This window comes from Pleurodeles waltl, chromosome 3_2, assembly GCF_031143425.1.
Source record: "Pleurodeles waltl isolate 20211129_DDA chromosome 3_2, aPleWal1.hap1.20221129, whole genome shotgun sequence".
Lineage (NCBI taxonomy): Eukaryota > Metazoa > Chordata > Amphibia > Caudata > Salamandridae > Pleurodeles > Pleurodeles waltl.
Genome location: NC_090441.1, coordinates 117,379,790 through 117,523,968, shown reverse-complemented (window position 1 = coordinate 117,523,968; position 144,179 = coordinate 117,379,790). Strand labels below are relative to the sequence as shown.

General features: G+C 46.3%; 1 protein-coding gene, 1 long non-coding RNA gene and 3 other non-coding genes across 6 annotated transcripts; 1 reads left to right on the top strand and 4 right to left on the bottom strand.

Moving 5' to 3' along the window:
• Positions 1–24,736: 24,736 nt before the first annotated feature.
• Positions 24,737–132,216, top strand: LOC138286557 (uncharacterized). Of its 2 annotated transcripts, none has more exons than XR_011202011.1 (4): positions 24,737–24,863; positions 56,695–56,803; positions 57,566–57,650; positions 132,083–132,216. It is a non-coding gene; the product is annotated as an uncharacterized lncRNA (long non-coding RNA). The 2 variants fall into 2 exon arrangements; XR_011202012.1 differs by lacking the exon at positions 24,737–24,863 and adding an exon at positions 53,422–53,493.
• Positions 91,046–136,319, bottom strand: CCT6A (chaperonin containing TCP1 subunit 6A). The gene is made up of 14 exons (XM_069226936.1): positions 136,061–136,319; positions 132,878–132,941; positions 132,355–132,489; positions 131,384–131,561; positions 123,115–123,214; positions 121,274–121,384; positions 120,726–120,885; positions 120,383–120,465; positions 119,291–119,387; positions 118,266–118,413; positions 117,864–117,997; positions 112,611–112,713; positions 112,145–112,217; positions 91,046–91,383 (listed from the first exon to the last, which is right to left on the bottom strand). Exons 1-14 carry the CDS (start codon positions 136,195–136,197, stop codon positions 91,311–91,313), a joined length of 1,596 nt encoding a protein of 531 aa, XP_069083037.1. The 5' UTR covers positions 136,198–136,319; the 3' UTR covers positions 91,046–91,310.
• Positions 121,008–121,137, bottom strand: LOC138286816 (small nucleolar RNA SNORA22). Its single transcript, XR_011202091.1, has one exon. It is a non-coding gene; the product is annotated as a small nucleolar RNA SNORA22 (small nucleolar RNA).
• Positions 121,503–121,628, bottom strand: LOC138286815 (small nucleolar RNA SNORA15). Its single transcript, XR_011202090.1, has one exon. It is a non-coding gene; the product is annotated as a small nucleolar RNA SNORA15 (small nucleolar RNA).
• LOC138286814 (small nucleolar RNA SNORA15) lies at positions 130,825–130,954 on the bottom strand. Its single transcript, XR_011202089.1, has one exon. It is a non-coding gene; the product is annotated as a small nucleolar RNA SNORA15 (small nucleolar RNA).
• Positions 136,320–144,179: the final 7,860 nt, after the last annotated feature.

The following is a 144,179-nucleotide window of genomic DNA, read 5'->3' as shown; positions in this document are numbered from 1 at the left end:
ATGTGTATGGAGCCTGGGTTTGCCTGTGATACATATCTAGTGATACATGTGGGAATGGAGATCACAAGGGCACGATGATTACAACACAAGATGCCCTGAATCCTAAAAGATAGGCCAGGGAATCCACATTTACATCTTGGCAGCCCTAAATAGCAAGCTGATATTAGAAGCCTGGACTTGCGATAAACGCTGATGGTTACTCAAGTTCTTGAAAAACAAAAAAGAGAGGCCGCAAACATGAGCTCCATGGTAATTATGGTTACAACTAGATATGAACATCTTTCAGTGCAAAAGTGAATGCTGAAATGAGTACTCCTGCCCACCTATTCCTCATCTGTGAAACCACTCGAGTGACAATCAAAACTCACCTAAGGAGTGATGCATGTGTCCCCTGATGAGACTGAAAATACACCCTTGAGGAGGCATTCAAAAGTTCCAGCTCTAGGAATGCTTAAAAACATCATCAGGAAACATAGGGTAAACGATTTGCACTTTCTGCAGGCCCCTGCAACACTTACAAAATATGCTGGTGGTGCCTCTGCCCAATTTGGGGCAGCACCATGAAGCAAAGTACATGTAAGTTAGCCCACAAGAATAATAAATGAGCGGCTCCGGCCACTCAATTACTAGTCTTTCCCCATTTTGCTTTTTTTTGTGCTTTTTTGTGAGTGTCCTGTTCCTATTTGAGACAACCACAGTTTTTATTTGTTAGTGTCAACGGGTGGAGCCCCAGGGCCTCAACGGCCAAGCCAGATACCTGCAAGCAGCCTCATTTTGTGGGGCTGTGTAGGAGCTGAACACTCTTTAAAAAAAAAATATTTATTTTTTATTGGTATTTTAGTCCCAACTGGGGCACCCAACAAAATTTTTCACGTTGTGCTTCACAGGGGAGGTGCAAGGTCCCAGTGGCCGGCTTTTCTGGGTGCTGGCGGGAGCCAGATCTTTGACTTTGCTCCCGTCTGAAGGGAGTATTTTATTTATGCTGGCTCAGGCAGAAGCAGACCTTTGTTTCCTGCTTAGGACAGTGTCAGCAGGAAATTAGACTTATATTCCCTGGCCAAATCCTGCTCAGCAATGAACAAGACAGTGTTCCTGCACAAAAACAATCTTCAATGGTCTTTTGCTCTTTCTATGTGTGCTGCATCCTGTGGCACACATAGAAAGAGCAAAAAACGAGGAGAAATGAAAGCATTTCTCCTCGATGCGTCAGGCTAACACCACCCGTTGGGTGGTGTTAGATTTTGGCATGCCTCAGGTTTACGAAATCTCATAAATCTGGGGCAGCGTCAAAATGCAATGGGTGCTGCTGTGGTACGCCCACAGCAACACCCATTGCACGCACCTTCCAAGCAAAGTGCTGCGCGTGAAGGGGCTGTATTTACAAGGTGGTGTTAAGCCCCAAAAAGTGGCTTAACGCCACCTTGTAAATACGGCGGAGTGCATAGCTCCACTGGAGTGTCACTAAAAGTTAGGGCCTTGTAAATCTGGCCATGGCCAAGGCGGCAGCGAGAAAGAAGGTTGGGCCTCGGGGAAGATGGACCTCGAGTACAGCGGGGCCAAAACCACCTGGAACAGTCGCCGCCCGGCGGTGGAGAGGCCGAGCCGGATGCCACAGGTGAAATGGGGCTGATCGGCAGGTGGCGAATGCAGTCCCAGCCCTGAGGCCCGGCCGCGATCGTAGGTACTGGGCGGGGCCTGCCTCTGACCGGCTGTGTGGGCGATATCGATTCCCTGACCGGAGGTGAGCCGCAACACAACTTTATGCTAACGAGCAGTGGGCAAGTAACGTTGTTAGCCACAAAACAACAGGGGCTGGACCCCTGCCTGCAGGTTCAGACCTGGGCCTGCCTCGTGGGATTCACGCTCCTGTCTGACGCAAAGGAGCTTCCGGGACATTCACACGGGGGACGGTGGGGTGCATGCTTCCTGGATGCAGGCCCTGTCACGCTGTGCCGCCGAGATACTGACTTTGGGCCCCAAGGTGATCATCCTGCCTGGATTTCGTTATTTCAGCTGGGGCTGAGGTCAGACCCAAACAGCACCGACCTCAATTAGAGGCCCCCAAATGAAATGCAGCTTAGGATTGCCTGATTCACACAAGGAATACAACAGACTTTCCCCCACAGGCTCCTGTGGATCAGTACGCAGTGTGGGCTAAAGGAACATGGAAGAGACCCAGCCGCATTTGAGGGGTCGTAAGTCATAAACGGGCAAAGCAGCAATAAACGGTACCGGACACTATACCATCATTTTGGGCCAGGGAGAGAGGCTCATAATAACCTGCTGGCCTGGGACCACACCCGATAAAAAGGCACACTGCATCACTGACCACTGACTCCACTCCTTGAGAGGAAACGTATTTGAGCAGGCCTTTGCAAGGAACAGCGCTTAGGGGTTTGGAGTCAGACGTGTTGAGGACAATTGTGGTAAGGCATCACATCCTGAGCCCTAGCCTACATATACTTGTCAAGATGGTGAAAGATAAACCGGTGAAGCTTTCCCAATCTAATACAATCGTGCAATATACAATATCAGGACAAGACAAGCAGAAACCCTGTCAAGACGCCCTTATGCCAGTGGAGCGGGAGGGGAGCACACAGGGCACCGCTGAGATATTGGAGGCTATCAGAGGATCCCGCGAGGCACTTGAGATGAAAATGGACACAATGGCGATGGATGTTAACCACCTGAGATTGGATGTCCAAAAAGTGGCAGAAAGGGTCACAACTGTGGCAGAAGAGGTGGCCTCCATGCAGACCACAGTACAGGAACTACAGGCCAAGGTGGCAACCCTGGAGGGCAGCACCGGCCACATAGTTGACCGCCTGGAGGATGCAGAGGGCCGCTCCATGACGAATAAGGTCCGTTTCCTGGGATTTCCAGAGCGTGCAGAAGGCCCCTCGGTCAAACTATTCCTGGAAGACTGGATCCCAACCGCAATGCAGCACACCCGCCTTTTTTAAGATTATCACAATTGAACCGGCTCACACGATGCTGGAAGCAAAGCCAAAGCCAGGGGCCCCACCAAGAGCAATCATAGCGCGGCTGTTTACCCTTTGTAACAGGGACAGCATCCTGCAATATGCCCAACTACGCAGGCCCCCAAAATACGAACAAGCCCCTAGACAAATATTCCCGGACTACATTAAACGAGTCCAGGATCTCTGCAAGAGTTTCCTTGGTGTCAAGCGGAGAATGCGAGACACCACAATAGGTATAGTCTGATTTATCCCGCATGCCTATGGGTCCAGCACGAATAAACAGTCCAGTTCTTCGACACAACATGAGAAGCAGCAGAATGGATGGACTCCTTAGGGCTCCAAGGGGGGAGAACAATTCAGCGAATGGCGAGATCCAAGGCGAAGGAACACCCAGTGACGCAGCCGTCAACAGAACACCACCTTGCGATGCCAAAATACACAAGAAAACACGGTGTGGAAGGCATCCTGGTCGCGGAACACGGGACACTATGGGGGTCATTATGACACTGGCGGTCGGTGTCACTGTGGCGGTAGTACCGCCAACAGGCTGGCGGTACATACCGCTATATTATGACATTGGCGGTTTGGCAAAAGCCAAACCGCCAATGTCCCACACCGCCTGCCACGGCGGTAACGACTGCCAGGCAGGAGACTACAGTCTCCAGCCCGGAGGCCATTACTAGGCCGCCCACAGTACTATGACCCCACCCACCACCATGGTTTCTGTGGTTTTTGTACCGCCACGGAAACCATGGCGGTGGGCACTATCAGTGCCAGGGAATTCCTTCCCTGGCACTGATAGAGGTCGCCTCTGCCCCCCCTCCCTCTCCCCAGAGTCCTCCCCCGCCCTTTCCCTCCTGACCTCCCCCAACATACACACATGCATACACACACACGCATACTGTAGGAAGTTGGCTTTGTATATACTGTTTCAAAGTAAGAAATAGTGTGCACAGAGTCCAAGGGTTCCCCTTAGAAGTAAGAAAGTGGCAAAAGTAGATAATTCTAATGCTCTATTTTGTGGTAGTGTGGTCGAGCAGTAGGCTTATCAGAGGGTAGTGTTAAGCATTTGTTGTACACACACAGGCAATAAATGAGGAACACACACTCAAAGACTTACTCCAGGCCAACAGGTTTTTATATTGAAAAATATATTTTCTTAGTTTATTTTAAGAACCACAGGTTCAAGATTTACATTAAACACTTTAAATGTAAGGTACTTCACTTAGATACTTTAGGAACTTTGAATGAAAACAATATCATGTACAGTCTTTGTAAAAATGGCAATAAGCTATTTTCAAAGTGGACACAGTGCAAAAATCAACAGTTCCTCTGGGAGGTAAGTAAAGGTTAGATTAGGAGGTAAGTAAAACACTTACAAGTCTCAGTTCTGGGGCATAGGCAGCCCACCGTTGGGGGTTCAAGGCAACCCCAAAGTTACCACACCAGCAGCTCACGGCCAGTCAGGTGCAGAGGTCAAAGAGGTGCCCAAAACACATAGACGCCTATGGAGAACAGGGGTGCTCCGGTTCCAGTCTGCCAGCAGGTAAGTACCTGCGTCCTCGGGGGGCAGACCAGGGGGGTTTTGTAGAGCACTGGGGGGGACACAAGTAGGCACACAAAACACACCCTCAGCGGCACAGGGGCAGCCAGGTGCAGTGTGCAAAGCAGATGTCGGGTTTCAGATAGGAAACAATGGAGGGACCTGGGGGTCTCTCTAGCGGTGCAGGCAGGCACAGGCAGGCTTCTCGGGACAGCCATCACCTGGGCAAGGCAGAGGGTCGCCTGGGGGTCACTCCTGCGTCGAAGTTCGGTTCCTTCAGGTCCTGGGGGCTGCGGGTGCAGTGTTGGTTCCAGGCATCGGGTCCCTTGTTACAGGCAGTCGCGGTCAGGGGGAGCCTCTGGATTCTCTCTGCAATCCTCGCTGTCGGGGCCCAGGGGGGTCGTCTCTGGTTACTCATGGGCTCGCAGTCGCCAGGGAGTCCTTTCTGAGGTGTTTGTTCTCTGGATCTCCAGCCGGGGGCGTCGCGTGCACAGTGTGAAGTTCTCACGCTTCCGGCGGGAAACGTACAGTCTTTGAAAGTTGCTTCTTTGTTGCAAAGAAGTAGCTGGTTTTGAACAGGGCCGCTGTTCATGGGAGTTTCTTGGCCCTTTAGTCCAGGGCAGTCCTCTGAGGCTTCAGAGGTCGCTGGACCCTGTCAGATGCGTCGCTGGAGCAGGTTTTCGAAGTTGGAGACAGGCCGACAGGGCTGGGGCCAAAGCAGTTGTCGTCTTCCTCCTTCTCTGCAGGCTTGTAGGTCAGCAGTCCTTCTTGTTTCTTCAGGTTGCAGGAATCTGATTTCCTGGGATCTGGGGAGCCCCTAAATACTGAATTTAGGGGGGTGTTTAGGTCTGGGAGGGCAGTAGCCAATGGCTACTGTCCTTGAGGGTGGCTACACCCTCTTTGTGCCTCCTCCCTGTGGGGAGGGGGGCACATCCCTAATCCTATTGGGGGAATCCTCCAAACTCAAGGTGGAAGATTTCTCAAGGCAGGGGTCACCTCAGCTCAGGACACCTTAGGGGCTTGTCCTGACTGGTGGGTGACTCCTCCTTGTTTTTCTCATTATCTCCTCCAGCCTTGCCGCCAAAAGTGGGGGCAGTGGCCGGAGGGGCGGGCATCTCCACTAGCTGGGATGCCCTGGGGTGCTGTAACAAAAGGGGTGAGCCTTTGAGGCTCACCGCCAGGTGTTACAGTTCCTGCAGGGGGAGGTGAGAAGCACCTCCACCCAGTACAGGCTTTGTTCCTGGCCACAGAGTGACAAAGGCACTCTCCCCTTGTGGCCAGCAACATGTCTGGTGTGTGGCAGGCTGGCAGGAACTGGTCAGCCTACACTTGAAGTCGGGTTGGTATTCAGGGGGCATCTCTAAGATGCCCTCTGGGTGTATGTTACAATAAATTGCACACTGACATCAGTGTGCATTTATTGTGCTGAGAAGTTTGATACCAAACTTCCCAGTTTTCAGTGTAGCCATTATGGGACTGTGGAGTTCGTGTTTGACAAACTCCCAGACCATATACTCTTATGGCTACTCTGCACTTACAATGTCTAAGGTTTTGCTTAGACACTGAAGGGGCATTGTGCTCATGCACATATGCCCTCACCTGTGGTATAGTGCACCCTGCCTTAGGGCTGTAAGGCCTGCTAGAGGGGTGACTTACCTATGCCACAGGAAGTGTGAGGTTGGCATGGCACTCTGAGGGGAGTGCCATGTCAACTTAGTCATTTTCTCCTCACCAGCACACACAAACTGTGAGGCAGTGTGCATGTGCTGTGTGAGGGGTCCCCAGGGTGGCATAAGACATGCTGCAGCCCTTAGAGACCTTCCCTGGCATCAGGGCCCTTGGTACCAGGGGTACCAGTTACAAGGGACTTACCTGAGTGCCAGGGTTGTGCTATTGTGGAGACAAAGGTACAGTTTAGGGAAAGAACACTGGTGCTGGGGCATGGTAGCAGGGTCCCAGCACACTTTCAAATCATGACTTAGCATCAGCAAAGGCAAAAGGTTAGGGGGTAACCATGCCAAGGAGGCATTTCCTTACACATACCCACATTCACCCACGCATGCATGCATCCATGCACACCCACACACACTGACATACATACCAACACACATGCATTCACCCATCACAACATACATGCACACTCACATTCATTCATGCGCACACGCATTACATACACCACTCACCCGCATGCACGGACATAGACACAAACACCCCCACCCCCACACACACACACCACCCTCTCCACCCCCCTCTCCTGTCGGAGCACCCGACTTACCTGCTTGCAGGGGGTCCTCCGGCACGCGATGGGATGCAGCACTGCTGCCAGCAGCAGCGTCCGCCAGCAGAACACCGCCAGACCGTATCATGGGTCATGATGTGGTGGGCGGTGTTCTTCTGGCGTGGCCACCTTACCGCCATCCGCCACCATGACCGTAGCCAGAATTCCGCCAGAAGGCTGGCGGAACTCCGGCTACGGTCAAAGTATGGTGGACGGTAGGTAGCCACGGTGACAGTCTTTTGGCAGCCATCGCCGTGGCGGTAGGCGGCATTTGCCGCCATTATGATAATGAGGGCCTATGTGCGGAAGGGGCTTCTATTGAGACACCAAACCCCTTCATCCCTCTAACCTAATTGCCTGAATCATAGGAACTGCAACCCTCGGAAGGCTGAGGGTCATTGGCTCGTTAGAGGTGGTCCTATAAACAGGGAACACTGAGGGAGTACCAAGGGCAGGCATTGTGGGAGTAAAATAACTACGAACATTGACTGCGATTCTACAAGACTGCAAGATACTGAGAGACAACATCTAGGGACATGTTTAAAGTCCGCCAAGAGGGGGTCTGATGCCCTGGTCAATGTGGATTTCTGAGCTCTGGCATTCGGGGGCTCACAACAAACAAAGCCCAAAGGCCTCAGACAGTGTTTACAAACCGCAACTAGAGAAAGCTCCTATAGCAGGATCACTGTTTTTTTATTTTCTTCTTTTTAGTGGTGTGATACGGTATTGTGGGGTGGAGTATATGACTCTCTGGATTAAGCGGTTGCTCTAGGAGGTTTTGTGTCCACAGCCCGAGGGAGGGGGGAAGTTGGGAAGTTGCAAGGTTCTTTTTGACTACCACTGCAGCGGTTGCCTCAGGACACATTTACAGTGTTATTTTAGTTTTGAATATAGCAAGTTATAGTTATTTTCACATAGCTTGTGTTAAGAGAGAGGGCTTTCAGGATCAGGAACTTAGTCATGAAAGACACTTAATTGAATTGTAGGTCACAAACCTGAGGTTATACTAATATAGTATATCTACAACATCTATTAACCCCTATTACAAGATCCTAACATGGAACATAAGAGGACTAAATAATCCACTGAAACATAACAGTCATTGCATTTCTTAAACGTTATGGAGCAGCCATGGAGCTCCTGCAAGAGACCCACCTGTGGGGAGATTGTCTTAAATCACTGCAGAGGCGGTGGCGAGACAGAGGCCCTCATTCCGACCCTGGCGGTTTCAAACCGCCAGGGTGGAGGGCAACGGAAGCACTGCCAACAGGCTGGCGGTGCTTCCTGGGCTATTCTGACCGCAGCGGTAAAGCCGCGGTCAGAAAAGGGGAACCAGCGGTTTCCTGCCGGTTTTCCCCTGGCCCAGGGAATCCTCCATGGCGGCGCTGCTTGCAGCGCCGCCATGGGGATTCCGACCCCCTTCCCGCCAGCCTGTTCCTGGCGGTTTACACCGCCAGGAAGAGGCTGGCGGGAACGGGTGTCGTGGGGGCCCCTAACAGGGCCCCACAAAGATTTTCACTGTCTGCTTAGCAGACAGTGAAAATCGCGACGGGTGCTACTGCACCCGTCGCACCCCTGCAAATCCGCCAGCTCCATTCAGAGCCGGCTTCCTCTTTGCAGGGGCTTTCCCGCTGGGCCGGCGGGCGATCTTCTGGAGATCGCCCGCCGGCCCAGCGGGAAAGTTAAAATGACCCCCGCGGTCATTTGACCGTGGTGCGGTCTTTGGCCGGTTTCCGCCCGGCGGGCGGCGCCCGCGGGGGTCGGAATGACCCCCAGAGTGTTTGCTACATCATACTATGATTGTACTAGATGGACCCTAATCTGGATAGCCCGGAACACGTCCTTTCAGTCCACCAGGGTGATGACGGATGCAGAGGGGCGATACACCATTTAGGAGGGCACATTGGATGCTCACCCGCTCTGCATTATCAATATCTATGCGCCCAACATAGATGATGGTGACTTCCAGGGATCAGTAGTTCGGTAAAACCCAGGTGTCGGCTCACACAGAGATAATAATGGCGGGCGATTTCAACTGCGCCTTGGATGGGTCACTGGATAGGCATCCTCCCCCAGCAGGGCTAAAACCTCGCACTCCGGCCACACTACACCAGACCATAAGAAGCCTAGGGTTGATCGACATTTGGCAGCACCAACAGATGACTACATGTACATAGTAATGCTACACTCCGGCCACAGACACCTACAGTCGACTTGATTATTTCTTCTTACAAATACCAGAGGCACACCGAGCCCCGGATATTCAATACCTGGTGCACTATATTTCTGACCACTCCCCACTTCTCTTAACAAACTCCCTAATTAAGCAAAGACCCAAAGTCCCTGTTTGGCGACCGAATGTAGATTCCCTAACTGACCCTGTTTTCCGGGACACCGTAACTACATCCTTACATCAATATTTTAGGGAAAACTGGGAAACAGCGGAGCCATAGAATGGGATCCTATGAAGTAGTCCTCTGGAGAATATGTATGGCCACATTGGTTGGGGTGAAGCGAACGCTAGAAAAAGATATTTCCACTCAGGAAATAGTTTTAGAAAAATTAGAATGGAATCTCGCTTCCGATCTATCCCTACTGACAGTCTAGGACACACAAAAACATAAATTATTCGATCTATGAAAAATATACAAGGAATAGGGCTAGAAAAACGTTGGCATATTGAGAATGACAAAACGGACAGTCTATTGGCGAGGCTGGTTAAATTGGAAACACTACCACAGCCGATCCTTTCTATTAGAGACTATCAAGGGCTTGCCGTCCACACTCAGCAAGCCATAAAGTACACTTTTGCTGACTATATGAGACCCGTGTATGACCAGCCACCTTTGCCCGGGGGGGGGTTGGGGGGATGACAGGAAATCTGGGCCTATTTGCAGCAGCTCCCAATACACTCCTTGTCCAGGAATGACCAAAGGAGGCTGGGACCACAAATTTGTATTATTTATAAAGCGCATTCCGGCCGCAGCATCGAAGCGCTGAGAGGTGAGTACAGCAGATGAATCCCTAAGAGGCTCGTGGATCAGCGAGACAGGCAAGTGAAGCCTGCCCTAGCTAGAAAAGAGCCAGGTTTTTAGCTGCATCCGGAAAGGCAGGTGAGTGTCTTCAGTAAGCATGAACTAAGGGATGCATCCCTAAAAACTGCGAAGGTTCGGAGGGGAGGTGGCCTCCCAACTGAGTGTTATAAATCGTTCCCATCTATAGTGTTAGACAAACCGGAGGAGGTTTATGTTGAGGCTTATGAACGGCAAGACCATCCTTCATCAATGAATGAAGCCCTAATTTCCTTGCTACCTACACCAGGAAAAGACCACATTGAGACAGGGTCATATCGTCCCAATGCTGAACATCGACTTTAAGCTCCTGAGCCATGTACTTGCATCCCGCCTCCTCCTGTATCTCCCACGGCTTATCCACGAAGACCAATCAGGGTTTATCTGTGGCAGGAACACCCTGAGTACCTACAACACTTGGCGCACGTCATGCACATGCCACATGTCCAAGGGGTCTGCTACGCTCTGGCCTTCCTGGACACTGAACAGGCTTTCGATTCCCTTAATTGGGAATATGTGTGGGGTGAAGTGGATAGGCTAGGACTGGGCGCTCCCTAAATCAAATGTATTAGACTGCTCTATGCACACCCTTGGGCTAGAGTACGAACAGGGCGCTACATCTCAGAAGAGATACTCTTGAAACATGGCACCAGATAGGAATGTCCCCGCCCCCCTTGCTTTTTGCCTTAGCTATGAAGCCATTGGCGTGTCGACGTTGGTAGGTCCTGCAGGGATGGGATATAACAGCAGGTGCCACTGAGCACATAGTTTTGCTATATGCAGATGACGCCAAGATATACCTGAGCTGCCCAGATCAATCTGTCTCGATACTTTTAACTGCTATGCAAGAATTGTAGGAAAATTCAGGGCCCAAGGTGAATGTGTCTAAATCAGTCCTTTTCCCACTGGGGAAGCTGTCAGATCACTCCTTGGAGTTCTTGTCGGCAGTTGGCCTGCCCTGGCAGCTCAGTGAGGCCAGGTATAAGGGCCTCTTTGTCACCCATCAGGAAAAGCGATTTCTATGACCTCAATATGGATTGAGTAGTAGAGGGACTCCGGCACTCAGTCCAATTCTGGAATACTTTGCATCTGTCCTTGATGGGAAAATCGCTCTATTGAAAATGGTGGTCCTACTTAGATGTTTATATGTAATGCAAGGCTCCTTCCACGAGATCCCCAAAGTGGTCTTTAAAGAAATGGACAAATTGTAAATACATTTGCTCTGGAAGGGTAGACGATGCAGAGTAAGTTTGTCCACACTCAGAAGAGAGTGGAAGGATGGCCATCTGGGGGTAGCAGATTTTGAAACGTACTACATGGCTGCACAATTACAACATGTGGTACATTGGCTGGATGGGGAAATGAACTGGGAACGAACATTATTGGAGGGCCATTAATGGAGGGCCATTAATGGAGGGCATACACAAGGGATTAGCATACCACACACGCTTCCCCATGTGATCCGCCTTATGGGAAGAATTTGGGAGCAAGCTGTTAAGCAGATACTTCAGAGGGCGCCCTATGCCCCTGACATGGATATTTGGACTCTTTCCCCTTTTGCGCACATAGTGCGCACTATGACAGTGACCAAGTGGCAAGAGGGGGCTGCATAAGGCTCCCTCATCTCTATCCAGCGGGAAGGTTTATAACATTGCAGGAAGCGTAGGATGCATTGCATTTGGGTAGTAGTCACTTTCTCTAATATGTGAAGGTGGCATCACAGCCAGGGTTGCTAGAGTTGTTTGGCCTTCATTCCGGGACACCCCGTGGCCGACTCAAACGTTAGTCTCACTTCAGGCATTGCCGGGGGATGTAGGATAATAACACACTTATACCGTGCACTACGCACAGACCAAAAAAACAAAACCATTGCCTATTGAAACCACATGGCAGCAACTTTCCGAGTACCCCCTGACCTCTTGGGATTGGGCCAAGGTGCACGCAGCTGTGAAAGAAGTGGCAGTTTGTGCTTGCTTTAAACAGATGCAATATAATTACATACCTATTACGTACCTCTCCCCCGAGCGTTTACATGGTATATACCCCACCAGGGATCAGAAATGCTCTAAATGTTCAATGGAACCGCAGATGTTCTTCATATGGTGTGGTCCTGTCCTGTATTACAGAATTACTGGACAGACATACTATCTCAGCTGTGAGAAGCCACAGGTTGGGAGATATAGCAATCAATTGAGAAATGCCTCCTGCTTCGGCTCCCGTTAAATAAGACCTGAAAACTAAGTAGACGTTATGCAATATTAGCCCTGGTGGCTGCAAAGCACCACATAGCTATCCACTGGTTAAGTCCAAGGGCCCCGACCACGGAGGCATGGAAATCTGACATGAATGAGTGGGCAGGAGCAGAGGAAGCCTACATGCGGCAAACGAGGAGGGATGCAAAAGCACAAGATGTGCTGCTAGTTTGGGCAGAAATGACAAGAGTCCTGCTTTCTACTGAAGCATCCTAAGAGATTGAATTGCCTACTGAATGAGTAGGGCAGGAGTGAGAGTACATGTTAGAAGCACGGTGACATAATCGCCCTGACCTTGTGACCGTATGCCTAAGTGTGACTAGGAAATGACTAAATACTATGTCAACCTAAAAGGGGGAGGGTTCTGAATGGGTGGGAGGGATAATGGGGTCTGAATGTTGTGATAATATGTAACCTGTTGGGAAGTGTATAACAAAGGTTATTATGTATATATCTTTGTCATGCCATTGGGACAAGAAGTCATAATTACTTGTTGAAGCTGTATAAATGCTGCAGCCTTGTTACATTAAATAAAAAATACATTTGAAAAAAAAAAAACTAACCAGTAGAAAGTACTTCAGTTAGGTAGACATTTTGAGCAAAACTGTGGACTCTTGTTGGGTAAATGGGCAGGTGCTGTTCCTTTGTGGCTGAGTCACTCACGCAGCTACTGACACCCATACAGACACTAACACACCCACTCACAGACGCACTCATACACTCACTCAGACACTCATGCAACCACTCAGACTTATGTACTCATACACAGACCCACTCAGATACTCACGCACCCACTCACCTAGACACTCATGCACCCACTCACAGACCCACTCAGACATTCATGCACCCACTCACAGACCCACTGAGGCTAACACACCTACTCACATACCCACTCAGAGACTCATGCACTCACTCACAGACCCAATCAGAAACTCATTCACTCACTCACAGATGCACTCAGAGACTCATGTACCCACTCACAGACCTACTCAAACACTCACACACTCACTCACAGACCCACTTAGACACTCAGGCACCCACTCACAGACCCAATCAGAGACTGACACACCCACTCACAGACCTACTCACACACCCCCTGACAGCCCTACTCAGACACTCTCACACCCACTCACAGACCTACTGAGACACTATACAAGCTTGAGGTTGTCTGCTGGCATAGGATACACTAGGGGGCAAGAGCAACGTATGTATTAGAACAATAGGAACTGTGCTGCTGTGAGTTATGTTGCGATGTGAGTTCAGGGCATTCAGTTCATTACACCATGTATTGATAGAATACATTTGTTTCACCTTACAGATAGATACAGCACTGTATTAGGTATCTTTATTGGGTGAAGAACTGTTTGCTTATGTTTGCACGCTTTACATTTGGGATCTGTCAATTCATGCACTTCCATTATCTGGGACATAGGGCGTCATTCTGACCCTGGCGGTCCTGACGGTGCTTCAAAAGCCATTCTGACCGCAGCGGTTTTCCGCCGTTTTTGCCCCGGCTGGGAGAATCCGCCAGGGCAGCGCTGCAAGCAGTGCTGCCCTGGGGATTCTGACCCCCGTACCGCCAGCCTGTTTCTGGCGGTTTTCACCGCCAGGAAGAGTCTGGCGGTAAGGGGTGTCCTGGGGCCCCCTAACAGGGCCCCGGACAGCTTTTCACTGTCTGCCTAGCAGACAATGAAAAGCGCGACGGGTGCAACTGCACCCGTCACACGCCCGCAACACCGCCGGCTCCATTCGGAGCCGGCTCCTGTGTTGCGGCCCTCATTCCCGCTGGGCCGGCGGGCGCTAACTTGGTTAGCGGCCGCCGGCCCAGCGGGAATGTCAGAATGGGGGCCGCGGAATTTTGGCAGCATGGCGGCCAAATGGCGGTAGCCGCCCGCCAAGGTTGGAATGACCCCCATAGTCTGGTATCCTGCAAGGCCTTGTACATTTGGTCAATTATACATTTTTTGATTTACCCACTTGGGTGTGATTCCCTTGTGTGTATGGCACACATAATGAGGCGCATCACAGGGAATAACAATATATACTGTAGAGAGATATGGTACAGCATTACATGTATTATCATTTAACTTTTTGTGCAGTATGCTGATTTGTAACAACTTATAGTTACCTTAGGGCATGAGTTATAGTCACTTGAGATAACTCTAACTATAACAGGTGATTTTCTATGGTTTTGTACGTTTAAAATGTGAGCCTAACTATAATGTCCCCGTAACCTTTGTTTTTTTAAGTGAATTTCTATGTTTTTTTCAATTCTACTTCTTAAGTATAACGTCCCTGTGGCCTTTGTTTTTCAGTGAATATAATATATATATATATATATATATATATATATATATACACACACATATGTTTAATATTGTATATGTATTATGAACCTTTCAGAGGAATCTTCTATTTAGTACTGATGACCATCTCCGTAGTACTGCATAGCCATGATGAGGAGGGTGACAGTGCAGCAAGGTCAAATGTTTGTTTCAAGTAATATTGGCTGATATATGGAATCAGAATCAAAGGAATCCCTGGGCTTCAGCAAAGCGGATATTCAGCCACTTATTACTATAGCTGGAAATAGATGGAAAGCCCAAGAGGGGGAGTAAAGTACCTAAATGAAGATCAAAAGACACAGAGTAGTAAACAAAACCCCTGCTCCTTCACAAATTAGATTTTTTATACTGCAGTTAAAATGAGTGTTTGAGTTGAAAGGAATGGTGAGCGGTGCTGGAAACTGGAAAACAATGTGCTAAAAAATGTATAAGGAAGGCCATAACTTAGGGGAGGGTTGAAGTGTGGCAGCATAAAGGGGTGGAGTAATGAGGGGCAAAGTCATGAAAAATGAAGTCTAACAGTGAAATTGTGTATCTATGGTTTCAGACCTCTGCTGCAAAGACATCAGCAACAAGGGAAAAAGTGACAATAAATCTGTTCTGGCTTACATAATTGGCCACAAAGAGGCATCATTTTAATGTGGTTAAAGGACTTGCTGCAGAGATCTTATTGTGTCCAGCAATTTTCAGGAGGTTTAATTAGTACAGAAAACCTCAAGTACTTTGTGTTTCTCCCAACTGTGCACTTTCAACATAGAATGCCTACCAATACGGATAATATGTGACTTCTACGTTGTAACTTTCATTGTCTTGTGAAACTTTGCCTGCACATTGAGTTACAAATGTGTTTGATTTCTCCATTTAATTTGTGTGTGTGTGTGTGTGTGTGTGTGATGTATAGTGTGCCAACCTACATTGGGATTACTCCTACACATACATCTGATATTTTTACAGTGCCTGGACACAGCCGGCCCTCTGAGCAGCATTCGGCACTCAGAGAGCAAGCTAAGTATAAAAATAAATTATGTTCAGGCTATGGGTTGGCGGAACTGGCAAATAGCTCTTGTCAGCCTGTGGCGCTGCAGACCCTTTCTGCTGTTTTTGTCTGCTATGAGATAACTGTGCAAGAAAGTGGTGCCCATGTGCTGCTGTCCCATCCCTGTAGCCTAAGTACCCAGCCGTCTGCTTCAGTGCTCCTACAGTCCACATCTTCCCAAATGAAGACAGAACCTGTCATAATTTACACTATAATGGTCTGAGTTACATCCCCACGAGTAGTGCTTTTAAGTTCCAAATAAGTCCTCCAGTTAATCTTGATTCCATGTGCTGGTAATGAGTATGCCATGCTTTTTCGGTGTAGAGCACGCATTACACACAAAACTTTCAACAGACTTCATATGATTCTGGGAATCCAGGTAGAAGAAATAATATGTCATTCAGGGGTGTGCAATTGAATAAAATATCTATTTGTCTATGGGACAGCTTGCTTCATAAATCTACTTGTCCTGTTAAAAAATCCAGTTGTCCCTTTGTGCCATGTAGTGTGGCAATACATTACGGCAGCAATCTCATTATGTAAGAGCTATGATAATAGCCTCTCTGAATATGCCAGGGCTCATACTGTAGTAGGGTTTGAATTCTAGCAGTCCCCGCATTTTGCCATCTTTCCACAGATCTACATACTAGGGCTGGAGGTAGTGCTAAGCAGTAGTTCTAGGGTTGGAATGCACTTTAGAGTCTGTGCAAACCAACTGCATGTTTTAGGAGTTTTCACCAGTTCTTCTCTAATGTTTTCCCATAATGAGAAAGGTTGGAATTTTACTCCTGACAAAGGCAGAAGTAAAAGGTTTTCCACGGTTGGAGAACAAAGTGATTTGGAGGGAAAGTAAACTTGTAAACGTTCAACAGAGTTTTGCATGAACAAATCTACATATGCATATCTGCTCGTGCTAAAATGCAGTACACAAATATTTTCTAGTAGTACAAATTTTGACCTACTTCTGTAAATTATTGTGAATTCATGAGAGCTGTAAATTTGCACCAATGCAAGGGCATATAACATGGTGCACTTTTGTGACTTTCTTTTTTAAGAATTGGGTCCCTAACTGTGTCTTGAGTTAACCAAAACCTTTTCATCATCAACACATAGCTTTATTCGGTTACTTTCAACCATAAAAGCAAAACAACCAACAATTGAATGAAAAAGGAAATAGAAATTAGGTTTAAAAAGGATAAGAATAAGATAAAAACATATATTTCAGCCTTAAAACACATAAAATTATTTTCCTTAGAAAAAGCACCTAACCCCCTAATACCTAACATTTAAAATTAAACATGGGGTTTTATTTCAGTCTAGGTGTATAGTTAAAATTTAGCAACTAAAGCACTTTTTTTTAAAAAAGAATTTGGTCCTCATCATCATTATTTCCCCAAAAATTTAGTACGTATATGCCAAGCAGCTACAATTGGAATTTTGTGGTTATTCAAGGATGGAGCATCATTTTGGCAGTTGGTAACGACTTGCACCACCTCGTTGATAAACAATGTAAATAGCGTTGGGGCAAGAACACAGCCCTGGCGCACTCCTCTCCTAATATCTATTTTGTCGGTGAGTTCCCCCCGATTACCCCATCTAACTTGTGCAAATGTTTTTTCATGTAATCTTTGAATTAAATGCACTAAGTTTCATGGGATACCGATTTTGTTTAATACTCCCCATAGTTTCTCTCTTGGGACAAGATCGAATGCAGATCTCAGATCAACAAAGGCAACATAAAGTTTTTGCTTGGATAGGGTAACATACTTCCAAAATAGTAATGACAGTCTGAAGACTTGGTCCATGGTATTAGTTTTAGGCCGAAAACCGGCCTGTAAGGGGGATAAAATTTGGTTGTCTTGGATCCAATCGGTAAGCCTATCTAAGACTTGCTTAGCAAACGTCTTCTGGAGGATATCAATAAGGCTGATTGGTCGATAGTTTACAGATGAACCTACATCACCCTTTTTATAAATCGGTATTATTTCTGCGCCACGCCAAGAATCTGGAATAGGGCTACCAGCTGCTATGGCATTAGACAATAAATTGATGTACCATGCCCATATCTTTGGTTCTGATTTAAACAGGTCCCCTGGGATCTTATCTGGACCAGGGGCTTTAGCTGGCCTCAAAGAATTGATTGCAGCTGTTGTTTCGGCTAAGGTAAAAACAATGCTCTCAGTCGAAGTCATGTTAACAGCCCAACACTCATCGTATCCAGGATCCTCCGGAGCTTGCGGTGCAGGCAGAGCGTATATTCCAGAAAAATAGGACACCCATCTTTCGGGCTGTATGTACATACCAATGTCATCATTGCCCCTTTTCGAACTAGAGGTCAACAGCCGCCAAAAGGAACTTTGTATTTGACTGCTGCAAGCAGCTTCTGACATATCTCATTATCCCAGTCTTTTTTTGCTTGTTTCAGGGCATTAGCATACCTACGTCGGGCCTCTTTAATAACCACTTGGGTAGAGTTTTTTACAGCTTTGTTTAAATTAGATCTTGCTCACACACAATCCTGATTATACCAATCCCTACGGGGGGTATCAGCAGGTCTCGGTTTGGAAGGGATTTCCCTATAGAAGATACCCTGTAGGGAATCCACCAATTTAATGTGGATAGCCGTAATGGGAATGTCCGAGGCTTCTTGTTCCTCATAATCTACGAAGAGTTTTAAAAATGATGAATATATTTCCCCAATCAAGTACGGATTGGATTCAACCTTAGGCCAACAGACCCGAGAACGTCTATGGTTCAGGTAAGGGAGTGGGACATTAGTGATCGTTGTGTGATGGACTCTTAAAAATGCATGGTTGGTCAGTACAAGGCACAGAGGATTATGATCGCTATCCAAGCGAGGTAAAATTTCCATGTCCAGTGAACTTGACCATAGCCTAATGTCCACCAGAATATAATCAATAGTACTAAAGGAAAGCCCTCGCTTGAAAGTGATGGCTCGCTCTGAATCAGATTTAGTGCGGCCGTTACATTCTCTCAGGCCATATTTCAGGCAAAGGGAAGACAACTGAGATGCAACACACGAAACGGGAGAAAACGCCATTTCCTTAGATTGGGGAATACCCCAATGTTCGTCCTCTTCAGTAGTCAGATTGCTGATGGTGTTGTCCAACACAAAGGAACAATTAAAATCGCCTGCTATGATCAGAAGATCTGAAGGGTCCAGAAGCTCTATGTAGTCCGTCAGCTGGGTGAGAACAATTGATTCTGACCCACGGGGAACGGATCTTGCATAGGTATTCAGAACTATCAACCTGAATCCAGGTCGGAATGTGAGTTGCACACCCAGCAGATCATAGGAATTAAACTTTATCATAGAGTGGTCACATTCTAGCTTGTTGTTCAATAAAATCATTAACCCTCCTATCTGTCTTCCAAAGCCACCGGAGGCAGGTTGGGCAGCAGAAAAATAGGTTGTAAAGCCTTGTATGGATAACTGTTCTGCAGTCCAGGTTTCTTGAAAAAGACAGATATCTTGTTTATTAACAAGGCTTACCCATTCCGTGTCATCCAACTTTGACTTGTTTCCTGCTACATTCCAAGATATAATATTGATTTTAGGAGGCGTAGTTATTAATTTGGATCTCATTAGAGAGGCGGGAGATGGAGTCCCTATAAGGTGACACTCATCATTTGCTATTTTAGGAAGTACTATACAGGGGGTAATCAGTCAGTCTGATTCAGAAGGTAAGGGGTAAGGGTTCTCAGATTTAGATGTTGCAGAATTATCTGAAGAGGAAATAACCCCGGCTACAATAGTTCCAGATGTACAACATCCTCTACATAGCGGGGCCCCAGGCGGCTGACTACTAAGTCTAAGATTCGATTCCCTACCTATACATAATGTACCTGTCCGTGTATCAAAGGCCAGGAGATCATTAACTAGACTACTATCATTAAAAAGAATCGAAATATAATCAAATTCCGACCCTAACTGATTATATCTGTGTGCCTCACGTATATCAGAACGGATAACAGAGAGACAGTTCCTCTGGGAGCGTATCCAATGAATGACTTTGTTAGTTAGAGAGTCACTCGACTCTCTATTGCCCTGAGGTAGCTTTGGCACCCTAGTCAAATATATGGTGGCATCTTCCCTCCTCCTTCTTAACCTTCCCTTGATGTCACAGGTCTGCGAGAGTGACAAATGATCAGGGTGAGTGGCAGAACTGGAACTAACACAACAAGTTGCTGCAGAGGGCAATCCTCCTAGGTTTAACTGAGAGGTTTTTGGGCGAGGAGTACCTTTGTCCCCCCGTCCAGAGATGGATCCACACTTGTTTACGCCTAATTTTGGAACTCGCTCATGGGTGGAAGACATGGTCTGACAAGCAGACCTACCATGCGTTGGGGAGCTACCATTTCTTCCCCTAGCGATGTTATGTGTAGAAGAAGATGTCAATTTATCACTTACGGTAGGAGGACTAGGTTTTTTAGTTTCCATCAATAAATCAGAGGAAGGAACAGACTCATATGGCACAATGCAATTACAACAAGACTTTTGATCATAGAGTCCAGCAATTTTGTTCATCAAAGATACCAACAAACACTTAACGTCATCTATTTTCTGAGAACTGATAGTCAATTGAGAAGCTTCGTGGTTGCCCATCTTTCCATCCAGAGAGTCTTTGTCAATTCCTTCTACAAGTAAGGTTTGTGCATGTCCAGGACTTACAGAATCAGAGGACAAAACCAAAAACCTATTTGAACAAGGAATGATAATAGGAGGTGGGGACGTGCACCTCAAATAAGGTGCACCTTCTACAGATAAACATCCATTAGTTTCCACCAAGGATGGTGAAATCTCCAAGAGTGAAGGAATTACACCCTGGGAGTGGGGAGGGGGATGTAAATCAGCCTTGACCTCTATTCTATGCATCTGAGTTTTTTTCTTAAAGAGATCAGGAATCTTTTTGGGAGGAATGGTATCCGGTATGGAAAGACCCGCAACAGAAGGACTCCTCAGTATAGCCTCAACCTCTTTAAACAATGAGTCGATTGTTTTAAATTGCTGTATATTTGTAGTAGGACATCCCTCCACTTTCCCAACAGAACGTTTCTTGGGTTTTTTAACCCGAGACTGGGGTACTGATACATCATCGGCCTTCCTCTTCCCCATATCGTCTATCCAATGGCCCAGCTGAAAAAATTTCAAACACGTCTGAAAGAAAAAGATGGCCCAGCCCTGGTTCCTAGTATCAAGAACAAGTGGTATCAGGAAGAAAAGAAGCCCCTAGAAGCGAGAGGAAATAGTAGCATGCTCCACTGGCCCCTTTGGTGCTAAGTGGAGCTCGTGGTCAAGTAATACTAGACAAACTATGCAAAGGAAATTCCTGAGGCCTCTATACCAGATCAAATTTCAAAAGAACAGAACTTCGGGGGGGTGGCCCAGCCCAGTCTCCTCCTGGCGATGACGGGCGCAGGTCCCAAAACCTTTTGTTTTAATTAAATTCTGACTCTCTGTCTATAGACTGGCTTCACTGCGAGTGACAGCATGCTCATCTTTCACAAGGACCAAATTGGCACACAAAGTAGTTTTGTTCAGTGCCAGGGACTACGGTGGCAACGTGTGCTTTTTGAGACCACAAAATACTATTGTTGTTTGCCAGTGTTTGTTATAATGAGGGCCTGGCAGCTCCCACAAAAATAAAGTTTTACAAAAACCATGTCAAAACAAGTCACGCACTGACAAAACCGAAAGGCTGACTGCCAATGTCAGACCTTTTGGTTTGGCCAATGATTGTTTATTTTCATGTTTCCCATAATCGTGTTGAAACTGGCTGTACTGGTTTTTCCATTATGTATATTTTTGGGTAATCCTAACATGCATCAAAACATTTTAGTAGATGAAGCTTCAAAGAAATAGTACCTAAAATTTCAAAGTAGTTTAGAAAAACGTTTTTTTCTTAGTTGCATTTTTGTAATCATTTAATTTGAAAACAAAGACTCATCAATCCTGTATTCAAGCTTCTGCAAATACTTGCTTCTAATCAGAGAGCATTCTGGGTAAATTATAGTAGCCTGATATTGTTAAACTTTGCATATGTATGTATACATTTTTATACTGGGACCGCCGTCAGCAGTGCAGTCCGAGTTTACAAAATTTTGTTAGAGCTCTCACCCTAATAACAAAGGCTTTGCATTAATGAACCATAAATAAAAGTTTGGACACCAATATGGACACAAATATTACCTTAACTGCAGACAATGCCCTTCCCTAATCCCTCATGTGGTACTATAATCTGGCAGCCAAAGGGTTTCTACTGCAGCGGGTTGGGCCCACTTGCCCCAAGGACAAAATTAACATGAAAACTTGTTGTCCTTGACCCCAAACAATATGTCCAGGGAGTTTGCCTATGAACAAGTGCTTCTGTGATACAGCTTAGACCATGGATAAAGAATAAAGCAGTAGCCTGATTGTATGGAAGCAGATATGGGGAGCAGCCTTGTGTATCTTGGTGATGGGAGGAGGTTGATGCCGAGACATGAACCGTCTCTTATTTATTTCTTAGAGGAGTTTAGAAAAGCGCTGGCATGTGAGGGTGGCCTCTGCATAGTGGCAAGGTCGGTGAAAGAGGATGCGGTGTTTGCGTTTATTTAATCAACAGTCAATTGTATCTATGCTGAAAGGCCTGGTACATACATAAATGAAAGCACTGGTACCAGATCTTAATTTGTGCTTGTTGTTTCCGGTGCTGAGCACCGGCACTTATTTTTGAGGGCTGGGGCTTATTCTTCTGCCTCAAGCATTTGCTGCCAGCAAAAGACACAAATGGGAAAGAGGGAGGAAGGGAAAAACAAAAAAGCGTCACAAAGGGAGAAAGTAGAAAGCTGCAAGAATTAGCTGAATTGGCAGGAAGTGGCTTTAAATGGATTGAAGAGGCCCGAAATGACTTCAGGATTACGCCGCCTCAGTATTCCGTGTGCCCACATTTAATTGGAGAAGTCGCGTGTTTAAGAGGACGGCTTTGGGCACCGGCACATTTTTATTGACAAATTAAGCACTGACTGATACACATACATTGGAATGCTTGCTGCACGTTTAGGGAATGCTATGGTGCATATCTGAGGCAAATACGTATTGCCACTGGCGGAGGGCGGCTGCAGACCTGAGGTACTGCGTGGTGCATGTTTGGGAGGCAGTCTTGATATCTGAGGAATAGACTCACCTATATTTTCTAGTGAACTCTTAAAATTTGGGGGACGTGCCTAGGGACCACCGTGGTGCATTTTTGAGAGACATTCAACTGCATATTTGAGGTGTTACCTAAAGAACGTAGTTGTACAGTCTGGGGCATATTTTACGAGTCATGTATTATGGTACAGTCCATGTCTGAGGGCAATGCACATGTTTTTGAGGAAGTCAAGTGTTTATTATGGGGCCATTTAAGCAACAGATTTCTGTTGCATGAATTGAATTTCATGCAAGGTATTTTAACATGGATAGATTCTTCAACATATTCACACAATTTCACGTTTTTCATCATTCACCTCTGAAAGCATCAACATATTTTAAGAAGATGGACGTGCGCAACTCTAGGGTAATACATAATTTTGCATCAACACCCCTGCATGCCAGATCAGGGAAGCTCATGCCTTTAATAAGAAACCAAAACTGCATGTCCCAAAATGCAAAGAGTTCTTTGCAAGATTAAAGTAGGACTGTCTGTTGCTGCGCACAATATAATGGATCAATATTTAATGTTATTTCCATGGATTTTGTAACACAACAAACATCACGTGTTAATGTCTGTATGGGCCCCTTCTATATATCTGAGCCTCTGTGTGAGGCATGTTTAGTCTAATTATTCTAATTTGAATGTGATTTGGACCGATGGTAGTCTGTTTAACGATTTTATTTCATGTTATCCAAGTTTAGCAATGGAAGCTCAGTAGTCTGAGCCACTGCTTACAAGAACAGCCCATACATAATATGGAGATCACACATTAAAATTGGGCTTTCGAAAATAAGTGCTATGATGCGTTCGCAGATGGTGTTATCGTCCAATGCCTGGCCCAGCACGACAGTCATTTAACAATGCAATATATTCTGACACTTCTAGATTTTTAAACTTTATTTGGGCTATGATTGTACCAGCATGATTTGTCTTGCAAAAATAAAGGGGGGGGGAGAGAGGGAGAGAGAGAGAGAGAGAGAGAGATGTGAAGAGGATGTGTTAAGCAAATGACATCATTGTCATTGAGCAGTCCCACGTACTGGGTGACTAATAACCTTCTCCAGTTCTTACTTTTAAGCGGAGATTACTTTGCACTGTGGGCTGTTTTTATACCACTTATACATTGTTACATTACACAAACGTATTACATGGACTTAACTGGTTCGTTCTGCGCATGATAAACTGTCACTGAAAGTGTCACACATAAAGCACTAACATGTTACACATCGACACATCAAAAACATGTAAATGTCATCGGCAATCAGGAAACCTGGCAGCTGTGCGTGTTTTAAATCACAGACCCCGTCCTGCTGCTCTTCCTTATCACGTTACGTGTGTTCAGTGGGATGTTTCGTACAGAGACAGGTTCATCACAGCTTTGTGCTTGTTTGATAGTTTTGAAATATTTAAAACAATCAACCAAGCACAGGGGGCGATGAACTAGTCTCTGGGATACTACGGGATAGAAGTCCTACCGCCGACTCAAGGCGCTACAAAAGACGTGTGAGGGACAGAGAATATTTACACACCTCTTCATTGCAGCGCCCAAGAGCGACCACAGGCTGGTGCTGCCCCCCATGTTAGGAGACGCAGAGCCCCCACCGCGAGAGCTGCTCCAGGAACACCCGGCAACATCCAGCGCAAGCCCAACTCCACATAGAAAACAATCCAAATACAAACTCAGTCCGCACAATAACGAGCAAAGAATACACAAATCATTTCAGGAAAACATGTGCGTCGGCATGACATCAAAGCTCACCAGTGAATGGCCGGGCTAGAAACCAAAATGTAGATTTTCCTAGTAATTTATGACGGAAAGTCTTAATTTTATTAAAGACACGGAGGCGAGTATTATGCTTCTCTAACTTGCTTTATTTTAAATAGCAGCAGTCAAGAAAACTACAACTCCCATGAGGCTTAACAAGTCCAAAGCCAATGGGAGAAGAACAGGAATAACAAATGCACCAATCACCATCCACGGTGCTACGTAACCACTAAGCTTGACTGCGACCAGCCCTCTTTCTTGATGCGAGGGTTTAGTCGATGCGTGAAAACAAAGGAAAAATAGTCAAAATGATAGCAATTGCCAGAACCAAAGAACAAAGTTCCTGAAGTAAGTGCAGGCAAAAGAAGAGACGAGGAGGAAGCCGGGAGATGTTCTGTGAGTTTTTCTGAAATGAATCCTGGAGATCAAAAGGAACGGTGGAGTTCGGTATGACCATGGCTTGATCAGGAAGCTGGTTGCGTTGTTGTAGATGTTGCTGTAAGGGAGGGAAAGGACAAAAAATTAGGAACGTTTGTCCCACTCGAGGCGGGATAATACTCGCCTCCGTGTCTTTAATAAAATTAAGACTTTCCGTCATAAATTACTAGGAAAATCTACATTTTATGTCAAGAACGGAGGCTCCTATTATGCTTGTTTAAAGCATATTAATCACTACAGAAGTTGCAGTATGTACCGGTTTACAGTAAAATGTTCTAAAAACATTATCGTTAGACCAATCGGCAGACCTCAGAATGTCCTCCAGGCTAGAACCAACCCAAAAGGCCTTGGAGGCCATCGCACCCCTAGTGGAATGAGCCCCAAAAACAGAGGTATCAATCCCTGCAAGAGACATAACCCAACGAACCCATCTAGCCAGCGTAGCTGAAGCAACAGGTTTGTGGGGTTTACGAAAGGAAATGAGCAACTGGGAAGAGGAAGACGTCCTGAGGTCAGCCGTGCGATCTTCATAACATTTAAGACATTGACCAACACATAACTTAGGTTGATTGGGAAAGTATGGGTAGAAAACTGTATGTAAATTAGATTTTGTGCGTCTATGAACTGAAAATAATACCCCTGAAGGGGCAAATTGTCGAGAAGAAATATCTAATGCTCGAACATCAGATAAACGTTTGATAGAGACTAGGCAGAGTAACATGGTTAGTTTGGCAGAAAGTGATTTTAAAGACAACTCATGATTATCTTGCCAAGATAAAAACAGATTCAGTACTACATTCACATCCCACAACTTTGAGTATTTGGGTAATGGAGGAAAAGAACATTTTCACTCCCTTTAACAGGCGACAAAGGAGGGGATGTTCTCCGACGGGTTTGCCATTGACCTGATCATGGTGCATGGAAATTGCTGATCGGTATAGATTAATCGTCCTGTATGACTTACCTAAACCGGCTTGTGCCGCTAAGAAGTTAATGACATAATTTATATCTGCTGAAACTGGATCGAGGTCCCTTCCCACACACCAGCAAGACCAAAGCGACCAAGCAGAGCTATATGCCTTTCTGGTGCCTGGGGCCCAGGCTTTGCTGATGAGGTCCGCAGCCTCATTCGAAATCGGGACGGAAGGTCGGGAAGTCCCGATACCTTCCATGCCGAGAGCTGAAGAGTGTTGTTGATGACAAGGGGATGAGGATTTCCGTGAGGATCTTGAAGAAGAGAAGGGAATGACGGGAGAAGAAGAGGGGAATCGATTGTTAACTCCAAAAGGGGTGGGAACCACATTTGTGACTGCCAAAAAGGTACTACCAGTACTGATGTGGCTTTCTGGCGTCTGATCTGGGCCAATACCCTGGTGATCATCAAGAAAGGAGGAAACGCATAGTTGATTGCTTGGGACCAGTCCTGTAGAAAAGCGTTGGAGGCCAAAGCTACCGGGTCCGGACGCCAACTGAAAAAGAGGGGTAACTGGGAGTTGAGACGGGAGGCGAAAAGGTCTATGGCAAAAGGGCCCCATTTGCGACAAATGGAACGAAAAACTGAAGGATGAAGTTTCCAATCGCTGTAATCTCTGAGGAAGCGAGAGTGCCAGTCCGCCGTCTGGTAGAGGGAACCTGGAAGATATTCTGCTGAAAGGGAAATCTCGTTGAGGAGACAATACTCCCAAAGACTTTTTGCGAGGTCTGCAAGAGGTTTTGATCTGGTGCCTCCGAGATGGTTTATGTAACGGACAGCCGAAACATTGTCCATGCGGAGGAGGATGGTACACTGCACCCTGTCTTTTGCCAGGCTTTTGATTGCAAAGGAGCCTGCAAGCATCTCTAAATAGTTGATGTGCAATCTGGACTCCTCGAGTGACCATGTACCCCCAGTCGAGATTGAGCCACAGCGGGCGCCCCAACCCGTAAGGCTTGCATCGGATTCTAATACAAGATCGGGGGCTGATGGAAAAATAGCCCTGCCGTTCCAGGCATCTAAATGGTCTATCCACCATTGGAGTTCTAAACGAGACTCGTGATCGAGAGCTATCATCTCTGAATACGTAAGACCTCTTCGGAGATGACGGATTTTTAATCTCTGGAGAGCACAGTAATGGAGGGGGCCCGGAAAAATGGCTTGAATGGAAGCCGACAGAAGGCCCACAATCCTGGCCAGCGTTCTGAGGGAAATCAGTGACCTGCTGAGTGTTTTCCGAATTTCCGATTTTATGATATGTACTTTTTGTGAAGGGAGATGGAGAGTAGCGGACAAAGAGTCTATCTCGAACCCTAAGAAGACTATTTGTTGAGCAGGGAGAACATTGGACTTTGCTTTGTTGAGAAGGAAACCGAGTTGGGAAAGAAGGGAACAAGTTATTTGTAACTGAGACAAGAGAGTAGCACAATTCTGATGTAGTATAAGGATATCGTCCAGATAAATTAGAAGTCTGATGCCTAATGACCTGAGATGAGCCGTGACCGGCTTCATTAACTTGGTGAAGCACCAAGGTGCGGAAGAAAGACCGAATGGAAGGGAGGAAAATTGATACGTCTGGCCTAGCCATTGAAACTGAAGATATTTGCTGTGATTTGGATGAATGGGAACTGAAAGGTATGCGTCCTGAAGGTCTAGACGTGCCATGAAATCGCCAGGAAGAAGAATGTCCCTGAGATGGATAATGGTCTCCATCTTGAAGTGTCGATAAACGACAAACTGATTGAAATCCCTGAGATTTATAACCGGCCTGAACTTTTTGTTTTTCTTTTGCACCAAAAAGAGAGAGCTGAGGAAACCAGAGGAATCTAGAGGGGCTTCTTGGATGGCTCGCTTTGAGAGCAACAAAGCTATTTCTTCTGAGATTAGGGAAGACATCTCCTTGGAAAAACGAGGAGGAGGAGGAAAGTACCTTTGTACGGGAGTGGCGTAGAACTCTATTTGGTAACCCATAATGGTATTGAGAACCCAAGGGTCTGAAGTCAGCGAGCGCCATTTTGGGATGAAATGACGAAGTCGTCCCCCTATTGGAGTAAGGCCAAAAACAGGGCTTACCTTGGTTGTTGTGGGATCGGAATCCACGCTGCCCACGACCTCTGTAGCCTCTGCCACGCTGAGGGTAGAACTGGGGTTTGTAGGCTTGAGATGGATAGGTGGACTGAGAGGAGTAGTAGGAGCCTCTGTTTCCTTGGAAGGAACGGCCGGTAGAGCGGCTCCTGCCTGTACCGGCCCTGGCAAAAACCTGATGATTGAATACCTTTTTGATATTCTGTTGAGCTTTGTCAATCGAGGAAAAAGTAGAAACGAATTTTCCTAAGTCTTTAACGAAGGTATTCCCAAAAAGATGACCATCAGCTTTAACACCGGGATCCATGTTGGCCAGATTTGACAACTTGGGGTCCAATTTTAGGAGTAAACCTTTCTTTCTCTCGTGAATGATGGAGGCATTAGCGTTGCCCAGGAGGCAAAAGGCTCTCTGTGTCCATAAGGATAGCTCAGCCGGATCAATGTCCGCCTCATCCATTCTTGCTGATTCAGCGAGATCTAAAATACGAGCCAAAGGACCCACAACATCGAGCAGTTTGTCCTGGCAACTTGACCAGGCTTTATCTACCCCCTTACGGGGATCCTTTCCGAATTTAGAGAAAAAGGTAAGTATAGAATCGTCAATTGTAGGAGTCGCTGTAATCTGGGAAAAAAGTGATGGTCTGGGGCATTCAGATCTCAATTTAGACCTTGTCTGCTTATCAAGAGGAACTCTCAGTCTGGACGCAATATATTTACCCACGTGAGAAGACGGAGACCATTCAGTGGAGTTAGGGTGATGTAAAAGTAATGGGTCGAACATGGGGTTACCATCCGCGTCCAAAATGGTTTTGGCAAAAAATGGGTCTGAAACATTTAGTTTAGGCTTTTTGGCAGGGGAAGCCTGAGACTGAGAACCCCATATGTCAGAGGCGTCATCTGCCTCATCTGCATCACTGACGTCGTCATCGGTATCAGAAATGTGGGAGACAACAATTTGTTTTGGCACTGTAACAGAATGCTTAACTTTAGATTTGCATTTGCTGAAAACATTACTATTCCCCTCCTGAGAAGGAGGCCTGGGAGGAAACTCGTCCTCATCCATGGGTGAAGAAGCTTCACCAGTCAAAACAGCGCTAGCGGATGGTTTTTGGTTAGACAAATCCTTATAATTTCTTTTTCTGCTATCCCCCGCAGAATGGGCCAGAAAGGATTTGTGGACCATGTTTTGAACAGTGGTCTCAATTTTTTTTGACATTTTTAGCATTGAAGCTGAAACAGCTTTTACCACAGCCTCATTAATGAGGGTTCCAAAATCTTCAATATTAGCTGAAGGCGAATCCTGAGGATCCATTATACAGGGAATGGTACTTCAAATACAATTGTATCAGGTAGGAGAAAAAGAGAGAGAGATAGCCCCTGAAGAAAGGGTTAACAGCAACCAGGAAGTAATGGGAGGCTGAAGGAACCGAACAAACACGCCCCTTAAGGCGTGTCCAGGTCAGGCAAAGGACGCTGTGGAAGCTGAGACGAAGAAGCGAGGCTCCGGGACTCCGAACGGCGTGTGAAAGAAAAAACTCGGCACCCAGCGGTAAGGAGCGTTCGCTTTAGAACGTTCGCATGAAGGAGGCCAAATGCCTCAAGACGCGCGCGAGCACAGGTCACAAAGCCTCAGGGCTGAAATAAAACGCTGCGAGGAGTGGGAACGCATGCAGCAAAGACCGACGAAGCGCAGAGAAAAGCACGCGCTCGTATACCATCAATAAATACAGTATAATAATAATAAGCACTGAAAAAACGTAGGAGAGAATAAAAGCACCACTTATCTTGACTGCGAGCAGCAAGAAAGAGGGCTGGTCGCAGTCAAGCTTAGTGGTTACGTAGCACCGTGGATGGTGATTGGTGCATTTGTTATTCCTGTTCTTCTCCCATTGGCTTTGGACTTGTTAAGCCTCATGGGAGTTGTAGTTTTCTTGACTGCTGCTATTTAAAATAAAGCAAGTTAGAGAAGCATAATAGGAGCCTCCGTTCTTGACATAAAATTCTGTATAAGCACCGAAGATCCAGTTTACGCATTTCTTTATTTTACTACTTCAGCAGCAAAATGTAAAACCCAATCCAATAGAAAAGTGCAACAATAAATGGCAACATTTCCCGTGTCATGCAACAGTAAATAACTAATATGTCCGATTAGGAGGTCGCATGTTCCTAAAGCTGACCCTTAGCCAACTATCCTCTTTTCTTGCTGCTCAGAAATCGATTAAGTACCCAATCACTTATTTGACAGAATTTGTTTATAACATTTTTATAGATTTTTCATTAACAGTAGAAATCAACAGATCATTGTCGCATAGCCAAGGAAACAGCATGTGGGCAGCGAATGTGTGTACATTATAGTAGAGAGCAACATTCAACTTAGTATCATCTAGATCTGTTCTAATGAAGGGGATGACATCTTCGTTACAGTGTTGAAAACTTAGGAAGGGGTGTCCCTGCGTGGGATTATCCCACAGAGCATCTGGTCATGTCTCAAGGTCATTGCATGCAATCCAGGGGCACCATATAAGGCAGAATTTACGTGGGCAACCCCTGCTTTTATATACCACCTTCTCTGCTGCCATGTACATGACCATCCTTTCCTCCATTCCGTCATCGTCTGGGTCTCTAGGCCCCCTCAGTGTCTAGCTATGTCCCTTTTGGCTATTACCAGGGCTAGATTACAAAGCGTCAGTTGTTTCCGTGGGAGGACTATGTCGTCCAGTATCCCAAGCAGGATGTATTTAGGATCTTCCGGTATATCACTCGCTAGCATGTTCCCCAATTCAGTAAGCAGCAGTCTCCACTAAGTGCGTATTACCGGACAAGTCCAAAGAGTGTAGGAGTAGTCTCCCCTGCGTTCTCCACACCTTAAACAGTTAGGAGAGGCCACTCTACCTATATTGTAGAGGCCTGCTCTGTCGTAATGGATCCGGTGCACCATCTTAAGCTGAACGAGGCGTAGGGGGGACTTGATCGTTACCTCCCTTGGGAACATAAGAGCCGCCTCCCAGTCTATATCTTCCAGCGCTCCTGATGCTGCCACCCAGGTGGGTCTCAGTTTGGTCAGGGTATCTGGCATACTAATATTAAGTGTTTTATACACTGCAGGAACTGCCCTCTCTGGTATCTCGCCCATGAGCAGTCTGCCCTCTAAGAATGAGTACTCCAGTATTTCTGTGAGCATGTTCTCTGCTCTCCAAGCATGTTGGAATTGGCGGTACAGGTTGCGTTGGTTGTCAAGGAGGTGATATTCTTGTTGCAGGGTCGAGAAGGGCATCATATCTCCTTCTCGCAATAGATTTCCAACTCTCGAGATCCCTATAGGGTTCCAGTCCCTGAACCCTTTCAATTTATTTATTTCTGTAAGCAAATTACCTGCCCACAGAGGGGTCTCTTGAGCGACCTCTGACCTGTTTTTAGGTCCGGAGCTCGCCCCCCACGACCGCAGCACCAACCTGCTGTCTCCTGCCTCTGACCCCCGCCCACGCTGCTGCTAGCGTGTTCGAGGCTTCTCTTGACCCGTGTGGCGTGTATTCTGCCGTCCTGTAAGTGGTTTTCTGTTTTTCAGCGCCTTGCCTCTTGCGCTTCTGCCCCCGACGTGCCCCTTCTGATTGTGCCACTTTGCGCCGTCCAGTAAGTGCGCTTTTACTGGTCTCAAGCGCCTCACCTCCTGCGCATCTGCCCCCGTTGTGCCCCTCTGATTGCTGTTTTCCCCAATTGTATACTGTGCCTTTAGTGTATTTCTGTGACTGGTTTCAAAGTTTAACTGTTGTTATATTTGTGCCCGACTTTTTGGCCTTGTTATTGCGTGTTTTCGCCCCTTGTGCGCTCCCCCTCGCTCTCCGCTCCCAGCCGCTGCCTCCCTGCGGCCCCGCCCCCCTCGCACCCCCATTCGCCGCTCCCTCCCGCCTCCCGCCTCCCAGCTGCTCCTCCCTCCCCCCTCCCTTCTTAATGGCTGGCGCTGTGCGTCGCGAGTGAGCGACCTCTGACCTGTTTTTAGGTCCGGAGCTCGCCCCCCACGACCGCAGCACCAACCTGCTGTCTCCTGCCTCTGACCCCCGCCCACGCTGCTGCTAGCGTGTTCGAGGCTTCTCTTGACCCGTGTGCCGTGTATTCCGCCGTCCTGTAAGTGGTTTTCTCTTTTTCAGCGCCTTGCCTCTTGCGCTTCTGCCCCCGACGTGCCCCTTCTGATTGTGCCACTTTGCGCCGTTCAGTAAGTGCGCTTTAACTGGTCTCAAGCGCCTCGCCTCCTGCGCATCTGCCCCCGTTGTGCCCCTCTGATTGCTGTTTTCCCCGATTGTATACTGTGCCTTTAGTGTATTTCTGTGACTGGTTTCAAAGTTTAACTGTTGTTATATTTGTGCCCGACTTTTTGGCCTTGTTATTGCGTGTTTTCGCCCCTTGTGCGCTCCCCCTCGCTCTCCGCTCCCAGCCGCTGCCTCCCTGCGGCCCGCCCCCCTCGCGCCCCCATTCGCCGCTCCCTCCCGCCTCCCGCCTCCCAGCTGCTCCTCCCTCCCCCCTCCCTTCTTAATGGCTGGCGCTGCCCGTCCGCGCCTGGACCGCGCTCAGCGCCACCCCCCCTGGTCCTCACGACCCCCGCAACCCCTGCCTCCGATACTCTACCAACGAACTCCGCGCACTCAACCCTGGCCCCTCCACAGAGTGCTTCCTGGCCACCCCGAAGCACACCAAAGGACCTTTCTCCTGCCGCACCTGCAACTTCTCCTGCAACAGAACAGCGAAGCCAGCAGCAACCAGCACAAACCACCTGCACTGCATCCTCCTCAACACACGCTCCGCACGAAAACACGCCATCGAACTCTGGGACTTGCTCGACACCACCGCCCCAGACGTGGCCTTCCTGACCGAAACCTGGTGGAACGACTCTTCGGCCCCTGACATCGCCATCGCCATACCGGACGGATACAAGATCACCAGAAGAGATCGAACCAACGGAGTCGGCGGAGGAATAGCCATCGCCCACAAGTCTACCCTCAAGATTCACACCCACATGGACGACACTCTCACGACAGCCAAACACCTCCACTTCCAGATCCACACGGACCCCAACACGACCCTCAGAGGAACCCTCATATACCGCCCTCCAGGACCAAGAGCCCCCTTCAGCGACACCATCTCCGACCTCGTAAGCACCCACGCCCTCGCATCTCCAGACTACATCCTCCTGGGAGACCTAAACTTCCACCTGGAAAACAACAACAACGCCAACACCGCTTCGCTGACCACCAACCTCCTCAACTTCGGACTCCGCCAACTGGTCAACACTCCCACCCACATCGCCGGTCACACGCTTGACCCCCTCTTCACCTCAAGCAACCACATCTCCTTCAGCCACACCTCCGAACTCCACTGGACCGACCATCACTGCGTCCACTTTTCCTTCAAGAGAAACACTGAACACCACCGCATCCCTCTACCGCCTCACCGCCGCTGGAGAAAAGTCACCGAAGACCAACTAACCAGCTCCCTCGCCAAAAACCCTCCACTCGACTCCTCCGACCCGAGCGCCGCCGCCACCAACCTCCATCAATGGATCCTTGACTGCGCCAACACCTTAGTTCCACTCATGAAACCCACCATCAACCAAGGAAAGAAAAAAACAGCCTGGTTCATGGAAGAACTGACCACCTCCAAACGCACCTGCCAGAAGCTCAAGAAGAAATGGATCCTCGAGCGCACACCCGACAACCTCGCCACCCTCAAAGACGCCAACCGTGATCACCACCAACGGATCCGACTCGCCAAGCGCGCTCACTTCACTGAACGCCTCAACAACAACGCCCACGATTGCAAAGAACTCTTCAGCATCGTGAAGGAACTCTCCAACCCGAACGCCAACATCAACGACGTCCCACCCTCCCAGAAACTCTGCGACGACCTCTCCACCTTCTTCCACCAGAAAATCGCAGCCATCCATGACAGCTTCAACACCGCACCTCCGCCAGACCCCACCCCTGACGACTCCGCCCACGCCCGCCGCCTCACCACCTGGACCCAAGTGGACGACGCCGAAACCCTAACAACCATGAATTCCATCCACTCAGGCTCTCCCACGGACCCATGCCCACATCACGTTTTCAACAAAGCCAACGCCACCATCGCCCCCAAACTCCGCAAGATCATCAACCTCTCCTTCAACACAGCCACCTTTCCGAACAGCTGGAAGCATGCAGAAATCCAACCCCTCCTCAAGAAACCCAAGGCTGACCCCAACGATCTAAAAAACTTCCGACCGATCTCTCTCCTCCCTTTCCCAGCGAAAGTCATCGAGAAGATCGTCAACACCCAGCTTGCCCACTACCTAGAAGACAACTCCATCCTAGACCCCTCCCAATCTGGATTCAGACGAAACCACAGCACCAAGACCGCACTCCTCGCCGCCACTGATGACATCAGACAACAAATGGACAACGGCGAAACCTCAGCCCTCATCCTCCTCGACCTATCAGCCGCTTTCGACACAGTCTGCCACCGCACCCTACTGACCCGCCTCCACGAAGCCGGCATCCAAGACAAAGCCCTCAACTGGATCTCATCCTTCCTCTCCGACAGAACCCAGAGAGTCCGGCTCTCCCCTTTCCGCTCCAAAGCCACCAACCTCATCTGCGGCGTCCCCCAAGGCTCCTCTCTCAGCCCAACGTTGTTCAACGTCTACATGGCCCCCCTCGCAAAAGTGGCCCGTCAACACAACCTCAGCATCATCTCCTACGCCGACGACACCCAGCTCGTCCTCTCCCTGACCAAAGACCCTCTCACCGCCAAAACCAACCTCCACAAGGGACTAAAAGCCATCGCCGAGTGGATGAACAACAGCCGATTGAAGCTCAACTCCGACAAGACGGAAGTCCTCATCCTCGGACGCACCCCCTCGGCCTGGAACGACTCCTGGTGGCCCACTGCCCTCGGACCACCACCCACCCCAGCCAACCACGCAAGAAACCTCGGATTCATCCTCAACTCCGCTCTCACCATGTCCAAACAGGTCAACGCCGTCTCCTCTTCCTGTTTCATCACCCTCCGAATGCTCCGTAGAATCTTCAAGTGGATTCCAACAGGAACCAGAAAGACGGTAACCCAAGCCCTCGTCAGTAGCAGACTTGACTACGGCAACGCACTCTACACAGGCATCCCAACAAAAGACATCAAACGACTCCAGCGCATCCAGAACGCATCCGCCCGCCTGATCCTCGACATACCCCGCCGATGCCACATCTCCCCGCACCTGAAGGACCTCCACTGGCTCCCTGTGGAAAAAAGGATCACCTTCAAACTCCTCACCCACGCTCACAGGGCTCTACACGACACCGGGCCCACCTACCTCAACAACAGACTCAGCTTCTACGTCCCCACACGTCAACTCCGCTCTGCCCACCTCGCCCTCGCCATCGTCCCCCGAATCCAGCGCAAGACCTCTGGCGGCAGATCCTTCTCCTTCCTCGCCGCCAAGACCTGGAACTCTCTCCCCACCTCGCTACGTCAGACCCAGGACCTCCTCACCTTCAGGAGACTCCTCAAGACTTGGCTCTACGAACGCTAGCAGCACCTCTCCTACCCCCCCCCCCCCCCCAGCGCCTCGAAACCCTGACGGGTACATAGTGCGCTTTATAAATGTTATGATTGATTGATTGATTTTACCAGCCCAACCAATGCGTCAGGGTGATTTATGCCATGCCTCAATCACCACCCGGGTTGCAGGCATGAGGCACGCTGTTCCCCTATTTCCAGATATATAATGTAGATAGGATTTGGTCTGGAATTGCCTTCTTTCCAGTGCATAAGTGGGATGGGTCCCATCTGCTTGACTCCAGTCATTGGTTACCAAGAGGTGGAATGCCCAGTAGTACACCCTCACGTCAGGGAGAGCAATCCCTCCATTATAACAGCTTCTCTGCAGTGTTTTGGAGGCTGGTCCATGGGTGCCTGTCTTGCTAGAGGAGGTGTCTTAATTTGCTGTCTATTTTCAGGAAGAGCTCACCTGGCAGTATATAATAACAGTTCTGCAATGTAAATGGAAACTTGAAGAGCGTAACCATCTTAAATATAGTGGCTCTACCCATAATAGTAAGAGGGAGGGTCTTCCAATGCCCGGCATCTGCGCAGAGTTCTGGCAGTATTTTGCCCACATTGCGGCAAATACTGCATGCCACATCATATGTCACATAAATGCCCAAATATTGGAATCTCTCCCCAGTTACGCTTAGTTGATTGGTGCGGTCACCCAATAAAGACCACCCAATCTTCTCCTGACAGTTATGGTAGAGGACATATTTGTTCCAATTAATGGTGTAGCCAGAGTGCTGACCATATGTATCAAAGGCTTGAGACATGGCGGATGGGATATGTAGAGAAGTATATCATCAATATATAACAATATCTTCTCCTCAGCCAGGGCCGAGCTGGGCGCCTGAAACCCTCTTATCAGAGAGTTTTCCCAAATGTGACAGGCCAGCGGTTCCAGAGTGAGGGCAAAGAGAAGAGGCAATAATGGGCACCCCGACGGGTGCCTCACTGGATACTGAAGATATACGAAATCACCCCGTTGACTCGCACAGCCGCATAGGGTTCCCTGTACAGTAGCGCCCCCCACGCGAGGAATCCCTCACCAAAACCCAGTCTTTAGAGGGCAGCCATCATAAAGGGCCAGTGCACTGTGTCAAAAGCCTTCTCAACATCTAATGACAAAAATAAGTGCGGGTCTGTGCGGGATTCTTCTTTCACCATCCAGTTATGGAGGCACCGCAGGTTACCTCTGGTGGATCTTCTTGGTATAAATCCTGACTGATCCTGGTGAACGAGTGAGGAAATGATTCCCGACAGTCTGGTGGCAAGCACCATAGCAAGAATTTTACTTTTGACGTTTATTAGTGAGATGGGGCGGTATGATCTACATTTTGGATGGGGCCCTGCGCAAGTCAGGCAGTAAGATCCCCTCCTTCAGTGCCATCTCGTATAATTTATGGAGGTAAGGGGCCAATAAGTCAATCTGCCACTTGAAAAATTCTGCAGTGAGGCAGTTAGGACCTGGAGTCTTGCCACCACAGCTTTCACTTCCACCAGGGATATTTCCGCATCCAGGATTTCCCTATTGATATCCGGCAGCACCCGAAGGGTAATACCATCTAGGTACTCCTTTATTTGGTGCTGCTCCATCTGGGGTCGTTCCCTATAAAGGACCTCATAAAACCTGGCGAATGCATCTGCTATTTCCTTATCTGTGCTGTGTATGACTCCTCCCTGGCCCTCTATTTGAGTCGCCCATCTTGCCTCCAGTTCTCGTCTGTCCAATCATGCAAGGAGTTTCCCTGCCTTGTCCCCTGTGTCGTAGAGATGATGCTGCAGTGCTAGTTGGTAGGTTCTCACTTCCCCACTGGCTCTCTCCCTATATTCAGTTCTCAAGGCCTCTATTTGCCCAAGAATACTAGGGGAGGGAGAGTGCACTACCTCTGTTTCAAGAGCCTTCAGTCTGTCCTCTATACTGCCTAGTTCTGTCTCCTCCTTCTTTTTCTTATTGGCTATTATGTTGTGTGCCTCCACGGATCACCGCCTTATAGGCTTCCCAGAGCGTCACTGCCGATTCCACAGTGCATTTATTTTCTGCAAAGTAGAGTTTAGTGTCTGCTCTGATTACTTTTAGGACCTGGTCGTCTCTGAGCTCCCAAGCCTTTAGCTGCCATCCAGTCCCCCGCTACGTCGTCATCCCCCAATCGTGACCCTGAATGGAGACTGATCTGAGAGCCCCGCACCAGATATTCTGCCTCTTGTACCACCTCTATTTCCCCAGCGACGCTAAACACATAATCCAACCTGGAGAATACCCCATGAAGCCCAGAGTAATAGGAGTAGCCTCATCTGTTTGGGTGAAGCCACAGGTCGCTCAGGCCCAGCGTCTCTATGAAATGGTGGAGTGGGGTAGTCTTGACCGATCCTTGTGTGAGGCATACCTGACCTATCTAGTGAGGTCAAGGGTACATCTTTGAAGTCCCCCCTATGATGTGCAAGAAAGTATCAGTATCTAGCAGGATGTCTGTGACTGCTTGCAAAGTACACTGCTGTATTCGGGTTGGGTGCATAAACACTTATGATAGTAACGTCTTCCCTGCGCCACATGCCCTGTACCGCTGCGTATGTGCCATTGGGTTCCAACCACTTTCCATGAATCTGAAAGGGTGTCGTCTTCCGGGCTATTATTGTCACACCACTCACCTCAGATGTGAACCCTGCATGTGCCAGCAATTTGCAGGCACCCCTTGCAGAAAATGGTAGTTCATGCTTCAGAGGTGTGTTTCCCGTAAGAGAACCACATCAGGTTTCTGTGTCCGTATTAAGGCCGCCACCAACCCTCTTTTGATCTTGTGTCCCAATCCATTCACATTCCACATGAGAATAGTGTGTGTGTCCCTTGTATCACCAGATGTACCCATAGATGCCCTGAAGTTTTAGTAGTGTGTTCCAGGCCAATGACTTATCTAAGGTAGCCGCCATCTCTTGCCTTCCCACTCTCAACTCTTAACTGATACACCACAAACTAATTCTAATAAAACATTCCCAGCAGAGTCCCCCCACCCCACTCCATCCTTCCCAGCTTCTACGTGGCCACACAAGTTTTATAGCCATCGAGTCACTAGATTAGGCCTGGGGGTCTGTAGCCCACCCCACCTTAACTCTAGAACTCTCGAAAACCCATAACTCACCGTGTAGGAGGTAAGAGCCCCACTTATCTGCTTGGTAACCTTGTCTCACTAATGAGATCCCTCACCCTGCTGCCAATCTCTAACAAAAGGACGGTGTGACAAGGGCCTCTCTACATATACAAACTGCGTATTCCTTAGCTAACTACCTATGATATTGGGGAAGAGGTTAGAGGGGAAGGGGGCAGGGTGTTGAAGAGGGGAGTGGGAAATGGGGAAATAGAAGGAGGGAAAGCTGGGGGGAAATAGAGACAAATGGGGGACAGAAGATGGGATAGAGGGAAGGGCAGAGAATAGAAATGGGTGAAAGAGATAGGACTAGGCCAAGTAGGGTAGGCGAAGGTCTCCAGGCCATTCATGTCCAGAGCCATCCAGTTGCCCCAGTAAGCATTTTAAGATTCTAACATATCTTGGATAACCTATCGAAGTTCAGTGTCTCCATTCATTCCTTCACTGAAATCAACGTCACATTGATCCAGCAGCTGAGCCCCTGGAGTGGGACTCCTTTCATCACGATCTGTCTCCGTCCTCTCCGACCATGCCGGGTGTCTCTCAGGTGAGTGTTCAGTATGCGTGGAGGGGGTCATCTCTTTTCTCTTTCGTAATTCAGTATCCAAGAAGTTATCTTCCAGAGTGGGTCACACCAGAACGATCTCACGGGCGCTGACTTGAGCACTTATCTCCCCCTCTGTCGCTGGGGGATCCCAACTCTCAATCGGGTTACCTTTTCGCCATGCTCCACCTCAGACGGTCTGTTTCTCAGTGCAGGAGGCAGCTCCTCCACCGATCTCCAGGCCTCCTCTGGCATATCAAAAAAGTGTGCTTTGTCCTGCAGGATCACTTTCAACTTTGCAGGGAAACAGAGCACATATCGGAGATTCATCTCTCGGAGCTTCACTTTCATTGCATCAAGGGAACGGCACTGCTTCTGCATGTATCTGAAATAGTCCGGGAAAAGAAGAGTAGAAGAGTCATAGCAGAGGTTCCTCTGTTGCCACACTTCTCGAAGAATAAGGCCTTTATCATAGTAATTAAGGTCTTGCGGAAGAGCCCCAATCGGCAGCTTTGGCACCAATGCGCTATGTGCCCTTTCTGTCACAAAGCAGGTGGAGAAAGCAGCAGATGGGAGGGAGGATCAGAGTCAATTTTCCTAAAAGGTAGAAGCCTGTGTACCCTCAACCCCCTCAGACAACCCTTCAAATCCAAGATTATTTAATCGCGCCCTGTTTTCAGCATCATGTACCCTCCAAAGGAGGTCTTTTGTAAGTGCCTTAAGTGCAGTTAGGTCCGTGTTATAGGTATGTGTCGCGCCTACCACTTCTGATATTCTCTCTTCCGTCACTGTCACTCTGGCCGAGACCTGGCAAAGGTCCTTTCTTAACAGGGAGACCTCCACCGCCACTTTGCCAACTTTTGTTTCCAGGGCTGTCCTAGATTGCCATCAGTATGGCGGCATTGTCCGGTGTCTGGGCAGGCGCGTCACTCGACTCCTGGTCTCAATCATTTTAGTGTATTTATAGATCTTCCCTTGTTTAGGGGGCTTCGGTTCTTTGTCTCTGGCCATTATGCGACCACCGAAGGGCGCGACACTGGCTCCTGCTGTATCTATAATGATTATGTACAGGCCGTGACCAGTTGGGGTAGGTCAGATATTCCTACCTTGAGTAGGTCCTAAACTTTGAGTGTCATGGGAGCACAGTCTGGGGGCGCTCAGTGGTTCCCTCAAGAGAGCACCGCCAAGTTTGTTAGTTACTTTCCTGTGTCTCCCCTCTTCCATCTCAGAAGTGGTGTGTTGTATTTTTCTGATTAAGATCATCCCAAGCAGGTCTCTGATTCATAGACTGCACAAGGGCTCCCACTCTCATCTCTACCCCCGTATTTAGGCATCTGGCTTAAATCAAATGTGTTGCCTTAGTTTATAGTTTGGGGTAACAACCATATCATGTCAGGGGGGCAGGGTAGCTTCTTCAATACATTCCAGGAGAGGGGCCCAGGGCTAGGGAATGTTCTTTCTCCACCAACAGTTCTTCTCTGATGATGACCCGTCTCTCCTTGGTGCTTCCACCTCCACTATGGCGCCCTACCCTTCTCAGTGCCACTGTCCACCTGTGGGTAAGGTAAAGCGCCGCATTTCTTCAGGGACCCAAATGGTTTCTCTCCCCCTCACCTTACCTCATGCAGACCGCAGCTCTTCTCTTTGTTTCCGGTCTTCGACAGTGCCGTCACTCCCTTCAGGTAGCCTGCCTCACGCCAAGAACTTCCCTGTAGCTCAATCGGCAGGCGGAATTTCAAAGTCTCGGGCGGCCGGTCTGCGGCCCGGAGGACACAGGCCCCACCTCCGCAGCGCCCTGGTGCCGCAGGCTTCGCCTCACCTGAGGAGTCCTTAGATGTTTCAGTACTCCACCGGTAACGCGGCTTGGGGGTGGTTGTGCCCCAGCCCTGGAAGGAGCGTGTCCGCTACTGAACCAAGACCGGCTTCAGGCGCCCTTCACGCTCCCGGTCGACGTCATCTTGCCGCCTCCTTCTGGCCCTCCCCCGCTTCGCCATGCTGGGTCATTTCCACTGCTCCAGGGGCTCCGTACTCCTTCGGATGAGGTCTCAGTTACCTCAAGTGCATAGTTGGAGGGAGGATAAGAAGTTAGGGGCATATCTATACTCTGTTTGCGCCGGAATTGCGTTGTTTTTTTTTACGCAAATCCGACGCAAAGCTAACTCCATATTTATACTTTGGCGTTAGACCCGTCTAGCGCCAAAGATCTTGGAGTTTGCGTCATTTTTTAGCGTGGACACCTACCTTGCGTTAATGATATGCAAGGTAGGCGTTCCCGTCTAAAAAATGACTCCAAGGCATGTGCGCCTTAATTAAACTCCCGTGCAAAAATGACGCACGGGAGTGGGCGGGTCAAAAAAAATGACGTCCAGCCGCTTTTGCGTCATTTTTTAACGCCTGGTCAGGGCAGGCGTTAAGGGACCTGTGGGCTCGGAAGGAGCCCAGAGGTGCCCTCCCATGCCCCCAGGGACACCCCCTGCCACCCTTGCCCACCCCAGGAGGACGCCCAAGGATGGAGGGACCCATCCCAGGGAACTTAAGGTAAGTTCAGGTAAGTATTTTGATTTGTGCCCCCCTACATGCCACTATGCCCAATGACCATGCCCAGGGGACATAAGTCCCCTGGGCATGGCCATTGGGCAAGGGGGCATGACTCCTGTCTGTGCTAAGACAGGAGTCATTTCAATGGGGGTTGGGAGTCAAAAACAATGGCGCAAATCGGGTTGAGGCCAATATTTTGCCTCAGACCTGACTTGCCCCATTTTTTGACGCCCAAGCTCCATTTCCCCCTGCGCCGGCGCAGCCTGGTGTGGGTCATTTTTTTTGACGCACACCAGTCAGCTGCGCCGGCTAACGTCATTCCATAAATAAGGCGCCCGCATGGCGCTTTGGAATGGTGTTAGCCGGCATTAAAATTTTTGACGCACAACTGCGTTGGCGCAGTTGTGCGTCAAAAAGTATAAATATGGCCCCTAGTATCAGGATTATTGCAGGATATTAAGGGGCACTGTCAGAGCTATCGCTAGACACATCTAGCCTGCCATGATGTTGTCCATGCCCCTTGTTCGACAGAATTGTGATTGGGCGCTGAATTGTGTGGGTTTTGCACCTCATTTCATTGTTTACTGGGTAATGTTAGGTAACAAGAGTATGTGTTTCTAAAAAGGAGAGGCGGCAGTCTTTGAAATGAGTTGTAGGCAATTTTCAGAAGTACATTAATAGAGATGAATGCAAACATGCATGCATCAGATGTAGTAAAGTACACTCTTTTTAGCATGGTTATCCCCACTTTTGCCTGCTGTCAGTATATGTTGACTGTTTTCACTGGGATCCTGCTAACCAGGACCCTAGTGATTGTGCTCCCTCCCTCTAAATTTAGTTGCTTAGAACTTTGCACACCCCACAATCGGTGCCCCCATATAAGGCCCTAGTATATGGAACTTATGTACCAAGGGCAGTGGGACACCAGGGGTACCCCATGGGCTGCACTATGTATTGTGCCACCCATGGGAACTCATGCAAAATGTGTCTGCAGGCTTGCCATTGCAACCTGTGTGAAAAGGTGCATGCACCCTTTCACTATAGGTCACTGCACCAGGTCACTGTAAGTCACTCCTATGGTAGGCCCTCCGAGCCCAGAGGACAGGGTGCAGGTACCTGTGTGTGATAGCATCCCTGCATGAGCAGAAGTGCCCCTATGAACTCCAGCTCCATTACACTGGACTTCAAAAGTGCGCGGAACCATTTTACCCGTGAACTGGACACAAGTCACTCACTACCTATGTCCAGCTACATAATGGTAACTCCAAACCTGGGCATGTTTGGTATCAAACATGTCAGAATCATACCCCAGTACTGTTGCCAGCATTGGTTGTATGATGCCATTCACTCTGGGGGCTCCTTAGAGGACCCCCAGAATTGCTCCTACCAGCCTTCTGGGATTTTCTGGGCATCCTGCACTGCTGCAACCCCTCAGACAGGTTTCTGCCCTTCTGCAGTTTGACCAGCTCAGGAAGAGGAAGGCAGAACAAAGGGTTTCCTGTGGGAGAGGGAGGTAACACCCTCTCCCTTGGAAATAGGTGTTACATGACTTGGGAGGGGTGGCCTCCCTAAGCCACCGGTATGCTTTGAAGGGCACATTTGGTGCCCTCCTTGCATAAACCGGTTTGCACCAGTATAGGGACCCCCAGTCTCTGCTCTCGCGCGAAACTGGACAATGGAAAGGGGAGTGACCACTCCCCCGTCCATCACCACCCCAGGGGTGGTGCCCAGAGCTCCTCCAGGTGGCCACTTGATTCTGCAATCTTGAATCCAAGGTGGGCAGAAGCCCCTGGGAGCATCTGAGTGGCCAGGTCAGGTAGGTGATGTCGCAGCCTCATCCTGATAGGAGGTCACCCTGCAAGGTGACCAATCTCCCTTCCTGGACTATTTAGGGCCTCCCTCTTGGGTGGGTCCTCAGATTCAACATGCAAGATTCCAGCAGGACTCCTCTGCATTGTTTATTTCATCTTCTGGCCACTTGGACTGCAATTGGACCCTCCAGGAACTGACAATCTGCAACTTCAGTGAAGACTCTTCTTTGCAACATTGTTTCTCTGGCTCCTTCCAGCAACTGCAACATTTCTCCGGCTGTGCATCCTCTGAGAGGGACAAGTCTTCAGCCTGCACAAGAGGTAAGAAATAATTTCCCTTGGAGTGAAGGAGTCAATCCCCTGCATCCACAGGCACCAACTGCAATGACGACCAGCTGCATGGATCTTCTCTTTTCCAGAGTTGCATGAATCCTGCATCACAGGTGGTGCTCTGGAGTGGTCCCCTTGGTCCTCTCTAGCAGCTGTCCAACTTGGGAGACAGTAAGCCCTTGCCTCGCCTTGCAGGACAGTACTCCTGTGCACCGCGATTCTTGCAGCTAACAAGGCTTGTTTGTTCCTCCTCCAAGGGATTTTCAGGCTCCGTGTAGCCCTGGCCCCCAGCACTCCTTCCTGCAAAGCAGTCTACTGCCTGCTGCTCCATCGACGTGGGACTCCTCTTCATGTGTGCTGAGTGGACCTCACTGCGACTCCTGTGCCAGCTGCCAGTGGGTTGCCTGTGGGGGCCGCCTCCTCTTCTTGTGACTCTTTCAGCTGCTGAGGGTCACCCTGGACTCCCCTCCTTGGGTCGATTCCACTGAACCTTGCTGGTCCTCTTCAGCCTTGTATAACCTTCTTCTCCGACTCTTACATTTGCCAAAGCTTGTTGGTGGTTTTCCAGCACCACTGACCGACTGCATCTCGATCGCTGACGTGGGACATCACATGCATCACTCCTGGGACTCCACAGAAGGGTAGGTAGTGGCTCCTGCCACAACTGGACATTCCAACTCAAACTGGACTTGGTCGCCTTCCTTTGCAAGTACTCTTCTGTCAGAATCTACCTTTGTGTTCTTCCAGTCTTGGTTGGGGCTTGCACAATCCTTTTCCAAAGTCCTCCTGTTGGTTTTGGGGAAAGCCAGGTACCTACCTCTCCTCTCCTGGTCGCTGGGGAGCACCCAGGTAGTTACCTTTTGGGGTTCCTAGTTCCTCCAGCTCCCTTCTACTGATTCCACATCCTTGGGTGGGGGACTGCTTTTTACATTCCCCTTTTTTAGCATCTGATTTGGCCCTCCCCTAGGGCCCTCGCTATTTGCTATTACTTTTACCAGTGCCTATTGCTTTCCATGCTATTTATTGATTGCTAATGTGTATATAATAGTGTGATTACTTACCTCCAGTTGGGGGATTGCCTATACAGTATTTTAGTATTTATGTTACTATAATAAAGTACCTTTATTTTTGTAACACTGTGTGGTTCTTTCATGTGTGTAAATGCTGTGTGACTACAGTGGTATTGCATAAGCTTTGCATGTCTCCTAGATATGTCTTGGCTGCTCATCCACAGCTACTAGAGAGCCCTGGCTTCCTAGGTACTGCCTACACTTCACTAATAGGGGATACCTGGTATAAGATGAGAACACCATAGGTGCTCATCACACACCAGGCCAGCTTCCTACAACAGAGTCGTCTGTGCTCAGAGAAAGGAGGCATGGAAAGGACAGAAGGAAATCAGAGAGCCTTGCGAAGGAAAATAGGAGAGGCAGCAATCAGAAGGTTTAAGCGTTTAGCTGGAGATTTTTCATGGGTCTGAGCACTTCTCAGTCAAGAGAGCAGTTGCTACTTGATGCAAACTTGCAGCTACCATCCACAGGTTAGCACCACACCCTCTGTTTCTGCTATCATTGTGTGTTCCATTTTGTTGATGCCTATTGAGTTGGACTCAAGGAGGCACAGCACCTGATGCTCTATTGCTTCACAGTGTGCCCCAGCCTTATAGGCCAAACAAGTGTTGTTGATAGTGGTCCTGCCACAGGGAGAACCTACCAGACACATATTTAATAGTTCCAGTGCAAGCTTAATACTTCTGTCCACCTCTACTTCACTTTGACCCCCATTTAGCTTATTAGCACTCCCTGAAGCTTCACTATGGTCATGAAAGCAGTGACTGAACTCTGTGTCAAGTGGGCCAGTTGCATTATCTATCCGGATGACATGGATGACCTGTTACTCATGACGCAGGTCCCTCGACTTCTGTTGCAGTATCACTCAGCTTCAGTACTAGGGTTTTCTGATCAATGCACAGAAGTCAAATTTATCTCTGAAACAACAGTTGGAGTTCCTGGAATTCCAGATAATTTCAGTTGAGGCATAACTGATGCTCCCTTCCACATAAATGCAAGTGAGTAAAAAGGAGCATTGAGACATCTTGACAAAATGCGGATCACTGAGACAACTAGACAGGAATAGTAGGACTCCACCTACTCCTTGAATAGCTTGCATCTACCCAAGCCTTCTTCTATGGGCCCTTAGAGACAGAGCCTGGAGACCTCACTGGTGATTATCTACGCTTTACGAATCAAGATTGATTACCTTTCATTACAGGGCTATTCAGAGAGCGAAGATTGCTCATATTGCTCATCTCTGCAAAGGTCTGTCTGACAAGGATGTCATACAGTTGAAAAAGGAAGCCACACAGGAGAAGCAGTGCCATACAATCTTTGGTTCTAATCCCGACATGAAGATAGAGTTGAACACCAACACAAAATGTTGGGGTGCCAGATGAAATGCTTTTTCCATGGAGGGAGTGGATCTGGTCTGAGGCGGAATTACATCTGCACATTAATTGCCCAAGCTTTTTATGGGCTCCTTTGCAGTGAAAGGTCTAATAAGGAATAGGGTAGAACGTAACACTCTATTGAAAGTCAACAACATTTTGGTGCTTAGTTATATTAACAAGCTGGGCAGCATAAGATAAAAACTCCTAGCCAAGTTAACCAAGTATTTTTGGCACTACTGTCTGGATCACAAAATCTCTGTCATAGCAGAGCACTTGCTGGGCAAGTCCAATCAGGTAGCAGATTGGAATTTCAGATTCACTGTAGAAAACAGCTAGTGGAAACTGGAGACGGGTGTTTTCTTGAAGTTAATGGGTTTGTAGGGTCCTTGTAATAGCTGGACATGTTTGCACCCAATTTGAACTGGCAGCTGTCTTAATTCCTAAGTTGGATGCTGGATCTTAGAGTGTTAGATGCCTTTCTCCAAGACTGGACCAGAGCAGAACAGTATGCTTCTCCACCATTTATCATAATCCCATGTGTGACTCTACAGGTTTGCAGCCAATTGGCGGAGGTGATTCTTGCCACACTACTATGGAGGTCTCAGGTATGGTACCTAATCCTGTTGAGCTGTCATTTGACTTTCTGGTCCTTCATTCTCAAACAGAAGATCTATTGTTAGACCGATAGGGAATGAGAGACCCATTGATCGTAGTAGGCCAGTTACAATTGGTGACCTAGTAAATTTCCAGGGTAGATGGCAGGTTTTAGGTCTTTCAGATGTCTCATACAACAGTCAAGCTTTGGCAGGCAGTATTCACAAATGTTGCAATGCAACATGGAAAAGATGGAGTAGTTGGTGTTTTGAACGGGTGTTAATCCCATTTAAGATGATTAAGTGGAGTTCATACACTTCTTGTCAGGACTGGCAGAAAATGCTATTGCCGACAGTAAGAGAACATCTTCTGGATTGCAGGTTGCTCAGGGCAATAAGTTTTGTTGTTCATCCTGAGCCTAGATAAAACATATTATGGGAAGTGAATCTCAGAACGTCTGCCCAGAAGTTCTCAAGACAGACCAGATCCTCCCACTCTTAAAGTAACCTACACTACCTTGCTAATTAGCAGCCCATCACTCACCTAGCATTCATCTGCAAGACCGTTGAAAAAGCAGTCTGTTCACCTCCAAGACTACATCAGTACTAACCATCTCCTGCACAACTACCAGTTTGGCATCGGAGTGTGCTGAAGCATGGACACTTCACACACATCGTAGATGATGCCCACCTGATCGCCTATGAAGATGGCCCTGCCGCCAGATATTGCTGGACCTGTCATCCCTTCCTCATATGCAGCCTGGACTCTCAAATGGATTCACCAGCATTATCTTTCATTTACCTTTCCAACCGATACCAGATTGTTCACATGGGCACTTCCAGGTCACATAAGATCCCTATCACCAGTGGAGTCTGCTAGGGCTTCATACTGTTCCCTGTCAATTTCAATTCATACATGGAGCCATTTGTGCTCTACTCAGATTATCACATCAAGATTCACTAGTAAACCGATCACACACAATTCTAATTGAAAGTCTCATCTGCTTCAGACATTCAACACTTCAAACACCACTTGCATATCATCCAGACCTGGATGGTGAGCGCCTACCTTAAGCTCAACCCAACCAAGACAGAATTCCTGTTATTTGCCAAGAACAATAAAAATGATATAGTACAAACTTGGCTCAATCGCATGAAACCTGATGGCTTTGAACTTCAACTTTCACCAACTGCAAAGTCACTTGGATTCATCCTGGACACCACCCTCACCCTTAAGGAACAAAATACCAAAAACAAAGATGGCTTGGTAGCAGCTCTCTCTTCTAAAGAAAGTAAAACCTTTTCTTCCAGAAAGCGACTTCAAACTTGCTGTTCATACACTTGTACTCTTGCATTTGATATAATGCCTAACTCCATGTACTCCCAGATACCACACTGGCACCCCTCAGGAACATCCAACATGCTGCAGCACATCTCATCCAGGGTCTGAAAAAATATGATCACATCACCCCCATCTTAATGAACTCTATTGGCTCCTCTTGCCCGCCTACACAATCTTCAAAACCATCTGCATCTTTTACAAAGCTAACACTGCCAGCACCCCCGCTTATATTTCAGACAAATTCTCCATCTCTGGTGGTTCTCAGCTGACCCACAGACAGGACGCCATTAAACTGCAGACTAAGAAGTGTGAAAAAGAAAAACATACAGCAGACCATTTCCAACTGTGCATTCAGGATCTGGAACAACATCCCTGTATCCATCAGGACAGGCCAAATGCTGCTCCAATTTAGAAAGACATTTCGGCACCACTCTTTAAAAAACACTACATCACAATGCATCCTCACACCAGGTTCAGCTCCTCTTTTTGCCTCCGCTAGTTGGCTCTGCTAACTTTTGGCTAGGTTTCCAATAAAGAGATATATTACACATACATAAATACATACATTTAAAGTGGCAACAGTCACAAATTATGTGGTGATAACCCTCTGATGCCTCTACTATTTCTATGAGTTTCTATCATTAACATGGCCTCAAAGCTTGCGAATGTTTCACGTCAAAAATATTACTGCGAGCATACACTAAAGATACTGTCCATGATTGATTCCTGTTTAAGGCATAACATTTTTCTATTGCCGAATGTTTTTTTAATAAATAACGGATAGGGACAGCAATGGGTACCTGCTTCACCCCCAGCGATGCTAATTTGTACCAGGGCTGGAGGGAGGAGACGGTACTTTGGAGTGTTTAAATGGTAGGAACTTAGGACGTTGTGGTTTGGCTAAGGGAATATAGCCACAATTTAAAAAAATACAAGGTTCCTTATAAAACTTCTGATCAACTGATAAAAATGTATATCACATGGAATCAGAATTTGTAATTCATAGGATTAAATGCCTTTGCTCTGTACAGTATATTGGTTCTATGTTTTTTCCAGAAACATTTATATTAGAGCATATGCAAGAATTTCGGAATAAGAATAAAACCTTCCTGGTGGCCAGCAAGTTTAATGAGAAGCATGGTGGTGATGAGAAAGTCTATCCTTCTTGGTATAGTGCAAACCACAAACTATATAAGAGGTGGCATTAGAGAAAGGACTTTAAGCATGAGGGAATCTGAGTACGTTGTTAATTTAGATACCTGCAAACCAAATGGATTAAAAGTAACTGAAGTATCAGCAGTACACATATAGACCCATCCTATGTGATATGCCTGCCCTCCATCTATGGCATGTTTTTATTATTATCCTATGTGCACTTTTTTGATTTATGTAAGTTTGCAGCTACATATAATGGATTGTTGAAATCAATTACGAATCATATTGGGCATTTGGTGCAAGATTCTAAGCACAAGCCCACTAGAGCATTATTCTTTGTCTACTAAGACCAAGGTGATATCTTCCATGCTTTCCAACTCATAAAAATGAGTTTATTTCGAATAGGGCAAGTAATTCCACACATTGTCTGATATTACATAAGCTTTTGAATTTATTAGAATGATATTTTGCCCAGAGGGTTAGGATTCCCTAATAACACTTATAAAGCAAGATTTATGATAATCATATGTTTTCAACTCTTTATTTGGAAGCACACATGGTACAAGTCTATTGGAAATATACAATGTACAAAGAGAGCATCACTGAGTTGTGTTATTATGACCACCTGGGCAGGTTTTTATCAATTATATTAATGAATTGATCTTGTTATTATTTATTTACACTTTTAGAGTTGTACCAAGTTGTGTGATGATGTTGTAAGCAAGACAGTACTGACAAAATGCATTGACATGTCCGCCTTGCATGGTGAACAACAAACACTCTGGTGAGAAAGTTGTCTGGTGTGCCAGTGTTTGTATTAGAGGTAACACTGCTGAGGAAATATATATATGTCCTAATTTTTGTGATAAAAATTTAAGTGCAATTATAGAATAACTAAAACGAATAACAATGATACATTTAATTACAAATATATATATACTTTGTACCTATGTTTTGTACAAATTAAACAAAAACAAAAATGTAAGGGAAGTAGATAATTTTATTTATAGATTATTGTTATTAAATTAATATTTATAAATTGAACTAATTTATGTATTTTTTAAATTTAAAATATTTAATTTGAGGAGATAAAGGCCCTCATTATGAACCTGGTGGTTGAGACCGCCATGCCGGTGGAAATTACCGCCACCAGCATGGAGGTCTCTACCGCCACATAATGAAGGAAGTGGGGACCGCCACAGACGGCCGTCCACCACCGCCAGGCTACTGCCGACAGGCAGCCTGGCGATGGCGGAATTCTTCATCCGACACGCCAGCGCTGCAGATAAAGAAACCTTGTTCCGCCAGCCATTCCCTGGTGGGTTAAGTGATCTGCACGACGGGTGCTGCTGCACCCGCCGCACCTCAGCATGGAGCCGTCGGCAATGTCCCGGCCCAGCAGAATGTCTATTATTCGGCCGGCGGAGTCTCAAGGGGGCTGGCGGTTTGTGATAAGACCGCCATCACAAACACTGCGGGGATTCCCGCTGTGTTCATAATGACCCCCAAAGTGTTGTGCCTTTTTATTTTAATCATATGTAGTTAGTCAAAAAATGAATTATTTTATGATTAGAATGCCCATTAAAATATTTTTAAACGTTTTTTTTAAATAAAATAACAATTACATTTACAACTGGTAACTTTACCTGTGTAAATTTGGTTATAAGAGGCTCCACCCCCTCTCAGGAGGGGAGTGGCGACTTGTAAGTCTACCATAGTGTAAATCTCCACTCAGAAATGCTGGCAAGTAAAAAGTGGAGAGTTAGAACTCGGAGTAAGAGTAGATCTACACCTGAGTAGATCCACACATGTGAATTTACCTTTGTGAATCAAACCTGAAAATTGTACTTAGGGATTAATAAAGATTCTTACGAGTAAAACAAATGTCGTCTTGTTCTGTATTTGCTGTACCTATTGTGGATGACATTATCTTAACATGGGGAATAGCCTATTTTTAAAACTGAACATAGACCACTTTTTAATGGAGAAAAAATTTAAAGTTTCTAGTTTACTTGGAAGGCGAATAGTAAAGAAGCAAACAAGCATTGGCAAAGACAGTAAGTCTCGCCTATGAGATTTTATGTATGTAACCTGACCTGTGAACAAGGTCCGGTGAGACCGAAACGCGTCAGGGGATTCCTGTTTGTTTGTTTTTGATCTCACTAATGGAATAAAAGTTAGAGTATTATTGGCACAACGACAGAGTGCGGTTTTCTCTTGCCAAAACAGAAAGAGAATTTTGTTTTCTGAAATACGGTCGTCCTGCCTCAAACCAGCACCACCGGAGAATCAAGTGCGCCGTAACACGCTGATCAGGACATTCTTTCTTTTGTATATATATATATATATATATATATATATATATATATATATATATATATATATATATATTTTAAATGCTATGATGCTGCTGCCGCTCATTTAGTAGTTCTGCACCTTCACATGTGTGGGCACTTAGAAAATAAAACAGGCATTTCCTTCTTTTTGTGTGTCAATTCAAGATGGGTTGGTAAATAAAAGGTTACAAAAAAGCAAAAAAAGCAGTATGACGCAGCCACTGCATCATTTAGAAGGTGCACACACAGGTGAACATTTTTTAGTTTCCTAATCTGAAGTGGATTGGTAAATATAAAGAAGCTCCAAAAGTAAATTTGACAAATTTTTGCCAAAAGTGCTTCTTTTTTAAGAAAAAAAACAGGAGTGGGTTTGGGGCAGGTAGCGGACAGAAGATAAAGCAGCATGGAGGTTGGGTGGCGGGACAAAGGCGAGGACAAGGTGGAGCGCTGGGTGGGGGAAGAGAAGGACACAGAGAGATCAAGGCGGAGTGCTGAGTGGGGGAGAGGAGACATTGAGAGAGGACAACGCTGAGCACTGAATAGAACTACGCGGAACCCTGGGGTGGGCAGAGAAGAAAACAGTGGCACTCTCGGTGAGTGCTTTACGAAAAAGAAAGAAAGTTCACAAAAACGAGCACTTCTAGAAGGAGCCAGTCAGAGAGGTGGTCAACAGGCTATGCTCCACAAGATGGACATGTTGGGCGAACTAAAGGAAATAAAGCCAGTGACTAGAAAGTAAGCAAATGTGAATGACAAAACACAAAGCCAATGGTGAGCAGTGGGAGAAATGAATTCCTAAGTAAGCTTTCAGCACATCCTCAATACCTCTTTGATACTAGAGAGCTGTGCTGTCTGGTAAGCTTTCAGCACATCTTCAATATCTCTTTGCAACCAGAGAGCTGTTCTGTCTGGTTGGCTTTGACCTGAAGAGCAGTGACTGCAGCTGTCTAAAACGAGCTACTCAAACTAAAATGTGCGCCAGCCCTGCCATCTTGTGTGTTTAATGAGAACTGCAGCTGGTTAGCCTTTTAAAAAAAATGAAATGAACTCTCAAGAAAGAACTTGTACAATCGGCATCAGGAGAAACGAAGGTTTGTGGAGTGGCTGATAGAATAATTGGAACATTATGCTTGGCTCACAGTTAGGTAGCACGCAACGTGGGGGGTGGGGAGGGAGAGAGTCTTATTTTGAAGAATTGTTTGAATGATTTAAATTCTGTGGATACATATCTTGCCAAGAAAGCGTATTTATATATTGAGGAGAAGCTCAAAAGCTTGCCCCTGCAGCCTACTTCACTTTTTTGTGGTACATCAACGTGCTGCTGATGTGGTTAATCGATCTGTTTTCGGAACTTTTTCACAGTTGTGAAATCGTTTTCTTAATTTCATAACTCTCTTTCTGGTGTCATATCCTCAGCTAGGAGAGTGAGCGCGATGCAAAACTTTGTTGTAATATGTAAATTCATTAAAAAAATATTAGAAAAACATTCCTGACATGCTAAATAATGGAAACCGCATTCAGTTGAAAAACAAATGAATGGAACTACAGGGGAGTAACCCCTGACTTGTTTTGGGCGGAGCTCGCTCCCCCGCGCCTGCAGCACCACCTATCTGCACCGTGTCCCCTGAGCCCTGCCCACGCTGCCGATCGCGTGTTCGAGGCCCTCCTCCACCCACAGGCACCCGCCTGCGCCTCATTCCTGGCGTCTAGTGGGCTTCTGGTAAGCATTACTAGACTTTTAGTACTAGCGTGTCTGTTTCTTCCCTCTCACTTGCTGTGCCCTGTCTCTGCTGTTTTGTATTGTTTTTCCATTGTGCCTTAGGCCTGCCTTTACCGCTTGTGTTGTTTTACATTGTGCCTTGTTTCCTGATTGTGCCCACTTTTCCGTAGTCTTTCTGCCCAGTCTGTGTATTTTTCCCCGCCACTGCGTCCCTGCGGCCCCGCCCTCCTCGCGCCCCATTTGCTTCCCCCTCCCGCCTCCCAGCTGCTCCTCCCTCCTCCCCCTTTTTAATGGCGGATGCTGGCACGCCAGAGGTGCACCAGAGGCAAGCCCGTCTGCGCCCGTCCGCGCCTGGACCGCACCCAGCGCCAGTCCCCCTGGCCCTCCCAGCCAAGACATCCCCAGACACCACTACTCCTCACATACTCTCCACTCCCTCAACCCAGGAACACCCCACCAGCACCCAAACCAGCCCCACACACACACAGGGCCCCTTCACCTGCTACGCCTGCCTATTCTCCTGCTCCACCTCCCACACCCCGAACACCCACACGCCCGCACCAAACCCAGCCCCGCCAACACCAAACACAACAACCACAACGCAACTAACTGCCGCACAACCACTGCACACACCAACCGGCCCCACCACAAAAAAAAACACAGCCTGAACACACCCCACGCCAACACCAACACGACCCACAGCGACACCACGAGCACCCACGCCAACACTATCACTCAAGACAACAACAACACCCCCAACAACCATCTCAACTGCTTGCTCCTAAACACCCACTCCCTACACAAACATGCCATAGAACTCTGGGACCTCATCACATCACACTCACCTGAAGTCGTCTTCCTCACGGAAACCTGGACGAACCACTCTTCAGAGCCCGACATAGCCATAGCCACCCCCATGGGATACAAACTCCAACGCAAAGACCGCCTTAACAAGCCAGGAGGTGGCATCGCCATCCTGCACAAAGACACCATTAAGGTCACCACCAACACCCACAACACCCTCAACAATGCAGAACACATGCACTTCCTAATCCACATAAACTACAACACAACTCTCAGAGGCATACTTGTATACAGACCCCCAGGACCACGCCCCCCCTTCTGTGACACCATCGCTGACACCATCAGCCCGCACGCCCTCACCTCCACAGATTACATCCTCCTCGGTGATTTCAACTTTCACCTAGAGAACCCCCACGACCCCAACTCCTCCTCCCTCCTAGACAACCTCACCAACCTCTGACTCAAGCAGCTGGTCACAGTACCCAGCCACTCAGCAGGACACACACTTGATGCAATCTTCACTTCAAGCCAACACATAACCTACACCCACACCACCGAACTCCACTGGACCGACCACTACTGCGTCCACTTCTCCTTCGCCAAACCCCCCACACACCACCACCAACCCACCACCCCCTACCGCATGTGTGACAAGATCCCACAGGGTCCCCTTCCTGCACAAAAACAATCCCAAGAGGTGTTTTCCTCTTTCTATGTTGAAAAGAGGAAAAAACGAGGAGAAATAAAAAAGTTTCTCCACCTCACGGCTCACCTTGGGAGGCGTGAAGTTTTGGTGTCTGGTGCTCACGAGATTAAGTGAATCTGGGACAGCGTCAAAATCCGTGGGTGTTACTTGGGAAACCCACTGCAACGCCCATGGAACGCCTTCCTGGCACAGAGTGAGGCAACCCAGCTAATTGCACTGCTTTGCCTTACTCCATATCTAGGAGGCCATTCAAAGCCATTCAAAGCGGCTCTACAGGCCTCTTGGATATGGTTGAGAGGTTTGCGCTGCTGGAGCGTCCCAAAAAGTGACGCTCTGGTGGTGCAAACCTCTCTTAAATAAGCCTACCCCCCCCGTTTAACAAATGAAAAATAAGTGGTGGACACAATAGTGAATCATAGTGAGGGTATGACGATGGAGTGTCACCGTCATTTATTTACACATAGCCATTACTTATGTGTGCATATGTTATTTTGCATTTAGATTTAGAGAAGTGATTTATAGGTTTTCTATTAACTATTGTTAGAATATATGTATCTTAACATTGACATGAGTCGATATGGGCCCAGGTGCTCGACTCCATCTTGAAATAAAACATTGCATTTCTGCTTAGTGTGCATAGCTCTCTTTTTTGTTTCAGGCACCAGTCACTGTATTCATCAAATGTATTATTTTCTGTTAGTTTACTGTGTGAAGGTCATATCTGTTGCAATTAACTAGTTGGAGAATGATTCTCAGCACCTGCATGGAATAGGAGGCAGTGAAGGATTCACGATTACTCCTTCGATACCGTGAAGGCTGCGACGATGGACGAATCTGGCATTGTATTATTCATGAGAAGGAAGCCAACACCAAGAATAGTGGGAACACTGCTATTTGATTGGTTCTTACTCGATGAGAACGTATGCAATAGTTCACTTGGATGAAATTTTGGGTTTTTACTGTGTGAAGCAGAGCTGTTCAAACTGTTTACAATTTTCAGACTTACCTACGAACCTAGCATAGCATAGGGAGTTCCCTTTCCTGGGAATGGAGCTTTCCTTGCTTTGCATATGCTGTCTTTAATAACGCGTACTTGCATTTGCCAATTTGAATTGCCTGGATTATAATCATATGTGCTGTATTCAGGTGTCTTGATTTATGCTTAATTGATTGGATTTGAGATTCTAACTTTACTAATGTGCTAATAAAAGATCCTAGTTTGCAAAATGTCCCTTCTCTGACATTCCTGTGGGGCAAATTCTGCTTCAATGTCCTTGATATATTGTTGAATTTATGATTTGAGCCTCAGTTCGAGATAAAGGTCTAACTCAGTGGACTTAGAGATTTGAGTTTGCACTAGGGTTGAGCAGTGCAAACACCATCCTGATCTCTAACGTCACTCAATGGTGGCAGAGGATGGATCTCATCGAGGCATATGTAGTTAGGATTGGCCTCAAAGTCCAACCCTGCCCCAGACCTGTCCGCGTTCCGAGGGTCCTGTGGTCCAGTTTGGAGAATTGGTAGTGTTCTAGCTCGCCTGAGTGGTTGCAGTGTGCTAAGAGTGTGAGTATAGTAAGGTTATATGTCTTTAAATGTGTTTGTGGGTTTTGACGAAATAGTGTGCTTGTCAGGTAATTCACTACTATGAAACCAAATAGGAAGCACTCACCTTGTCTTTTTGTATCCAACAGGAGCGATGGTCTGAGAATTAATCCGCCAATGTCCAACCGTGCTAACCCTGGCAAGTGTTCAAACAACCCAAGAGGAAGCACTGAGGGGAAAAGGGTGGAAAGAAACAAGGTAAGTAGAGGTAGAGAAGCCTCTCGAGTGTCTGCTCCAATCTGCCTGTGTCTGCCCTCCGGGATGTCTGCTCTTAGGAAATGCCATTTCATGACCTGCAGCATGGGCTGGTACCCTGGAGTCGCGGGATTCCTGGAAAGGAGATTACTTGTTCAATCTAGTCAACTTCTGGTTCCTTTTATGTGCTTATAATAATAATCTTATGATCTTACTAGTGGTTATGAGTACCTGGTGCTGTGGAACAATAGCTGTGTAAATTGACTAAGTTACTTCAGATTCATCGCTTACTAGGGCAGAGTGCTGTAGATTAACCAACTTGATCGGTGAAATAAGAATATTTTGTGGGTTGGAAGCTCTTTATTCAGAGCTAAAGGCTGTTGTTCAATAATGGATTCTCAGTCGCACCTCATTCACACTATGGGCTATCTCATTCACACTACTCACTCATACTATGTATTCAGCCCCACCACCACAGTCCTACTGATAAACTCTAGGTATTGTGCGGCTTCAGCTTGCTTTATGCTCTTGTGGCTTTTGGAGGACCAACTCTCATACCAGTCTTTTGCTGGTATTCAATGGTTCCAAAGCTTACTGAAGTTTGTGGTTTGGAGGAAATGTTCCACTAAGTTCTGGGTTAAGGCTTGCAGTCTTTTTTCTGTGCCTTTCATTTCCATCTTATAGTAGTCTTTGATTGCCCCAAAATGTATGTGCATGCGCTTGCTCAATGTTGTATCTAGCTCTCTTCTTATTTTATCTTTCTAGGTAATCGCATCGTGCCCCGGGTTACTGCTGCTGGAACTTGAGGAATGATGCTTGGACTGCCCAGAACCTGGATTCGCCAATGCAGGTAAATCAAGAGGTTCAGGAGGTCTTGCTGCTTTGGGCGCTGGATTGCCAAGCAGAGCATGGTCCAGGATGTGGCTATTTGTAGTCTTGCCACTCAAGATGCCACCAAGACATCCAAGTCTCGTGTGACCTTGGAACCACCAATTGTGGTGGCTCCTAGTCAGAAACTGGAAGGTGTGTGGGCACGAGGGCGTGGTGTGAGTGCATGTGCATATAGTGTGCGTTGGCATGTCTACAATGTGAATGGAAATGCTTGCAACGTGAGTGGGCATGTCTGTGGTGTGATTGGGTTAGTCTGTTTCGTGAGTGTGTCCGGGTGTGTCTGTACTGGTACTGGGAGTGCGTGTGATGGGAGTGTTTGTGATGTGTAGGTGGTTTTCCCTCCTGGCCTCCACCGCCCCGGTCCACAGAAGGCCACAGATGGCGGTATGAGGTACGGGGCCCAGATGGTTCCTGATAGTGCAGTGTGATGTCCATTTTGAGTCCAAGAGGGCTTTGTGTTGTCTTGCAATTTGTAAAGCTGCCTTATGTATATCTCTGCGCTTATGAAGCAAAACATGCTTGTTGCAAGAGTTGAAGTTTGGTTGACGGCCATGTCAAAGTCTGAGATAAAAACTGAGTATATCAAGTTGTAACTTTTCTGTTAAGGTATGTGGTGTCATACAGTCAAGCTCTATTAAATAGGGGCTTATTTACTTGTTTGGTGAAACTGTATTAGTTGAGATTGGTGTTGGGTTAGTCCTTTTGCACAGAGGAGCATACCAGAGATAGACCAGAGTAGCCTATACGTAGAAGGAGAGGTGGATTGCCACCATGTATCATTTTTGATCCACACTGGTGCTACCCGTTTTATTGTTAGGACAGTGGAAGTAACAAACCTACCCCTCTCAGGAAAATGAATCCATGCTGTTGGCATTACAGACAGTGAATCCTGTTTCTCTCAAGGTCCCTGTGAAAATAGTTCCCCGTGAGGAGGACCAGCAGTTCGTGACATGTGACTCCAGCCCAGTAAATCTGTTAGGAAGGGATCTTTTGTGCAAGCTTAACTGAATGATTTACTGTACACCAGATGGTGTTGAGCTTCTAACACATGATGAAGATGCTGATTTTTAATTGAGCACCCTGAATCCCATTGCTGGGATATTCCTTGTTTTGAAAATAAAGGATTTGCCACTGACTTAAGAGGCTCTGTAAAGGAAAAGTCTAACCTGTTTAAATGTGTTGAACCTGTAAAGAGCATAATTAAGCCAGGTGCTGAATTCCCTAAATGCCCCAATATAGCCTCCCACCAGAGTCAGTGGCTGGAATTACCTTGCAATTGGATCCATGTTAGAACAAGACATTTTAAAGGAAATTTTAGGAAGTCCCCGTAATTCTCCGATTATGGGGAGATAGAAATCAAGCAAAAAGTAGTGAGTAATGCAAGACTTGCAAAACATCAATAACATTCTTGTTTCATGTTGTCCTGTGGTGCTGAATCCAGCTGTAATACTGTTCCAGATCCTTTGTAATGCTTAATGGTTCACAGTCATAGATCTGTGCCAAGCATTATTTCTCATTCCATCGCACAAAGACAGCTACTTTCTCTTCGTGTTCCATTTCCAAAATAAAGATCTGGCATGGAGCCAAGTTTTCCCAGTGTGTACAGAGAGCCTCTCAACCTTCAACTAGATCTTGAAAAAGAATCGGGAGAACCAAAATCTGCTGTCCTGATTCAGTATATTGACAACCTATTGGTGGTATCAGCAACCCAAGAGGCGTACATGCAAGATAACATTGGCCTGTTGAATCATTTAGCTGAAAATGGACATTTGGTGTCCCCAGCCAAACTGTAGTACTGTCAGAAAGTTCTCTATCTAGGGTATCACATTGAGAAAAGAGCAAGAAAAGTGTCTCAAGAGAGAATGTCTGCCATATTGCAAGTGAACCCTCTCAGGACACAGAGAAAATTCAGGATGTTCCTGGTAATGGTGAGCTGCTGTCATCAGAAGATTCAAAAACTTTTCCCTAGTGACCAATCCTCAACAGCGGCTTACACACAAAGATGTGTCAGAACCGCTCCCTTGGGACAACAACTGTTAAAAGGCCTTCCTCATGCTGAGAGAGTGTCTCTGTCATGCCCCGGCTTTAGGAATGCTCAACTATGAGAAGCCTTTCATTCTGTACTGCTCTGAGTGAAAGATGCTCCCTATCAGTGCTAACTCAAAGACGTGGAAAGGCCAAATGCCCTGATGCTTATTTTTCAGTATCTTTTGACCCAGTAGCCACAGCGAGTTAGGTTTAAGGTTGCCTAAAGACGGTGGCTGCAGTCAGTGTCAGCACAAAGCAATGTGAGGGGATTATTATGGGGTACCCTCTCACAGTTATAATCCCCCATTCTGCTGAGATCCTACTGACCCGCACTCAAACTCAACATGTGACCAATAGCCAACTTACAAAGTATGAGTAGGTTATCCTCACTGCAAAGAACATCACTCTGCAGAGGTGCTCCTGTCTCAGTCCTCTCCCACTATTGCCTTAGCATGTTGTTGATGAAGATGATGAAGGGTTAGGCCATGACTGCCTCAATGTGACTAAATTACTGAATTGGTGCCAAGCCAAGACCCGATATTCAAAATGTCCATCTGGTCTGATTATATGTTGTTTGTAGATAGCTCTTGTTAAAGAGGTGAACAAGGGATTTTTAAAGCAGCTTATGCGGTTTGCCTCTTAGATGGTATACTGGAAGCCTCCAGTGTGTATAAGATAAATTATGCATAGGTGGCCAAACTGGTCGCTCTTACTAGAGCCTGCTGTGTCTCTGACAATTTAAGAGTCATCATCTTCTACTGATAGTTAGTACAGATTAGATGTGGTCCATGATTTTGGACAGCTGTAGTCTCATATAGGTTTCATGGCCCCATTTGGCTCCCAGGTCAGAAATAGGCACTATGTTATAGAATTGTTCCATGCATTGTAGATGTCATCTGAAGTGGCCATTGTAAAGTGTGCAATAAACAAGAGCCGAAATGATTTTGTAATTGCTGGCAATCGCTATGCCGATGAGATAGCAAAATATTGTGTTCTTGAGTCTTGTACATTTAATGGAGAATTTCCAAATTAAATTGAGTATGACATGTCTATGAGCTTTTTGATGACCGTTGCTGATACGTGGTAAGAGGGGAAGCATTTGCAGGAAGAGGCACGAGACTGAGAACAGCGAGGTGGGTCAAAGCAGGATGAACTAAGAATGAAGATGAAGTATGGGTTTCTGTAGATAGTTGTCCTGTGTTGGCTGATTCAATGTTACCTATGGCATGTTATTTGTTTTAATGCTAATCAAAAAGGCCAAGATGCTATGGTTAATCTCTTTTACATATATTGGTTTAACCCCAGGTTCTGTTTGGTTGCAGCAGAATTATTTCACAGGTGTGCCACATGTGTATGGTGGTATTACACATGCAACTACCATGCATGCCTTTACAATGCGGTCACTACAACACATGCGTCATTACCACATATGCATTTACAACGAAAGTTTTTACCACGCATATGCCTTTTCCACGCATGCCTTTAATACAAAACGTTTGTTGGAAAGGCATGGTTGGTAAAGGGATATGCGTGGGAAAAAGTAAAGTAGTGTGTGTGTATATATATATATATCACCTTGCCACCCAAAACCCTACCCACCCTAAACCCTAAAAATGCCCACTGTAGGGAGCTGGGTTCTGGTTGCAGTACCACTCCCCCCCACACACACTTCTTTTTGCCTGGTTTTGAGATGCAGGCTCGACTGAAGTGCAATGGGATCCTGCTAATCGGATTCCCAGTCTCCAGTGCCACTCTATCCTTCCTAAAACAAGACACCCGGTCCCTTGGTCCCTAAGTAACCAGGCCCTTCAGCCCTCTGTAAGTCCCTAGTAAATGGTACCCCTGGAACCGGGGGCATTGGTACTGAAGAGGGCCCTCCAATCTGCAGCACAACTTGTGCCACTCTGAGGGACCCAGCGCCAATCTTATGCAGACTGCCATTGCAGGCTGTGTGACAGATGCTTCCAAAATTGAAAACACAACATGGCACACAGCGCTGAACACTGCATGCAATATATGTAAGTCACCTCTTTAGCAGGTCTTACAGCCCTAAGGCAGGGTGCATTGTATTACATGTGAGGGCATATCTGCATAAGCAGGTATGGCCCTGCTATGTCTTTGTCAATTCGGAGACATAGTAAGTGCAAAGGGAAGCCAACTTAAATGCTTGTGCTAGACACTGGTCATTACGAGTTCCCCAGCTACATGATGACTTTTCTGAATCCCAGGATGGTTGCTATCAAACATCTCAGAATAATAAACCCCCACTGACCCCTAGTGATGGATTTATTAAAAAATGCACACAGAGGGCACCTTAGAGGTGCCCCCTGAAAACCTACCAAATACTAGTGTGTCGACTGACTGGTCCTGACCAGAGCAGCCACCATATATGCATTTCTGGCCCCCCAAGGTGACAGCCAGGGCTCTTGGGGTCCTGAAACAAAAGCCTGCACTGGGCAGGGAGCTTCAAAGGCCTTGCCACCTTTGTAATGCGACCCAAGTCTCTCCAGATGGTGGAGACGACCAGCCCCCCTGTCTGACCCCACTTTTGGTGGCAGCACAGGCAGGAAAATTAGTTAAACTAGGAGGAGTGCCCACTTTGCGCCAATTCCACCACTAGGGTGGACATATTGAGGTGGACACTAATTTTCAAATTTCTCCATCTTGTTTAGAAGGAATTAGACCAACAGGGTTAGGGTTATGCCCACTTCCCAAGCATAAGTGGTCTTAAGAAGGATGTAGTCACCCTAAAGGTGGGCAGCCCATTGGCTACCATCTGGCACTCCCTGTAATGCCCCTAAATTGAGTAGTTAGGTGGCACCCCTAAACCCTAGAACTCAGATTTTGACAACCTAAGAAGATCCAGATACCCACAGAAGAGGAAAAGAAAAAGAGACTGACCTAGACCTAGCCCCTCTGGCCTGCCTGCTGACCTCGAAGAATCTTGCACAAAAAAAGCCAATTCGTCCAGCCTTCAATAAAGACTCGAGTCTCCTGTGGGCAGCGGACTTGCCCTGCAAGAAGAAAGCTCCAAAGAAAAGACTCTGCAGCTACTGGACACTGGAAACCCGATTGCAAAAGTGAATGCACCCGACATCCCAACCTGAGATGAAGCCAACCAATGGTACCAAAGCAAGTCTCCAGCTGCCTAAAGATCAAGTCCAGTGTGGTCTCACCCATCTTGGACTCTCCCGAGACCCCAGCAGTCCCTGCAAGCAGGCCCCTTCTCCCATAGGTTTGGGGAGAGAGACAATTCGGCAGCTCCAGCAACCACTGTACCCATGACCCCGGGCTTGTGCTGAGGTGGGTCATTGGTGCCAACGACATCCCCCAGCTCCTAGGAGCTCGAGTCCACCCGGATGCCGCCTGCAGCAACATGCAACATGCAGGACTCCCTGACCACGAGTGTTCCCGGAGTTGAAAACCCAACACCTAAAGACACCCCTGCTTTCGTCGCCCCTGGGCACAGGAGAAGAGGTCCAAAGGTGCACCTATGTCCCCAAGTAACCCAAGTCTACTACCTACTTGTTTGTTGTTCCTGACTGGTTTCTTAGCTGGAGCCTGCAGCCTGTCTTCACGAGGACCAACCTCCCAGAGGAAAACATTGGGCACCCAAAGACTTACTGCACTTCTGCACCCGGCTGCCCCAGTGCCTGCTGATGGGGTTCTGATCAGTGCCCAGTACTTACCTTAACCCTCTGAGATTGGCTTCGTAAGTCATTATTAACCTTGTGTTTTCTGAATATTGTTTTCCTCAATAGGATAACACTGAGAGAACCCTGAAAACTGCATTGTGTCTGTTTTTGAAACTGCAAAGTATTTATGCTTAAACGTCTACTTATCTGAGAATGACGTTCTTGGGGATGAAACATATATAAATAGAATTTTAATTTTTCTAAATTGGTCTCAGATTTATTCATTGAGTGTGTGTCTCATTTATTGCCTCTGTGAGTACATCAAAAGCTTAGCACTATCCTCTGATAAGTCTAACTACTTGCTCACACTGTCACAAATAGGGCATTAGTCCTATCTACTTTTTCGTCTGCAATACCAAGTGAGGATCAACTGGACTCTCTGCACAGTGCACTCATTTTAGTGCACTATAAAGAGAGCCAGCTTCCTACAACCACCCTAAACCCTAAACACCCCTCACTACCCAAAAACCCGTACCCACTCTAAAACCTAAAAACACCCTTACCTCCCCAAAAACCCATACCCATCCTAAAACTTAGAAATGTCCTTACCACCCAAAACCCCACACACACCCTAAACACCCCTTACCAGCCAAAAACCCATACCTACTGTAAAACCTAAAAATGCTCTTACCACCCAAAACCCATATCCACCCTAACACCTAAAAATTCCTTACCAACCAAAAAGCCATACTCATCCTAAAACCTAAAAATGTCATTACCACCCAAAACCCCACACCCACCCTAAACCCCATACCCACCCTAAAATCTAAAAATGTCCTTACGACCCTGTAAGGAAATGGCTCCCTGTTGCACTTACCCCCCACTTTTTGCCTGATATGGATGCTGACTTGACTGAGAAGTGTGCTGGGACCCTGCTAACCAGGCCCCAGCACCAGTGTTCTTTCACCTAAAATGTACCATTGTTTCCACAATTGGCACACCCCTAGCACACAGATAAGTCCCTTGTAAAAGGTACCAGTGGTACCAAGGGCCCTGTGACCAGGGAAGGTCCCTAAGGGCTGCAGCATATGTTGTGCCACCCTAAGGGACCCCTCACCTAACACATGCACACTGCCATTGCAGATTGTATGGGTTGGTGGGGGGAAAAAGGCAAAGTCGACATGGCATTCTTCTCAGGATGCCATGCACGCAAAATGCTGCCTGTGGCATAGGTAAGTCACCCCTCTAGAAGGCCTTACAGCCCTAAGGCAGGGTGCACTATACCACAGGTGAGGGCATAGCTGCATAAGCAATATGCCCCAACAGTGTCTAAGTCTATTCTTAGACATTGTAAGTACAGTGTGGCCATATTAAGTATATTGTCTGGGAGTTTGTCAAAAACGAACTCCACAGCTCCAGAATGGCTACACTGAATACTGGGAAGTTTGGTATCAAACTTCTCAGGATAATAAACCCACACTGATGCCAGTGTTGGATTTATTAAAAAATGCACACAGAAGGCATCTTAGAGATGCCCCCTGTACTTTACCAATTGTTCAGTGCAGGACTGACTGGTCTGTGCCAGCCTGCTGCTGAGAGACGTGTTTCTGACCCCAGGTGGTGAAAGCCTTTGTGCTCTCTGAGGACAGAAACAAAGCCTGCTCTGGGTGGAGGTGCTTCACACCTCCCCCCTGCAGGAACTGTAACACCTAGCAGTGAGCCTCAAAGGCTCAGGCTTCGTGTTACAATGCCCCAGGGCACTCCGGCTAGTGGAGATGCCCGCCCCCTGGACACAGCCCCCACTTTTGGCATCAAGTCCAGGGGAGATAATGAGAAAAACAAGGAGAAGTCACCCACCAGTCAGGACAGCCCCTAAGGTGTCCTGAGCTGAGGTGACCCCTGCCTTTAGAAATCCTCCATCTTGATTTTAGAGGATTCCCCCAATAGGAATAGGGATGTGTCCCCCTCCCCTCCGGGAGGAGGCACAAAGAGGGTGTAGCCACCCTCAAGGACAGTAGCCATTGGCTACTGCCCTCCCAGACCTAAACACACCCCTAAATTCAGTATTTAGGGTCTCCCCAGAACCTAGGAAACGAGATTTCTGCAACCTGAAGACAAAGAAGGACTGCTGACCTGAAGCCCTGCCGAGAAGACGGAGACACCAACTGCTTTGGCCCCAGCCGTACCGGCCTGTCTCCCCACTTCAAGAAAAACTGCAACAGCGACGTGTCCCCCAGGGTCCAGCGACCTCTGAAGCCTCAGAGGACTACCCTGCATCTAAAAGGACCAAGAAACTCCTGAGGACAGCGGCCCTGTTCCACACAACTGCAACTTTGCAACAAAGAAGCAACTTTTAAAGACCACACGTTTCCCGCCGGAAGCGTGAGACTTTCCACTCTGCACCCGACGCCCCCGGCTAGACCTGCAGAAAACTAACTCTACAGGGAGGACTCCCCGGCGACTGCGAGCCTGTGAGTAGCCAGAGTTGAGCCCCATGAACCCCCACAGCGATGCCTGCAGAGGGAATCCAGAGGCTCCCCCTGACCGCGACTGCCTGCTTCAAGGAACCCGACGCCTCGAAAACACACTGCACCCGCAGCCCCCAGAACCTGAAGGAACCGAACTCCAGTGCAGGAGCGACCCCCAGGCGGCCCTCTTCCTAGCCCAAGTGGTGGCTACCCCGAGGAGCCCCCCTTTGCCTGCCTGCATCGTTGAAGAGACCCCGGGTCTCCCCATTGAATCCTATTGAAAACCCGTCGCCTGTCTGCACTCTGCACCCGGCCGCCCCTGTGCCGCGGAGGGTGTACTTTCTGTGCCTGCTTCTGTCCCTCCCGGAGCCCTACAAAACCCCCCTGGTCTGCCCTCCAAAGTCACGGGTACTTACCTGCTGGCAGACTGGAACCGGGGCACCCCTATTTCCATTGAACCCTATGTGTTTTGGGCACCACTTTGACCTCTGCACCTGACTGGCCCTGAGCTGCTGGTGTGGTAACTTTGGGGTTGTCTTGAAACCCCAACTGTGGGCTACCTTGGATCCAACTTTGAAACCTGTAAGTGTTTTACTTACCTGTGAACTTAACAATTACTTACCTCCCCCAGGAACTGTTGATGTTTGCAGTGTCCACTTTTAAAATAGCTTATTGCCATTTTTGCCAAAACTGTACATACTATTGTGATAATTCAAAGTTCCTAAGATACCTGAGTGAAATACCTTTCATTTAAAGTATTGTTTGTAAATCTTGAACCTGTGGTTCTTAAAATAAACTAAGAAAATATATTTTTCTATATAAAAACCTATTGGCCTGGAATTGTCGTTGTGTGTGTTCCTCATTTATTGCCTGTGTGTGTACAACAAATGCTTAACACTACCCTCTGATAAGCCTACTGCTCGACCACACTATAACAAAATAGAGCATTAGAATTATCTCTTTTTGCCACTATCTTTCCTCTAAGGGAACCCTTGGACTCTGTGCACACTATTTCTTACTTTGAAATAGTATATACAGAGCCAACTTCCTACAGACCCAAAAACTCACACTCACCCTAAAACCTGAAAATGCCCTTACCACCCAAATACCCATACCCACACTAAAATCGAAACATGCCTTTACCTTCAAGAATGAGGTGATGAAACTTTTCATTGCATGTTTACAGGTAGATCAGATCCGATTCTTGGCTACTGCAAAGGCCTGGTGTGTTCTGTCGCTCACCAGGTTAAATTGATGACTCTCCTCCCAAGGCAAGAGTAGTGTCATGACCTCTACATTGGCAACTGTGTCTTGGTGAAGAAGCATGTGCAAATGTTGTGTCTTCCTCCCAGATGGCATGGCCTCCTAACAAGTAATTCTGATCATGAACACTGATGTTGTATGATGCCTTCCAAACTGGATTTCCGCATCACACAGTTAGAGAGTGAGACAAGCTGTAGAAGGAGAAGTGACAGCAACAACTGAGTCGTAAAGGCCAAATTCAGTGCAACAAGAGAGATCAGAAGGAGGAAAAGGAGAGTGTGCACAAGTGTCTCAAAGTCAACTTGAGACATGTTTAGGGTCTGTGGTGAACAAACCACGAGTAGCCACAATGACCCAAACTGAAGAGATTGTAAGCACAGACTCTGTGTCTGGAGAGGGGACAAGCAGTGTGACCAGGATCGGGAGTGGGCAAGAAGCAAAAGGTGGCCAAGGATCGGAGAAAAACAGAGAGTTTCTATTTCTGAAGACCAAATTTCAGGCATCATCAAAGAAATTGATACCAATGACAAAAGTGACATTAAACAGCTAGTAGTCAGAGAATATTAGAGAACACAGGTGCCTAGTCTAAGGTACTCAGCTCCTGAATGGACATACTTTGCTGAAAGTGAAGCTTATTTGAGAATACATGAGACTGATGACCAACAGACTTTTTTTGAGAAACTTCCATGATCTCGGCTCCTACATTTTTGCTTTGACTGAATTCTGATTTTGACTGAGCTAAAATCAACTGACACTTCCGGATGAATGAATTTTAACATTAGCCTTTGTGATGGCTTTTAGGGGCCAGGTCTCCAGTAGAAAATTAGAGATGTCCTTTTAGAAGAAGACTGACCTAGGGATAGTGATTGAATTTGAAGCACCTGAACTTGATATTCATAATGGACAAATCAACAGTTTGCATATTTACACAAGAAGAGACAACAAGTAGAAATATTCACTTTGTGCCATTTTTGAGTTTTGCCTTACCTCTGTGATTCACAAGAAATCGTGGTAACCTTTTCACGAAATCACAATATCAGACTAGAGCAATATCGGTCATAGTATCAATAGTTTCCATTATTCCAGCAATATCCTTTTTAGTAAGCTTGGGTTCCCCTGCAGAGGTAGTTATGCCTGTAACTAAAGTTACCCATGCCCCTCTAGAAGAGTAACCTAGTTTTGATTCAAAAACTTGACATGCCCAGGGAGTGAGGCCAATTCAAGACCACAGACTCAAATGGCTCAGGGAAAATGGGCATAATCTCAGATTGGTGCTAGCCAATAGCAATCATTCATTTTTTAATATTCTGGAAATAATCATACATATCTCTTGTTCTGGTTGGTTCTTTAGATACTAAGATACATTTGAGTGCAGCTAGCATACATGACAGCTGATGTTATTGCTGTTTATGCTCATTGCAAAGAATATAACATAATAGCAAGGTTAAAAATATTGCAATACAAAAATACTGCAGCAAAAATATTGAACACAAAGTTATTGACTTTATGCACTTGCTATGTAAAGTACAATAGTATTGACTACAAGTATGCAGTGGACAAAAACATTGACTATACATAGCTTTCCATTAGGTAGTTTCCTTCTTCTACCTTCTCTTTCCATCTTTGCAAAAGCAAGAGCAGACTCCTTTCCTTATGACAGTTCCTTGGCATTTTCTGTAGGATCGCCTGTATTCTCCATTATACCTCCTAATTTAGCTAGGAAGCTGGCTGGCAGAGACACCTGCAGATGTCTTCTTAAACCCCTTGCCAGTTGACACTTGGAAAACCCACTGTAGGGACAACATACGGCATAGAGAGCTATGCTTTTTTTAAAGACTTGTGATTCTTTTTACGGAAGCAGTGGCGAATACACAGAATCCCACTGTATATCATAGAGAAAACAAAGATTAATAGATCTGCCTCGCCAAACGCTATATATAGGAGACATTCCAAAGGCTAGGCGACCTGTCAAGATTCAGAGATAGCGTCACATGGTGTCAAAGTTAGGGTCTTGGCTGGTCTTCAGAATATATGTGGAGAAGTCTAACAATATATTTTTAAGCTTGGCAAAGTTGACAGCACAGAGTAGTTTTGATCTAATTTATTTTCAATAAACCATGTCCCTGAGCCATTAGGGATATTTAGGGACTGGCCAAGAGCAATGCTTTGATATGATATTTAATGAGTATTTAATCCATAAGAATTTAAAGATGATATTTCCGTAGTTACCCAGAAACTACTAACTATGAGGGTTAGAGGAGAGGATGACCATACATGGTAAGCATGCTCAAATGTAAGTGTGTTTTGGAATGAAGTCCTTAGCTATGTAAAGAACATTATCCACTGCCTGGTCTTGGAAGACCTGAGAGTGTTGATCTTAAACCTGAGTAAGTCTTTTACTGAAATCATGACCTAATAGGACAGAGTGTTACTGTACCAACTGTTAGAGGAGCAAAATTATTTGTAGTGGTGGTGTAGACACTGACTGAACTGCTTCTCCCTATACATTCGTACTACAAGTTATGGGACATCATTGCACTGGAGAAGGTGTCCAGAGAAATGAATGGCCATATATCTACCTTTTGAAAATCTGGAAAGCTCTTAAAGTCTATTTGCCTCAAACACAAAAGTTGATAAATGCACCCTTTATGGATGAGAGCCCTCTACCTAAACTACTGAGGAACATTCTGTGCATGTTTTGATAGTAGAAACACCATACAAGGTGTCACCACCATCTTGCTTTGAAGCACAAGACGAAATAGTCATGTAAAACATTTTGCACTCTACGAAAGGTGTGTTGTTGGGGAGTGGAAAGGAAGGGGGTGGTTTGAAGGAGTTAAGTTTGAGGATGTTAGTTACCTCAAAGGTAATTTAAGATCTATTACGTAATGTTTAATAATGTGTAATAAGAGCTGACACAAGAGGGGAATTATGTTGTGGCTCTATCTGATATAGACTTAAGATGGAAACTATATCAATCAAATGCAAGGGAATAGCCAGAAAATTAAATCACCCTCCACTTTCAATTAAACCTCTGATGGCACCAAGGAAGTGAGCCTAACCGTCCTTAGAAGAGTTTCCTTGTCTCTTCCATCCAAACATCTATCCATTCATCCTTTTACGCTTCCATCCACCTGATATTCACTATTTCACCTTTACATTCCAACATAAATTAAGGGCCAGATGCATCAAACGTTTTTACCCATTTTGTGTCTATTGGAAAATGTGTTCATACATATGGCCCTAAACCTTTTGTCCATCATGCAATCTTTCCCTATTCAATCCATCTATCCCGCCATTCACCCATCCATCATCTCTGCTGTCCATCAGTCTGTTCATCTATATATCCTCTCTGTGATCCACCATACATCGATCCATCCATCCACTGCCATCCATTAATCCACTCTGCCATCTATTCTTCCATCTATCCACCCTGCCATCCGTCCATCAATTCTCCCATCTATCCTTCCATCTATCGCCTCTGCCATTCATAAATCCCCTTTGCCATCCACTCTGCCATCTATTCATCCCTTCTAGCCTCCATCCATCTAGCCCCTCTGGCATCCATCCATCCACTTTGACATCCATCATCCATCCACTCTGCCATCATCTATCCACCAATCCATCCATCTACTCTGTCATCCACCCATCCATCCATTGAAGCATCCATCCATTCATGAATCCATCCATGGATCTATCCATCAGCCCATACATTCTGCCATCCTCTCTGCTATACATCCATCATACACTCATCCACTTTACCATCCATTCGTTTCTTTCCCCACTCATCCATCAATCCCTTTCCTCAGCCCTCCTTTCACGTGTCCATCCATCCACCCATCACTTTACTCCGCCATCCTTTCACCTGTCCATCCACCAATCAATGTATTCATCCTGTCACCCATTCACCCATCTACCCACTTATTCAACCACTCACTCATACATCCTTTCACCCTTTCCTCCACTCAATATTCCTTCCATCTTTCCCTCTTCTATTTTCCCATCGTTCATTCTTCCTTGCTCCTGCTTACTCCTCCGTTCCCTTATAGTGATATTTATCAGCGTTTGTCTGCCGAGTACATAAAGAACCCCACCCTCGCTGAAGCTGCCAAAGCGGGGGGCTCACGATGCCCATGCTTATTGGAATCCGCATAATAAGAGGTGCAGGGTCCTCGCCTGCAGATTCTTCCTTATGAAGCTGCTTCCTAGAAGTCTTAGGGTTTCAGAGATGCCCAGGGATCAATCAATGTGTAGTGCTATCTATAAATAATTTTGTATAGGACTTCTCATCCTTGGGCATGACGGGCACAGTTGTTTGCACTTTGAAGATGTCTCCCTGGTGTTTAGACGAGAGAGAGGAACCTTGAGTTCTGTATCTCACAGCTCGTGGTACGCAAAGCACAGTTCAAGTGGGTTTCCATTAAGAAGGGTGTAGATCCGAGATACAAAGGGGAATATCATGAGTGGTTTGCGCCATGCTTGCACCACGCAACGTGACACATGCTTGAGGCAAACTACTAAATCATATTTTTGTAGCCACGCAAAGAGAGAGCAAGCCTAAGCTCCCAGTCTGCCTTGAACTGGTAGAGCTACTCTAAGTCAGGGAACCTCATTTGTCTTCTACTTATGCCTTGAACGCCCAGCCAGGGCACTCTAGCCAATCATAACGCTGCTCTGAGCAGGGTGGAGCCTTTGCCTGGAGTGCGGCAGAGAGCGGTGGTGCGGTGGTTGATCAAGGTAAGTTTAAAAATATATATATATATATATATTTGTGTTTTATTCCCCCCCCCCACCCGCCACTTTGGCCAGTTGCGACTGGTTTTCAAACATGGTGTTCTCCCCTATAGAAGAAGGCATGTTGCAGGTAGCACCCACGCGCTTTCTACTGCCAGCATAAGCTTCTATCCGACCCTGTACCCTATGGTAGGTGTCAGGGGTGACGGACATGTTGTTAATCGATTTCGCTGTGCCAAGCTCTCCCAGGTTTCCAGTGTCGCCCTAGTAATGGGTGAGAGATATAGGTTTTCAGCAGCACTGCGTTTTGGGGATGCAGAGTCCTTCTTCTAGTGGATGTGCCATAAAGTTGTGATGTATGAAGCATCAGATTGTATTAGTTTCCTCTCTGAGCCATTCAACAATAGAGCAGATCTGCGATGATCCATAATATAGGTGTTGGTCTGGCATCCCCGGTCCTCCCTGAGCTGGGTGATGTGTCCAGGCTGGCTTATGCCTCATTGGTTTCTCCTCACTCCTGCCAAGACGAAGGAGCTGCCAAGTTTCTGTAGTTGGGCTATTTCCCTGCTGAGTAGAGGGAGAGGTAGTGCTTGGGAAAGATTGAGGATTTTAGGTAGCACCATCATCTTAAACAAGACAAGATGTCCAAGCCATGACAAAATGTGTGTGCGCCAGGTCAAGGGAACTTCAGTCTCTTTTATGAAGTTTTTAGTGTTATCTCGGGTACAATTGTAAAGGCTTGGGGACAAACATACACCAAGATACATTAGGTCATGCAGTGTCCATCTAAGGGAGGTTTCACCCTGAACATTTCCCCCCCCCAGATACTATCAACCCTTCCAATTTGTGTCTGTTAATTTGGAGATCAGTGAGGATTCTGTGCTCCTTGAGAACTGGCATTAGTTCCCGTAAAGACTGCCCTGGAACGGTGAGGGATAATAAAATGTCATCTCTGAAGGGTTCCACTGTGAAAGTATTTGGATAGAAATCAATACCCTTTATGCCTTGGTGCTCCCTTATTGTTTGTAGGAGGGGTTCTAGATGTAGGACAGAGAGCATTAGGAAACCAGGATTCCCTTTGCGGGCTGCCTCAGTTTATAGTGATGTCAATGTCTTGCCATTTATTCTTATTCTGGCTCAAGGCAAGGTCTACAGTGCACTGATCCAGCCCTAAATCTAGAACCTGCTCCCGCTCTGCGCAGTATTGTCAGCATCATCTCAGTCGATCCTGTGGAACGCTTTCTCTGCTTCTAGGGAGAGGATTACCACCTCCTTACATAGTTTTCACACCAGGTCTGTTAAATGAAAGGTACTTTTAGTGCTGTCACCGGTCAATCTCACAGAGTTAAATCCTGTATGATTGGCATAGAGAGCAGCAATCTAAATCCAAACACCACCTCGAAATGGTTAAACTTGGGAGAAGGCGGAAAGCATTTTTAGTTTTCTGAACTTTTTCGTCATAAGCTCACATTTGAAGTACCTTACCCTCATGCAGATGTTGCAGTCCACGACTGCCCCGTCAAAACACCAGCTAGTCACAGTCTTTGCAAACGCCGTCTTCAAATATATTTCACTGGTCAACAGAACCATCTTCTCAGGCTCTATTTCTCACAACCACTCAACCAGTAAATCTGCAGTGATCCAGATATGGTGGACAAGGAGGAGAGCTCATGCACTTGCACAGATGGTAAGAATCTGAGTAATGGAGTAAGCTCAGTGAGCAGATAATTCAGAGCTTGCAATAAAAGAATGTCCAAACTGCATCAGAAATCTACCAAGATCCAAAAAGAGGAAATTCCTGGACACACTCTTTCTTGCAATATGAGATCAAAATATCCTTAATGGAGTCTTTCAGCAGTAAAGTTTGCACTTCTTGTTCTAACAGAAGTTGGAGCAGCAGCATATCCCCCACAATCTAACTAAACTGGAGACTGCAGCCTAGAACCAGTATCCAGCACCCAAGCATCTAAACTAGCAGTGCTTTGAATGGAAATGTAGAAGTGCAGGTACTCGATCTTTAGAGTACCTGTTTGCTCCTTAGAAGTGTCAGTACTCGCCCATTAAATGTATTGCAGCAGTGCTGAGAAGTGCAGGTACTCTCTCTTTCATATTAAAGAAGTGCAGGTACTCAGTACCGGACAGCACATGCCCATTTAAAGCACTGTAAACCAGTGTTTTCTCTTTGGGAATAAACTGTTAGATTCTTCTGGGCACTCAAGACTCTGGGTTCGAGCTATGCAGGTTTTGGTGAAGAGTTCTCATGGGTCCTCTCCTCTACTGAAAGCAGCCTGCATGAAAACTGTTCTAGTTTCACTGAGCATCTGGAGGACATCTTTGCTCTAGTGCCATCAAACTGTTTGAAATCTGTGGCTATCCTTTGTTGGGCACCTACCACTCGAACAGTTGCATTTCTCATCTTTCCAAGGTCATCATATATAAAGGGAGGCAGCTGTATTCCAGAGACGAGACTTAGGTTAAAGGCCAGAGGAGCATTGTATTGCATCACTGTCCTACCTCTTTTCAAACTCCCAAAACACTTTTGCAGATTAGGGGTCAATGATTCCGATTTGCATGGAGGGCGGGAGGACTCTTGGCAGCGGTTACCTACTTAGTGTTGAGGTTTGGTGTGGTGAGGAGTGATGAGTGGTGTGAGAATCTGTCCACAGTTCTCATGTACAAACCAATCATAGTTGTGGCCAGAGGTGCTTGAGGTCTGGTTACGAAAAAGGAGACCGGAATATTGAATTGCAAGCAATCGTTGATGAGTGTAGTTTCTTTGAAGTTTATAGCATAATGTGACCCCATGATATTGGTCAGTTTAGCAAAGTTTGCTGTATTTTCCAACACGCACCAAATGTGCCAGCAATAGAAATATTGTGGGCCAAATGCACAGCCATGCTGGTACTGGCCTTTCGGGCGCAGAGTGCAGGAGAGAGGTAGAGAACGCCTCTCTCCTGTGCGCCCTCCTTTAATTAGCCCCATTACAGCACAGGGCCAAACCAAAGGTACTAGATTGTGCAGGGGCCTTTTACGTTTTTCTTTATAAAGGCCTGAATTAACTTTTTTTTAAAATTTCAAAATTCTTGAGGGACTGCATAATTTGCCTGTCGTTATTGAGAATCGGCTTCCTCCTATGTAGGTTTTATGGCAAAAACAGAAATCTGCAGCGCTCCGTTCTCTGCAGTTTGGCAGCTGATTTTCTAGGGAGTCGATTTGGGTAACTCGGTCACCTTACTCGTGCTATTGTTGCCGGCATCCTACGCGCAAGTCCTCAGTAGGAGTAAGTGCATCAAAATTCTCATTGCTTAGCAAGTTTCACTGCTTTGTTGACTACATTGACAACAAATGTTTTTAATTTCAGTTAAAGTAGTTGACCAATTTCCGGGGCAAAGAAGATCTGTGGTTATGTTTTTTGCCACAACCAACAGGTATTTCTATTTGAGGAGTTGATATTCTCAAGCATTCATTGCTCTAACTCCTACAGATAATTGTTGATTCTTGTAGTTTATACATGTCCTCTGACTGGCTGGCAAGTCAGCCAAGCCCATCATCATTCTTCGATGCTGATTGAAAATTGCTTTGCCCAAAATCAACCATTTCCCTTTGCCTAAATTCTGTTCCTCCTACTGCAAACAAGCCTTCTCACGAGTTGTCTTTCACTATAGACCCGATTCGGAATTCTGCTTTCTGATCACATCTCTGCTTGCTTAATTTTCACTAATGTTTTATTTCCTACTCTCTCCTCCTTTTAGCAACCTTGCTGCCCCTTTTCTTATACTGCACAGAATGCAATTCTTTTTCTAGCATGAGCTGAGCAAAATACAAAAACGTTACTTACCAGTAGCAGTAGTTTTCTGGCTCGGAGAATTTTCTAGATTAACATGCTGTCCATTATTTAGTCATCTAGTGGTTGGACCTGGAATACATTTTCTTAGTCCTCTTTGCGTTTGCTTTTTTTGCTGACCATCATCTGTTCCCAATTGGTGCAAAGCCTGTCCCCTTGCGACAGACAGGCAGCCCAGAAGGCTCCGGGCAAGTTCATCATCTTCAATTCTTTTGTCTTCATAGGGGACTTGTCTTGTCCTTACTGGCTGTTTCTTGTGCTAGAAAGAATTCGTTTTTGTTTTGTAGCACTTCATTTTCTGCGGAGGTAGGTGGGTCGCATGCGACTGTAGAAAATTCTTCAAGCTGCAAAAAACTACTCCTGCTGGTAACTAATTTCGTTTTGCAGCTTAAATCTCTTCTGGAGTCATGCTGTGCATTGATTTTGTAGCAGTATCGTTGGTCACCCCTGGAGGTCGGGTTGAAATGCAAACAAAACGTTTCAGAACTCTATTCCACCTGTAACTCTTTGTTGATTTGGATGGCCACAAATTAGTGTTTTGTAAACATATGACCAAGTGATTAACATACATGTCGCTTATTGGAATGCTGCCTAAAGTGACTCCCTTTTATATTGTGGAACCTGCTGTAAGTTTTGCCTCTAGTTGCATGCAAGCCTTTTGATGGCATAACTGGATTGTTTGGACTATCTTCCAATGGGTGCCTTTTGTTCCCGTTTTAACTTGCAAAGAAGACAAATGAGTTGGCTTCCCTTTCGGACTGTGTAGGAAGTTGTCTGTATGTACTATTTCAAAGTAAGAAATAGCATGCACAGAGTCCAAGGGTTCCCCTTAGAGGTAAGATAGTGGCAAAAAGATAATTCCAATGCTCTATTTTGTGGTAGAGTGGTTGAGCAGTAGGCTTATCAGAGGGTAGTGTTAAGCATTTGTTGTACACACACAAGCAATAAATGAGGAACACACACTAAAGGACAATTCCAGGCCAATAGGTTTTTATACAGAAAAATATCTTTCCTTAGTTTATTTTAAGAACCACAGGTTCAAGATTTACAAACAATACTTTAAATGAAAGGTATTTCACTCCGGTATCTTAGGAACTTTGAATCACAATAGCATGTACAGTTTTGGCTAAAATGGCAATAAGCTATTTTAAAACTAGACAATGCAAAATTCAACAGTTCCTGGGGAAGTATTTGTTAGATTCACAAGTAAAGCACTTACAGGGTTCAAAGTTGGGTCCAAGGTAGCCCACCATTGGGGGTTCAAGGCAACCCCAAAGTTACCACACCAGCAGCTCAAGGTCAAAGTGGTACCCAAAACGCATAGGCTTCAATGGAGAAGGGGGTGCCCCAGTTCCAGTCTGCCAGCAGGTAAGTACCCGCGATTTCAGAGGGCAGACCGGGGGGGTTTTGTAGGGCACTTTGGGGGTGGGGGGGGGGCAGGGAGGTCACAAGTCAGCACAAAAAGTACACCCTCAGCGGCACAGGGGCGGCCGGGTGCAAAGTGCAAACAGGAGTCGGGTTTGCAATAGGTTTCAATGGGAGACCCAGGGGTCTCTTCAGTGATGCAGGCAAGGGGGGGGGCTCCTTGGGGTAGCCACCACCTGGGCAAGGGGAGGGCCACCTAGAGAGGGGGGGGGGGGTGTCGCTCCTGCACTGGAGGTTGGATCCTTCAGGTCCTGGGGGTGTAGTGTTTCCCAGGCGTTGGGTTCTTTGAAGCAGGCAGTCGCAGTCAGAGGGAGTCTCTGGATTCACTCTGCAGGCATCGCTGGGGGGCTCAAAGGGGGGGGGTCAACTCTGGCTACTCATCGGGTTGCAGTCGAGTCCTCCCTGTAGTGTTTTTCCGCAGGTCGAGCCGGGGGCGTCAGGTGCAGAATGGAAAGTTTCACACTTCCGGCGGGAAACGTGTGGTCTTTAAAAGTTGCTTCTTTGTTGCAAAGTTGCAGTCTTTGTGGAACAGGGCCGCTGTCCTCTGGAGTTCTTGGTCTTTTTAGATGCAGGGTAGTCCTCTGAGGCTTCAGAGGTCGCTGGACCCTGGGGGACGCGTCGCTGTTGCAGTTTTTCTTGAAGTGGGGAGATAGGCCGGTAGGGCTGGGGCCAAAGCTGTTGGTGTCGTCTTCTCTGCAGGGCTTCAGGTCAGCAGTCCTTCGTCTTCAGGAATCTAGTTTCTTAGGTTCTGGGGAGCCCCTAAATACTGAATTTAGGGGTGTGTTTAGGTCTGGGAGGGCAGTAGCCAATGGCTCCTGTCCTTGAGGGTGGCTACACCCTCTTTGCGCCTCCTCCCTCAGGGGAGGGGGCACATCCCTATTCCTATTGGGGGGGATCCTCCAAAATCAAGATGGAGGATTTCTAAAGGCAGGGGTCACCTCAGCTCAGGACACCTTAGGGGCTGTCCTGACTGGTGGGTGACTCCTTGTTTCTCATTATCTCCCCTGGACTTGCCACCAAAAGTGGGGGCTGTGTCCAGGGGGCAGGCATCTCCACTAGCTGGAGTGCCCTGGGGCATTGTAACAAGAAGCCTGAGCCTTTGAGGCTCACTGCTAGGTGTTACAGTTCCTGCAGGAGGGAGGTGTGACCTGGTGTAGGAAGTTGGCTCTGTATGTGCTATTTCAAAGTAAGGAATAGCATGCACAGAGTCCAAGGGTTCCCCTTAGAGGTAAAATAGTGGTAAAAATAGATAATACTAATGCTCTATTTTGTGGTAGTGTGGTCGAGCAGTAGGCTTATCCAAGGAGTAGTGTTAAGCATTTGTTGTACATACACATAGACAATAAATGAGGTACACACACTCAGAGACAAATCCAGCCAATAGGTTTTTGTATAGAAAAATATCTTTTCTTAGTTTATTTTAAGAACCACAGGTTCAAATTCTACATGTAATATCTCATTCGAAAGGTATTGCAGGTAAGTACTTTAGGAACTTCAAATCATCAAAATTGCATGTATACTTTTCAAGTTATTGACAAATAGCTATTTCAAAAGTGGACACTTAGTGCAATTTTCACAGTTCCTGGGGGAGGTAAGTTTTTGTTAGGTTAACCAGGTAAGTAAGACACTTACAGGGCTTAGTTCTTGGTCCAAGGTAGCCCACCGTTGGGGGTTCAGAGCAACCCCAAAGTCACCACACCAGCAGCTCAGGGCCGGTCAGGTACAGAGTTCAAAGTGGTGCCCAAAACACATAGGCTAGAATGGAGAGAAGGGGGTGCCCCGGTTCCGGTCTGCTTGCAGGTAAGTACCCGCGTCTTCGGAGGGCAGACCAGGGGGGTTTTGTAGGGCACCGGGGGGGACACAAGCCCACACAGAAATTTCACCCTCAGCGGCGCGGGGGCGGCCGGGTGCAGTGTAGGAACAAGCGTCGGGTTCGCAATGTTAGTCTATGAGAGATCTCGGGATCTCTTCAGCGCTGCAGGCAGGCAAGGGGGGGGTTCCTCGGGGAAACCTCCACTTGGGCAAGGGAGAGGGACTCCTGGGGGTCACTTCTCCAGTGAAAGTCCGGTCCTTCAGGTCCTGGGGGCTGCGGGTGCAGGGTCTCTCCCAGGCGTCGGGACTTTAGGTTCAAAGAGTCGCGGTCAGGGGAAGCCTCGGGATTCCCTCTGCAGGCGGCGCTGTGGGGGCTCAGGGGGGACAGGTTTTGGTACTCACAGTATCAGAGTAGTCCTGGGGTCCCTCCTGAGGTGTTGGATCGCCACCAGCCGAGTCGGGGTCGCCGGGTGCAGTGTTGCAAGTCTCACGCTTCTTGCGGGGAGCTTGCAGGGTTCTTTAAAGCTGCTGGAAACAAAGTTGCAGCTTTTCTTGGAGCAGGTCCGCTGTCCTCGGGAGTTTCTTGTCTTTTCGAAGCAGGAGCAGTCCTCAGAGGATGTCGAGGTCGCTGGTCCCTTTGGAAGGCGTCGCTGGAGCAGGGTCTTTGGAAGGCAGGAGACAGGCCGGTGAGTTTCTGGAGCCAAGGCAGTTGTCGTCTTCTGGTCTTCCTCTGCAGGGGTTTTTCAGCTAGGCAGTCCTTCTTCTTGTAGTTGCAGGAATCTAATTTTCTAGGGTTCAGGGTAGCCCTTAAATACTAAATTTAAGGGCGTGTTTAGGTCTGGGGGGTTAGTAGCCAATGGCTACTAGCCCTGAGGGTGGGTACACCCTCTTTGTGCCTCCTCCCAAGGGGAGGGGGTCACAATCCTAACCCTATTGGGGGAATCCTCCATCTGCAAGATGGAGGATTTCTAAAAGTTAGAGTCACTTCAGCTCAGGACACCTTAGGGGCTGTCCTGACTGGCCAGTGACTCCTCCTTGTTTTTCTCATTATTTTCTCCGGCCTTGCCGCCAAAAGTGGGGCCTGGCCGGAGGGGGCGGGCAACTCCACTAGCTGGAGTGTCCTGCTGGGTTGGCACAAAGGAGGTGAGCCTTTGAGGCTCACCGCCAGGTGTGACAATTCCTGCCTGGGGGAGGTGTTAGCATCTCCACCCAGTGCAGGCTTTGTTACTGGCCTCAGAGTGACAAAGGCACTCTCCCCATGGGGCCAGCAACATGTCTCGGTTTGTGGCAGGCTGCTAAAACTAGTCAGCCTACACAGATAGTCGGTTAAGTTTCAGGGGGCACCTCTAAGGTGCCCTCTGTGGTGTATTTTACAATAAAATGTACACTGGCATCAGTGTGCATTTTTTGTGCTGAGAAGTTTGATACCAAACTTCCCAGTTTTCAGTGTAGCCATTATGGTGCTGTGGAGTTCGTGTAAAACAGACTCCCAGACCATATACTCTTATGGCTACCCTGCACTTACAATGTCTAAGGTTTTGTTTAGACACTGTAGGGGCACAGTGCTCATGCACTGGTACCCTCACCTATGGTATAGTGCACCCTGCCTTAGGGCTGTAAGGCCTGCTAGAGGGGTGTCTTACCTATACTGCATAGGCAGTGAGAGGCTGGCATGGCACCCTGAGGGGAGTGCCATGTCGACTTACTCATTTTGTTCTCACTAGCACACACAGGCTTGTAAGCAGTGTGTCTGTGCTGAGTGAGGGGTCTCTAGGGTGGCATAAGACATGCTGCAGCCCTTAGAGACCTTCCTTGGCATCAGGGCCCTTGGTACTAGAAGTACCAGTTACAAGGGACTTATCTGAATGCCAGGGTGTGCCAATTGTGGATACAATGGTACATTTTAGGTGAAGGAACACTGGTGCTGGGGCCTGGTTAGCAGGGTCCCAGCACTCTTCTCAGTCAAGTCAGCATCAGTATCAGGCAAAAAGTGGGGGGTAACTGCAACAGGGAGCCATTTCTTTACACAAGCCCCCCCCAGCCCACAGGCCAGGAGACTCAGCCCAAGCTGGGAGAGTCTTCCTAGTCTGTCAGGCGAGGAAGAGTAGGAGAAATAGGCTGGTTAGTTGCAGGGCCTACTCTGCCTTACATCCTTCTGTTCAGGTCATTCCCTTTTGGGAAACTGACCTACTTCCACAGTGATAGGACCTAGTCTGAATTGCCTCTTGTCTGCCTCTTCAATGTCTCCACCCATTCTTTCTATTTTGGTCTTAGAGGTATCCACCTCTGCTAACCTTATCTTGGCCAGGGTTACCCCTAGCTTACCCAGAGAGGTTACCCAGAGCTGGAGTAACCCCACCATGACTAATAGGGTCAGGGGGCCTAACTTGCTATTTGGCATGGGGTCAGACCACCATGCTAAGGATAGTGCAGCCATAAAGGCTAACACCCAGCAGAGGCCACTGACAGCTGTCAGTGCCCAGAACCACACCTTTAGCTCTTCACCTAAAAGGGAAGGGGCTAAGTTACAGGCCTCTTTGGGTTCAGGTTGCCTGTCTGCTGTATTAGAGTGGGGGGTTACCACATCTTGTAGTAAACACCCTTCTTCCACTCTTTCTTCTGTTAGCTGAGGAGCCACCCACTCAGGTTTAACAGTTGCCTGACTAGCCAGGACTTCTTGTGGGTCAGGTTGGACTTTATCAGGGCCATTTTTGGAGTTCTCCCCTACTGGAGCAGAATCTCCTTGGCTTGCTGTAACCTTGGCTAAAGGTTGTCCACCCTTCCTACTCTGTTTTCTTTTCTTCTTCTTCTGGGGCCTGCTTGCATTTACTGCAGAGGCAGGACTTCCAGAATCCTTGGGAGAGGACTGGCACTGGACCAGTTCCTCTCTTGGGCTCTGACTAACCTCTGGGTAGTCATTTCCAAGGAGACAATCAAGGGGGAGGTCTGTACTGACTACTACCCTTCTCCAGCTAAGAGTGCCACCCACTTCTATGGGCACTAAAGCCACAGGCCTCTTAGTGACCCTGTCTAGGCTAACTCTTACCCTGGCAGTCTCACCTGGGATGTACTGGTTTGAGAGCACCAGCCTGTCATGCACAATAGTGTGACTGGCACAAGTGTCTCTCAGGGCAGTGGTTGGGATTCCATTCACCAGTAGGTGGTGGAAGTGTCTACTTCCCTCTGGAATCTCCAACTCACCTGTTGGTCCCTGTTTCCAGTTGAAGGCTATGAAGACCTCCTCATCTGAGGAGTCATCTCCCATGGCTACACTGGTTACCCCTGGAATTTTGTTCTGGGGTTTGTTTTTGGGACAAGAAGTGTCCTTGGTGTGGTGCCCAGACTGTTTACAGTTGTGGCACCATGCCTTAGTGGCATCCCAGTTCTTACCCTGGTACCCACCTTTGTTTTGGGTTGTGTCTTGGGGCCCACCCACCTGTTCTGGTTTTTGGGGGCCTACAGTGGACTCTTTTTCTTTGTTTCTAGTGTCACCCACTTTCTCCTGGGGAGTTTTTGTAACCCCTTTCTTTTGGTCACCCCCAGTGGAAGTTTTGGTTACCCTAGTCTTGACCCAGTGGTCTGCCTTCTTTCCCAATTCTTGGGGAGAAATTGGACCTAGGTCTACCAGATACTGATGCAACTTTTCATTGAAGCAGTTACTTAGAATGTGTTCTTTCATAAACAAATTATAAAGCCCAACATAGTCACACACTTCATTTCCAGTTAACCAACCATCTAGTGTTTTTACTGAGTAGTCTACAAAATCAACCCAGGTCTGGCTCGAGGATTTTTGAGCCCCCCTGAATCTAATTCTATACTCCTCAGTGGAGAATCCAAAGCCCTCAATCAGGGTACCCTTCATGAGGTCATAAGATTCTGCATCTTGTCCAGAGAGTGTGAGGAGTCTATCCCTACACTTTCCTGTGAACATTTCCCAAAGGAGAGCACCCCAGTGAGATCTGTTCACTTTTCTGGTTACACAAGCCCTCTCAAAAGCTGTGAACCATTTGGTGATGTCATCACCATCTTCATATTTAGTTACAATCCCTTTAGGGATTTTCAACATGTCAGGAGAATCTCTGACCCTATTTATGTTGCTGCCACCATTGATGGGTCCTAGGCCCATCTCTTGTCTTTCCCTCTCTATGGCTAGGATCTGTCTTTCCAAAGCCAATCTTTTGGCCATCCTGGCTAACTGGATGTCCTCTTCACTGGGGCTATCCTCAGTGATTTCAGAGGTGTTGGTCTCTCCTGTGAGGGAACCAGCATCTCTGACTATTATTTTAGGAGTCAGGGTTTGAGGGACCCTGTCCTCCCTAGATAGGACTGGTAGGGGGGAATTTTCCTCCAAGTCACTATCCTCTTCCTCTGAGTTGCCACCCTCAGAGGGGTTGGCCTTTTCAAACTCTGCCAAAAGCTCCTGGAGCTGTATTTTGGTAGGTTTGGGGCCCATTGTTATTTTCTTTATTTTACAGAGTGACCTTAGCTCCCTCATCTTAAGATGGAGGTAAGGTGTGGTGTCGAGTTCCACCACAGTCACATCTGTGCTAGACATTTTGCTTCTAAAAGTTGGAATACTTTTTAAGAATCTACAACTGGTTCTAGAATCTAATTCAAACTTTTACAAACTTTTAAACTCTAAAAGAAATGCTAAACAGGATCTAACACAAGGCCCTAGCAGGTCTTTTAAGAATTTAGAAAACTTTTCAAATTGCAAAAATGAATTTCTAATGACAATTTTGGAATTTGTCGTGTGATCAGGTATTGGCTGAGTAGTCCAGCAAATGCAAAGTCTTGTACCCCACCGCTGATCCACCAATGTAGGAAGTTGGCTCTGTATGTGCTATTTCAAAGTAAGGAATAGCATGCACAGAGTCCAAGGGTTCCCCTTAGAGGTAAAATAGTGGTAAAAATAGATAATACTAATGCTCTATTTTGTGGTAGTGTGGTCGAGCAGTAGGCTTATCCAAGGAGTAGTGTTAAGCATTTGTTGTACATACACATAGACAATAAATGAGGTACACACACTCAGAGACAAATCCAGCCAATAGGTTTTTGTATAGAAAAATATATTTTCTTAGTTTATTTTAAGAACCACAGGTTCAAATTCTACATGTAATATCTCATTCGAAAGGTATTGCAGGTAAGTACTTTAGGAACTTCAAATCATCAAAATTGCATGTATACTTTTCAAGTTATTGACAAATAGCTATTTCAAAAGTGGACACTTAGTGCAATTTTCACAGTTCCTGGGGGAGGTAAGTTTTTGTTAGGTTAACCAGGTAAGTAAGACACTTACAGGGCTTAGTTCTTGGTCCAAGGTAGCCCACCGTTGGGGGTTCAGAGCAACCCCAAAGTCACCACACCAGCAGCTCAGGGCCGGTCAGGTACAGAGTTCAAAGTGGTGCCCAAAACACATAGGCTAGAATGGAGAGAAGGGGGTGCCCCGGTTCCGGTCTGCTTGCAGGTAAGTACCCGCGTCTTCGGAGGGCAGACCAGGGGGGTTTTGTAGGGCACCGGGGGGGACACAAGCCCACACAGAAATTTCACCCTCAGCGGCGCGGGGGCGGCCGGGTGCAGTGTAGGAACAAGCGTCGGGTTCGCAATGTTAGTCTATGAGAGATCTCGGGATCTCTTCAGCGCTGCAGGCAGGCAAGGGGGGGGTTCCTCAGGGAAACCTCCACTTGGGCAAGGGAGAGGGACCCCTGGGGGTCACTTCTCCAGTGAAAGTCCGGTCCTTCAGGTCCTGGGGGCTGCGGGTGCAGGGTCTCTCCCAGGCGTCGGGACTTTAGGTTCAAAGAGTCGCGGTCAGGGGAAGCCTCGGGATTCCCTCTGCAGGCGGCGCTGTGGGTGCTCATGGGGGACAGGTTTTGGTACTCACAGTATCAGAGTAGTCCTGGGGTCCCTCCTGAGGTGTTGGATCGCCACCAGCCGAGTCGGGGTCGCCGGGTGCAGTGTTGCAAGTCTCACGCTTCTTGCGGGGAGCTTGCAGGGTTCTTTAAAGCTGCTGGAAACAAAGTTGCAGCTTTTCTTGGAGCAGGTCCGCTGTCCTCGGGAGTTTCTTGTCTTTTCGAAGCAGGAGCAGTCCTCAGAGGATGTCGAGGTCGCTGGTCCCTTTGGAAGGCGTCGCTGGAGCAGGGTCTTTGGAAGGCAGGAGACAGGCCGGTGAGTTTCTGGAGCCAAGGCAGTTGTCGTCTTCTGGTCTTCCTCTGCAGGGGTTTTTCAGCTAGGCAGTCCTTCTTGTAGTTGCAGGAATCTAATTTTCTAGGGTTCAGGGTAGCCCTTAAATACTAAATTTAAGGGCGTGTTTAGGTCTGGGGGGTTAGTAGCCAATGGCTACTAGCCCTGAGGGTGGGTACACCCTCTTTGTGCCTCCTCCCAAGGGGAGGGGGTCACAATCCTAACCCTATTGGGGGAATCCTCCATCTGCAAGATGGAGGATTTCTAAAAGTTAGAGTCACTTCAGCTCAGGACACCTTAGGGGCTGTCCTGACTGGCCAGTGACTCCTCCTTGTTTTTCTCATTATTTTCTCCGGCCTTGCCGCCAAAAGTGGGGCCTGGCCGGAGGGGGCGGGCAACTCCACTAGCTGGAGTGTCCTGCTGGGTTGGCACAAAGGAGGTGAGCCTTTGAGGCTCACCGCCAGGTGTGACAATTCCTGCCTGGGGGAGGTGTTAGCATCTCCACCCAGTGCAGGCTTTGTTACTGGCCTCAGAGTGACAAAGGCACTCTCCCCATGGGGCCAGCAACATGTCTCGGTTTGTGGCAGGCTGCTAAAACTAGTCAGCCTACACAGATAGTCGGTTAAGTTTCAGGGGGCACCTCTAAGGTGCCCTCTGTGGTGTATTTTACAATAAAATGTACACTGGCATCAGTGTGCATTTATTGTGCTGAGAAGTTTGATACCAAACTTCCCAGTTTTCAGTGTAGCCATTATGGTGCTGTGGAGTTCGTGTAAAACAGACTCCCAGACCATATACTCTTATGGCTACCCTGCACTTACAATGTCTAAGGTTTTGTTTAGACACTGTAGGGGCACAGTGCTCATGCACTGGTACCCTCACCTATGGTATAGTGCACCCTGCCTTAGGGCTGTAAGGCCTGCTAGAGGGGTGTCTTACCTATACTGCATAGGCAGTGAGAGGCTGGCATGGCACCCTGAGGGGAGTGCCATGTCGACTTACTCATTTTGTTCTCACTAGCACACACAGGCTTGTAAGCAGTGTGTCTGTGCTGAGTGAGGGGTCTCTAGGGTGGCATAAGACATGCTGCAGCCCTTAGAGACCTTCCTTGGCATCAGGGCCCTTGGTACTAGAAGTACCAGTTACAAGGGACTTATCTGAATGCCAGGGTGTGCCAATTGTGGATACAATGGTACATTTTAGGTGAAGGAACACTGGTGCTGGGGCCTGGTTAGCAGGGTCCCAGCACTCTTCTCAGTCAAGTCAGCATCAGTATCAGGCAAAAAGTGGGGGGTAACTGCAACAGGGAGCCATTTCTTTACACCTGGCTTTTGTTTCTGTCCTCAGATAGCACAAAGGCCCTCACCACATGGGGTCAGAAACGCGTCTCTCAGCAGCAGGCTAGCACAGACCAGTCAGTCCTGCACTGAACAATTGGGTAAAATACAGGGGGCATCTCCAAGATGCCCTCTGTGCACATTTTTTTTTTTTAATAAATCCAACACTGGCATCAGTGTGGGTTTATTATGCGGATAAGTTTGATACCAAACTTCCCAGTATTCAGTGAATCCATTATGGAGTGGTGGAGTTAGTTTTTGACGAACTCCAGACCATACACTTAATATGGCCACACTGTACTTACAATGTCAAAGAATAGACTTAGACACTGTAGGGGGATATTGCTCATGCAGCTATGCCCTCACCTGTGGTATAGTGCACCCTGCCTTAAGGGCTGCAAGGCCTGCTAGAGGGGTGACTTACCTATGCCACAGGCAGCATTTTGTGTGCATGGCATCCTGAAGGGGATGCCATGTTGACTGCCATTGCAGATTGTGTTGGTGGGGAGATAAAGGCAGTGTGCATGTGTTAAGTGAGGGGTCCCTGAGGGTGGCACAACATATGCTGCAGCCCTTAGGGACCTTCCCTGGTCACAGGGCCCTTGGTAACACTGGTACCTTTTACAAGGGACTTACCTGTGTGCCAGGGGTGTGCCATCTGTGGAAACAATCGTACATTTTAGGTGAAAGAACACTGGTGCTGGGGCCTGGTTAGCAGGGTCCCAGCACACTTCTCAGTCAAGTCAGCATCAAGCAAAAAGTGGTGGGTAACTGCAACAGGGGGCTATTTCTTTACATACTTCCTTTGCCCTGTCTGCGTAGCACATTACTGCCCTGCACACATCCAGCCTATTCAGGTTTTTTCAGCTTGCATTTAAAGGTGTTGGAAGGAACCGGTTAGCTAAATTATAGGTTTGCATGATTACCTAGCCCTTGTGTATTTGAAGGCAAGGTTCCTGGGTGGTTAGCGCTTGCAGTTCGCTCAACCTATGTTGCGATTTGACAGCAATTAGGAAGTCTTTAAGGTTAAAAACCTGAGTTCTGCCTTGTGGAGCGGTTCATAAAAGCTCCTTCTTTAGCTATGTCAGCAGCAAGTTGACGTTCCACTTTGGTGTTGGTGCAGATCCAGGTGGAGATACTGTAATTCCTAACTGGGAAGGGGTAGACCTGTCGGGTTTAGTACCTATGACATGACACCGACAATGCTCTCTCTGCAACAATCGCAGCTCACCTCCTAGGATGAAACCATACAAAACCCTGCAGCCAGATTTGTCCTGATCTCCCTAGATTTAACCTCATCACCGCCTACCTCAGAACTCCACTCGCTCCTTGTCCAGGCAAAAATGCCAGTTCAAGCTCTTGACCCATGCATACAAGGCCATACACAAATGCAGACATACACCTACTTGAACCACCAACAGAACTTCCACTAGCCCAGACACCTCCACTCTGCATCCCTTTCTTTAACCCTCATCCCTTGCATTCACCCTAGCATATTGCAAGGATGCTCCTACTACCTAGCAGCAGACATGGAACAAGTTAACCTTTCACTTCAGACCGCCAGCGTTGCAAAAGTCCCTGACGACCTGGTTATTTAACTAATTAATTGGACCCTAGTAGCACCTGGATAACCTCATTAAGTGACAAGTAGCCCTCTACAAATCTGATTGACCACTGTGATATCTAGTGTGGAAGAGTTCCCTCTCCCTATACTACAGGACCCATCTCCTCCATTTTGCTGTGGCATTTTCCTATGCTTGGCCTTCAACCTTCTTTTAGTATGTCTATTGATCACTTTGGGAGATTTAGGTGCCAAGCTCAACGTTCTAAGGAGCCAGGCTGCTAGACTTACTGTTTTGGGTTCCAGGTGGTGGACTGTGCCTCCCTTTATGGGCAGCAGGTTGTGTGTGTGTAGTGGGCAGGCTTTTTATGTTTCTACAAGGTCTGAGAACCATGTCTGCCTTGCCCACTGTGGGGCAATTATGATCAACATCATTTGCAACAGTTTGCACTACAGCTGAGGGGAATTGGTGTATATGCAAATTTCCTCAACCAGTCTACAGGCATGGGATTACCCAGGTGGCCATGGTGTGGGTGCAAGGATGCAAAGTCTTAGCATTAGGCATTTTCCGGAGTTGCGAACAACTGAGCTTTTCGTGTACCCACTCTTGGAACAGCCTTTGTTGGTTTAGTTCCCATTCATGCAAGGCATAAGCTTGCCTGCTTCTACATTTTCTATGCCTGGTAGGTGTACTTCTATCAAGGTTATTCTTCTATGGTTGGTTTATCTCCAAACCTCTTGGGCTGGCTTTTACAGAGCATGACCACTTTACTCCTTGTTTGTAGAGTTAAAACACCGAGATTGTGTTGTCCATTTGTGGCTGGACCGTCTCTCCCCACATCGGTGTTTGGAAGGACAAGAAGTCTTAAGTTACAGGACCTACTTCCTCTGCTTTCCACAGTCCTCTCTCAGGCACACAGTGTAACCTCTATGATTCATCCATGGCGATGGTCACCATTTGCGTTGGTTGCATAAAAAGGGCTGCCTACAGTTAGGCCATCCGCATTTGACCATGACGTAACTTCCTATACAATCCTTTTCCATTACAACCACTAGATCTTCCCAACTCCCCGTTGCTTGTGAACATTGATTTTCGGATTCACTCCTGAATTTGCCTCATATGCATTCTTGCAAAGGGAATCAGTGGGATGCTGAATGCCATCATTTTGCCTACAGGCCTCAAAGGCTAGCCCTCAGGATCCTGGTGGCAAGGGGGGGGGGGGGGGGGGGGGGGGGGGGGGAAATCTTTACCCTATTTAGCTGTTAATTCTTCTAGGTTTATCTTGAACTCTAGGTTATGACGTGTGTCCAACCTCAAAGCTACTCTTGCATCAGGATAAACTTGCTTTCACCAGGTAGTAATCTAGATAAGGGTGCATTAATTGGTTTTCCTTTCAGGCACACCACACTGGAAGCTAAATATTTTGAAAATCGCTGTAGGTGCTAACTTGAGCCCAAAGGACGCAGCCTGAACTGCCTAGTAGTATTACTGGCTTATGAAAAAAATGAAGCCTTAAACTCCCATGTTAATACATAGAGGTCGCCCCTAAGGTAGGCCACAGGGCAGGATGCTTTGTAATTAAACAGAAGAATATATACTTGAAGTTTTCTTCTGCCTGAGGAAATCAATTGAGCAAGCAGTGCCAGTTATTGCAACTGGGAGTTTATCACTTCTTGCCATTAATTTTGCTTATAAACTTGGTTAAATATCATGGCATTTGTGGGAGCGATGGACGTCAAATTGATAAATGGTGCTAATCCATTTGATTGTGTCAAAGCTGTACTACTGAAATATAGCTAGTGAGTGACCCATCTTTTAGGTTAATGATCTAATAAAGGAAGCCAATTACATTAGTTTTGATGGAGACCTACGTATGCTCAGGTTAATTAGAAGTCGCTGAGACTAACCTGTTAAAACTGCCTAAAGCTCAGCCCTACTTAGACCCACAATGCTGAAGGAACACCAATGTTTTCTCAGATTAACACAACTAGAACGTTTGGAAAGAATGGCCCAATGGAATAAGAACGAAGACCAAATAAACCATGGAAGTGCAGTTAAGTCTCACATGTTATATCAAAGTTCAAGCTTTGTTGATAAGGGGTTTCATTGTCTGAAAGATTACTTTAACAATATCCTAACAATTACTGAAGCAATAGTTTCAAAATCATGGACATATAAATAAGTACAGAACATGCGAGGTGTGTTGATTGGAAATTATAACTAAGAGTTAAGTCAACCTGGGGCAATAACAGCCAACCTTCTTATCACTTGGTTAGATTGTTGCAAACATTTTAGTTTAGGTTCAGATGTCTCTTGGCACTTACATCATTTTTATGCTTCAATTTAATGAATACTTCACTAAAGGTACCTGCACATACGGACAGTGAAAGAAAAAAAAGTTATAAATTGGTATTTGCTTGGACTACTGCTGCTCTAGGTACACAACTTTAAAAAAAAAAAAACAACAACAAAAACCAAACCATAGCGGCAGTTACACCCCCATCCCTTCTTCAAGGGCGGGTGGCTACACAATAACCATTTTTAATTTGATTACTCATTTCTCTACATTCATTGTAAACGGAGGTAAGAGTTTTTAATTTTAAATTTCACTGTACATAGAGATGACATTAGTGTTCCAGCTCCGCAACAATCCAGGCCAACTGCGAGTAGAATTCCTTGTGATAAAATGGATTCCCAATAAGTGGCTGCATCAGGCTTTAGGCACTGCTCTGATCAGCTGCGATCTTACACGATACTGCCATTACAACACGTTGTTTGGTTATCCTCCACCAACTGATGCTGCTACTATTGCCAGGGGAAGTTACATTTTGCAGCTCATTCAGCCAGAACGAATCTAACTCCCACAAAGACATTTCTAGCAGTCAAGTATGTATTGCAAATGCAGAAGAGTCAAGAGTGATTGTGAGAGTTACTTGCAAAGCATGTGCCATATGTTGCCATCACCACAATATCCTAACGTGGCTGGGCTCTCAAACGTGAATTGGGCAAATCACTCATGCTCCAAGACACTCAGTAGCTCACCCCAAACACAAATTGAAGCCAAAGTCAATTTCGATTTTGTTTTTATTGGGTATAAACATTGCAATCAAATTGTAGGTCTAAGTGCAATAAAAAAAAAGTAATAAATAACCGATTAGAGTGCCAAGTGATGCAATGAAAAATACTATAACTATATCAGAGACATGACGATTAACAGCTCCGATTGCCACGGCCAACACACTGCACTGTAGAATGCTGGGAGCCAACACTGCCGAATTCTGCCAGGTTTCATGTCGCATCCAATTCATGGTCATTTCTTCACAGGACGACTTCATCCTTTAAGTGATGACATGCCAGCTCTCATGATTTCATCCACCAAGAGGATATTGCTGGCAATCACAGTACTGGAAGACAAAGACAACTTTACCTTAGCCACAATTAAACTTCTTGCCTAGGAAAATTTTATCATTTAATAAATGTGCATTTCAAATCGGCTTTTCTAATGCAGTACACGACCTAGTGTTTAATTTGCCATAAATTGCAAGGACTTAAAGCTAGGTGAATACACTGCACCTCAAGATTTGCAAGTTTGAGTCTTAAGTAAAAGTAATTTACCAATTTCTTTAAAGCAATCTCAATAGCATCCACATAACACAAGCCAGAAATAGAACAAAAAAATGCTTCCAAATAAATTATCTATCGCCTTACAGAATGAAGGAGAATTTCTGAAGTCTGAATAACTTTGGATTACTATTTTTGAGAACTCGAAGTGGGCGGTAGAGAGAGAACTACAAAAGGAGACTACGGGGGCATGGGGTGGAGGCAAGAGAAAGCACGAACTTCAATTGTTTCAGCAGTCCAGTTAAAATGTTTACTAGAATTCACCAACGATGGGCAAGTGCAGTAGAATGGTAGAAGCTGAAGGCTGGAATGAGTGGTTACAGTAGTATATAGTTGCACACTCTGAGGTAGGCCGCCTCAAGTGCAATATTTACATTATTTCTGAAAAGACATTCCAGGGAATTATATATTTATACCCAAAACAGGTTCTATTTTTCTCATGTCAGGTATATTTCAAAAAGGGATTGCTTGCAGACCTGACCTACGATGGTCAACACATACAAGATGCTGACAGAGGTGATTCTTATTACTGGGATTATTCTTGATGCAGTCATTAGGTCCCCTATACACCAGCTGGATAATTGTTACTCTTCACACTTGGAAACATACAATGCAGATGTTTTGTGTGACAGCTGCCACAAAGTAGATTGTCACCATGACATACTGGAGGAGGGGAGAGAAAGGGAGAGAGAAAAAAAAAAAAACAACAACCCCACACACTTTGGACCCACACAATTACCAGTGGAAGACAGAGATACTCGGTTATCATACCATACCCCCAGTCACTGACAGAACTAAGGATTATGTTGCTTACTCTGTAAGCAACAGTTCGTGGCATATAGTGGTGTAGATTCACATGCTCTGCATACTTCTGCAATCTAGTGTTGGATCCAGATGTAAACAAGTTGTTCTTCTTCAAAGAAGTTGTTAGAGTCACAAGATACTGATCCCTCCTTTTGGTGATACTGCGCATGGTCAGCAACTTCACTGTTAGATTGTTTTCCAGCAGTCGGGTAAGAGTGAGTAAGTATAGTGTTAGTAAGAGATGTGTGAATGTGAAGTGTAATAGAATACTGCAACAGCCACAGGTGTCTGGAGAGATGGGCCAGCGCTTGTGAATCTACAGCACTACATGCCACAAACAGATGCTTACAGGGTAAGTAACAATCCGTTCGATGGCATGTGAGGCTGTAGATACACATGCACTGCATAGACTAAATCAGTGTGTAAGGAAATGCCTCCTTGGCATGGTTGCCCGCCCCCCCCCCCCCTTGACTTTTTGCCTTTGCTGATGCCAAGTTATGATTTGAAAGTGTGCCGAGGCCTGCTAACCAGGCCCCAGCACCAGTGTTCCTAACCTGTACCTTTGTTCCCACAATTGGCACACCCTAGCATCCAGGTAAGTCCCTTGTAACTGGTACCTCTGGTACCAAGGGCCCTGATGCCAGGGAAGGTCTCCAAGGGCTGCAGCAGGTCTTATGCTGCAGCCCAGACACACTGGGCTTGCCAGCTTGTGTGTGCTAGTGGGGATAAAATGACTAAGTCGACATGGCACTCCCCTCAGGGTGCCATGCCAACCTCACACTGCCTATAGGTATAGATAAGGCACCCCTCTAGCAGGCCTTACAGCCCTAAGGCAGGGTGCATTATACAATAGGTGAGGGCATAAGTGCATGAGCACTATGCCCCTACAGTGTCTAAGCAAAACCTTAGACATTGTAAGTGCAGGGTAGCCATAAGAGTATATGGTCTGGGAGTCTGTCATGCACGAACTCCACAGCACCATAATGGCTACACTGAAAACTGTGAAGTTTGGTATCAAACTTCTCAGCACAATAAATGCACACTGATGCCAGTGTACATTTTATTGTAACATACACCCCAGAGGGCACCTTAGAGGTGCCCCCTGAAACCTTAACTGACTACCCGTGTAGGCTGACTGGTTTTTAGCAGCCTGCCACACACCAGACATGTTGCTGGCCACATGGGGAGAGTGCCTTTGTCACTGTGGCTGGTAACAAAGCCTGTACTGGGTGGAGGTGCTTCTCACCTCCCCCTGCAGGAACTTTAACATATGGCGGTGAGCCTCACAGGCTCACCCCCTTTGTTACAGCACCCCAGGGCACTCCAGCTAGTGGAGTTGACTGCCCCCTCCCCCCCCCGGCCACGGCCCCACTTTTGGCGGCAAGGCCAGAGGAGATAATGAGAAAAACAAGGAGTCACTGGCCAGTCAGGACAGCTCCTAAGGTGTCCTGAGCTGAGGGGACTGACTTTTAGAAATCTGGATTCCCCCAATAGGGATAGGAATGTGCCCCCCTCCCCTCAGGGAGGAGGCACAAAGAGGGTGTAGCCACCCTCAGGGTTAGTAGCCATTTGCTACTAACCCCCCCAGACCTAAACACACCCCTAAATTCAGTATTTAGGGGCTCCCTAGAACCTAGGAACTCAGATTCCTGCAACCTAAGAGGACTGCTGAACTGAAAAACCTGCAGAGAAGACGGAGACACCAACTGTTTTGGCCCCAGCTCTACCGGCCTGTCTCCCCACTTCTAAAGACACTGCTCCAGCGACGCGGTCCCAGGGTCCAGCAACCTCTGAAGCCTCAGAGGACTACCCTGCATCTAGAAGGACCAAGAACTCCCGAGGACAGCAGCTCTGTTCCCCAAAGACTGCAACTTTGCAACAACACGCGTTTCCCGCCGGAAGCGTGAGACTTTGCACTCTGCACCCGACGCCCCCGGCTCGACTTGTGGAGAACAACCACCACAGGGAGGACTCCCCGGCAACTACGAGACTGAGTAGCCAGAGTTGACCACCTGAGCACCCACAGCGACACCTGCAGAGGGAATCCTGAGGCTCCCCCTGACCGCGACTGCCTGCATCAAAGACCCGACGCCTGGTAAAGACTCTGCACCCGCAGCCCCCAAGACCTGAAGGATCCGACCTCCAGTGCAGGAGCGACCCCCAGGAGGCCCTCTCCCTTGCCCAGGTGGTGGCTACCCCGAGGAGCCACCCCCCTTGCCTGCATAGCTGAAGAGACCCCTTGGTCTCCCATTGATTTCTATTGCAAACCCGACGTGTGTTTGCACACTGCACCCGGCCGCCCCCGTGCCGCTGAGGGTGTACTTTGTGTGCTAACTTGTGTCCCCCCCCGGTGCCCTACAAAACCCCACTGGTCTGCCCTCTGAAGATGCGGGTACTTTCCTGCTGGCAGACTGGAACCGGGGCACCCCCTTCTCCATTGAAGCCTATGTGTTTTGGGCACCACTTTGACCTCTGCACCTGACCGGCCCTGAGCTGCTGGTATGGTAACTTTGGGGTTGCTCTGAACCCCCAACGGTGGGCGACCTTGGATCCAAACTTGAACCCCGTAGGTGGTTTACTTACCTGCAAAAACTAACAAACACTTACCTCGCCCAGGAACTGTTGAAAATTGCACTGTGTCATTTATGTGAAAACTGTATATGCTATTTTGCTAATTCAAAGTTCCTAAGTGAAATACCTTTCATTTGAAGTATTACTTGTAAATCTTGAACCTGTGGTTCTTAAAATAAACCAAGAAAAGATTTTTCTATACAAAAACCTATTGGCCTGAAATGTCAGAGTGTGTGTTCCTCATTTATTGCTTGGGTGTGTACAACAAATGCTTAACACTACCCTCTGATAAGCCTACTGCTCGACCACACTACCACAAAATAGAGCATTGGAATTCTCGTTTTGCCTTTATCTTACCTCTAAGGGGAACCCTTGGACTGTGCAAGCTATTTCTTACTTTGAAATAGTACATACAGTGCCATTCCTAAAAGCGGTGGAAAACCCGTGGGTTTTACAGTAGTCTTAAAAAAAAAAAAAAAAAAAAAGGAGTACGAAGCACATATTACAGATTGCTCAACATTTGCTTGTTGCCATGCAAAGATATCCACACAATGTTTCGTACATGTGTGTGGATTTGACCATGTGGCTGCTTTGAAGGAGTCACTAATTGGTATGTTTCCCAAGAAAGCCATTGATGCACCCATTTTATGAGTTGTGTGCTCTAGGAGGTATGGGTAAAGTTATTTTAGCTTTAATATAGCATGTTTTGATACACTTGATTATCCATCTTGAAAGATCCACTTTAGATAAGGCGTTACCTTTATGTGGCGGTGAAAAAACCCACAAAAAGTTGTTAGTTCTATCAATATAGTACATCAATGCTAAATAAAAAATAAAAAAAGCTCTAAGGATAATGCCCGCAGTTCACTCACACGTCTTACTGAAGTGATTGCCACCAAAAAAAGCTGACTTCCCCAGAAAGAAACTGAATTAGACATTTATATAAAAGTTCAAGTGGAGGTCCCATAAGTCTGGTATGCGCAATATTAAGATTCTATGTTGGTGAGGAGGCACTGTGGATGGAATCACTAAAGACCTTCCCATAAATGCTTTCATGACTGGATAGTGTTAAATGTTGCCTATTTTGTAAAGAAGCTGTAATTGCTGCCTAGTGCAGCCGTATTGAAGAATCTGCTAGACCACAAGTTTGAAAGTATAACAAGCAATATCTTGAATAGGTACATTAAACAGATCAATTTGTTTTGACAACAAATAAACCTTTTCCATTTAAAGGTGTAGCATTGCTCTGGTTGTGCGTTTGTGTGGCCCTTTAAGAACTGTCATGCATTCAGGAAGTAAACTTAAATATCCAAACCTCATGACCTCAGGAGCCAAATCACAAGGTTGAGTTTCTTGGGATTTGTCTGTCTGATTGCTCCATGCTTCTGAGTGAGACGGTCCGGGTGTAGGGGAAGCTTACAGTGTGGAACTGCTGAAGGTATGAGTAGTGATGTGAACCATGGTTGACGTGCCCAGGTGGGAGCCACTAGAATGAGTATGAGAGGATTGTCCGAGTTTCCTCACCACAAATGGAAGAGGTGGAACAGCATAGGCAAATATCCCTGACCAACTGATCCATAAAAGCATTGCCCTTGGAGAGGGGGTCTGGGAGACTGGAGGCGAAGCTTGGGCATTTTGCATTGCTTGCTGTTGCAAACAGATGTAAGTGTGGAAACCCCAACTGACCAAAGTACTTTTGTAGTACTGGAAGGTACCGTTCCCATTTGTGGACAGATTGCCACATCCTGCTGAGTAGGTGGGCAAGATCATTGTTCATCCCTTGTATCGAGAGGTTGAGGGGATGGGTTCCCCCAACCTGTAAAGGAGGCGTGTCCACTCAGGGAGCTGTGGAACAGGGCCTAGAAAATGGCCACCTTTTGTTAATGTGTGTTCCACCACTGCAGAAAATAGTGTGTGCGGCTGTCTACCAACACTAGATCGTTTAACTGACCCTGTGCTTGAGATCATACACTCGCCAGACACTTCAGCAGTATGTGCACGTCTAGTCGTGCATATGGCACTATTGCAATGCAAGACGCCATCATCCCTAGAATTCTCTGGACTGTTCGTACTAGAATACATTGATTAGGGCATCTGACTTAACAGTTGTTATAGTCTGAATCTGGTTTCTATTGGGGTAGTGTATGGAAATGCCTCCTTGGCATGGTTACCCCCTGACTTTTTGCCTTTGCTGATGCCAAGTTATGATTTGGAAGTGTGCTGAGGCCTGCTAACCAGGCCCCAGCACCAGTGTTCTTTCCCTAACCTGTAACTTTGTTTCCACAATTGGCACACCCTGGCATCCAGGTAAGTCCCGTGTACCTGGTACCCCTGGTACCAAGGGCCCTGTTGCCAGGGAAGGTCTCTAAGGGCTGCAACATGTCTCATGCCACCCTGGGGACCCCTCACTCAGCACAGACACACTGCTTGCCAGCTTGTGTGTGCTGGTGGTGAGAAAATGTCGACATGGCACTCCTCAGGGTGCCATGCCAACCTCACACTGCCCATGGCATAGATAAGTCACCCCTCTAGCAGGCCTTATAGCCCTAAGGCAGGGTGCACTATACCACAGGTGAGGGCATAAGTGCATGAGCACTATGCCCCTACAGTGTCTAAGCAAAACATAAGTGCAGGGTAGCCATAAGAGTATAAGGTCTGGGAGTTGGTCAAACACGAACTCCACAGCACCATAATGGCTACACTGAAAACTGGGAAGTTTGGTACCAAACTTCTCAGCACAATAAATGCACACTGATGCCAGTGTACATTTCATTGTAAAATACACCCGAGGGCATCTTAGAAATGCCCCCTGAAAAAACATACCCGACTTCCAGTGTGGGCTGACTAGTTTAACCTGCCTGCCACACACCAGACATGTTGCTGGCCACATGGGGAGAGTGCCTTTGTCACTCTGTGGCTAGTAACAAAGCCTGTACTGGGTGGAGGTGCTTCTCACCTCCACCTGCAGGAGCTGTAACCTCAAAGGCTCATCCCCTTTGTTACAGCACCACAGGGCATTCCAGCTAGTGGAGATGCCCGCCCCCTCCGGCCATGACCCCACTTTTGGCAGCAAGGCCGGAGGAGATGATGAGAAAAATAAGGAGTCACTGGCCAGTCACGACAACCCCTAATGTGTCCTGAGCTGAGGTGACTGACTTAGAAATCCTCCATCTAGCAGATGGAGGATTCCCCCAATAGGATTAGGGATGTGCACCCCTCCCTTCAGGGAGGAGGCACAAAGAGGGTGTAGCCACCCTCCTGGATAGTAGCCATTCTCAGATTCCTGCAACCTAAGAAGAAGAGGACTGCTAAGCTGAAAAACCCTGCAGAGAAGACGGAGACACCAACTGCTTTGGCCCCAGCTCTACCGGCCTGTCTCTCCCCCCCCCTTCTAAAGACACTGCTCCAGTGACACTTTCCCCAGGGACCAGCAACCTCTGAATCCTCAGAGGACTGCCCTGCTCTAGAAGGACCAAGAACTCCAGAGGACAGCGGCCCTGTTCACCAAAGACTTTGAAATAAAGAAGCAACTTTGAAACAACTTGCGTTTCCCCCGACTTGATACTCTGCACTCGGCTCGACTTGTGGAGAACAATCACTTCAGGGAGGACTCCCCGGCGACTGCGAGACCGTGAGTAGCCAAACTTGAAACCTGTAGGTGGTTTACTTACCTGCAAAAATTAACCAACTCTTACTCCCCCCAGGAACTGTTAAAAACTGCACTGTCTAGTTTTAAAATAGCTATATGTGATTTATGTGAAAACTGTATATGCTATTTTTCCAATTCAAAGTTCCTAAAGTACCTACCTGCAATACCTTTCCTTTGAAATATTAAATGTAAACCTTGAACCTGTGGTTCTTAAAATAAACTAAGAAAATATATTTTTCTATACAAAAACCTATTGGCCTGGAATTGTCTTTGAGTGTTACCAAGTGGAAGTGGTCTGATTTGATGAAGAGATTCAGTGTCCCGAGATCTAATATAGGTCTTAATGTTTTGTCCTTTTTTGGAATTAGGAAATAGTGAGTAGACGCCTGTTCCTTTCTGATGATTGGGTACGAGCTCTATTGCTTGTTTTTATAGTAGTGCTTGGACCTCTATTTGTAATAGGTCTAAGTGTTGTTTGGATAGATTGTGTGTCCTTGGTGGCACATCTGGCGGGAATTTTGTGAATTCTATGCAATAACCATGTTGGATAATTGATAGGACCCATGCGTCTGTGGTAATGTGTCCAGTTTTGATAATATGCGGTGGTCACCAGTGTTTTTTTTTTTGGGCGGGGGAGGTGGGGGGTTGTTTAAGTTTTGGGTTTTGTGACATTGAAGTCACTGTTTGGTCTGGCTTGAACTTTCCCCTTCCTCTTGAGAATTGTCCTCTATAGGAACCATGAAACCCTCCCCTTTGATATTGTGTCCGATAGGTGGGTCTAGTTTGAGAGGTGGAAGGCTCTGATGTTTGTTGCCGAAAACCTCCTCTGAATTGTGGTTTCCTAAAGGTGCCTCTGGCTTGTGGGGAATAGAGCACGCCCATGGCTTTGGCCGTGTCCGTGTCTTTTTTTTAACTTGCTGTGTCAACTTCCGGCCCAAACAACTGTTCCAGATTAAATGGCATGTTCAACACCGCTCGTTGGATCTCTGGCTCGAATCCAGAACTTAACCATGCATGCCTGCGAATGGTTACCACCGTGTTGACCGTTCGTGCTGCCGTATCTGCCGAATCTAGTGCGGACCTTAACTGGTTGTTAGATATGGCCTGTCCTTCCACAACCTGTTGAGCACGTTTCTGGTGTTCCTTGGGCAAGTGCTGTATGATGTGTTGCATCTCGCCCCAATGGGCACTGTGGTAGCGAGCAAGCAGTGCTTGCGAATTTGCAATCTGCCATTGACTGGCTGCTTGTGCTGCCACTCGTTTGCCCGCTGCATCAAATTTTCTGCTTTCTTTGTCAGGCGGTGAAGCGTCTGACGATTGAGAGTTTGCTCTCTTTCTTGCCGCTCCTACAACCACTGAGTCCAGTTTAAGTTGTTGTGTTATGAACACAGGGTCTGTTGGGGGAGCTTTGTACTTCTCAACCCTAGGCGTGATAGCCCTTCCTTTAACCGGCACCTGGAAGACCTGTTTCACATGTTTGAGCATGCCCGGGAGCATTGGCAGACTCAGATAGGAAGCGTGGGTGGACGCCAAGGTGTTAAACAGGACATCATCCTCCACTGGCTCTGTGTGCATTGCTACGTTGTGGAACGTAGCTGCCCTGGATAGTACCTGCGTATATGCCGTATTGTCTTCTGGAGGTGACAGGTTTGTTGGATAACAATCCGGACTGTTATCCGATAGTGGTGCATCATATAAGTACCATGCATCCCAGTATGTGTGGGTGACTGCATTGGAGGTGTTCCCACTGGCGACAGTTGTGGTGAGTGCGGTGGGGACGGTTGTGGTGATACCCTTGGTGGTGGGGAATTCTTTCTAATCACCTTTGCCTTAGGCTGAATTTCTGTCTCCTGAAATGCCAGTTTCCTTTTAGATTTGATTGGAGGTAAAGTTTGTGTTTTTCCAGTCTTTCTGGATATGTAACCTCCTTTGTTTATGGTCTGGTTCTTACATACTTAATTCCTGCTCAAATCTGTGTCTTTCCTTAATTTGACTGGAAAGTCCTTGCTCTTCTGTATAAGAGCTTCTTTTCGTCTCCGAAGCCGCTGTTTTCGGTACGGAGCTTTCAGATATAGTCTTTCGGTTCAGCAGATATTTCTCACTTTGGGTGAGTCGAACTGTCGAGATCGTTCGGTGCCGGAATCTCGACCGGAGTCGGAAGTCTTGGGCAATTCTCTGGCCTTTTTCGGTGCCGATGTTTGGTCACCTTTTCGGTGGGTTGAGCCATGGCTTGTTGGCAGTGGCGACCCCACAGCCTTAAATGTCTTTGTGTGAGTTTTGGACGGGGCAGTTTTACTCACCGTTCGTGGCACCGGCGAGGTCCGGTCACTTTCAGATTCGTCAGAGTCCGTCCCCTGGATGGAAATGCTTTGCTCCTCTCAAACGTCGAGTTGCTCTTTTGGTGTAGACTCCATTTGCAGTCTTTTTGCTTGTCGATCTCTTAGGGTCTTTTTCGATCAAAACGCTATACAAGTCTCGCAAGTATCCTCCCTGTGTTCAGGTGATAATGAAAATGTCACTTACCCAGTGTACATCTGTTCGTGGCATCAGTCGCTGTAGATTCGCATGTTTTGCAATAGCTCGCCATCTGGTGTTGGGCCGGAGTGTTACAAGTTGTTTTTCTTCGAAGAAGTCTTTCGAGTCACGGGACCGAGTGACTCCTCCTTTTGTGTCCATTGCGCATGGGCGTCGACTCTATCCTCGATTGTTTTTCCCCGCAGAGGGTGAGGTAGGAGTTGTATTGTAGTAATAGTGCCCATGCAATGGAGTGACTAAGTATGTACCTATATAAGGTTGAAATGATATATATACAAATAGTTGAAGGTAACTTCCGAACTGCTACAGGCTCCCGGGGAGGCGGGTGGGCACATGCGAATCTACAGCGACTGATGCCACAAACAGATGTACACTGGGTAAGTGACATTTTCAGTTCGATGGCATCTGTCGCTGTAGATATGCATGTTTTGCATAGACTAGTAAGCAGTTATCTCCCCAAAAGCGGTGGCTCAGCCTGTAGGAGTGGAAGTAGTCTGAAATAATGTTCTTAATACGGCTTGCCCTACTGTGGCTTATTGTGCGGATAACACGTCTACACAGTAGTGCTTGGTGAATGTGTGAGGCGTAGACCATGTGGCTGCCTTACATATTTCTTGCATTGGGATGTTTCCTAGAAAGGCCATGGTAGCACCTTTCTTTCTGGTTGAGTGTGCCCTTGGTGTAATGGGCAGCTGTCGTTTAGCTTTAAGGTAGCAGATTTGGATGCATTTAACTATCCATCTGGCTATACCTTGTTTTGATATTGGGTTTCCTGCATGAGGTTTTTGGAATGCAATAAATAGTTGTTTAGTCTTTCTGATGTTTTTAGTTCTGTCAATGTAATACATTAATGCTCTTTTGACATCTAATGTATGTAGTGCCCTCTCAGCTACGGAATCTGGCTGTGGGAAGAACACTGGAAGTTCCACTGTTTGATTTAGATGGAACGGTGAAATAACCTTTGGTAAAAATTTAGGATTAGTCCTTAGGACGACCTTATTCTTGTGTAGTTGTATAAAAGGTTCTTGTATTGTAAACGCCTGAATCTCGCTTACTCTTCTTAGGGAAGTAATGGCGATGAGGAATGCAACCTTCCAGGTTAGGAACTGTATTTCGCAGGAGTGCATGGGTTCAAAAGGTGGACCCATAAGTCTAGTTAGGACAACATTAAGGTTCCATGAAGGAACAGGTGGTGTTCTTGGTGGAATAATTCTTTTAAGGCCCTCCATGAATGCTTTAATGACTGGTATCCTATAAAGGGAAGTTGAATAGGTAGTCTGCAGGTATGCAGATATTGCTGCAAGGTGTATTTTAATGGAAGAGAAAGCTAGGTTAGATTTTTGTAAGTGAAGCAAGTAACCCACTACATCTTTTGGAGTTGCGTGTAATGGTTGGATTTGATTAACATGGCAGTAGCAAACAAACCTCTTCCATTTACTTGCATAGCAGTGCCTGGTGGATGGCCTTCTGGCTTGCTTTATGACTTCCATACACTCTTGTGTAAGTTGTAAGTGTCAGAATTCTAGGATTTCAGGAGCCAGATTGCTAGATTCAGCGATGCTGGATCTGGGTGCCTGATCTGTTGGTTGTGTTGAGTTAACAGATCCGGTCTGTTGGGCAGTTTGATGTGTGGTACTACTGATAGGTCTAGCAGCGTTGTGTACCAGGGTTGCCTTGCCCAAGTTGGTGCTATTAATATGAGTTTGAGTTTGTTTTGACTGAGTTTGTTTACCAGATAAGGAAGGAGAGGGAGAGGAGGAAAAGCGTAGGCAAATATCCCTGACCAGTTCATCCATAGGGCATTGCCCTGGGACTGCCTGTGTGGGTATCTGGATGCGAAGTTTTGGCATTTTGCGTTCTCTTTTGTCGCAAACAAGTCTATCTGAGGTGTTCCCCAGAGCTTGAAGTAAGTGTTCAGAGTTTGGGGGTGAATTTCCCATTCGTGGACCTGTTGGTGATCGAGAGAGTGTCTGAGAGTTGATTCTGAATCCCTGGGATAAACTGCGCTATTAGGCGAATTTGGTTGTGAATTGCCCAATGCCATATCTTTTGTGCTAACCGGCTCAACTGCGTTGTGTGTCCCCCCCCCTTGCTTGTTTAGATAATACATTGTTGTCATGTTGTCTGTTTTGACGAGAATGTATTTGTGAACTATTATTGGTTGGAAAGCCTTTAGTGCTTGAAAAACTGCTAGCAGTTCTAGGTGATTTATATGCAGTTTTGTTTGATGTACGTTCCATTGTCCTTGTATGCTGTGTTGATCGAGGTGTGCTCCCCACCCTGTCATGGAAGCATCTGTTATTACGTATTGTGGCACTGGGTCTTGGAAAGGCTGCCCTTTGTTTAAATTTATATTGTCCCACCATAGAAGCGAGAGGTAAGTTTGGCGGTCTATTAACACCAGATCTAGAAGGTGACCCTGTGCTTGTGACCATTGTGATGCTAGGCACTGTTGTAAGGGCCTCATGTGCAGTCTTGCGTTCGGGACAATGGCTATGCATGAAGACATCATGCCTAGGAGTTGTAATATCATCTTTGCTTGTATCTTTTGTGTTGGATACATGCGTTGTATGATGTTGTTGAAGTTTTGAATTCTTTGTGGACTTGGAGTGGCTACTCCTTTTGTTGTGTTTATTATGGCTCCTAGGTACTGTTGTACTTTGCACGGCAGGATGTTTGATTTTGCGAAGTTGACGGTGAACCCCAGTTTGTAGAGGGTTTGTATGATTTGATTTGTGTGGTGTGAGCACTTTGATAACGAATGGGTCTTGATTAGCCAGTCGTCTAGATACGGGAATACATGTATTTGCTGCCTTCTGATGTGTGCAGCGACTACTGCTAGACATTTTGTAAAGACTCTTGGTGCTGTTAAACCGAAAGGCAATACTTTGAATTGGTAATGTATTCCTTTGAATACAAACCTTAGGTATTTCCTGTGCGATGGATGTATTGGTATATGGAAATACGCATCTTTGAGGTCTAAGGTGGTCATGTAGTCGTGTAGTTTGAGCAATGGTAGCACTTCTTGTAGTGTGACCATGTGAAAGTGGTCTGATTTGATGTATGTGTTTACTATCCTGAGGTCTAGGATTGGTCTTAGCGTCTTGTCCTTCTTTGGTATTAAGAAGTACAGTGAATAAACTCCTGTGTTTATGTGTGTGTTTGGTACTAATTCGATTGCATTCTTTTGCAACAGTGCTTGAACTTCTGTCTCCAGGAGCTCGGAATGATGTTGTGATAAATTTTGTGCTCTTGGTGGTATGTTTGGAGGAAATTGTAGAAATTCTATGCAATAACCATGTTGGATAATTGCTAGAACCCAAGTGTCTGTAGTGATTTCCTGCCATGCTTTGTAATAATGACCTATTCTTCCCCCCACTGGTGTTGTGTGGAGGGGATGAGTGACATGTGAGTCACTGCTTAGTTGCAGGGGTTTTGGGGCTTTGAAATTTTCCCCTATTCCTAGGGAATTGCCCTCCTCTGTATTGGCCCCGAAAGCCTCCCCTGTACTGTCCCTGGACGGTGTTGCCTGTGAGGTGCTGGCTTGTGTGGCCTGACCCCAAAACCCCCCTCTAAAGGGTGTCTTGCGGAAGGTGCCGTAGTTTCCTCTGCTCTGCGGGGAGTAGAGTGCACCCATTGCTTTAGCAGTGTCTGTGTCCTTTTTAAGTTTTTCTATCGCTGTGTCCACTTCTGGACCGAACAGTTCTTTTTCATTGAAAGGCATATTGAGAACTGCCTGCTGTATCTCTGGTTTAAACCCAGACGTTCGTAGCCATGCATGCCTTCTGATGGTCACGGATGTATTAATTGTCCTTGCAGCTGTGTCTGCTGCGTCCATGGAGGAGCGTATCTGGTTGTTTGAAATGTTTTGACCTTCCTCAACCACTTGCTTTGCCCTTTTTTGTAGGTCTTTGGGTAGATGTTCAATGAGGTGTTGCATCTCATCCCAATGGGCTCTGTCATAGCGCGCAAGTAGTGCTTGAGAGTTGGCGATGCGCCACTGGTTTGCAGCCTGTGCTGCGACTCTTTCCAGCTGCATCGAACTTGCGGCTTTCCTTATCCGGGGGTGGTGCATCCCCAGATGTGTGGGAGTTGGCCCTTTTCCTAGCTGCTCCTACGACGGAATCTGGTGGCAGCTGTGCAGTGATGAAAACAGGGTCTGTACGGGGCGCCTTATACTTTTTTTCCACTCTTGGTGTGATTGCCCTACTTTTGACCGGCTCCTTAAAAATTTATTTTGCGTGCCGGAGCATACCAGGGAGCATAGGCAGGCTTTGGTAGGAGCTGTGGGTGGAGGAGAGGGTGTTGAATAAAAAGTCATCCTCGACCTGTTCTGAGTGGAGGCTTACATTGTGAAATTGTGCTGCTCTAGCCACCACTTGAGAATACGCAGTGCTGTCTTCTGGTGGAGATGGCTTCGTAGGGTATGCCTCCGGGCTGTTATCTGACACTGGGGCGTCGTATAAGTCCCATGCGTCCTGATCCTGGTCACCCTGGCTCATGGTGGTGTGAGCTGGGGAATGTGATGGAGTTTGTGCTGGTGAGACGTGAATTACAGGTGGAGGAGAGGGTGGTGGAGTAACCTTTCACCACCTTTGTTTGTGGTGTTTGTTCAGTTTGGAACTCCAGTCTTCTTTCTTCTAATAGGGGGAAGGGTGCTTATTTTCCCTGTTCCCTCCTGTATGAAGATACGCTTTTGCGTATGGTCTACATCGGTAGATTGCAGCTCTTCCTCCAACCTATGCTTTCGCATTTGGGAGGTTAGTGAATGCTCCTCTGTATAAGAGCCTGAAACTGGGTCGGTTGCAGGTTGTTTTGGCACCGAAACCCTGTCTGCATCTTTTTTCGGCTCCGAGCTGACTTTTCTTTTTTTGGGGGCCGAAACCTCTCGGCGTCGATCTTCGTCGGTGCCGCTGTCTCAGCGTCGAGCAGTGTCTACACCGCTATCAGTGTCGATGCTTGTCTACAGCACTTTCTCGGTCCTGAGAAGGCTGCGTACCGGTGTCTCGACCGGAGTCGGACTGTCTCGGCACTGTTTGGGCCTTTTTCGGTGCCGACGGTCGGTCACCGAATTTATGGGTCGAGCCATGGCCTGGTGGCAGTGGCGTCCCCTGGGCCTTGTCATTCTTGTGTTGTTTGACGTCTTACTCACGGTTTGTGGGTCATCGAATTCCTCGGAGTCCGATTCGTGGATCGAGAAGGTACCTTCCTCTTCTTGTTCCTCGAACTCTCGGTGGGCTGTCGGCGCGGACGCCATTTGAAGTCTTCTGGCTCGACGGTCTCAGAGTGTTTTTCGGGACCGGAACGCACGACAGGCCTCGCAGGTGTCTTCACTGTGCTCAGGTGACAGGCACAGGTTACAGACCAAGTGTTGGTCTGTATAGGGGTATTTGTTGTGGCATTTGGGACAGAAACGGAACGGGGTCCGTTCCATCGGCGTTCTTCAGCACGCGGTCGGGCCGACCAGGCCCAGACGGGGGATCGAAAAACTACCCCGAAGGGCACCGGAGCTCTTCGATCTTCGATGCGGTGTTGAATCTAACTACGCCGATCCCGAACGCAACAATACCGACGAAAATCTTCCGAATTTAGCTATCTTTCCGTTCCGAAACTCGGAGCGACAGGAACACGTCCGAACCCGATGGCGAAAAAAAAAAAAAAAAAAAAAACAATCGAGGATAGTCGACGCCCATGCGCAATGGACACAAAAGGAGGAGTCACTCGGTCCCGTGACTCGAAAGACTTCTTCGAAGAAAAACAACTTGTAACACTCCGGCCCAACACCAGATGGCGAGCTATTGCAAAACATGCGTATCTACAGCGACAGATGCCATCGAACAAACAGATTACAGACCTGGTGCTAGTCTGTAGAAGGATACTTCGAATGACACTTAAGACAGAAGCGGAAGGGGGTCTGGTCCATTAGTCTGGGACAACGGCTGTGGTCGGGCCGACCAGGCCTCGGTGAAGAACGGAAGCCCCGAAGGGCCGCCAGAGCGTTCTTGATGTCGGTGCCGATACACTAACACTAACCAGGTACCGAACAACAACAATACAGTCGAATTTTTGATAATTTAGCTAACTTTCCCGATTCGAAATACTGGGCGAAGAGGAACACGTCTGAACCCAATGGCTGAAAGAAAACAATCTAAGATGGAGTCTACGCCCATGCGAGCCGAAAGGGAGGAGTCACTCTGTAGGAAGTTTGCTCTGTATGCACTATTTCAAAGTAAGGAATAGTATGCACAGAGTCCAAGGGTTCCCCTTAGAGGTAAGATAGTGGCAAAAAGAGATCATACTAATGCTCTATTTTGTGGTAGTGTGGTCGAGCAGTAGGCTTATCAAAGGAGTAGTGTTAAGCATTTGTTGTACATACACACAGGCAATAAATGAGGAACACACTCAGACAAATCCAGGCCAATAGGTTTTTGTATAGAAAAATATATTTTCTTAGTTTATTTTAAGAACCACAGGTTCAAATTTTACATGTAATATCTCATTTGAAAGGTATTGCGGGTAAGTACTTTAGGAACTTTGAATAACCACAATAGCATATATACTTTTCACATAAAACACATAGCTATTTTAAAACTAGACAGTGCAATTTTCACAGTTCCTAGGGGAGGTAAGTAATTGTTAGTTCTTGCAGGTAAGTAAACCACCTACGGGGTTCAAGTTTGGGTCCAAGGTAGCCCACCGTTGGGGGTTCAGAGCAACCCCAAAATTACCACACCAGCAGCTCAGGGCCGGTCAGGTGCAGAGTTCAAAGTGGTGCCCAAAACGCATAGGCTTCAATGGAGAAGGAGGTGCCCCGGTTCCAGTCTGCCAGCAGGTAAGTACCTGCGTCTTCGGAGGGCAGACAAGGGGGGTTTGTAGGGCACCGGGGGACACAAGTTAGCACAGAAAGTACACCCTCAGCAGCACGGGGCAGCCGGGTGCAGTGTGGGTTTTCAATTGGAATCAATGGGAGACCAAGGGGTCTCTTCAGCGATGCAGGCAGGCAGGCAAGGGAAGGGGGGGGGGGGCTCCTCGGGGTAGCCACCACCTGGGCAAGGGAGACGGCCTCCTGGGGGTCACTCCTGCACTGGAGTTCCGATCTTTCAGGTCCTGGGGGCTGCGCGTGCAGAGTCTTTTCCAGGCGTCGGGATCTGGGAGTCAGGCAGTCGCGGGTCAGGGGGAGCCTCAGGATTCCCGCTGCAGGCGTCGCTGTGGGGGCTCAGGGGGGGCAACTCTGGCTACTCACGGTCTCCTAGTCGCCGGGGAGTCCTCCCTGAAGTGAGGTTTCTCCACAAGTCGAGCCGGGGGCGTCGGGTGCAGAGTTGCAAGTCTCACGCTTCTGGCGGGAAACGCAGTTGTCTTTAAGTTGCTCCTTTGGAAATAAAGTTGCAGTCTTTGGTGAACAGGGCCGCTGTTCTCGGGAGTTTCTTGGTCCTTCTAGAGCAGGGCAGTCCTTTGAGGATTCAGAGGTCGCTGGTCCTGGGGAAAGCGTCGCTGGAGCAGTGTCTTTAGAAGTGGGGAGACAGTCCGGTAGAGCTGGGGCCAAAGCAGTTGGTGTCTCCATCTTCTCTGCAGGGTTTTTCAGCTTAGCAGTCCTCTTCTTAGGTTGCAGGAATCTGACTTCCTAGGTTCAGGGGAGCCCTGAAATACAGATTTTAGGGGTGTGTTTAGGTCAGGGAGGGCAGTAGCCAATGGCTACTAACCCTGAGGGTGGCTACACCCTCTTTGTGACTCCTCCCAAGGGGAGGGGGTCACACTCCTATCCCTATTGGGGGGATCCTCCATCTGCAAGATGGAGGATTCCTAAAAGTCAGAGTCACTTCAGCTCAGGTTGCCTTAGGGCATGGATACTCAGAGTACGGCCCGCGGGCCTCGTGCGGCCCCTCTGACGTTCACATGCGGCCCGTGGGGCAACAGGAGCACTGGCAGCACAGGAGCACTGGCAGCTGTTTGCTCGACTCTGCACTAACAATAAAAATATTAAATACACACACATTCATTTATTTCAAACTTAATTGGTATTAAAGAAAGGAAGTAACTAGGGACTCCTGCACTTAAGTTTAAAACGCCTTCATTTTTAAAGACATCTTGCAGCACAAGTGTAAAACTAAGACAGTCTCTTTAAAATTAAAAACGTGTATTTAGTTAACATGCAGAACCTTTTTGCCTTAGTACAATTTATTTTATCAGTGCACTGAGATGTATTCCTTTAAAAAAGTGATAGTTTTCAAACATACAATTGGAAATACACATTTTGAAACATTAATTATTTCCCTTATCCTGAGAACACAACCAATAGTAAATTGAAGAGGCCAGTCACTTGGTATGTGCACTTTATCGGTGGCCTGGGTTCCTATCATACATTAACATTATAGTTTATTAAATCAAACAGAGGCAGGTTTTGTGCAGCGCACACCATGAATCACGTATTTCGAGGTCATCTTAAATGTGATAATGCAGAAAAAGGAGTGAAGTGAGACTAAACAATTGCCTAGGATCACACAATTTGGAAAAGTGGGTAAGCTGGGATTCATTGCAGGTTTTCTGGTTTTCCATTGTTTATTTCAGCCACTAGATGTATATAATTTGCTTCACCTACACCTACCTTGCCACCAATCCCCCCAGAGTCACCCAACTTGACCGCCACAGCCCTGGCATCAATGCGGCCCCCAGGAACATCACAGACCAAATGTTTTGGCCCCTGGGAAAATGTTTGCGAGTACCCATGCTTTAGGGGCGGTCCTGACTGGTCAGTGACTCCTTGTTTTTCTCATTATCTCCTCCGGCCTTGCCACCAAAAGTGGGGCCGTGGACGGAGGGGGCGGGCAACTCCACTAGCTGGAATGCCCTATGCTGCTGTAACAAAGGGGGTGAGCCTTTGAGGCTCACCGCCAGGTGTTACAGCTCCTGCAAGGGGGAGGTGATAAGCATCTCCACCCAGTGCAGGCTTGGTTACTAGCCACAGAGTGACAAAGGCACTCTCCCCATGTGGCCAGCAACATGTCTCGAGTGTGGCAGGCTGCTAAAACCAGTCAGCCTACACGGGTAGTTGGTTAAGGTTTCAGGGGGCACCTCTAAGGTGCCCTTTGGGGTGTATTTTACAATAATATGTACACTGGCATCAATGTGCATTTATTGTGCGGAGAAGTTTGATACCAAACTTCCCAGTTTTCAGTGTAGCCATTATGGTGCTGTGGGGTTAGTGTTTGACAGACTCCCAGACCATATACTCTTTTGGCTACCCTGCACCTACAATGTCTAAGGTTTTGCATAGACACTGTAGGGGCACAGTGCTCATGCACTGGTGCCCTCACCTATGATATAGTGCACCCTGCCTTAGGGCTGTAAGGCCTGCTAAAGGGGTGACTTATCAATACTGCATAGGCAGTGTGAGGTTGGCATGGCACCCTGAGGGGAGTGCCATGTCGACTTACTCGTTTTGTCCTCACTAGCACACACAAGCTGGCAATCAGTGTCTGTGCTGAGTGAGGGGTCCCCAGGGTGGCATAAGATATGCTGCAGCCCTTAGAGACCTTCCCTGGCATCAGGGCCCTTGGTACCAGGGGTACCAGTTACAAGGGACTTACCTGGATGCCAGGGTGTGCCAATTGTGGAAACAAAAGTACAGGTTAGGGAAAGAACACTGGTGCTGGGGCCTGGTTAGCAGGCCTCAGCACACTTTCAAATCATAACTTGGCATCAGCAAAGGCAAAAAGTCAGGGGGTAACCATGCCAAGGAGGCATTTCCTTACAATACCAAACTTCAGTTTTCAGTGTAGCCATCATGGTGCTGTGGAGTTCTTGCATGACAGACTCCCAGACCATATACTCTTATGGCTACCCTGCACTTACAATGTCTAAGGTTTTGCTTAGACACTGTAGGGGCATAGTGCTCATGCACTTATGCCCTCACCTATGGTATAGTGCACCCTGCCTTAGGGCTGTAAGGCCTGCTAGAGGTGCAGGTTAGGGAAAGAAGACTGGTGCTGGGGCCTGGTTAGCAGGCCTCATGACACTTTCAAATCATAACTTGGCATCAGCAAAGGCAAAAAGTCAGGGGGTAACCATGCCAAGGAGGCATTTCCCTACACAGTGTCCTGTGACTCAAAGACTTCTTCGAAGAAAAACAACTTCTAACACTCCGAGCCCAACACTAGATGGCAGGATAATGCACAGCATGTATAATAGCACTTTATTAAGCACAGCACTATTTATAGCTCACAGTTGTATGTACTATGCTCATCCTTTGGAAACCATATGACATGGTATGTTGTGCCTTACATTCTTAGCTTGACTGCTGGATGCCTTCACACTGGCTATGAGTCAACACGACTGGGGCTATAAGGTAGCGGTCGACAGGACCCAAGTATCCCCGGCAGTGCAAATAAAGTGCACCCAGATAACCACCACAACTTTCTACGCCTCGAAATTGATACCCCTGGACAAGGGTCAGTTCATGGGGCATATTGGTGTTTTACCTCTAACTTTAAGCCAACCTAGACATTTAAATGATAATTATGCCCTCCCCTCACCCCCAAAATACACCCCCTAGGTTTTCTACCCTCTCCCCCTGCATGTTTGACAGGGTTTTACCAGCACGTTATGTAACGCAACAATAACATGGTACATTTAGCAAGCAGAAGGGCATGGTGTCAGCCGTTGTCCCCAATAATGAAGTGGATAATTGGCTTATTGGCGTTAATTGAGCGGTCACATGTACATGTGTCAGATTCTTTGCCTTTTGACTGACTTACTGATACCTATCTATGTCTTGTGGCTGATTGCCTAGGTACACCATCATGCTGATACTCGCTTGTTATCAACCTTCCATCTGAGCAAATGAAACAGAACTGCTACAGTTCCTCCAAGAAAACAAGTGGGCACAGTATTTTTTTTTTTTTTGAGTAAATAACCACTTCTTCTACACCAAGAACTAGGAGAAATATTGAGACATACTAGATACTCAAAGAAAAGTAACTGTTACTTACCAGGAGTGCAACAGCTGCTTTTTAACACTATAATTGTCCCATACACCAGCATCCGCTGCAACCATTGGTTCACCTGAAGTACAAAAATACAGATGACTAAACACATCACAGATTTAAATACACTGTCTATCCTTTACGGGGAACAATGCGGTAAAGGTTTTTTTTAAAGATGTAGGTGGTGAGAAGCACTGAAAGTGCTTAGCTCCATTCACATGTGTCATTTAATGGGACTCTAGACTACTACCAGGTAATGAGGTTGCTTCAGTGAGGGATTAGTAACAAATACCTCTTCAGAGGGAACACCAAACCATATCCAATTGTCATACTCTGAGTAAATAAAGTCCTGAAAGGTGAATCACTTCCTACAAGTGGATGATTTTGTATATGCAGGTCAGTAAATAAAAAAATAAATAAAAAAAAGTTCAAAATAAGGGATGGGCAGGTCAATGGGAAAATAAATGCTTACCAGTGTTTAAATCCACACCAATTAGCTGGCTAGATTCCATATATTCGGTCTGAATTTTAACCAGTGTCTCTTGAGGATCATAACCAGAGTTCTGGGCTAGAACCTTAAAAAAACAAGAGAAGAAAAAAAAAAAAAAGTATTATCACGTTATAGAAATAAAATAAAAACAAGCAGCACTTTATTTCTGCCACCTTCTTTATCAGGCTCAAACACATACTGACAGTGATCTACAAAAGACTTGGTTTATCAGATACATTAAATTAGGCTGTTACACCTGTAAAAGCAAACTAATAAAACTTAAACCAGGAGTATATGTCACGAACAGATGTTTTTCCGTTCGATGGCATGTGTAGCTGCAGATAGACATGCTGTGCATAGACTAGTAAGCAGTTATCTCCCCAAAAGCGGTGGTTTAGCCTGTAGGAGTTGAAGTTGTTTGAAGTAATGTTCTTAATATAGCCTGTCCTAGGCGAAAAAGGGCACACAGCAGCCGAAGACATCAGACTCCGGTCGAGATACCGGCACAGAGTATACTCGGCACCGAGATACCGGCTCCGACCAAACTCGGCACCGAGAGATCGGTGCCCCGAAAGCTAAAAAGGTTTCTTCGGAGCCGAAAGAGACTGCTGAGAAAGTTTCGGTGCCGAAACATCTAGCCTCGGAGCCGAAACAAAGCCTTTCCCCACAACTACAAGGCCATAAGTTTGGACAAGAACTAGAGATGGGAGAGCCAGACCATACAGAGGAGGCTCCATATACAGAACTCTTCCCCCAATTAAAATGAAGCGGAAACTCGCTTTCCATGAAAGTGAAACGCAGCCAGAAGCAAAAGTGGCTAAAGAAAAAAAAAAAAAAAAAAAAAAAAAAAAAAAAAAAAAAAAACCACCCACACCAGCACAGTTTGCCACAGCAATCGCCAGCGCACTCGCCACATCTGTCCCCAGTAGCAACACCCCCCAATGATGCAGTCACCAACGCACACGGGGATGAGCCAAGATGACCCGGATGCATGGGATTTGTATGATGCACCGTCTCAGATAATAGTCCTGATTGCTACCCGGCAAGGCCATCAACACCTGAGGACAGTACTGCTTACATGCAGGTGGTTTCCAGGGCAGCTACTTTTCATAATGTAGCATTGCATGCAGAGCCCATAGAAAATGACTTCTTGTTCAACACCCTGTCATCTACGCACAGCCAATACCAAAGTTTGCCAATGTTACCAGGCATGTTAAAACACGCCAAACAGGTGTTTCAGGACCCAGTCAAAAGCAGAGCCATCACACCTAGGGTGGAGAAGAAATATAAACCTCCCCCTACGGACCCTGTGTACATCACACAACAGTTAACTCCTGATTCGGTGGTAGTAGGAGCAGCCAGAAAAAGGGCAAACTCACAAACTTCTGGAGACACACCACCGCCCGACAAAGTCGGAAATTCGATGCAGCAGGCAAGAGGGTGGCCGCACAGGCAGCCAATCAATGGCGAATTGCCAATTCTCAAGCTCTACTGGCAAGATACAACAGGGCACATTGGGATGAAATGCAACATCTTCCCAATGAGTTCCAGAAACGTGCCCAACAGGTTGTCGAGGAGGGTCAAACTATCTCCAATAACCAAATAAGGCCGGCTATGGATTCAGCAGATACGGCGGCCAGGACAGTAAACACGGCGGTAACCATCCGAAGACACGCGTGGCTACGGACCTCCGGATTTAAGCCAGAAATCCAGCAGGCTGTGCTGAATATGCCTTTTAACAAACAATCGTTTGGGCCGGAGGTGGATACAGCGATAGAAAAACTGAAGAAAGACACTGACACGGCTAAGGCCATGGGCGCGCACTACTCCTCACAAAGCAGAGGCACTTTTAGGACGCCACACTTTAGAGGGGGGTTTCGGGCCCAAACCACAGAGCCCTCCACCTCACAAGTCACTCGCATATCAGGGCCAATATCAGAGAGGAGATTCGAGGACAATATAGGGGTGGACAGTTCGCTAAAACAAGAGGGAAATTCCAGAGCCCAAATACCCCAAACCAAACAGTGACTTCAACGTCAAAAACCCCCACCACACGGTAGATGTTAGATAATGTCCTGCATCTCGCCCCAATGTGCTCTGTCGTAGCGGGCAAGGAGGGCATGTGAGTTGGCAATACGCCACTGATTGGCCGCTTGCGATGCCACTCTTTTCCCTGCCGCGAACTTGCGGCTTTCCTTATCAGGGGGTGGTGCATCCTCTGATGACTGAATTTGCCCGTTTTCTTGCAGCCCCCACTACAACGGAGTACGGAGGGAGCTGTTGTGTAATAAACACATGGTCTGACGGCGCAGTTTATATTTTTTCGACCCTTGGCATCATGGCTCTCCCTTTTACTGGTTCTTGGAAAACATGATGTGCATGTTTAAGCATGCCCAGTAACATTGGCAGGCTTTGGTACAATGCATGCGTGGATGCCAGAGTGTTAAATAGAAAGTCATCCTCCACTGGTTCTGAGTGCATGGTTAAATTGTGAAATGTTGCTGCTCTGGCCAGTACCTGCGTGTAGGACGGTGCTATCCTCTGGAGGTGGTTTTGTTGGATAACACTCCGGACTGTTGTCCGAAACTGGTGGGTCGTATAGATCCCAGGGGTCCACATCGTCCTGTGTCATCCCAGTATGTGTGGGTGGCTGTGCCATTGGTGTACCCACTGGTGACAGCTGCGGTGATTGAAGTGTGGGACGTTTGTGGTGAGAAATGTGGGGGTGGTCACTTCTCTAACCACCTTGGCTTTTGGCTGCATTTCAGTCTCATGAAAAGCCAGTTTTCTTTTGAACTTGAGCGGAGGGATGGTTTGTATTTTCCCCGTGTCCTTTTGGATTTGTAGCCTTGGTTGACTTTGGTCAAGTTCTTCCAAATCCAGTTCCTGCTCAAATCTGTGCCTTTCCTGGAGCTGTAGAGGAAGCCCCTGCTCTTCCGTGTAGGAAGTCTTTTTCGGCTCCAAAGCCGTTTTGTTCGGTACCTAAACCCCGATGGAAACGGTCGGTCTTGGTTCCAAGGTTTACTCAACCACTCCATGTCGAATCTTTTCAGTGCCGGTTTCCTCGGCCTTTTCTTTGGGTCGAGCCATGGCCTTCTGGAAGTGGCGTTCCTGAGGCCTTTTGTTTTTTTATCTGTCCTTGGGTGTGGGACGGGGCAGGTGTACTCACTTTTTGCGCCTCCAGTGGCCAATCCCTGAAATTCTTCGGAGTCCAAACCTTGAGTGGACATCCGCATCTCTTCTTCGACATAGAGATGCTGTGTCAACGCCATCTGTAAACGTGTTGCGCAGCGATCGAAATGCTCGGCAGGCCTCACAAGTATCCCCTCTGTGTCTGCATAAGGATACTTGGCGTGACAATTCGGACAGAAACGGAAGGGTGTCCGGTCCATTTGTCTTCGACGACTGGTGTGGTCGGGCCGACCAGGCCTTGGGCAAAGGCAGAAGCCCCAAAGGGCCGCCGAAACAGTCTTGTCGGTGCCAATGTGATGATACTAAACCGGTCCGGAACGTAAACAATACAGACAAATTTCTATGATTTTTTAAGTTTCCCAATTCGAATTACGGAGCGAAGAGGAACACGTCCGAATCCGATGACAGAAAGAAAACAATTTAAGATGGAGTCGACGCCCATGCGCAAGGGAGCCGAAAGGGAGGAGTCACTCGGCCCCGTGACTCGAAAAGACTTCTTCGAAGAAAAACAACTTGTAACACTCCGAGCCCAACACTAGATGGCAGGAACAGTGCACAGCACGTGTATCTGCAACTACACATGAAATATGCATTAAAGCCTAAACAGGGGTGACAATATTGGAAAGGAAGACTTTTACCCCATCAAAAGGTAATAGTAGACAGGCCAAACTGCAGTTTTTACACTGCTAAAGTAAGGCCTGAAGCAATTTGCATTGCCACTGTAATGAAGCATGGGAAGGAAGAGTTGGGTGGAGGAGTGTCTACATGAGAAGAATCCTCCTGATCATGCAGCACATGCATCTCCACACTGTGGAAGGTAGATGCCCTATGAAGAGCCTCATTGGAGGTGACATCATCTGGGGTGCAGGATATAGGTATGTGTCCACTGGGGGTTATATGGTAGCCTTGGACTGTTTCCCTCAAACCCATTCCATTTCCACCCACACACACCATAATAGAAAAATCTATATGCAGTGAAGGCAGCTGTGCAGGAGGCAGTTGAGGTATCCCTGTCGCGCCTTTTAGGCTTATTGGGAGTTGGAGGCACAGGAGGGGCTGAGGTCCTCCTCAAGAGTCAATTTCCTCTTATGAGGGACACAGTCCTTCAGCCATCTGGGAAGTTTGGCCAGGATCAGACCAGTGCTTGGCTGGATGTGAACTTACTGCTGCCTGACAGATGGTCCTGCAGCCACCAAAGATACGGCCATAGTCCTCATAGGCAACGGAGGACAGCAGTAGAGCGATCTGGATGGGGAACAAAGAGGGTCTATGCCCAGACTGCGCCAAGCCCCCTCTCGACTCAGAGTGCCTCAGCGCCAAATGCTTCGGGATGAGGTCCTTCAGTTTCAAATGCTTTGGTGCAGCACGTCTCTCCTCTGAACACTTCAGGTCCACTCGTTTCGAGTTAGAGGGTGGGCAAGAGTGCGCCATGAGTCCAGAGCAGAAGTGGCAGTTTAACTTGCGAGTACTTTTGATTCCAAGTGCTTAACAGGAGTTTGACGTGGCTCAGAATGACTGTCAACTATGGCCGGAAGGGAGAGGTGCACCAGAGGCAGCATGGAAGCTAGAAGCTGATGAGGGGTTGAGAAGCGGGTGACCAACAAGGAGTGGAGAAACTAAAACGGTGAACACTGACAAAGTGATTGTTTGAAAGTACAGACGAGGAACGGAGCCAAAGGCCTGGCAAGACCACCACATGGCCTCGAACCAGTGCTCACTTCAACACGTCTTAAGCTGCAGGCAGAGGAAAAAAAATAAGAATCCAATGCCCATGTACAATACTACTAATAGTTGGAGTCACTAGGTCTAAAGACTCTAAAAGTAATTTTGAAAAGGAGAAAAAAAAAAAAAGTACATATTGTAGCCCAACATTAAATGCCAGAAGTATGCATCTACAGCCACACATGCCACAAACGTTTCAGCTACAAAGCAGTACGCAATGGTAAATGCAGTAAATATAAACATCAGAAAAACGTAGAACTGCTGTTTTGATGGGGGGGGGGGAGGGGGGAAGAGAAGGGGGAGGTGTATGAAATTCAATACCTTAGGAATGATTAGCAGAGCATCCGCAAAAGCTTGTACTCCAAGCTGGGCGCGTCCTTTAACATTAGGTTTGTGCTTAACAAGGGCATTTGCTATTGCCACTTCCACAGCACCAGCACCTGCAACTACACAACCTACGAAAATAAAAATAAAATTAGACAGGTCAACACCAGACCTGAAGCACATATGAAAACCATGCTCAATCAACTACATGGACAAGGCCCAAGCAATGAGTAACCCTAGACGACTTCATGATAAACCTGCCATGTACAGTCAAAATATCTTCACTTGAACTTCAATACTAATTATTTTAAGACTGAAAAGTAACTTTTCTGGGAAAGAAATGATAATGAGACAATCACTTTCCAATAGTAAAATGCACAAAAAGATTTAATCGCTTACCATCTTCAATAGCATTTTTCACAGCACGTAATCCATCTCGGATTGCATCCTTGATCTGAGCAAGCGTGTGCTTGTTTGGCCCTTTGATCAACAGAGTTACAGAACGAGGGTTGTCACAATTCTCAATGAAAGTGAATTTCTCCTCGCCCTAGGGGGATAGAGAGAGGAGGGAAAAAGTCAGTCAAACTCAATTTTGCCTTAATCAGCTGGGACTTTACAGTTCTGAACCGCACAGAAAATTATGAAACAATGCGCTATACACTGAAGACATGTAAGTGGTTTAGCCATGCACAAAAATCAAGTACACTTAAAACTGGTCCAATATCCAATCTAAAGAACTAATTTATTAAAATTCTTCAGCAAAACTTCTGACCGATCAAAGTGCACCAAACCACTGGTAGACTGGAAAGATTTGGTACTCTGGGGTTTAATCAGTTAACAAGCCGCAGGACCAACTTATTCATCAGGTATTATTGCAGCTGCCAACCGTCCCTGGAAAATGTAGTTGTATGCAGGAAGAGAAGGAAAACAGACAGAATACTATCAAAAAATGGGCTTAATCAATTCATTATTTTGTCATTTCTGCACCAGTTAACACTGTATAGTCAAAGGTTTCACCTCATTAGTACAAGTTTAAAACCCAAATACAGCAAAAAGCAGCAGAAAGAGGACCATTCAACTTTTGCAGAAGGCCTTCTAGTGAGTGCCAACATGTCACTGCATCACAGTATTCTTCTTACTAACAGTCTGAGACAAACATTTTTTGTTAAAATATGCAGATTAGGCAGTAGATAATGACTGCGTCAAATGCATCAAATCCGTTATGCGGAAAATAGCGCAATTTCAGTGGCCCTGCCATTAGCATAATATTCAATGAATCAATTTAAATTCTTAAAATCATATCACAATAGTACAAAACTAACATAAGCAAACCTTACAGAGTTTGGTCATCAATTACCCAAAGAAACAAGAACAACTGCAGATAAGAACAATGTGTCCTCTTAGCCAGTCTTAACAATGCATACCATTGTGTATTCATAGACAAGCCCTGCATGTCCCAGGTTCTCAGGAGTAAGGTCATCTACTGAGTTCATTGCGGTACCACCACAAGCAAGAGTTAACCTAAACAAAAAAGAAAAAAAAAAAAAGAAGACTACATTGACTGCTTCCACAAGTAACGGAAATGAATATGAATATTTAAATAGAATTTTTTTGTGGGGGTGTTGGGGGGTGGGCTGGGAAAGACTGATGAACAGAAACGCAGCTTCTGGAGAAAACAATGGTGCAAAAAATAAAATGTCATAAAATAATAACTAATCTAAGCCGCCTAACCTATTCCATCACTCCTAGATAATCTCAGCCACTGAACCATGACAAGACTCATTCTTGGCCCCATAGACGCTGAGGGATACCACTGCACAGTATTGCACGAGAGCGTCACCCATGCATGCCAGTAAAGTGTTAAAGTGTTTTACTGCTTGCACTCTAAGGCTTTTAATGTCCAGTCCTGTAGACACAAGCCAAGGATCTGTGGGAAGGACATTAGCAGTTCCAGGCTCACAACCAACACCAGAAGTAGGACTATGGAGTCAGTCATGAACAAAGCAAGTTGAAGAAAAAAAAAAAAAAAAGAAACCACACAAACACTAGCTCAGAGTGGCAAACGCATGCAATTCAGAAATGGGTCAACGTTTTTAGATTGCCAACCGTGTTACACTAATGTTAGCATGTATATTAATATGCAGTTTATGCTCAATTGGGGGATGTGCCGACTTTTCTTACAAGTGACTCCCTTATTCAGATACTTCTACTTGGATGACTCCGCAACAAGCTACAATAAAGTACAAAAAAACAACATCCTGGGAATAAAGCAGCACCTGGTCAATAATACTGTAATAAAAGTATTCGGGCACCAAAAATATTTCATCAACGCTAGCTTGAAACTTTTACTAAGTAAAAAGAAACGTTTTTCTTGTAGTCACCTACAGATAATAGGTCTGGAACATTATAAGCACGTGTTAAATGAGATTATGTAGGCTGCATCAAGCAGAGAGACAGTTAAGTGGTAGGAACAAGCTTCAAAACAAAAAGCACATGCTGGCATCTCAAAGTCTTACCTCTCCATGTTCCGTCTTTTTGCTCTGCGAAGAGCTACAATTCCTTCTTTTGCAAGAGCATCCAAAGAAAAGGGATCTATACCCTGCAAATTTAAGCCAACATTATAATGTATGGAGACTCACTGATGCTAAAGAAAGTACCAAGTTTCACCCTCCCCACCGCCCCAAACATACAAACCACCAGCTACTACGAATGCATATTCACCCCCCCCCACCCCACCCCCCCCCCCCACCCCAATTAAGAACCAACTTTGAGGTAAAATTTCAAATCAAGCTGACCCAGCATGTATCAAAACTTATCACCAGTGTACATCTTAATTTGTGAGCCAAGGACCTACCTTACCTTTTGGTTGAGGACGACAAATCCTTTGCCCGAATCGCCACAGACCTTTCTTTTCAGCTCTACAATTTTTTGTACTCTTGCTTCAATGAATTTTCTTTCCGCTTTAACCAGCTTTTCACGTTCTTCCGCACTCTTGTAGAAGAATCCAGAGTTCACCTCACTTAAAAAAAATAAAAATAAGTGATTTTATATATTAAAAAAAAAAATGCCAAACAATAACATTCAATTTGGTTGATGACTTTTTATACAATTATGAAAATACTAAATAAAATTTGATCTTCCAATTGTTTTGTACTTTTGAATACATGTAGAAAAATGGACTTCTTCAAATGCAGAGGTAAAGTACAAATTGCTATAGCACAGAGTTTAAGCCAAGAAAACCACAAGGCATGCTTGGGTGTTCACTGTGCCAGACAGATAGAATAAGCAAATATTTCAATCTTCCCTCAGCAAGTTGAAGGGGGGGGGGGGGGGGGGGGGGGGGGAGGGGGGGGAGAAAGCACTAACCCTAAATTTGTCCAAAAGTACTCAAATATCAATGAACATACGTTTTCTCATACTCCAAGGAAACGTTGCAGGTGAGAATGAAAGCGTCCTCCACTCTTTTCTTCATATCAGGATGCCGAGCGCCATGATCCAATACCAGGCCCCTGATCAGACTTAATGGGAAGGGATAAAACAATTAAAAAGCTGCTGGTCAGATGCATTTTCACGTTTCATACATTTAAGGGCCATTGTCTGACATGTGCTAAGATCTTACGAAGGCAAGCCTCAGGATGTCATTCACGATCATGCAGAAATGCTGAATCAAAAACAGCATGACTGATAATGCAAAGTGAATTTTGCTCTTGCATGGTGTCTGACTGCATTAACTAGACGAGCTAATGCAGAATTCATCCATGCCATCATATGAAATTAATGTGAACAACAAACAAAAATAAAGGTTTGAACTGCAGGCATACCTACATGACAAGCTTCCACACCACAAGCCACAAATTGAAGACCAACTCATTCTAATCAGAAACCACTTGCCTCCCCAGTTTCAAAGGTTAACATACTGTACAACGTCATAATATTTAGTAAAGCTAAGGTGAATGACCGACAAATGTGTCTAGAAAACGGTTTATTAAACATTTGGATATAGTTTTTTGCTGGGAAACCTTACTTTTTTAATCCATTAATATTTTGTAAACCAGACAAAGTGAGCGTGAGAGGTAACAATCTCAGAGGGTAACGAGATGAGTGGGGTTGCAAGCAAAGACTTCTAAATACCAGGGGGCGGGGAGGGGGAGTCCAGAAGGTTTAGAAACCACTGAGAAAACAGCTGTAGTAAAGAAAAGCATATATTGCTCTTGCCTTGAAGCCTAAAAAAATGCACCATGATTCCGGGAGAGACTGAGCTCTTCGAAGGCCTTCCACACGTACTTGGCAGCAACAGCAGACGAGTGAACGCTGGACGTCATGTGCAACTCTAGCAGGGTTCACGTAGTATTTTTTTTCAGCTTTAATTCCAACAGTAGCTAACAGAAGTTGGAATGTCCCTCATGAGGGGAAGCAAACAGATTTTTTATTCTCATCCTGGACCTTCCAACATGTTAGACATTATGATAGTGTATCGTCAAGCACATGATATGAGGTAGTGATATTTTCAGTCACACGAGGGGCACTACACAAGCAATTACATGAGGTCATGGGAAGAATGCCAAAATGAAAATCTCTAAAAAAGGACTGAGAATAAAGTTACCCAATAGATGACAAATTGTGTAGCAGAGTAAATTTCAAAGAACTAGTAAAAATGAATAGAAAGAACGTGGAGGAGCCCTGTATTGACCTATCCTAACATAGTGAAATTGAAAAATGAACAATTCTGCTAAAGCAGTGATCGACGGAATAGCAAGGTTAGCCATTTCAACTTCTAGCTGGAAGCAGATCAGTTTCTTCCTCTTTGTAAGGATGTGCTCGATGCCTTGGTGAAGTTGCTAGCCCAGCACTGGAAATTTTTAGCAGTCTCAAAATAAGTTCCCTTTAGGGGTTTCCATTTTCAATGGTTTTCTTTTAAAGATTTCAATGTAATGTATCCTGTAATACCACAGGATAGATAGACATCAAGTGAGGATTCCACATATAGGGAAGGTTGTACAAAAACAAAAATGTTTCTCAATTACCAATACCTGTAGTTACAAATATGACCATTAAACCCTCCCCCCCCCAACCTGCAAGAGTATCCAGTGGAAGTGTAGCACTAAACTAATCTTCACAATGCAGTGAGTTTAAGGGTGTGGCAAGGAACACCAAACGAAAAAAAAAAAAAAAAAAAACAATTACAATTTTATGTTACAGAAATAATGCTTAACATAAGATTTAAAAGCAACAAGTAGAGGCTACCTACGTTGTGTCGGTTTCTGTTTTGTGTTTCATCTCCATAATTTCAACCATAAACAGATCGATTGGTTCATCTGGCTTTCTGATGGCCAAAATAGAGTCTACAACTGCCTGCAAAAAAAAGAGCCAAAAAGAGATTAAAAAGATGTTATCAATGATGGCAATTTCTGGCTCCTGTGTTCTTCGATTCCCTTTAAAACGGAAAAACCAAACGCAATTTGCACCATCAGTTTCCTACACCTTCACCACTTCCCCCAAACAACTCGTTATTACAGAAACATTAAGGTAGAAAGGAGACTGGAGACTGAACTTGCCCAGATATCTCAAGGAATATGCTATCTGCAGGTGTGTATTAGTACATTTGGGTTTTTGATTTGACATTACACCAACTGAGAATTTGCAATTTGTGTGTGAGGGAAACAATTCTCAATCAGGATATTGTCAAACCGACAAAGCTGTCAAAGAATAACTTGATGTTCTTTGAAATTAGAGTAATGAAAAAGCATACCATGTAGAACTCTGGACTCCCAAGTACAAATCCTTCCCATCTCCACCTGTATTTTAAAAGGGGGCAAAAGCAGATGTTACACTGCCTTTGCATGGGGGTGGCTCAGAGAAAAATCTGTAATCAGACTTGGCTCTACCAACCAACGGTAGAAAACTTGCTATTGAAATTATCCCAACTACACACCCTTCACAGGAAACAATGCTGCGGTATTACACTCCATTCTTACATGGAAGCAAAAGTACCAATACGATGCCCATCCTTCTCTCCTCCCTATTAAGTAAGCTTATTCAACAGACATCATCCTACTATAAAGTAGCTAGTGCAGGTGTAGAAAGCAGATGCTGTGAAGTACAAAAACCACACAACATACTTGTACAGTATGAATCATTCATATTACAATCCCACTGATCCATGTTCGTGTGGACCGCCGCACATTTTAAACACAGGATTGGTAATCCATGCAGTAGGTCTTTCATTTTGGTCCACTACAAACCAAAAACAGAACTTCACCCTAAACGCTCAATTAACTTAGTGGGCTTAGAGTCATGCCACTGGTTGGCTTTGGTCATTCATTAGCTTGCTTTTGATTTGCTGCTGTATGGGCTTGCCTTCCTCTCCTGTGTTTGGCCCTCCGCTGGAGCTTACGTGTTTGGGTCCTTCTACGGCTTACTTTGAAAATGAAAATGTCACTTACAAGTGTACATCTGTTCGTGGCATCAGTCGCTGAAGATTCACATGTTGTGCATAGCCCGCCATCTGGTGTTGGGTCGGAGTGTTACAAGTTGTTTTTCTTCGAAGAAGTCTTTCGAGTCACGGGACCGAGGGACTCCTCTTTGTCTCCATTGCGCATGGGCGTCAACTCCATCTTCGATTGTTTTCCCCGCAGAGGGTGAGGTAGGAGTTGTGTTGTAGTAATAGTGCCCATGCAATGGAGTGAATAAGTATGTACCTATTTAAGGTTTAAAAATATTTTTACAAATGTACAAAGTGTAAGCCAACTTCCGAACGGCTACAGGCTCCCGGGGAGGTGGGTGGGCACATGTGAATCTTCAGCGACTGATGCCACGAACAGATGTACACTGGTAAGTGACATTTTCAGTTCGATGGCATCTGTCGCTGTAGATCCACATATTGTGCATAGACTAGTAAGCAGTTATCTCCCCAAAAGCGGTGGTTCAGCCTGTAGGAGTTGAAGTAGTTTGAAATAAGGTTCTTAACACGGCTTGACCTACTGTGGCTTGTTGTGCGGATAGCACGTCTACACAGTAGTGCTTGGTGAACGTGTGAGGCGTAGACCATGTGGCTGCCTTACATATTTCGTGCATTGGAATATTTCCTAGAAAGGCTATGGTAGCGCCTTTTTTTCTGGTTGAGTGTGCCCTTGGTGTAATGGGCAGCTGTCTTTTTGCTTTAAGGTAGCAGATTTGGATGCACTTAACTATCCATCTGGCTATACCTTGTTTTGATATTGGGTTTCCTGCATGAGGTTTTTGGAATGCAATAAATAGCTGTTTAGTCTTTCTGATGTTTTTTGTTCTGTCAATGTAGTACATTAGTGCTCTTTTGACATCTAATGTAGTGCCCTCTCAGCTACGGAATCCGGCTGTGGGAAGAACACTGGTAGTTCTACAGTTTGATTTAGGTGGAACGGTGAAATAACCTTTGGTAAAAATTTAGGATTGGTCCTTAGGACTACCTTATTTTTGTGTAGTTGGATAAAAGGTTCTTGTATTGTAAACGCTTGAATTTCGCTTACTCTCCATAGAGATGTGATGGCAATGAGAAATGCAACTTTCCAGGTTAGGAATTGTATTTCGCAAGAGTGCATGGGTTCAAAAGGTGGACCCATGAGTCTTAAAACAACATTGAGGTTCCATGAAGGAACGGGTGGTGTCCTTGGTGGTATAATTCTTCTAAGGCCTTCCATAAATGCTTTAATGACCGGTATCCTGAATAGTGAATTTGAATAGGTAATCTGCAGGTATGCAGATATTGCCGCAAGGTGTATTTTAATGGAAGAGAAAGCTAGGTTTGATTTTTGTAAGTGTAGCAAGTAATCCACTACATCCTTTGGAGATGCGTGTAATGGTTGGATTTGATTATGATGGCAGTAGCAAGCAAACCTTTTCCATTTGCTTGCATAGCAGTGCCTAGTGGATGGTCTTCTTGCTTGCTTTATGACTTCCATACATTCTTGGGGGGAAGGTCTAAGTGTCCGAATTCTAGGATTTCAGGAGCCAGATTGCTAGATTCAGCGATGCTGGATCCGGATACCGGATCTGTTTGTGTTGTGTTAACAGATCTGGCCTGTTGGGCAATTTGATGTGGGGTACTACTGATAGGTCTAGCAGTGTTGTGTACCAGGGCTGCCTTGCCCATGTTGGTGCTATCAGTATGAGTTTGAGTTTGTTTTGACTCAATTTGTTTACTAGATATGGAAGGAGAGGGAGAGGGGGAAAAGCGTATGCAAATATCCCTGACCAGTTCATCCATAGAGCATTGCCTTGGGACTGCCTGTGTGGGTATCTGGATGCGAAGTTTTGGCATTTTGCGTTCTCTTTTGTTGCAAATAAGTCTATTTGAGGTATTCCCCAGAGTTTGAAGTAAGTGTTTAGAATTTGGGGGTGAATTTCCCATTCGTGGACCTGTTGGTGATCGAGAGAGATTGTCTGCAAGTTGATTCTGGATCCCTGGAATAAACTGTGCTATTAAGCGAATGTGGTTGTGAATTGCCCATCGCCATATATTTTGTGCTAGAAGGCACAGCTGCGTTGAGTGTGCCCCCCCCCGTTTGTTTAGATAATACATTGTTGTCATGTTGTCTGTTTTGACAAGAATGTATTTGTGAGTTATGATTGGTTGGAATACTTTTAGTGCTTGAAAAACTGCTAGCAGTTCTAGGTGATTTATATGCAGTTTCGTTTGATGTACGTCCCATTGTCCTTGTATGTTGTGTTGATCGAGGTGTGCTCCCCACCCTGTCATGGAAGCATCCGTTATGATGATGTATTGTGGCACTGGGTCTTGGAAAGGCCGCCCTTTGTTTAAATTTATATTGTTCCACCATAGAAGCGAGAGGTATGTTTGGCGGTCTAACAACACCAGATCTAGAAGGTGACCCTGTGCTTGTGACCATTGTGATGCTAGGCACTGTTGTAAGGGCCTCATGTGCAGTCTTGCGTTCGGGACAATGGCTATGCATGAGGACATCATGCCTAGGAGTTGTAATATCATTTTTGCTTGTATTCTTTGGGTTGGATACATGCGTTGTATGATTTTGTTGAAATTTTGAATTTTGTGGACTTGGAGTGGCTAATCCTTTCGTTGTGTCTATTGTGGCTCCTAGGTATTGTTGTACCTTGCACGGCAGAATGTGTGATTTTGCATAGTTGATGGTGAAACCGAGTTTGTAGAGGTTTTGTATGACCTGATTTGTGTGGTGTGAGCACCCTGTCAGTGAGATGGTCTTGATTAGCCAGTCGTCTAGATACGGGAATACGTGTATTTGCTGCCTTCTCATGTGTGCAGCCACTACTGCTAGACATTTTGTAAAGACTCTTGGTGCGGTTGTTCAACCAAACGGCAATACTTTGAATTGGTAATGTATTCCGTTGAATACAAACCTTAGGTATTTCCTGTGCGACGGATGTATTGGTATGTGGAAATACGCGTCTTTGAGATCTAAGGTTGTCATGTAGTCCTGTTGCTTTAGCAATGGTAACACCTCTTGTAGTGTGACCATGTGAAAGTGTTCCGATTTGATGTAGGTGTTTAGTGTTCTGAGGTCTAGGATTGGTCTCAGTGTCTTGTCCTTTTTTGGTATTAGAAAGTACAGTGAGTAAACCCCTGTATTCCTTTGAGTTTTTGGTACTAGTTCCATTGCGTTCTTTTGCAATAATGCTTGGACTTCTATTTTTAGGAGGTCTGAATGTTGTTTTGATATATTCTGCGTTTTTGGTGGTTTGTTTGGAGGGATTTGTAGAAATTCTATGCAATAACCATGTCGGACAATTGCTAAGACCCAAGTGTCTGTTATTTCCTCCCATGCTTGGTAATACTGACTTATTCTTCCCCCCACTGGTGTTGTGTGGCGGGGATGAGTGACGTGTGAGTCACTGTTTGGTTGTAGGTGTTTTGGGGCTTTGAAATTTCCCTCTGTTTCTAGGGAATTATCCTCCCCTGAATTGGCCCCGGAAGCCTCCCCTTTGGTACTGTCCCTGGTAGGTGGACGGTGTTGAATGTGAGGTGCTGGCCTGTGTGCTTTGACCCCGAAACCCCCCTCTAAAGGTTGTTTTGCGGAAGGTGCTGAAAGTGCCTCTGCTCTGCGGGGAGTAGAGTGCGCCCATGGCTTTTGCAGTGTCCGTGTCCTTTTTCAGCTTCTCAATTGCCGTGTCCACTTCAGGTCCAAACAATTGTTTCTCATTGAATGGCATATTGAGCACTGCCTGCTGTATTTCTGGTTTAAAACCAGATGTTCGTAGCCACGCGTGCCTTCTTATAGTTACTGCTGTGTTAACTGTTCTTGCAGCTGTGTCCGCTGCATCCATAGAGGAGCGTATCTGGTTATTAGATATGTTTTGCCCCTCCTCAACCACCTGTTTTGCCCTCTTTTGTAGATCTTTGGGTAGATGCTCGATGAGGTGTTGCATCTCGTCCCAGTGGGCTCTGTCATAGCGCGCTAGGAGCGCCTGAGAGTTTGCGATGCGCCACTGGTTTGCAGCTTGTACTGCAACCCTCTTCCCAGCTGCATCGAACTTGCGGCTCTCTTTATCTGGGGGTGGTGCATCGCCCGATGTGTGAGAATTGGCTCTTTTGCGAGCTGCTCCTACTACGACCGAATCTGGTGGCAGTTGTGAGGTGATGAAGACAGGGTCTGTTGGAGGTGCTTTATATTTCTTTTCCACCCTTGGTGTTATTGCTCTACTCTTGACAGGCTCTGAATATTTCCTTTGCGTGCCTAAGCATTCCTGGGAGCATAGGCAGGCTTTGGTAGGAGCTATGGGTAGAGGAGAGGGTGTTGAACAGGAAGTCATCCTCGACAGGTTCGGAGTGCAGGGACACGTTGTGGAACTCTGCTGCCCTAGCCACCACTTGTGAGTATACTGTGCTGTCCTCTGGTGGTGAGGGCTTTGCAGGATACGCTTCTGGACTGTTGTCTGACACTGGTGCGTCGTATAAGTCCCAAGCGTCCTGGTCATCTTGGCTCATGGTAGTGTGAGCCGGGGAATGCGACGGAGTCTGTGCCGGTGAAAAGTGCGTTGCAGGTGGCGGAGTTACCTTTTTCACCAGTTTTGTTTGTGGTGCTTGTTCTTGTTGGAACTCTAGTCTCCTTTTTCTCCTAATGGGGGGGGGAAGGGTGCTCATCTTCCCTGTTCCACTCTGAATAAAAATCCGTCTTTGAGTGTGGTCCACCTCGGTGGATTGTAACTCCTCAAATGTATGCTTTCTCATCTGAGAGGACAGTGATTGCTCCTCTGAATAAGAACCGGTAGTTGGTGCAGTTGCGGGTCGTTTTGGCACCGAAACTATGTCCGCGCTCTTTTTCGGCTCAGAGGACACTTTCCTTTTTTTCGGAGCCGAACCCTCTCGGCGTCGATCCTCCTCGGTGCCGCTGTCTCTGCGTCGAGCAGCTTCGGCACCGCTATCTCGGCGTCGATCTTTGTCTGCAGCACTATCTCGGTCCCGAGATGGCTGGGTGCCTGTGTCTCGACCGAGTCGGACAATCTTGGCACTATTTCGGCCTTTTTCGGTGCCGATGTTCGGTCACCGCCTTTATGGGTTGAGCCATGGCCTGATGGCAGTGGCGTCCCCTGGGCCTGATCAGCTTTCTTGTGTGCTATTTTCGACGTCTTACTCACTGCTTCATGGTCGTCGAATTCGTCCGAATCCGATTCATGGATCGAGAAGGTCTCTTCTTGTTCTTCGAACTCTCGGTGTCCTGTCGGCGTGGACGCCATCTGCAGTCTTCTGACTCGTCGGTCACGGAGCTTTTTTCGGGACCGGAACGCACGACAGGCCTCGCAATCTTCTTCCCTGTGCTCGGGCGACAGGCACAGGTTACAGACCGAATGTTGGTCCGTATATGGGTATTTGTTGTGGCATTTAGGACAGAATCGGAATGGGGTCCGTTCCATCGGCGTCGATGTCACACGCGGTCGGGCCGACCAGGCCCCGACGGGGATCGAAAATTACCCCGAAGGGCGACGGCGATCTTAACGATTCGATGTCGATTCTATTTATCCCGATTCCGAACGCAACAATAGCGACGTAATTTTCCAAATTTTTATCTAACTTTCCGTTCCGAAACCCGGAGCGAAAGAAACACGTCCGAACCCGATGGCGGAAAGAAAACAATCGAAGATGGAGTCGACGCCCATGCGCAATGGAGACAAAGAGGAGGAGTCCCTCGGTCCCGTGACTCGAAAGACTTCATCGAAAAAAAACAACTTGTAACACTCCGACCCAACACCAGATGGCAGGCTATGCACAACATGTGTATCTACAGCGACAGATGCCATCGAACCTACATTTAACTATTTATACTGTGTACTTTTCTTCCCCCCCATGCCCTCCCCCACCTTTCGATGCTTGCCCCAAGTTTCTCGCTTGATTGATGCTTTTTACTCTCCCTACTGATGCACCCATTTGTTAGATTTTATTTTTTGTGGACAAACAGCAAATTGATGCTGGCGCTTTCATCTTAAAAGTACATGAGGCCAATTAATTAGCTTTGCCAATGCTAGTGTCGTTCAGGCCTTTATATTAAAAAAAAAAAAAAAAAAAAAAAGTGAAACTAAAACGAATCAATGAAACCAGCTACATTCAAAGAACACCGACCCAAAAGCAAGTGTTGTCAAAACAAAAAGCAATCTTTAAAATTCTACTGAGTGAAAGATGTGGTTCTCTCACAGATCAATAGCACTGATATAGTAGCAGTTCAAGGCTTAATTGTAAACTTCACTGGCTTAACAAGGTTGCTTCGTTAATTAGGTATAAAGGAATTGGAAACAAATTATTGTGGGTGGGCAGGAACCAACACTTTAACCCTTTGGATGGACTAGTCGACAGATCAATGCATGAAGGAACATAACCTAGAGGAAGTGAAAAGGCTATACAGTGATAAGGCTCAGTATTGCAAGGTAGTAATTTGCTGCGATGCACTGCACTCTGAGGAGGGACAGTACGAAGGACTCAACTGGAGAGGTTTCAATGTAGTCACCTTTTATTTCCAACATACCAATGTGAATGGCTGTCATTTTTTAAAATAAAGTGAAACATACTCTAGCATGGTGTCTGACTGCATTAACTACTGAAAGAGAGATGCAGAATTCGTCCATGCAACATTTATCTATAGGTCATTAGAAAGTGACTTGAAAAACATCTTCACTGTACAAGTCCCACCTCTTCCCACCCAAACATGATGGCAAAGACAATCTAACATTTAATTTGGTAATGCTAATGACATCTACCAAGCTATGCTGGAACTGATTAGGATTTTCAACCCCATAAACTGTTAGTCTCAAAAGGTGCTTAAAATGAATATGGTTCTTTTGCCCTTCATATGTAGCTAAATCTCCCCAACCAACACCAGAGGCTTTACCAATGCACACACACCAAAAAAAAATAAAAAAAACACAATTCTTGAAATGGCAATATCGTTATACATTACAAATACTAGACAAACCTCTACTGGCAACTACAATGCCAACCCATCATTTAAAAATACAACCAATGTTCCTGCCTTTTTCCACTCCAAATCCTATAGTACTTGCCTCTGTTAATATATCGGCCAATTCAGTATGGACTTTTGTACGCAAGGATGTTCTTGCAACATTAATGAGCGTTTCCCGATCCATTTCTTTGGCCACCTTGATTTGTTCTAGAACCTCCAGGGCCTTTTCTTTTGCAGCTTCAAATCCTTCAGTCACAACTCTGGGGTGCAAGCCCTATAAGAAAATAAAGTTGAAGATTTAAAGCAATAACAGACAGATCAAGCTAGCAACCTATAGTTATCGGCTGGCAAATGGGAGGGGGGGGGGGGTGTTTTGGGGGCAGTGGACGATTACAGAAGAACTGCTAAGGCTAGTTATAATACATTGCCCCTGAAGCACACAGGACTCCCTCTCTGTCTGAGCTAGTTTCTCAGGCATATTAGCTCACGGAAGATTGGACATGGTGGTCTAAGGCGATTAAGTTTGGCCCTCTAGGGTTGCAGAGATTATCAGAAGCGTTTATGCGTTTGGAGACTAATAAACTAAAGCAAACTTGACACAAAGCAGATTAAATGGAATTTAAGCTTTAGAAGAGACCACATACAATCTAGATTTTAGGGAAATATATGTAGTTTATATATTTTTTTTATAAGAATGGGGGGGGGGGGGGGTTAATGTAGACTCAATACAGGATGCAAAGAAATTACAGCCATGCTAAGAATCCAAGCCAAAATAACGTTTGCATTCTCTTGCAGGTAGAAATTCTGACAAGGAAGCATCTAGACCAGATGCCACCACACACAAAATTCAAGACTAACAACTGCATATGCAAAAAATTAAACAGATGCCTGCATTTTATACCTTGTTACAATCTGGAAAAGAGCTGCCAAATCAAATCTTGAACCTCAAGCAATGGGTAAAAAGGGATTCAGATTACAGCACTGTACAATTGCCTCAATCGACAAATGTGCAAGAGAACACAAAAGTACAGAAAAAGTTCACGAGCATAACTGAAACACGAACGTACCTCAGAAATATAGAGGTCAGCCTGTTTAAGCAGCTCGCCAATAATCAACACGTTTGAAGTGGTGCCATCTCCTGTAATGTCATCCTGCGCTGTTGCAACTTTTGCTATTAACGACGCAGTTGGGTGCTGAATTTGCTTGACAAAAAATAGATACAAATTGTAAAATAAAAAACTTGCAACACAGTCAATGAACTAGCCATATGAACGTCCTCTTGCATATATTTATTCTAAAATCAGGTTACTTTATAACTGTCATGCAACACACCCCCAACTGTGATGAGGATGATAAAAAAAAAAAAAAAAAAAAAAAGATACAAACCTTGGCATCCCACTGAAAGTAATACTTGCCTGCTACCACACAACACACAAGCCTAAGGTAGATGTATATATCAAACTCAATACCCCCCCTTCTCCAAACTTGCATTACCTTAATAAAATGTAACTGAAACTGCTATGCCTACAATCCCAAGGTAGCAACACTAAGGGGTTAACATGATTACATGTGGGCATTTATGAAACTTACCATTTCATGAAGTAACACATTGCCGTCTTTGGTAAGTTTGATGTCTCCAGCCCCGGAAACAAGCCTGTAAAAGTGCAGGAAGATTCAGATGGGTGTAATAAGAAAAGATTAACTTTAAAACATGGAAAGGATCTTCATAAGGTCTGACATACAATGATGCACTTAAATCCCACCCTTAACAGTGTAAAATTGTTGTGTCCCACTTGGGTTAAGGAAGGCCTGAGCCATACTGGGACAGCACACTAAGGGCAGACCTGGCAAAATATAAAAACAATACTGTCAGAATCCAACATGGGTAAGCAGATCAGTTAAGAAATTGAGAATTTTTAACAAATTGCAACAGTATAGGCAAGTGTTACACACAATCACTCATTCACACAGAGTATGATGGACAATGGGCACATGGGGGTGACTAACAAGGGCAAAGATGAAACTGAGATGAAAGGAGTGCGGGTGCATTGCAATGAGTGAGGGGTGTGAGTAAATCAGTGAGGGCATGGCAGGTGGCACTGGTATACTCTAGGAAATTCTTGCCTTATGGTGGTTCCCATGTGTAGGAAAATGCAACTGTTGGCATGGCTACCCCCTAACTTTTTGCCTAGTGAAGGTGCACTCCCCCCAAACACCCTCCCAACAAGACACAGCCCCGACTTTTGGCAGCAAGTCCAGGTAGATAATGAGAACAACAAGGAGTCGTCATCCCCTCAGTCAGGTCCACCCCTAAGGTGACCAGAGCTGAAGTGACTCCCTCCTTAGAAAATCCTCCATCTTGTCTTGGAGGATTTAGCCCAATAGGATTAGGGATGTGCCCTGCCGCCCCCCCCCCCCCCCAAAGGGGGGAGCAGGGGGACAAGGAAGGTGTAGCCACTCTCAGGAACAGTAGCCATTGACTACTGCCCTCCAGCCCTAACACACCCCTAAGTTTAGTATTTAGGGGCGACCCTGAACCCAGGAAATCAGATTCCTGACGACTTACAAAGAAGGACTGCTGACCTGAAAACCCTGCAGAGAAGACGACGACAACTGCTTTGGCCCCAGCCCTACCGGCCTGTCTCCAACTTCGAAGAACCTGCACCAACGATGCATCCTGCGGGCCCAGCAACATCTACCGACTCAGGACTGCCCTGCAGCTACAAAGGACCAAGAAAATCCAGTGGAAAGCAGACCTGTCCAACCAAGCAAGAAGAAACCATCTTTAAAAGGACGTTCACCTCACTTCAGAAGCGCGAGTCCCCACCACTCTGCACCGGAGTCCAGAGAAACCAACGACAGAGGATCCCCAGGCAACTCAGACATGTCCACCCTGGGCTAACCTCGCTGCACCCCCACGACAACAACTGCAGAGGGAATCCTGAGGACCCCCCGAACGCATCTGCCCAGGAAGAAAAAGAAGAAACCAGATGCCTGGAAGAAGCACTGCACCTGCAGCCCCCAGGCCTGTGAAGAACCAACCACCGGCGCAGCAGTGACCAGCAGGCAGCCCTCACCCTTGCCCCAGTCAGTGTCTGGACCGAGAAGCCCCCCTTGTGCCCTACCTGCAACGTCTGAGTGACCCCCGGGTCCCTCCATTGAAACCTATTACAAACCTGACACCCTGTTTGCCCACCGCACCCAGCTGCCCCTGTGACGCTGAGGGTGTGCACCTACTTGGGACCCCCCCCTTCCCACTGCTCTACTAAACTCCCCTGGTCTGCTCCCAAAGATGTAGCAGTTATTTGGGCTCCTCTGCACCTGACCGGCCCTGTGTTGCTGGGTGTTTGGGGCTGACCTGAAACCCCAACTATGGGCTACCGATGCCCCGGAGACTGAACTTGTAAGTGCTTTACTTACCCCATTAACTTGACTGTACTTATACTGACATCCCACAGGAAAGGGTGAATTTTGTACTGTGTCCACTTAAAATAGCTTATTGCCATTTTATGCTTAACTGAGTACATTACTGTTTTGATTCAAAGTCCTATCTATAGCTATGCAAAGTCCCTTACATTTAATGTACTTACCTGCAATTTCAATCTTGTGGTTCTAAAATAAAGAAAATAATATTTTTCTATATAAAAACATATCGGCCTAGAGTTAAGTCATTGAGTGTGTGTTCTCATTTATTGCCTGTGTGTACACAACAAATGTATTATCTATTATTGCCTCTGTCAAGCCTCTTGGGGAACCTCTGGACTCAGTGTGCATATTATCTCTCACTGAGATAGTACATACAGAGCCAGCTTCCTGCACTATGGAAATCTACCGGCACTGGCCTATTGGAAGAATTCTTGTAGGAGGACATCAGTGGCAAGATGTTGGTGCCGATATAATGAAGGCATTTTTTTGGTCTGAATGAGTACAGCCAAGCAATATGAGAGGAAGAAGGAACCCATGAGAAAATCGTGGCCTTGGCATGCTAAAGGTATTTTTGCCATACGAAGCACCCACGATATATTGGCAACACTAGTAGTAGTACATATTTTTTTTCGCATAAAGGTGCTACCCATCACAATAAAGCTATCCAAAACATACTGGCGTTCATTCTCAACATGGAGAAATCATAGCACTTAAAAATAGTGTTAACTCCTAGGAGGCGTTAGACTTCATTTCAACAAGAGTAATGGAATAATAAGCGTCTTTCCATAGCGTGGTGCTTTTTAGCAAATTTACGCGAAAATTATGCTTTTAAGCGCACAATTTTAACCAACTGTTTTCTAAGGGTAAGCCCAACTCTTCTACAAGTCTAGTTCACTGGCTAAAATTCTCAGCAATATGATCATCTGCCAAGTCTCTAGACACTTCCTTCTTACGGCTAGCTACACAACTTGCACCGGGTGCTGTTCAAGTCCGTTTTCTATTTTCATGGCCTGACAGTCCTTCTTCGACGTAACTATTCTACTTTGGCCGTTATTTCTATGGTTCCCGCATACACAAAAGACGGATGCTCCAACTGCCGTGTTCGCAAAGATACAAGTTCGAGAGTTTACAAACAATTCATTTTACACCAAAGTTCTTAACTTTTTTCGACACAAACCGTGTCAGTTTCAACGAGTACAATGCATCCACGAACTTCCGACTGCGACAGCGCCGCGCGCATGCGCAGTGATAAGCACATTACCACCCCGCCGCACTACATAGTTCAATAGCGCTGTGACTGGTAGCTTTCCCTCCCTACCACTGTAACCTTTCGCAACCAGCACTCACATCTTCATGGTCCCTTTCGGGCCCAGGTTGGTCCGCAGAACGTCTTGCAGCCCACGAGCCGCGCTGATGTTCACGGCCAGAGCCGCCTGCGCGCGAGCCACCTCGGCCTTCGGATTGAGAGCTTTCACGGCAGACATGGCTGAATTAAGGTTTTCCGGGCTGGTCGCTTGGAGCGGAGTAATGTGCGGCCTCCAGCACGCCGCCTCGGATGCAAAAGGAGCTGGAAAGCGTGCAACCGGTGATTCCAGAACAGTGTAACGTGCTGCGCGCCTCCCGATTGGCTGTGAAGATGTCAGCTTTGTGACGCCACCGGCTACTATTCAGTAGCACATACGTATTCAGCACTAGACCGCAGTTTGTTCTTTATCGCCATGTTAGGTGTAGAAAACTACTCGTGGATGTTAAAACTGCAAGGGAGGAAAGGGTTGTACCGGGGCATGGCAAGAGTGTCCCAGCTCGCTGCTCATTCATGCTTTGACCTAACATGGGTACTACTATTGGCCGCCACGCCCACATGAGTCGAAATCGTACAACTCCAAAACAGCGTAATCTCTCAAACGAAATGATTGTTTACGAAAGACGACATTGCTTCCCTTATTCGTAGGAAGACGTTCGGTAATCTAAAGAAGGGAATCATTTCTTATGTGCAGGGCCGGCTTTAGGGCAGTGCGATTGATGCAGACTACCTGTGACTTTGGTGGGAGATAGTGCTGTGTTTAAAAACAACGTATGGGTTTGAAAGCATGCAAACTTTCTCCTTGTGCCAGCAGTTGTCAGGCAACAATAAAAATGTCAAGATAACTGGTGATTAATGTTCCTGCTGGTCAAGAGTTTGGAATTTTGTCTTGTGGCAGTTTTGATCCGTCATAGGAGTGCAGAGGGTTAATGTGCCTGCTGCAAAGAACGTGTACCAAGCATATCACAGACCTGATAGTGAATAAACTATGAGCAAAATAAAATGAAATGTATGTCAGAAAGGGGCTATGGAGATATAAGGGACATTGCTGGCAGGTGGTATTGAGGGATTTTGTGGAGAAGGAGGTCAGAGGAGACGCTTCAGTAAAGACTGTCGTACCAAGCTCCACCATTGCTAAAGCCAGCCCGGCATATGTGCCAATGTTTTGGAACACAAACAAATACGATTTTAAACAAAATGCCAGTGCTTGTAGGGCTAGCTTGTAGACCTGAACATGTTTCTTCAGTCACCAGTGAGGTTCTTTCTTTTTTTTTTTGGACAGTTTTATATAGAGCAAACTCAACCCAATGGTATTGGTGGACTTTACATGAGCACCAGTTACGTTCTTTCTTTTTTAGGCAAGGATTGAGTGATTTTCCCAGAATCACAGGATGTTGAGCCGACACTGAGACTCGAGCCTGGTTCCCCGATTCCAAAGCCTTTAAGCAGGTTAGATACTTGATGTAGTGCTTTTTCTCTAGTCTTCAATTTGAAGCCTGTGATGTTCTGGGCCTTAGTCCTACATGCTGGAATGAATGACCACACAGACAATGGAAGGTAGGGTAGATAACAGGCCACAGGCACGTGCACTCGGGCCCTTTTATTGACAGGGCATCAGATCAGTGACACCTGTGTTGGATGGGTGTGGGCGTAAAGGTTGGCCCTTTGAAAGTGTCTTTAAAATGCTATATGTCTGGCAGGACAAAACAAAGCACTTCTGATGAACCAGGAGCAGTATAAATCTCCTAAGAAGGTTGTTTCTACACAACTAAACGTGGTCAACTTATAAATTCAATATCGAATAACATTCCAAAGTTAAACGTAAAAGACATTAGGCTTCACAATAAAGACTGACCAGTATTATAATGTAAACCATGAATGTTTATTAAAGGCTTACATCATTATGGACGGCAAAATAAATAGCAGGAATGAGTCATTTGTCATATAAAAGTAGGAAGCTCAGAAAGAAATGCAAATCATAAAATAGTAGAACAGAGTATAATGCAGCTCAGTAAATAGGTCATAATTCAGGGATCAGACTGCAGCAAAGTAAATAGGTCATACATCAGAGAGCAGACTGACAGAGAATTGCCTTCTAAAAATCAGGGGAAAATGAACACAACACCTTGTGAGGTTTAAACAACCCTGTTCACGGTATGGACTAGTAATTACAGTGCCATTTTACAGTCTATCAATAATGTATTGTTGTTGTTTTTTTAAATTGTATGGCAAAGAGCTGAAACAATAAAGAATTACAAAGAATTACACATACAACATCTTCTGGATAAGGATCACTTTATTTGGTAAAATACAATAGGAGTATACATTTTGAGTGAATATGCAAAGCATACTAGGCAGCTGTGCACTTTGCCCTAGATATATTTTATTCAACTTCATACTGTTATTTTACAATAACCAGTTTTACGGTCTTGTTTTAAATTCTTCTATCGCATTGTTTAGCTTAGTTCAGCACTGTGTTCTCAAATAATGCATTCTTGATCGCTTTGTGCTTCAGTCAAGGTTACAGTTTGGTACATTGCCAGTAAACGTGGTAAAAGTTTAGTCTCCAGTATTCATAGAAAATACACATCCTTACGTAGGGACATTTTCTTAGAACATCTGCGTGTTAGTATAAAAACACTTCCTAGTCCTAGAACAGATCAAGAGGGAGATTCCAGCCAGGAACCTCCAACTAGATGCTGAATGCCCCATTACAGATGCTGATGCAGATTACAGGCCTTTTGCTCAGGTATGAGGGTTGATGTCCTCCCGGGGGAACCTGAAAGGCAGGCTTAGAGCTTCACATGCTGTGCTCGAAATATAACTGGTTATTGCAGCTCACGCTTTGCTATCTAAAATGCAGTTGTTTTATTAAACCAATCTTTAAAACTTAAACTGCCTTTGTCATTTATATATGGGACCGTACTGTGTATGAGAGACCCGGTTGTGACCTGAGTGACCACAACTTCCCTGGGAAGTGCTAAGATGTCATGCGCTTAGCTGCCCAATTGTCTCTCCCATTTGGGAGATATGAGGCACTGCTAGTTAGCCAGAGCAAAACCCGGATATAGAGTGACAAGGGTCCTTCACCGTGGGTCAGACTTAGTCCCGCACACTATGAACGATCTTGCCGCTCAAAATCCAGCAGTCTCATTAGGATAATGAGAGCCTACGCGACAGGTGGTTTGGCTCCAGCCAAACCGCCAATGTACCACTTCATCCGCCACAGCGGTAACAGCCGCTGGGCTGGAGACTCCAGCCCGGCGGCCATCACTAGCCCGCCCGCTGGATTATGATCCGGCATAGTGCCATGGTTTTCGTGGCTTCCTTACTATCAGTGACAGGTAATTCCTTCCCAGTCACTGATAGGGGTCTTCCCCGCCCCCCACCCCAAATTTACCCCCACTCCCCTCCCTCTCCAGACCCACCTCCCAACATACATACACCTTCACGCACCATCACACACACTCACACACACACTTATACCCACAAGCACCCACGCATGCATTCATGCATTCACACACACATCCAAACACACTGACATACAAGCACACATGCATTCACACAACACAACATACACGCACTCACACATCCACACATGCACACACATACCACATGCAATGCACACCCGCATTCACGCACACATAAACATACTCACACACACACACAACACCATCTCCCCTGTCAGAGCACCCGACTTACCTGTAGTCAGGGGGTCCTCTGGCAAGAGACAGGATGGGGCGCTGCTGCCAGCAGCAGCGTCAGCCAGCAGAACACCAGCCATGATACGGTCTGCGGCGGTCTACTGGCATGGTGCCGCTGCTGGCAGCAGCAACACCTAACCACCGTCCGCCACCATGACCCTAGCTGGAATTCCACCATCCTTATGGCAGAATTCCAGCTACGGTCATAATATGGCAGTCGGTTGGTAGCCACAGCGACGGTCTTTTGGTGGCCATCACCGCAGTGGTAGGTGCTTTTTACCGCCACTGTCATAATGAGGGCCATAGTCTTTACGCATGCCTTTCTAAAGGACAATTTCCTTCCTCAAGTTTCTTTACATTTTATTTCTATAGGACCCTTGAGAAGAGGGTTTTCATTCCACAAAAACTGTATAAAGTTTACCTACCCCCTTTGTAGATGAGTAAGAGATAAGTCGTTCATAGATAGCTTCTCTCTTGCGACTCCCGCTTCCATTCTAAGGAGGATCACTCAGTTACTGCAAATAGGCATAGCCTGAATGCACAGGTTCATAAAGCTTGTTCTCCTGTTTAAATAGCATGAATGATTTAGCAATCCACTTTTTAAACATGTCAGAAATTAATCTACACTGCCCTCTCTACATTTATCAAATGGTCTACAATGTAATAATGAAGTAAAAGCTGGGTTGGATTCAATTGGGGTTTCTAAGGATGGAAATGAGGTGATACTGTGCTTCATTGCTATGATATCCTAGAGTGTTGTAGCTGGTTGTATTGGCATGCTAAGATAGGCATTACATAGGTTTAGCCCCTTCCTCACCCAAATGATATCCCAAAGAGGCCTCCCCCTCTGAGATTCTCCTTAGGTGGCCCAATGTTATCTGTTTTGGTTTTGAACCACTCAATTACTACTGTGCCATCCTGTAACATATACAAGAATCTGGCACTGCCAATCAACCTTCCATCTTACTATGTTGTAGAAGTTTTGCCAGGATTCTTAAATTATTTGTGCCCCTCCATATAAAGTGGGAAACAGATGATTTCAGTATTTCAAAGAAAATGAGTTTAACCTTCAACAGTGGAGCCTGAAACAGTTACAACGCCCATAGAAGAATATTCATTTTTGCCATATCTTGCTGCTACAGAAAATTAAAAAAGGAGACATATCCCAAGATCCCTGCAGACTTTAGCAAGATGTGTGGTTATTTAGCCTAGTGAAGATCAGGTATGCTTGGTGTTATGTTACTACCTAAGTGATGTTCATTGTGATGCTGGTGCATTTTGTTTGCAATAGTCTGGAAAATACAGTACAGAGTGAAACCCGCTAGATCATCTAGACTGTGAGCGGAGGATCACAGACAGATTATCAACTTGAGACAGGGAACCTGGTGGTGGGTAACCCTGAATCACCCGCACATTATATAAGGATGGTGTGTTCTGGCCAACAGTCAGTTCTGTGAAACTTACAGGATTGATTTTTAATGAGCTCCAAAATCCTTTCCCCGTGGATGGACACATACAATAATCTGAACTATATATTTTAATACTTTATTCAAATGAACATCCTAATCATGTGTAGTTAATATGTATAGATGTAAGTAAAAAAACAAACTAGATAGTGGAAATGAAAGCAACATAGTAAAATGAACTGCAACATTTTGACAGTATTTCAGAAGTTCATTTTATTGTATGATGGAGCCAGTCTCTGTTCACAAGCTCTTCCCTTCTAGGTCTTAGTTATGATGTTTTAACACCTAAAGTGTCTGAGTTTCTTGAGGTACCTTTAGCTTGCATACTTTATCCAGACAAAAAGCCTGTTGTTCTTCTGTTTTGTACTTCGAGAAGGTTGCTTTCTGTCTCAGGTGGGGTGTTTCCTAGCGAGCTGACGAGGCCCGGCGGTTTCCACAAAGCCTATGTCCTTCCATGAGGATATCTAAGGCTCAGCATCCACAAACCAAGTCGCCCAGGAAATTGAAGATTTATTTCTGTGTAATACATGTCTAGATCAAGCTTAAATGTACTTTTCTGATTATGTTAAAAGAGCAGGCCTCGTGATGCATAATGTAAAATGCAAGATTTAACATGGTAATCTTGTTGCACATTTACTGATTTCTATCATGTATTAGCAATCAGATGAATATTTATTGATGAATAATATATGTACTACTAATAATAAGAATAATAATTTTATATTTCTTGCAAAATCCAATTGACCATGATCAAGTTCTTAACCTTTGTTTTTTTCAGTGAATATATACAATATATATTTTATATTTTTTTCAAAATCCAATTGACCATGATCAAGTTCTTGACAACCGAAGTGCCTTGGATGTTATGCAGCCATGGTTGTGTGGTTAAATAAGCAACTTGCTTTTCTGAGCACTCGCATGTGACTTTCTTCGTTTTAATCCATATGGATTTGGAGGAGACAATATAATACGGTGTTGTCCCGCCATGAGGAAACACATCACCGCATGGTGTGAAGGGCGCATAGAAAGCTAAATGACTTCATCCAGTGAGTGTGTGTTTCATAAATGATTCTGAGACTTAAAGATATATACTAAGCTACTGCATACGTTAGATTACAAATGTTTCTGTACTACTAATGAGTGATATTATTTTTAACATGTGTCATCTGAGTGGCTGTGTGACTGTCTGTATGAGTGAGTGCCTGCGTGAGTGGCTGTATGAGTGAGTGGCTGTATGAGTGGCTATATGCGTGGGTCAGTGCATGGGTAGATGGCTGTATGGGTGACTGAAAGCCTGTATGAGTGGCTGTATGAGTGATTGCTGACTGGGTGTATAAGTGGCTGTATTTGGTGAGGGAGTGGCTGTGTGAGTGGCTTTATGGGTGAGTCAGTGGGTGGATGAGTGGCTGTAAGGGGGACTGAGTGCCTTTGTGAATGGCTGTATGGATGAGTGAGTGGATGTGGAAGTGTGTGTATGGGTGAGTGAGTGGCTGTTTGAGTCAGTGTATAGGTATATGAGTGGGTGTGTGAGCGGCTATATTACACAGTAAGTGTCTGTGAGTGGCTGTATAGGTGAGTGAGTGAGCGTGTGAGTGCTTGTATGGATGTGTGAATAGGTATGTAAGTGGTTGTGTGGGTTAGTCAATGGGTGTGTGAGTGGTTATGTGGGTGAGTAGCTCTGTTAGTAGCTGTATGAGTAAGTGCCTATGTGAGTGGCTGTATGCATGAGTGAGTGGGTGCGTGAGTGGTTGTATGGGGTTGTGAATGGGTATATGAGTGATTGTGTGAGTGTGTGCATGGGTGTATTAGAGGTTGTATGGGGGAGTTGAGTGGGGGTGTGAGTGTTTTTGTGGATGATGACATCAGTGATGTTATTTGAGATGTTATTTGAGATGTCATCAGTTGTCATGACCACACAAACTTGCCAAGTCAAATCAAAGAAGTGCATGAGAAAAGCAAAGAGATATCCTCAGTGGAAACAGCAAAGCCCAAACTGGAAGAAGGTTTGCAGAGTAATCTTGCGTTTATTTCAAAGGAAGAATCAAGAAGAGAAGATCCAAGATGGCCGCTGTGAGTCCTGAAGGTTAGTTACAGTTCTAGTCTTGCAATCGGTTGCTTGCTAGGTTACGAGCTCTCCAGCTGGAAGCCTTGCACTTCAACTGAGGTCTGACAGGAATCAGCTGTGTGGAGAGAGAGCGCGCTTCAGAACAGAAACTCCTGTGAGGTAAAATTACATTTGAAGATTATATTACAGAAAACGGATAAATATTGTCAAGGTTTATTCGAAAAGTTTGATAGTAGACCGTTCCCGTGAAAGTCGGCAAGGCTACAGAGTTAATGTTTGAATTAACCTTATGTTTACAAGGTTCTTGTTTAATATATTAAAGTCAAAGAAAAAACGAACTTTAAAAGAGCAAGTATCTACAAATGTCAAGGTTATAAACGAAGGCCAAGTTTAAAGGAGAAACGAACTGTTAACAAATAAGCATTTACAAATTCAATGGTAATAAACCAAAATAGAGTTTAAAAGAGAAACAAACCTAAATAAACAAGCATTTACAACTACAAGTTATCGACAGATGTCGAAGTAAGGAAGGAGAAACTAACTGTAATAAACAAGCATTTACAAATACAAGTTATCAACAAATGTCGAAGTAAGAAAGGAGAAACGAACTTTAATAAACAAGCATTTACAAATACAAGTATTGACAGAAGTCACAATAAGACAGAAGAAATTAAATAACATCAGCTGATTTGAAGAACGCATTATCACCAACTATATATATATATATATATATATAGCAACTTAAAACCTATCTCTAACAAAGGTTGAGAAGTTCTTCCAGAATCAGTAATAAGCATTTTTTTAAGAAGAGCTATCATTTATAGAGAGAAGCAAGGCTACAGAGAACTCAGGGTGAGTGAAGAAATAATAGAATTAAAGAGAATTAAGTGTTGAGAGTAGAAAGTGAAAAACTGATGTTGTATGTCCC

Excerpts from the sequence above, each read along its gene's own strand:
- CCT6A (XM_069226936.1), bottom strand. The coding sequence starts at position 136,197 with ATGTCTGCCGTGAAAGCTCTCAATCCGAAGGCCGAGGTGGCTCGCGCG. Across the intron at positions 123,215-131,383 it reads CGATATATTAACAGAGGCAA|TTGTAGACTCTATTTTGGCC; the intron begins GTACTATAGGAT and ends TTTTGCAGGCAG. Across the intron at positions 112,218-112,610 it reads TGGTGTGGATTTAAACACTG|GTGAACCAATGGTTGCAGCG; the intron begins GTAAGCATTTAT and ends TTTGTACTTCAG.